The sequence below is a fragment of the Larus michahellis genome, chromosome 3 (genome assembly GCF_964199755.1).
Source record: "Larus michahellis chromosome 3, bLarMic1.1, whole genome shotgun sequence".
NCBI classification, from domain to species: domain Eukaryota; kingdom Metazoa; phylum Chordata; class Aves; order Charadriiformes; family Laridae; genus Larus; species Larus michahellis.
This window is the reverse complement of record NC_133898.1, coordinates 16,436,157-16,580,335: the sequence shown is the minus strand read 5'-3', so window position 1 is coordinate 16,580,335 and position 144,179 is coordinate 16,436,157.

The following is a 144,179-nucleotide window of genomic DNA, read 5'->3' as shown; positions in this document are numbered from 1 at the left end:
TTTAGCCTCATTTATCATAATTAGCTTAAGCAATTTCAACATTATAATAAAGGCGATGGAATCGATTTGAGTTGTTTATTTATTTTAGAGAAAATATTTTTCCATTTGTCATCATCATTTCTGCTTGGCACTTGACCTTTTAATCAAAACGTGCACAATCATTTCTTTTCATCCTATGCTTATTCACTGATTACTTTTGCTCATGGTTTATGTGTTGCCCAAGTGCTGAGTAACCAAGAGCCAGCCGGATGACTCATTAGCATGATGCACAGCTATTATGCTGTTATAGGAGATGACTGAAGAAAACTATACAGGACTGACTACCTTCTTGCACCTGCATCAGCTCCAGGTCTGTGGAGCTGCAAATCATAATCAGAGAGATAGGCCAGCAACTGTGGTTTTCTACTGCCCAAGGAACTGATGAGGGAGTGCCTAAGCCCATGTCAGAGATAATTAATATTGCAGTTGTGCTTTAAAAACTTTCTTCTTTCTGTGTTAGTTGCAGCAATTAAGCTATATGAAAACTCAGAATCTGTCCAGAAATATATAAAAAAACCCCTTCCTTAGCAGAAAAGAACAAGAACAAAAACCAAAACTCATTATCAAATACAGGGCAAGTTAGCTGTTGTGCAGCTATCAAGAAAAGGAATTAATCAAGACAAATATATTTTAAAAAAACCAACACCTATAGCACAGAATAAATCTTGCATAAGCTGTACTTCAATACAGAGTGTAAAGTCATAAAAAACGTTTTCCAATAAGCATTTTGCAAAAAGAAGTAACTAACTGCCTTGATATAACTGATCAGTGTTGACCTGCAATGCCTCTTTACTAGGTCAAACTTGAAAATCAGGCTTCTTCTCATTAAGTAAAAGATTTTTTCCAACTGAAAGAAAAAAAAAAAAAGGAAAAAAAGTATCTCTGTAAAGTTGTTTAAAAGTTTACCCAAAGGAGCCTTTCAAAGACTGGACTGGAAAGAAACATGGTCCACTCGAAGAAATAGTTGCCGAAGCTCCGTAGGCAATGCAATCTTGCCCTTACTCAATATACGTGGAGAATATTGATAGTGGAACTCAATTATGAACGACAGAGAAAAGTACTGAAAATTAATCTGAATAAAATGAAGGCCATTGATCATTGTCAACAACCCTGAAAAGCCAAAAAAACCCCACACCCAGCTCAGCATATTTGGGGAGATAATTGAAAAGTAGAACAATAAATCTGCTTTAATAGCCATTTAGCTCAACTAGAAATCAGACAATAGAAGTCAGGTAGAAAAGAACCAGTCTAACCACAAATGGATTTGCAAATATGAAAGTTAACATGAGAGTATTCTTCCCCAAGTCTTATGAATAAAGGGACCTACGGTCAGGACATCCATCAGGTAACATATGGTTCAGAAAAGGGATGCAGAATTCAAAGAAGCTACAGCTATACCATGTCATAAAACAGAGTTTGAAAATGACTAGAAACAAAGCAATTAAATTAAAAAATTTTAAATAGGGAGAACAGCACAACTTTCCTCTAGAAGGAAATACAATACCTATGGTCAGCAGCTGCTGAATAGTACAATTCAGTGGTATTGCTTGAAGCTTGTAACTGGAAAATTAATCTATCGGTCACTGACATAGATGCTGAACAGATGTGTTCTGATACAACTTGTATTGATATTGACTTGAGGCATAGAGGAGAACAGAGAATTTTACCTGCAACTCTTACTAAAGGAATTTTATCTGCGCCTCAGTTTCAGGAGAATAGGAAGGTTAATGTGTATTCTGTTTCCTCAGCCTGAGTGAAAAAAAAAAAAAAAAAAAAAAAAAAAGATCTATTATTGGGCCCAGATAAAGGAAAATCTCTCAGCTAGCCCTCATCATTATTCCTGCTGTTTTTTTATTCTTGTTTGCACAAAGCTGCTTTCATCAAACTTATTTTTATTATCCTGAATTACTTATGAATAAAAAATTCTGAATCATAAAACTGTGGTAAGAGATCTTTAAATTAATGTGAAGCAGATTCACAATATACCATCTTAAAGGTATCATTTTTTAATACCTAGCAAAGGGTACAGTTACCTCACATTTTAAAACTATTAATTTACTTGGAATAAAATGGTCAACATAGCCTTAATAGGCAAGAATGTAACTCTTAAGTTTACACATTTCTTAAAATGTTGCTGAAGATCTTTAGGCGTTATTTCACTTTCCTTCTCCACATTCTGAAAAAAAATTACAGATGCAAATTGTATTAATATTAAGAGCAAAATTAGTCTTAAATGGATTTGACTACCGTAATTGGAATTTATGCTTTAGCTTACCAGTCCTCTACAAGGCACAGGTTTGACTTTGCAAATCAAGAGATACCTTTGCTAATACAAATATTTGCTAAAATGCACCGGAGACCTGGCCTTTATTTTCACTCCTCTGCAAGACATGTTGAACAGGTCTCTTAATAATCACCTCAGGAAAACCTCAATAGCTCTCCCCACTTTTTTGTATTTATTTGGTTAGTTCCACACCTTAGCACAACTGGTCTTTTTTTTCTCCCACTATTCCTTTAGATTTCTGGAAGAAAGGATCGTCAACCTATGAGCATTTTCTGCTAAAAAAAAAAAAAAAAAAAAAAGCCAAATTCTCAACTGAACATAAAGACAAACAAAAGGAGAACTTCTTTGACATTACCTTTAATCTGTGGGAGAGGCTGTCTAAATGCAAATGAATCCACAAATCTCTTTGCAGATCCATGGAACATTTGGTAATTCCAAAACAAGGGCTAATAACCCAATCTCTGTGAAGGAAAAGCCATCCTTTGAGGACTGGTTTTAGTGTGGTCCATATCAGGGAAAGTTTGAGTTACGATAAGCCCAACAGTATTATCGAATATATTGATAGTTATAATACTGCAATATGCAAGTGATAAAACCATAAGTAGCCCTATAAAATACTCACAGAAACACCTATGAGTAAGATCTCATACCAAATTCCCAAGCACTCTGCTGTAGAACAACGTGTATTTCCTTCCCCGCTCTCCAACCTCCCTCCCACAACCGGGTATCAGACCACTGCAGCAGCTTCGCACTGCGTAGAAGAGAAAAGGAAATGAAAACGAGTTGCCAAAGAGGATTCAAAGAATCAACAGCAGGGAAAAAAGACCACGACCTAGATTTGACACATTTCAGTTCACGCTTTGACACTGCCTGCTCCCAAACTGTTACAGGAATATTCTGAAACCCTTTATTGAAACTAATATACACGTGCTTCCAGTAGCTCAAAAATGACAGGAGCCAAAGAAGAAAATTTCCTAATTTTTGTCGCTTCCAAAAATAACCTGAAACATTTTTTTTTACATAAAGAATACATAATCCCTACAGCATATGCGTCAGCTCGATGGCTAAAGGGTAGTGTGGAGTACAACCAGCTGGTCCTAGTCTACCCTTTCACCTGGCATGAAGATTGCGTATTAGCCATGAGACTTCATCAACTTCAATTTATGGATTTTCAAATGCTGGATGCTCTCCTTCATCTATTCCAGATTAAGGAGAAATATACACACTATACTTGAAAAAGGAAAACTCATCTGAACTGTTGTTTGATTCTTTGTAAAGGGCAGCTTTCAGAGGAACAGCACATTCAAAGGAGCTTTTTCCATAAATATAGCATCTCAGAGACAATGAATGGATGGAGAATTCCATTTGTCAAATTATTTTTTCATGGCTGCTCTGTGAGATTGCGGCAGGCAGATTTGATAAACAGCCAGACCACAAATCTCTGGCACTTTTATCACTCCTTCTGGGAAACTACTTGTGCCCAAAATGCAGTCGGTCCAGACAACTGTACAAATAGACTCCCCAGGTCTCCTGAAGCTGCCCCCCTGCTGAGCCACGGAAGCTACATCCTTCTTCAGAATTATCCTACTCCTTTTCTCCTCGTTGAAATAACAGGATTTGCCAAATCCACTATGACAAAGAACTCAGTCACCCTCTGTCATATTTATTCTTCTGTCGCACGCAAACCTTCTGATGGGGTTGTAGGGTAAGACTGCGGAATGAATGTGCATTTTGACATTGGAAAAGTTTTTTTGACTTTTCCATTGTCCCCTAAATCTTCTCTCCTTATTTTTCGTGCTGTTAATCGCCTTGGTTTTGCTTCATGGAACGGAAGCCCACTTACTTCTAACTCTATCACCATTGAGCAAAGTCCTGGTGTAGAAGGCTGACCTGGATTATTTGCTCATTTTGTATAAACATCAGCTGAAATGCCAGGGCTCGATTCCAGCCTCACTTCTACTTGTTTTACAGCATGACAATGAAATTGCCTTCATTATTTCTGTGCTGTGCCAATGAGATCAGAAAGGAAGTTCAGAACGCACCATCCTACGCAGGAGTCTAATTTATTCCTCTAGATTACTGGGGAACTTATTTTGTCATGAGCTCATACATATATGGATGGTGTATACGGATGTTTATTTTTCCCAGCACTGGAACCTTGCCTAGCTGTACTAGATGTCTTTCCCTCACACTTGCAGACTCAAGTCTTATCTAGTTGGAGTTTATGGCAGCTAAAATAACCCCATTTGACCAAATGTTCAGTCTCATTGTTAGTTCAGGCAGAGATTATAGTCACACTGCTCACATTGGGATGGCTAATGTCACATCAGCGCTTTCGTTATAAACCCTGTTCTAAAAATTCATTCCAAGATGAAACAAGACTGGCATATCAGTTCAATACTTGAATGTCCTTTATAAAATAGTTGAAAACAGTTTAACTATTTTTAAACTGCAAGTAGAAAAGCAAGATAAAACAAAAATTAAATTCTCATTGTTGTCTATACATAGAGCATAAAATATTTTTTTTCTTTGAAGCTGGCAATCATTTCACTTGGACTCTGTTCAATAGATTCACTCTAAGTCTTTACATGGTTGGAATAAGAGGTGTTAGGGAAAGAAAAATTGCAAATCAGGAAGACACCACAGGTATGATGGCAAAGTAAGGGGAAAGCTGAACTCGTTCTCCTCCACTATAAGAGCTTGATGTGGCGTGAGATAGAAGTGATGGACTGATATCTCAGTCTTACTTTTGAGTTTCCTAGGTGGCAAATCTCTTCCGTGACATGAATCAGGTGTTTGCATTTCAGACAACCATTCTGAGTGATACGGAATATATTAACGCCATCAGCATTTCAGGTTGAGTTGATTAGCATGCAACCCAGACAGAAGTGACCTGGTAGACTGCGACCATCACAGCAGGACTTCTGATTCCAGTATTGCCTTCAGGAGGCAGATGACTTAAAACTGTTCAGCCAGAAGTTTTGGCAGAGTCTCAGTTTCATTCAGCCAGGCTTACCGAGGAACTTTCTAGATCAATATAATCAAAGAGAACATGCACAGGAGGCTCCCTTCTAATTCCAGTCTGCAAGAAAACCACAGCGTTACTGGCATTTGCTTTCAAGCATGTTTTGAGACACATTTTTCTGTTGCTGACAAAAGATCAAACTGTCCCATTTAACGAACAGCTTAAGAAAGCAGTCTGTTTATGCTTTTGATAGTAACCTTTGCCCAAGCAGCGTGGCAGGACTATCTTTCTCTGGCAGGTGAAGCCCTATTGAGGAAACTAATTGACAGATGCTATATTCCCAGAACAAGGTAAACTCTTGACGCGCCTGGCTGGATCACATTCTTCCTTGGCACTTGCCATATACAAAATACAATAAAATAAAAAATCACTGTACTGTTTATCGCAGATGCCTGGAAAACCTTTCAAGAAAGGGGAAGGGCTTCCGGCTTCAGCAAACAGCATGTTCTCTGCAACCACGGTGCCCAAGCTGTTGATGGAGAACACTCTTCTTATAAAAAGCTTGTTAGTTTAGAGGCTGCAGATGTAATCCAGTTTCAAATGGGCACAAAATTACAAGGTTTTGAAATTCTCTGAGACAGCAGCTTTCTGTATGACAAATGGCCTATTGGTGGGTAAGAGAGACTTCACAGTCATGGACCTCACTGGGATCTCTTCTTGCATTATTCCTGCCTGGCCCTTGGAGCATCTTCTGCTACAGCAAGTGTTCTAATACCTCAAAACTCAACCTTCTTCTTCCTGCTACCAGAAATGAATCAGGATTCTTTCTTTCATTAGCTGTCGTCTGTTCTCTCTGCATTACAGCCAACAGCAGGGATGTGCAATGGCCCTAATGAATTTTGCAGGTTCAGTTGAAAAAGAGCCAACTCTTTTAGCTACTTCATCTCGATACAACTTGCATCAATTAGCTCACAGACAGGTGAACATATCACTAGAAAATCTGACCTAGCAACTCCTTGCAGGATGGATTAGCAGCGAGATAAACTGAGATAAAACCTTGCTTTGCCAGGTTTTAAAAGAAAAATAGACTATGCATAAACCTCCTTAAGCAATAGGAAAAAGAAAAACTGCCAGTGAACTGGACAAAGTCATGCTGCAAACGTGCAGTCAGACCTCCAGTGCAAGAAAGAATTGAAATTTCTCCTCAGAGCCTTAAACAGAGGGCAGGGGAGGGCCCTTGGCACTGCTCCACATGCGCACGGGAGTACTCTGCCTTCATCTCCAGAAAGCAGGCTGGTATGAATTGCAGTGTAGGAAGCAATTTTAGAAGGAAATAAAAACTTAACTTGAAGTTTATCAATACCTATGCCTCTCCCTACAGATAGGTATGGTGACAAAAGCTATTTTTCAGAGTGCATTTATAATACAAAGAGTTGAGATTTGTGACAAGATGCTATTGTTGTTCTCAAAGTTCCTGCCTGCCCTCAGCACTGCCTGATCTCTGTGGAGCGGCTCCACGTGCACAGGTTGGGAGAAGAGTTTGCAGAAGATTAGGAGGACAGTTACTTCTTTGTTGTTTCTAACTGAAAGTGGCCCTGATGAGCTCTGGAAGCAAAATTGTCTTCCCCACGTTCGTAATGCTGATTTCTCAACTAGTATAGAAGAGAACGAGTGAAAAGCTTACCACGGTCAAGTGAGAAGGCATGGGAGAAGGATGAATACGGAAAGAAGCAAAGGGAGAATAATAAACAGGGACTGGTGGAGATTGCCAGCAAGCAGGGCAGAAGGGAGCAATTGGAACGTAAACCTCCGCCAGAAGCAGGAATTGAAATGCGGTCAGGCAACAGCTTGGCAATTTAGTAGCAGAAGTACATTCCTCATCCCCCTCTAGTGCCAGATCTGCAGAGAGGATGACTTCATGCCGCAGGTTTCCCTGTTAACTTGAATGGCTTACATCTGTGCTACTGACCTGAGAGTGCTGATCATAAGGTACTGCACTAAAACGTTGAGCCCTGCAGAAATGCCTGCTCTGCTTTGCATAATCCAGTCCCAAGGGACTGCAAGATTCCCCTTGATTTCCCACTTTAATTGCCCTATGATCATAATGAGACCAACGTTTTGGTACAGGTCTATTGGAAGATGTGTTGATTGATTCTGAAATTGCCACCTGTCTGGTTTTCCTCCGGCTGAAACAGCACGCTTATGGTTGGCTGCGCTTACCTTAAACCATCCAAAAAGGTGACAGGGCAGGGTTATAGAGGAACAGGTCTCAATTCAGCTGCCTAGCTGTTACGTGTCTGACTGCCATTTGAGAGGCAGTCAGATACCCAAGCTTAGGCAAGAGAAGTAATCCCAGAGACTACTGGGGTCCAAGACTGTGTTAAAACCTCTGATAACCATTTCATAATCAGTATGCACCAAATACTCATCTATACAAGAAGAACCACTGTGACACCACCACCAACAAAACTGAAGTAATTTTGTTTACATTTTTGCTAAAATGCCGACACGTAACCAGTCTAATATTTTGAGATAGCATCCAGAGCCTTGCACTAACAACACGCATTTCACACTTAGGTTATGTATTTTGTATGTAACAGTATGTAATACACTGAAATTCTATTCTGCAGCCTTAAAGAATTTCACACACATTAACTAATTACTCCTGACAAGACTCCTCTGAGGTAGGTGTGAATGTATCATTTGCATTTTATGGGTGGGGAATCTGAGACAGAAGAAGATATTCCTATCTCACACTGCTGTAAACCCACTGAAAAATAAATCTCTATTAACTAAGGGAGTCCCAGGCTCAGATTAAATCAATGGCAAAGTTCAGAGCTGGACATTTTGTTCTTTTCTCTAATATCTGTGCTCACTCTAAAATATCACAGGAACTTCCTCTTGTTCCTATATGAAAACTTTCAGTGAGGGTTCCTTCCTTTCCTGAGCAGTTGCTTGACACCTGACACAATATAAGCCCTTGTGGTAACCAGGGCTTTGGGGTTAATATCATAAAAAGGTGTCAAATACTTTTCAACTAGGCCTGGTCAAAAGTTTTTTGATGGATGTGCCTCCTCCAGGAGAGACACTGCTAAGGGATGCGACGCTTCTACCAGAACCGTTGTCAGGGAGAAGGATGGGGGGACTTGGGAGTCCCTCTGGGGTGGCACTGAGCAGCTGAGATGCCCCAATTCCCGACCAGTAGGCAGGGTATTCCCTGGCTCTCAACCCTCTCCCCACCAGCTCCTTGCTTAGCAAGCTGCTGGGTTCCACAGGCTCCTGAAGAAGACATCTCCTTCGTCTGCTTCACTCCCCAGGCAGTCAGAGGCCTCTAGCAGCTCCAGAGGAGAGTATGCCAGGGAACACAGAGCAATTGCTTACGGAGCCGCACAAGACATTGCCCTTTGGTTCTCACATAACTCCCTTTTCACTCCAAATTTCATTACATAAGAATAATAAATAAATAAATAAATGAAAATAAATTGTTTCATCCCAATTCAGGATTGATTTTAATTTTTTTTACTCTTAGGGACAAAGGGAAATTACTGTTTCCATCAAAAATCAGTTCAGAAAAATCACATACTTTTTAATTTATAACGTCTAGAACTGCGTTTCAGACTCCTAACACTTCAAAGAAATCACTTACAAAGCTTACTACTGCGAAACTTTGGATCAGGCCAACTATTAATGCTGCAAAATTAAGGGCTTGAGAATACTTAGGGGAGTAAAAGAGAAAGAAAAAATATTGCTTATTTCATAAGGGAAAGTCTCAATTTTACTTCTAATAACTGTCAACAGGCTGTATCCAGCTATGTGGATAATTGCTCGTGCACACCTACACTAACGCAGGTGAACTTGATGAGGCTTTTCTGGGCAGAATTTTTCCTATTTGGTTTTATAACTCAAGAGATTTCTAATCTCTCCCATCTATCTATACACGAAAGCCATTGCAGTTTCTCTGCTTCAAAATCGGTATTAAAAAGAAAGAAAGAAAAAAAACCATCTAAAAATGATTCTAAAATATACTTGCCTGGAAAGCAGCAGTTAGCATGAACTTGAGGGGGAGCTGGAGGGGGGGGGGCAGGCAGGGAAGGTGGGTCATACAACTGGAATTCCTCCCACTATTCCCTATTTAACAACAATTGAAAAATAGGACTGGATTTTTAACTTAATTTATGCGCATAACAGAACATAAAATAGACCCCTTTCCTTGCAACCTGCATGTCTCTGCAAGAGGGGTTGTTCACATTCCAGGCAGGCAGCCGGGTAGCAGGAATGGCTGAATCGCCATGCTGTGGCAATATCACAGGGGCCTGTAAATAGTGTGATGGGGGCAGGGGGGGAATGTTTATCTTTTTTTTGCCTTTAGCTTTCTTGAAAGTTGGCACGTTTTAGGTAAATGAAATCTCCCTGGTAAATATTTTCTGCAAAAACGAGCTATGTGGAAAATGGTCGCTGTGTACATTCGCTTTTCTTGCTTGTATTTTGCAAAGCATGAAATGAAAAGCTTATTTACTCGTGATTCCCCCCTCCGGAGTCAAAATGCAAGTCAACTGCTGCCTGGTTTCTGTTCAGAAATGCAACGATACAACACGGTACAGAAATCTTTAAATATTAAAGGGAGTAAACCCACATGACACAGGCATGCCACATCATAGCTGATCTCAATGTGGCAATTGAATACAACGCACTGCGAAACAATACACGATACAGCATATGACATAAACATCCAATTTTAGCAGATGTTCTCTTTGCTACGTTCAAGACTTTTACTGTGCCCTGAGATATTTATGGAAGACTCACTTCCCTGTAATGCTGGGTAAGAGGTGATACATAGCACTAGGATGTGCAGCACCATAAAAACAGCTCTGCAAGCTGACTAAATTCCGTGAAAAAGACCCACTGGAATAAACATTGTACACGGGAAAAAAGGTGATAGATGTCAGCGAAAACTGCAAGAACGCTACTGTCTGCATACATCATTCCCTGTGGCTAAATCTATCACTTCCATTGGTACACAAAATGCCTATACTCTGGGGAAGAAGCAAAGCATTAGACAGCTAGATCAGAAGGATGAAACACGGCTTCAAACTTCTTGAGTAAGATGAGAGCAAAGCAAGCTTTATATGGCTGATTGAGAATGGATGGGGTAACAGATGCGTTCTGAAAGAATTCACAGCCTTTACTGAAAAGCAGTGCATTGCCCTGAGACCCTTGCATACAGCCTATAAGGCATCCAGTCCACACAACTACGTCTGCATGTCTGGTTTTGTTTGCAAAAAATAATGAGACAAATGTTTTGCGTATATCGGGGTGACAGAAGAGGTAATATAAACGCAAGCTTTGTGGCCCATGAGAAAATAAGGGTGGAGGAGTGAGGAATGATCACATGTATACTAAGTTAATAATGCAATGCTGAAATCTGGGGGAAAAATGGAAATAACTGAATTTTGAGGTTTTTTATAAATTAATAAAGAATGTCTAACAAAATTTGTAGATTCTTAGATTGATTTTTCGTAATGAAATTGTATTGGCTGTCCAGATGAGCAGGGGTCAGGGTTGTAGAAAGTCATTGAGAAGAGACCCGTATTAGAGGTTCTGTGACTTAAATTGTTATGCTACTTCAAACTCTCTTGAGATCTCTTCATTTGACCCAGTTTTAAGCTATCAAAATCCTCCAGCTTGTGACTGGAGCTGAACTTGCCAAGGGACACAAAAGATAATAATAAGGGCTTCTACAGGTATGTCAGCCAGAAAAGGAAGCTCAAAGAAAGCGCAGCCCCCACGCCCCACCCCCAGTGAACAAGACTGTTAACAACGGATGAGAAGGCTGAGGAAGTCAACAACTTTTTTGCCTCAGTTTTCACTGGCAACTTCTCTTCCCGCACCTCTTGAGTTAATGGACCACAAGGCAGGGACTGGGGGAAGAAAAGTCCCTCACACTGTGAGAGAAGATCAGGTTCGTGACCACCTGAGGAACCTGAATATTCATAAGTCTATGGGACCTGACGAGATGCACCCCAGAGTCCTGAGGGAATTGACTGATGTAGCTGCCAAGCCACTCTCCATGATATTTAAAAGTCATGGCAGTCAGGGGAAGTCCTTGGTAACTGGATAAAGGGAAATATTGCACCCATCTTTAAAAAGGGTAGAAAGAAGGACCCTGGGAACTACCGACCTGTTGGCCTCACCTCTATGCCTGGGAAGATCATGGAAAAGATCATGGAAGATCCTCCCAGAAGCTATGGTAAGGCACAGGGAGGTGATTATGACCTATGCTAAGGGAGGTGATTTGAGATAGCCAGCATGGCTTCACCAAGGGCAAGTCTGGATTGACCAAATTAGTGACATTCTATGATGGAGTGACTACATCAATGGACCAGGGAAGAGATAAGTATGTCACCTATCTGGACCTCTGTAAGGCCTTTGACACAGTCCCCCACAACATCCTTCTCTCTAAATTGGAGAGAGATGGATTTGATGGATGGACTGTTAGGTGGATGAGGAACTAGTTGGATGGTTGCATCTAGAGGGTAGTGGTCAATGGCTCAATGTCCAGATGGAGATCAGTGCCAAGTGGTGTCCCTCAGGGGTCCATATTGGGACCAGTACTGTTTAATACCTTCATTACTGACATAGACAGCGGGATCAAGTGCACCCTCAGCAAGTTTGCAGATGACACCAAGCTGAGTGGCATGGCTGACACACGCCAGAGACTGGATGCCATGCAGAGGGACCTGAAGAAGCTCAAGAAGTGGGCCCATGTGAACCTCATGAGGTTCAATAAGGCAAAGTCCAGGGTCCTGCACCTGGGTCGGGGCAACCCCCAGCATCAATACAAGCTGGGGGATGAAGGGGATGGAGAGCAGCCCTGTGGAAAAGGACTTGGAGGTATTGGTGGATAAAAAGCTGGACACGAGCTGGCAATGTGCACTTGCAGCCCAGAAAGCCAACCCTGGGCTGCATCAAAGGAAGCATGGCCAGGAAGTTGAGGGAGGTGATTCTGCCCATCTGCTCCGCTCTCGTGAGATTCCACCTGGAGTACTGCATCCAGCTCTGGAGTCCTCAGCACAGGAAAGACATGGATCTGCTGGAGTGGGTCCAGAGGAGGGCCACAAAGACAATCAGAGGGATGGAGCACCTCTCCTGTGAGGACAAGATGAGAGAGTTGGGGTTGTTCAGCCTGGAGAAGAGAAGGCTCCAGGGAGACCTTATTAAGGTCTTATTAAGACCTTTCAGGACTTAAAAGGGGGCTTATAAGAAAGATGAGGACAAACTTTTTAGCAGGGCCTGCTGTGATAGGACAAGGAGTAACGACTTTAAACTGAAAGAGGGTAGATTCAGATTAGATATAGGGAAGAATTTTTTTACACTGAGCGTGGTGAAACACTGGCACAGGTTGCCCTGAAAGGTGGTAGATGCCCCATCCCTGGAAACTTTCAAGGTCAGGCTGGACCTGAGGCTCTGAGCAACCTGATCTAGTTGAAAATGTCCCTGCTCATTGCAGGGGGGTTGGACTAGATGACTTTCAAAGGTCCCTTCCAAACCAAACTATTCTCTGATTCTATTATAGACTGAACCGAGGCTTGTGAGTGAGCCTCAAGCATGCTCCCTCTCCTCCTGTCCCTGTCTCCAGGTGAAGTGAGGCCAGGGCCCATGGGAGAACCAGGGCATGTTCTAACGGATTCTTCAGTCTCAGAGAGACTGGGGCCACAGGTCAACATTAATCTTCTGGAAAACTAAAAGGACAATATCAGCACATTTTTTAAATGGAATTAATGTCACTATTATTCGTGTTTATTATTCTGCTATTTGGAATAGGGCAGCTTATACAAAATGTCCACTGGGAAGAAACACAACAGTGTACTTGCTACATTTATACAATCAAAATGATGTTATATCCCCAAAATTAGAAGGGAAAAAGATAATAGAAAATTACTTGCACCATGAACCATTCAGGTCTGTTGGATGCCATTATAGTTATTGTATCCAAATAGATGTAGACAGCTTAATACTTTGCTCCAATGTGGTATCTTATTTCCCAAAGATACACTCAACACTAATGACTACCTGCATGACACAATGAAATTCATAATTACTTTTCATTTAACAAAAACCAGCAAATGTTAATGAGGAGTTTTGAGTATTTCCCATATCTCAATATACTGGTTTGGGACCCTTAATCAGTCTGTAAGCCTGTTTACAGCAATAAAGATAAACCCAAAGACTGGTAAGAATTAGATACTTCCAGTGACCCCTAATTGTACATCTTCAAACAAAGCAATAGGGAAATAAAAATAAAACCCAAAGAAATAAAAAGCCATGGCATGGTATACTAAATGACATTATTATAACAGAGCACACACGTGCCAAGGCTAAGGAGAACTTCTTCAAATGCTCAGAGAAAAAAGTACATCAGTGAAAAGACTTGAAATTTCATTGAGTAAATAGAGACAGAGGAGAAGAAGAAATTACCTAAGAACAGGAAAACCAAGATTAATAAAAAGAGATGAAGGAGTAAATTAATTTCATTTTAAGATAAGGAACAGTGCTATGAAGAAGACAAATGAAACGACAGCTGGGAAAGGGCATACAGGAAACTATGTGCACAAATTGCAAATTATAAGTTTTGTTAAGTTTTCCCAATTTCCTGACTTCAAAGAGGGAAGGGGGTGAGAAATGTAGGTGGGTTAGAAACTGAGAATAAAGACACAGTGATTTAGATGAGTGCAAAACCACTAAAGATTTTTGAGAAATCAGTTGGAAACGATTGGAAATTATTACCTTGTGAAATCTCTTATCTGTGGAAAATTAGTGGTGGTCGTATAGCAGCTTCTAGCAATAGACAAAACATCACCTTCATGTTGGCAAATTGATAAGAAATGGCAAAAACCAAACAGCTGTGAAACAGTCTTAACTAACTTCTTTTAAGAGGATTTGTTCTCAAGGTCAGTCAAGCAAATAATTTGTTGTGAATTACCCATCAAGCTTTGCATATTCTTTTTATCCTTTTGAAATTTGTACAAACAATTCATTTTGCAAACTGTATTTAAGAGTATTTGTTTGGAAACCCTCCTAATTCCTGAGCTACGGTGTATGGCACTGTAAGTCTTCAACATTCAAGGCTTGAAAAGTGAGCATTATTGACCAATTTTATTTGTACACTTAGGATCATTCTTGCTGAGAAGATGATAGAAGACATTTGGAAGAATTTCTGTGTTAACAAATTAAAATAGCTTTTAACAGCTTAATTCCTTAGTTTCCCATTAGCAAACCAGAAATATTTTCTTTCCAGTTTGTAAGAATACGCTTATTTATATTGCTCGGTGATACTGTGCAATATCCCACAGTTATAGTTGCCAGGTTAATTTATAGGTAAATGTATAATTTCAGTCACCAATAATGTTAGCCAAAGTATCTTTGGCTCAAGTAAAATACATAGAATTTTAAAATTAAAATAATTTATTACTAAATTCTTTGTAGAGATCATAAGGTAGAGGAAGAGAAGGAAGAAGATGGTTTGGTGGAAAAGAAAATGTGAGAAGTAAAAGACCCTAACTGTGCAGTTGTGCTGTCCTGGACCTGTTCTACAGGTGTAAAAAGAGAGTCTTAAATAAGAGATTTTCTAGACAATATAAAGCTCTAAATTCAATGTATTTAGTCTTCATAAAAACATTGAGCATAGTGTCATATGGCAAACTGTTAGGGAATAGAAAGACAAAAACTGCAAGATGGCTAAAGAACCTAAAGAAAAATCTTCAACGTTTATATTCATAGAAGCTATGGAAGATTACCAACAGAGTCCCTCGAAGAGGATCTCAAGATCAGTTTAATCTACTATTTTCATTAAAACTTTGTCACAAAACATAGGCGTGGACTCCTAAAACTTACTGAGGACATGAAGTTGGAAGGAACTATCAGTAGAGAAGAGGAATAGAGATACCATCTGAAAAAACCTAAATTACCTGAAAAGCAGCAGTACTAAAATGGGATGAAATTCACTATGAATTGTAAGGTCATACACTTAGGAACTAATACAAAATATCAGCCAGGAGTTCATGAACAGAGGAAGACAGAGATCAGCATGTAATTCTCCGCTTGGTGTCTGCAGCCACAGCAGCTGTGTCTATACTAGTTAGCCTGCGCTGGTGTGGTGTCCATGCCATCTAACCTCACACACCCGGTGGGGCTCAGGTTTGGCCTGTGGGAGCTGGCCCCATCTCTTGTAATGCCAAGGGAAATCTCTGGAGCAGTGCTGACCAGGGTCTATTCCCATAGGCAATATTGAGAAATTCATCCTGTCCTAGAGGAGAAGAGTGGACACGAGCTGTAGCCTTACACTTGTGTTGAAGGAAAGAGGTTGGGTCTGGACAATTTTATTTCTCTATAGAGACTTGGCCATTATTTCCAGTAATGACAGGGAAAGCTTGTCTCGCTGCAGAAGGCACTGATATTAACTCCTCAGCTAAAGTACACAGACTTCTGATTCCTCAGGTCTAGGAAAGACGAACACAAGCTGGGGCAGGTGCTGAGATGATTAGGAGGATGGAAAGTCCATCTCACAAAGTAAAACCAGAAGAAGCCAGCTTGTTCAGCCTACCCTCTCAAAGCCTGTGACCAGCTATAACTCTTGTCTATGAATACCTACTGGTAAATGCAAAGAATGAGGCCAGTTAACTGCAAAATGCAATGCTGGCAAAAGAATGATCTGGTATGAACTGGTTACTAAGATGTTTAGGCTGAAAAGTGGAAGGAGGTTTTAAGATGTCAGAAGAGCAAGGTTCTGTAACAGCTTTCTGAAAGGCTACCAGGGCGACAGAGGACCAGATTTCAGAGTCTGCTGGTCTTGTGGATTGCTCTTCCTTTGGATTCAGCCTTGAAGACTAGGCGTATTAAAATACCAAAGCAAAGCTGTATGCTGCTTTCAAAATTGTGGTTTACCATTGACATCTTGGTAAAACCAAGAAGGTTATGATTAATAAATCTCCAAAATGTGGACCTATAGTTCGTAACTTTGTTTCTTGGTCACAGTGCAACTGTTCACTACAAATATACTGATCATCCAAGCAAGACATGAATCTTCTCTAGGGCATCTCCAAAGCTGTGCAATGAGCTCCCACTGGAATTAAAAACCACCCCCAGCCTTAACTACGTTCTGCTTCAGTGCCCCAAATACGAAGCACATTTTTAAAGACAGAGAATAGGATGCATTCACTCTTTCAGTATTAAAAAAGTAACCCAAAATTTGCTATGTACATAAATCTTCCATGAAAGAATGAATCAAGCAAGAGACAGAAATATCATTTTATCACATTGCAGTACTGAAAGAGGCTTAGTGTAACTGTGAATAGGTGGGTAAAGAAATTGTGATAGAATAGTTGCATCTGACCTACTCTTTGTACTCCAGACAAAAATGAAAAACATGCGAGCGGAGTAGTTTTACTGGATGATCAAAAATGAGAGGTTCAGAGACAGAATCAAGTAATATATCAGTAAATCTGCATGTGAAAACTCAGGCAGTCTCTCTGTGTAATTAGTATAGTCAGTGAGGAAAAATTTCTTCTGTTTTTCCTTTGCATGGTTCCCTTAAATAAAAACAAAGAAGTAATTCAGAGATGACAATGAATACTGAGAGTTATGTTTTGTCAGATACATCCTGTTGCAGAGCATCTTTCTCAATGAATGAATAAATAAATAAATCCTTAACAAGCAGGAAAAGAATACAGACTAAATCTGGCTACTTCCTTTTAATTGAATTTACTATTATTTAGTGACTCTGTATGGAACAAGCATACAAAAACGGCATAGAAGAAAAGAAGACAGACACTTTGGGATTCTAGAGAAAAAGGGAGGAGCAAGTATGACACACTGCTTACCAGTGACAGAAGACTAAAAAAGCCCCAGTGCCACCATTATGACAAAGGCAAGGAGATTTATTCAGTGATGCAATTTACCACAATTGGATAGAAAACAACACTGTTTTGAATGTGTACACCAGTTGAGAACCCTATGATTGATAGCATACTCGTGGCTAAACACAACTGGGTTCTTTGTTTGCTTCCAGATTAGTTAGAATTAGGAAGCTCTCTCGGTAAGATATTTTTCTGGGGAAGGAGTAACTGAAATAGCAAAGGTTTCTTTCCAGATAACAATAGCATGGCTTGATATAGATTTCTTGATGAAGCTGCTCAGTACGTTTGCAAAATAAATTAAAATATAATTTCAAGGTCATAAAAACCTCATACGAAGAATGAAATTCTGATCACTCATTATTTTCTTCCTATGAGTTAACTTATTATGCTGGTAAGGAAATCAAATGAAAATCAGAATTCTGCACTTCCAGCAGCTGGAACTGTCTTAAGAGTATTATTTACTCACTTGTGTGGGCAGGAATCACTGCAAATGGTGCAGGGCTGCACTCACAAAAAATCAGGGAAAGTTCTGCTCATCTTTTAACTGAGCTTCAGCCAAATTTTCAGCAAACAGTGACTAATGGTTTTGTATGACATGTAGACTTTCTCGCAAGACTGAGATGAAACACAGTCAATAAGTAATACGCTTCACTTCATTATCTCATGGCTGGGCTTCCTCAAGCACCCTCAGAGGGTGAAAAAGCTTAATCCTTTGACTGCACTTTGACAAGTGCACACACGGTCAAACATCCATACCCACCTACACAAATACACCCCGACACTTTCAGTCCCTTACCTGGACACTGCGGAAACTGCAGCCTTAACTTTTTATCCAGGTAGACTTTTGATACAAAACCTGTGTATTTCATGACCCTTACCTGACTGTTAGTTATATTCTTCAAAAGGATGGAGCCAAATTAAAATGGTTTTTATTCTAAATAAAGTTTTAAAGGAATATATGTAAAATGTATTTTTATTGAGACCTTAAGGTTACCTGAAGAGGGGTTTAATTCACTTAAAAAAGAGATACAACCATAGAGATCTTTCTAAACCTAATAAAGCTGGAAGAGAATGGAAAAAACCTTGAGGGAAATAACCGGACTAGATTAAACCTTGAAGGAAGACAGACTCTGAATTTCACATAAACTGCAATGTACAAATATATGTACTTCGGGCTTTTCTGGTCTTGCAGTTTACTCTAGATGAGATATGCTGCAAGCTCTGACTTGTATGAACATTATATGAAATCAGAGGGTTATGATACACACTTCAAATGGTACGAGTGCCGTACCTTGCAGACACAAATGCTACCCATGCTTAATAATCAGCAGACTGTAGAGAATACTTGATTCTATAAACTTTAACAGGTATGTAATTGTATCATCTCTATTGGCATTTGAAGCCATGCTTTCATTTTAAACAATGTAAATCCCCAAAATATTATTATAACCTTATTATCTACTCTGCCTGGTTGTTTTCCATCACTTTCAGCGCTGCAAGGTTCCCATTAATTCAAACACAGAAGTGATAGCTTTTGAATGGTGATAAATACCCTTATGGTACTCTTCATGAAAATGGTATACCCAGTCGTACTTTGCCTGCACATAATCACCTATCACTAATACAGAACTCGCCACTCAAATGAAACTTTATGAATATTAAGTGAGACAAATTCCCTACCTGGAAGAGTTGACTATTTAAAATAAGAAAGACAATATCCCTTTCTTGTAACCCAAAGAAGGAAAGGAAAAGAAGAATCAGCTGAAAGAGTTGCAGTTCAACCAATTAAGAATTAGCATTCCCCAGTCATGCCGCTTCCAGTATCTGTGGTTCTGAACACCAAAAGGGAAAAGCATTCTCAAATCCTGGAGTGGTAATGCCTTATGTGAAACTTCTGATTAAGCAATAGTTAAGAATTCATAGAATTTTTATTTTGACCCTATTCCAGTATTTTTCATTGTTTACTGCAGGAATAGTCCCACTGATTTCAATGAAAATTCTCACTGGAGTAATCTCGAGCTAGTGTACCATTCACGGTAAGAATATCAGAATCTCTTTCTTAATTATTTTCAATTCAGAAGCATTTGCAAACACAACTTCCGCTGCATATAGAACGCATTTTAAGTATTCCCTTAATAGATCACAGAAATAGTTTTTCACTTGCAGGTGTCAGAACTATTTATCCTTTGGACTACTTGCTGCTCCAGATTTGTAGGTGACCAGTCAACAACACATCATCAGCATATCATATAATCACAAAAGGCAGGAGAAAAGAGAAAGCAGAGGAGGTGAGACTGATTATCTTTGTCAAAGGCAGCAGTGAAATCAAGAAGAGTAAGCTAGAGGCATGTACCTTAAATTGATCAAGGAGTAGCTCATTAGGAGCTTTGCTTCGTGCCGCTTCTGAGGTAGTGAAAGGGCAGAAGGTAGACAAGAAAGACTCGAGCAGAGAGATGCAGGGTGAGTCTGTGCAGCACAGGGGATTTGTTAGAGAAGTGGGTTTTTTTAATGTAAGACACCACAAGAGCATGCTTCTAGGCTGTGTACAGTTACAAGCTGAGAGAAAGGTAAGAGCCTCCAAAATAGGCAGGAGAGGAGGAAACTGAAGGGACAAGTGAGACCCCGCAGAGTAGGATTCAAGTGGAACATCCGATTCTTACACTGTGGTGAACAGTGGCAGATGGGAAGAGACAGGAGGGGAAAAAAAAAAAAAGAAAGGTTCAAAGATGATTCTGTGCACTTCAAAATAGAAAGAGACATCAGAAATGACCATATAAATTTCCTATAGAGACATTAGGTTTATGACCTGGCGTTGGAGGAAAGGAGAGCAATCTCTCTCTCATTATCTTTTGGGGGTTTTAATTATTTTAATGTGCAATTGTGCTGCCTTGGAAGGATGATGATAGCCTGGAAAAGGATTTGGAAAAGTTTCTCTGAATACCTTGCCTGCTTGCTGACTAGAAGCAGGGTCTTGCCGCCAACATCAGTTAGGAAATAACCAAGAAAAGCTACTCAACACATGCTAAAAGCCTTTGTGCCCTTGAGATTCTGCAATGGTGCCAACACCCAAAACCTGTAATTCCAGTGAAATGCAGAAGTGCATTAATATTAAAACCAACAAAAGAGGATAGAAACCTGGAATTTAAAACACAACTGGCTGAATATTCTGATTGTTTATAATAAAAAATTATTTCGTTGGCTCCCTTGTTTCAGGAAAGCGAGACCTATAAGCAATGGTCCCATTAGAAAAGTCCTTACTGTGACAGGGAACCTGAGGTGACTGCCTTTCATCACAAATCAGAAGAAATGGATCTGTTTTCATGTCTACAGCTACTGCAATTATATCCAAAGCAAGTAAAGATTTGGGATACGCATCTCAAAGGGCCTGGCTGTCACCAGGCACACGCTGAATATTTCCCAAAGCTCAGATCCTGTCCATGACTTCCCATGTGCAAGGTCAGAATTTACTGTTTAATTTTCTCTCTCTCAGAACAAGCTGCAAAAATATGTCTCTTGACTTTGTATTCCTCCCTATGAGGAAGAGAGAGTTTTCTCACTCATATTTAGAAATTTTGTCAAGGGTGAAAGAAATGCAGATTGAAAAAAACCAAACAGCTTCACAACTTCATAGTAATAAAACCAATCCAGAAATAGAACTTTGATCAAATAATAAAAAGAATGCCCTACAATGCACATTCAGAACTAATTCCAAGTTTGATATTAACAAGTAACTGGCTTTATTTGCAACAACAATGCAATCTCTAAAGAGATTATTGTGACAAAGACAGTCTTCATCTATAGTCTTACATTAAAAAAAAAAGAAGATTGGATTATGGTCTTTTAATCAATATCCTTATTGTTTTTAATTAAAATGGAATGAAGAGATGTGGGAACTCATTTCAATAACATCTCAATCAGGTATGAAGGATTCACATACAGTTCATATAGTGACACTTGTATTGCAGGCAAAGTTTTGCAGAAACAGTTGAAATACTGGAGTCGGAGACTTTCAAAGGTCTAAAATGGTGCTTGGACCCTTTGCTACTGAGAAAGCTTAAAAGGCAGCTTTGACTAGAAGTCACTTCATGGAAATGCAGACACTTTCACCAAAAGAGTATATGAAGGGGAGGACTCTTAACTAGTGGTAACTAGCTATGACATGACACAATACGGAAGTCACTAGAGAGCTTTCTAGAGGCCAGGCATAATTCCATCTCGTTAACAGTTTGCCTGAATTGTTTCTATTTTGTAACAGAAATGCTTGTAAAGTATTAAAAAAACCCCGTGCCTGCAAGACTGACTCAAGGCATGCATGAGTACCACCAGCCCCTGATAAGGACTGCTGTCTGCTGGCCAAAGCAAAGGCACCGTGCAGCATGGCATGGATCCCTGGACAGCATGTAGTCGCTTTTGCCAAAGGTACATCTGGCAAAGGTTCGGCAAGGTACTGCTCCAACAGGCTTCCAGGGAAAGCTCACGTTGCAGCTGGAAAGAAGGCAAAAGACTTCTGCCTATGTAAATCTGTGTACAAGGCCACCAAGGATACTACAGTCAGCAGAGTTTGTGGTCCCAGGAGCTCTGTGCAGCCTGGGGAGCCGTAGTTCCCCCTTCTGAACCTCACAGTAAATGTCTGTGTACATCCACATAATGTATTCAGAGCAACGTGCCTCCTGCTAAAGGACGTCTATCAGCACCACCGCCGCAAACTCCTCTCATCAGACAACCATCAGCACTCAAGCAACCTTTAGTGAAACAGAAAACAAATAACCTCTTAAGACAAAAATAGTTTAACACTTATTTATAGACTGTCATTACCACTTCATGCCAGATGGGAAACACAATGAGCTTGCAGGTGAGATGCTGCCACCTGTCAAAACCAGGTCAAATGAAAACCTTCATTTTATCATTGCTCCTTTGGAACCATTAACAAAGCCTGAGACACTGGACTTTCATTTCGGATTATTTTTTTTCTTTCTGTTCATTACACATCTGCAGAGGCCCGCTGAAAATGGATGATACAAAAAACTGAAATGTTTCAGGGGACAGGAAAACAATGTCCTCTACAAAACATTACCATGCGATCACCAGACACATTCAATGCATTTTGCTTGACAGAATAGAAGTGGCGACAACAGCGAAATTCAGAAGCTGAAACAACTTCCAGGAAATTTGAAAATAAAGTAGCACATATAAAATGTCATCCCACAAACGTCTAGCCTATATGGTACCACAAACTTAGTGCTTCCTTCCAGTTTAGCTGGAAGGCGACTGAATGCAAAAGATGGTAAGCAACAGTGACATGAAGGCTAACACCATGTCACAACAGAGGTACCTCAGCATAATCTGTCAAAATGAGGCATTTGTCCTTGGGAAAAGAGAGTAGTCTAATTTTATATAAATACATTTATATAATTTAAGATATCTTTGCATATATTTATACACACTGGCATGCACCCAAATTGACTTTAAATGCATGCACGCTGCTGAATAAATATACCACATCTGTGAGCACACCATATGATCTCAATCAAGAACTTCAAACAGCCCAGAGGGATGTGAACACCATTGGAAACCCAAGGAAGATGCATGCTTTTTTTCCAGAGTTCCTTAGAAAACACAGACCGTGGGCACGTTACGTAAGAAATTAAAATCCATGTGCATCTAAAAAAGCTGCGTTTGCCATCAACGTCGCGGCTTTTCAGCAGAAGTCATCAGAGAGGCCCTTGGTGGTGCATGTGGCCCCTTTTAGCGGGCTGGCGGAGGGATGGTCACCTCTCTGGGGCTCGGCCAGCCTGGGTGCTGGTGGGCTCCTCGCCTCCCGGTCACACCTACCCGCATCAGGGCTCTGTCACAGCTGGTTTTTTTCTGTGTCCCCTCCAGCTCTGAATACTCTTCTCTCTGAATTTCTGACTCTACAAGTGCCAAGATTAGATTTAAAGGGTAGTTAACAGGCTTTTTGTTAAAAGTGTTGCTATCACTTGTATTTATAGTTTAATCCATCAACAGACTCTTGTTTCTGCCTTCTCATTTTATAGCGAGCTTCTTTCTGGGGAAAAGAGATCACAGCTAGAGCAATGAGTTTTGTAAGGACACTCCAAAACAGCATTAAAGGAAAAAAGTCAAACCATCTCTGTGTTTCCTTATGCATGTTTCATTAGCGCTAGTTCACCGAGGCTCACAAAGCTTTCAGACATGAAAATAAAAGATGTTCTTACTGGAATCGTTGTCACAAGTTCTTCTTAAGGCTGGGAAATGGAGCACATCCCTGTCCTGAGGAGCTCACTAAGTATGTGCTATGGGGCTATCCTGAGTTGGGGTATTTTTCTGAGCTGCAGCCTGGAAGCCACATTTGCAAAGAATATTTAAGCTTTTAAGATGATTATAGGTGACTGCAGGTTTATGAAAGGGTCTAATGGAATTAGGTACCTTATTTCCCCTGACGTTCAGTGTTTTTTAGGCACTTCTCTCCTTATTAGATGACACAATTTAATTTATCCTTCAGTTATAATTTCTTCCGAATACCAAAGTAATATACTTTCTTCCAATAATTCTTCTAATTAAATGTTGTTGCCTCAAATATGTTGCACATATCCCTTTTTTTTTTAAAAACGTAAGAACATTAGCATTTTTCTTTGTCGCACATTTACCATTTACCTATTCATATAAGCTTTTACATCTGTCTTTGCCATTTTCAGGTCCCCCATCCTTAAGTGGAAATAAATAGAAAAGGTTTTTATATTCCTGGGGAAAAAATCCTAAGCATCTTGTTCCCCTCTAAAATGGCAACCCCTGTGAAAACTAGAAGCAACACATATGCTTGTTTATTCTTACAAAGTAATAAAAGACTCTGAGCTCTGGTCCTCGATGAACTGTCTGCTACAAACTGTCAGCTAAATATAAATCCATCATCATCTTATGCATCCACGCTATAGACCTTTCCCACAACCTTTGGGAAACATACCTTCTTCCCTAACCCCTAAACAAATAAAACAGGCAGCTGTAAAATGTTTATGCTTGGTTAAAATCTTGTCGTCCTTGAGAACACAGAAAACACAGGAATTGCCATATCTGATCAGCTCAATGATCCATCTCACCCACTATCTCGCCTCCAGCCCTTGCCAGTACCTGGAGGGAGCATAATGAAGCTGTTTTTAAAAGGGTGCTTGTTATCACTGTGCAGTGTGCGCGATACGCCATTACCAAGGAGGCAGATGGGCTCTTCATCTTATTCAAATTACAGACAGAAGATACAGCCATTATTTAGAACCTGCAGAATTTCATGAGTTAAGAAACAGGTTGGCAAAAAAAATTTGATTGACTGAAAGAGTGCAGACCCTTGGCTGTACTGAGATCAATTGAGTTACAGTGAGCTGGGGATCTGCTCCAAGCCCTCAAACTTGGAAGCTTCAGAAGCGATTCTTCTTTTTCGTAATTACCTTTTAAACATAGACAGCCATCCAATAAACTAATAATATTTTAGGGTAAATTCTTAAGTAGATTGTCAACCCTGATTTACTATTAGTCTCAGGAAGATCATGAAAATATTTTAGAAGCAGACAGGAACTCGTAGGCAGGAGTTCACATTAGGAGCTTGCAGCAATACATTAAGACCTCTTTTTTTATAGAAAAATATCCTCAAAATATTTCTATGCTTTTTACTGAACATCCATTTTGCAAAACAAGTAGGGCATTGGGTAGGGACACATTCAGATTTCATGCATGGCTTGGCTATGAAGATTAAATTGTAATTCTGTGACAATATTTTTTAAAAAACATAGCAAACCCATGTACATATTTAAAAGCTGTTTATACTCTGACATGTGGCTTGGATTTAAGCTTTCAGAATGGCAGAATTTGCCGAGAGCATGCATTTCTTGAGACATAGAAGAAAATATTAAATAATCCAAAGATTGTTTAAATAATTCCAAGAGCCCCAAAACATTGCTGGCTCTCCCTTGAGTCACCCTGGAGGCTGCAACTTACATGTGTTAAACTAGGCTAAAGCAGTGCTTGAAGTAGAAACCCTGCCCCTTCTTTTCCTCTAAGGAAATCCTAATCCCCATGAAAAGGGAAAGAAAGAGAAGATATTTGAAGAGAAGAGCTGAAGCATCCTCCTTGTTCATCTCTAGCTGTTGAATGGTCTCTAGAACCTTGACAGAAGATGAAATATGGACAGAGAACTTGAATTGCACCTCATGCCTCTCCTATCAGGATGAGAAGATGTAAATAGAGACTATCCACTTGATAGTCTTCATTAAAACTTAAATACTGAAAATCTAAACAGTAAAACTTAGTTACTTAAGCCTGTGAAAGCTGGTGAAGACATTTTCAGAAGGGACAATACAATGAATGGTGATGGTTTCCATGAGGAAGTTAACACTAGTGGCTGGGAGTCACGCGCCCACATCTCCATTAATATGATGCAACGTCAACAGCTCAGACAAGGGCCCACGATGCTTGGTCAGGGCCACCCCAACGCTGCTGCACCCCAAGTCCCTCTGGGCCCTTCAGGCAACCTGCTACAGGGAGTCTGCTGCACACTGTGTGTGTGTATACCACATAGTGAATGGGCATCCACCACTACCACAGTTAAAATCATTAGTAAAAAGGAGAATCTATGAACGCATACCAACTTACATCCCAAAGCCTTCGGCCACTAAAGCTGAATCTTGAGCTGCTGAACTATCGGAGTAAGATATTTAGGCTCTTTACTATTGTTACCTGCTGGCTCTTATAGGAGAAGAAAACCCCAGTGCTTACTGTGCTAAATCACATAACCATAAATGTTTCCACGATGAAATAAATTATGATCTCAGCAAAACTAGCATGAAACTGAGATCAGAACTGAGCCAAACAAACTTCTGTTTGTGCTGTAGGCAGAGTAAACAAATAAACCTAGTAGCAAATTTTAGGCACAAATATTTAATAAGGTCATTCCTCAGGTGCAGTAGCCTTTGGTGGCATGGTTCATTTCCAATATTAACTATTTAGTCGAGAAGTGAACTGGGTTTGCAGCTTTTCTTTTTCCCCCTGAATTAAATGATGTGCTGCCGTTCACCTATGAAGGTGCCTTGAAGCCTTGCATACATGATTTAAGGTGATTTCCTGTAAAGGCAGGAAAGCCTGTTGTGATTCCTTGGGAGTTATTTATGTCTTTGGGGAATGAACTAAGATAGTGTGTGTGTTTTTATATGTGTATGTATGCACGTATATATATACACACACATACATAGAATCATAGAATCATAGAATCATAGGGTTGGAAGGGACCTCTGGAGATCATCTAGTCCAACCCCCCTGCCAGAGCAGGGTCACCTACAGCAGGTTACACAGGAACACGTCCAGGCGGGTTTTGAATGTCTCCAGAGTTGGAGACTCCACCACCTCTCTGGGCAGCCTGTTCCAGTGCTCTGTCACCCTCAGGGTAAAGAAGTTCCTCCTCATGTTTAGGTGGAACTTCCTATGTTCAAGTTTGTGCCCATTGCCTCTTGTCCTGTCCCCGGGCACCACTGAAAAGAGCCTGGCCCCATCCTCCTGACACCCACCCTTTAAGTATTTATAAGCGTTGATAAGGTCACCCCTCAGCCGTCTTTTTTCCAGACTGAAGAGACCCAAATCCCTCAGCCTTTCTTCATAAGAGAGGTGTTCCAGTCCCCCAATCATCTTTGTAGCCCTCTGCTGCACCCTTTCCAGCAGTTCCCTGTCCCTCTTGAACCGGGGAGCCCAGAACTGGACACAGTACTCCAGGTGCGGCCTCACCAAGGCAGAGTAGAGGGGTAGGATGACCTCCCTCGACCTGCTGGCCACACTCTTCTTGATGCAGCCCAGGATGCCATTGGCCTTCTTGGCCACAAGAATATATACATATATATACATATATATACAATATATACATATATATATATATGCAAGCCCTTACTCCTGAATGGAGGAAGTGGATTCAAGAATAACCTGTCATTTTCTTCATTGTTAACTGAATGGAGTTAAAGAGAAACAGCTGCATTTCTGTGTTAGATTAAGTGGTAGAAATCTTACAAATAAATGAATAATTTCAGCCAAGATTTTTAAAATTTGTGCAACTTCAGACATCTTAAAGTGGAAGAACATTTTCTTCTCTTTGTAGATCAGATATTCTTTAAATGATTCAGAGCGAGCACCTCAAAAATAGAAGGATTTAAGACCTGTAGCTACTTTCAAGAATGGTCTAAATAAATGACATGAACATTTTATTTTGCCTGGGTACCATATCTGCTTCCAGTACTTGCAGTTTTGATGGCAGTTTATTATTTTAAGAAAGTGTTAAAGGCAACTAATCTAGCCGGTGGAAGAGATGTTGTCCACTCTGCAAATACACCTCTTGAAGACAGAAATGGATCCACAGTGAGTCAGTACTGACAACAGAGTTCAAATTTTTCTCTTGAAAAAAATTTTAATGTACATATCACCCTCTTCCACGCACTATGGACACTTGTTTTCACAGAATGGCAACCTCCATCTGGAAGAAATGGCAGTAGGAGAATCCTGTCTTTAGGAGGCTGTCTGAGGGAGCTATGTATCCCCAGACTAATACAGACCTAACAATTTAAAGATTAAAAATGCGCAGCATCTTGAACAGAAGCAAGCAGCAGATGGGAAACCATTATGAATCATAAGGGCAGCTAACCATTGCAACTGCCAGAAGGAGGTAAGCAACCATAACAACAGCCCAATTTGTTTTCCATATATCAAGCCTTAAAAGTAAGCGGAGTCAAGAAAACCAGACAAATCCAAACGAACTGAAATGTTCCAGGATTATATTTCAAAGAAAGCCTACATCTTGTAGGAAGAATCTCAAATGTTGAAGGTAGTAAGTAATTTTCTGTTCATTTCTTAGCCCGCTCTTTTCAAAAAGATTTTCAAAATCCACAGGGAATAGTAAATCAATAGCTGAAATAATATAAAACCCCAAATGATATAATAATAATAGAAGCAATAAGAATTGATAATAGAAACCCTCCAAAATCCATAGGCAAATAGGTAGTACAATTCAATCCAATAGGCAGATGACCAAAATGAACTTTTCTGGTACGGACTTAACAGTTACCCAAACAGAGAAAAAGAAACTTGTTTCTTGTGTATGGCTTAACATTGTGTAAAAAAAACAAACCACACACATAGAAAAAACCCACAAAAAAATCCCCAAAACCCAACCAAACACAAACAAACAAACAAACAAAAACCCCAGAAATCCTATGCATTTCTCATTTGGTGAATCAGTTTTAGCTGGAAGAGCTTGAAGGCTACTTCAACTAGTTTGCCTACAAAATGTTTGAAAGTGAGAAAGACTCCTGAAATTAGCACTATTTTTTTCCAGTTTATTTCATACCCTTGAAAGAGTCCAGGAAGTCCCTTCTCTACTTTAGTTACTGGATGTCTTGGCCACGACTGTGACCATGCTGTGTTCGTAGCTGTCTTCTGTTCAGATTCTTGGAAAGGGCTTGAACTATTTTCAAGACTACTCAATAATGATCATGTATTTTATTAAAACCCATTAAAAGGAATTTTGCCCTGACTTAACTTCCATTATAGACTATTGAGTCAATGGACGTGCACAGTGCCTGAATTGGGAAAGAGTCTGATACTTAGGTTTTATTACATCTATCATTCTAAATTTAGTGTAAAGGAGAAGGAATACAGTCTCACACATTCGTTCTCAGAGACAATTAAAATCTGTTGTTCACACTAGCTTCTTCCATACAGAAAGGTGGTATGGTATAAGAGACATACTTATCTTCTGAGACTTTAACCCAGCTTGCAGTCCACAGCCTGGATTATTTGTTGTGATTTAATATGATGTATTCTGTACCTAATAAACCATTTAATTCAAATAATTATTACATTATTCAACTAAAATTGAAGTGATAATAATATGTGGATTCCTCCACTGAACTCATTCCCTCTGTAACAGTTTCACAGAGCAATATCATTTGAAGTAATCACTTTTTAGTGTAATAGCTCAGTAACCATAAATTATTAAAAACTACATTTAATGAATTAAAGTGACATAAAACAATCTGCGCTGAAAGAGAAGAGTATTATTTTCAAGGAGGAAAAGGCAAGAACACTGTCTCATTCAACAAGCTAGTGGGATGGTACGTGGAGCACCCATCTTTGCAAAAACCTAAAATGCAACACAATATACCAAGAATTGTTCCAAAATTTAGGAATTTGGCTTGTCATGTATGTTGAGCAAATAAGACTAAAGAAAAATCTGAGCTAACAGATTTCCCTTCCCATATATTTATTTATAAAAAACCTAACAATAGGTGTAAAAATCAGTAGGGTGGAGATCACACAACCTAAAAGCAACTACCAAGCACAGAAAACACAAGCACGCTTTTGTTTCTTTCTCCGTGGTTTCGTCCTGAAAAGTGCTTTGTTCTCTAAAATGTTAAAAACCAGCAGCAGCATCAAGTGTTACTTCTGAAGCAATATTCAGAAAGACTGTTGTCAAGCACAGGGCTTTAACCCTGGAAATAATATATGTTGAATACTAAACTGGGTTCTACAAGAGTAGAAGGAACCTGTTTTTCTTTCCTAACGAAGTTTTCTTAAGGAACCATTGTTTACAAACTATTTTTCCCTCTATTTCAAGGTTCCCCAAGCTTCGTTAGGGCTGATGTTGCTGCCTCAGTACTCTAGTTTGATCTTCTTGGTGGCCTTGCTTTTAATTTAATTCGCTTTGGCTGCCAAATGGCCACTTGCGATACCAATGAGGAGGAAGCTGTAGCAAGGGTAAGGGTAGTGTAGAACCACAGCACTACAGCTTTGTCTTGGACATGCCCATGATAACAACAAAAGCTAAGAACACTGAGGAATCACAGGACTCCAAAACACAAATAGCACTGCAGAACTAAAGAAAGAATTCAACTGAAAATAATTGCTTTAGAATCACACATTTGCAGTGACCAAAAAATATCTCCTCATTTAAGCAGTCCGTAACAGGCGTACACGTGGAGATTTGAGCTCATGTCTACATGACAACGAGACAAGAGAACAGAAGATTTGGAAGTAGATTACCGATTGATCTTCCAGAAAATTAGTGTTTGCATGAAATATAACCAGAAGTGTGATCGACATCCAATATCTCCCCCCGCGTCCCTTGAGAAGAGAATCTACCTAGAAAAGAATGCCCCCAGGCAAACACAGTAGCTCCTGAACTAAGAGAGATCTCTCCACTCAAATCAGGCTTTCGCAATAAAAGTTGCAAGGTTGAGGCACAGGGCAAAGTCACACGTATTTAAACCAGAAGAGACTATCAGTCTGGTCTGACATTCCACAAAATTGAGGCATAGTATTTTACTGACTGCTGAAAGGTTTGCCTCTCCTTGCTATTGCAAGACAAGAAATAACCTTTCCAGCATGTCAGCGGATGTTTGGCTAGTAAAGACAAAAATTGGCTTTCCCTAGCACTTAGCAGCTACTGTCAATTTATAGCTGTTAGAGGAATAGAGATTTGTGCATTTACTTGGCACTGGTCCAAGCATGAGAAACACAGACAGCTGACTCTGAGGCCACCAAAATATCAGAAATCCTGATATTTTATATTTTAGCAGAAATGTCTCCTAGATATGCAGGCCGCAGACAGATTGCCTCCATCAGGATCCAGTGGTTCTCTGGAGACAGCCTCACTAGTCTCAAGAGTAAAGTAGAAGTACAAAAGCAAAAGATTTGTTATTTTGACAGGAGAAGAAGAAAATAAAATGTGGACTCACAGACCTCAAAAGTCTTAAATAAAAAGCTAAATCACACACACCCCCCTGCCAAGCTCCAAGAATATTGTGACTAGAGGGCTCAAATCTTTGGCCTATAGAGAGTTTGTGCTAAACCCTCTTATAAACAGCTTCGAAACTTCCACATCTCGCATATCTTGCACTGGTGCCCTGATTCATCAGTCAGAGAGGGTATTTCTCACAGGTCCTTCAGATTATATGATTTTAACTATTGCCATCTCAAGTCTTCTTTCCAATATGTCTCTCAGTTTATCAAATCGATAAATTCCAGGCAAACAGAATTTTCGCTTGTACTGCCATTTAAGTTTAACTTAAGCTATACGTGACGACTAGGAAAACAAACTCAGAGGAAACCTTTTGGGGCATCACTTCCCTGTAGTAAACAACTCTCTGCGAATCTCTGAAGTGAGATTTCTGCTTTTGCCATAACCAGGGCATTTTCTGTGCAAACTGTGCCTTTGCTTTTGAGCTTCCTAACTCGGCTTCTTCTCCTGTCGGGCTTCAGCTAGGTCCTCTCTGGGCAACTCGTGCTTGCAATCAAACGTGCTTAAGCCATACAAGAGTGGATGGTTTCTATGTTCAAGGAAGATGGGAACGATTCCATATTTCACCTGCATGAGTGCAAGTGCCAGACAGAGCGCTACCCGTCACAGCACTGGAGGAGCAGACGGCCCGCTGTGACGCCACCGAGCGGTGGATGGTGATGTCACCAGACGATGGACTGTGACCTCACGTCCCTCACTGCTTATATGCGAGCACCAGCAGAGCCTGGTCCAGCCTGGCTCGTGCCTGGACTCCTGCCAAGCGTGCCTGCAAGGTGTGGAGCGCCGAGCAAGGATTCTTCTGGTGCTGGGTGGTGCTTTGGGGGCTGCCGTCAGCAGCTCTCAGTGCCAGTCCCAGAGCCACCCCCTGTGTTTCCCCGGCCCTGCCTGGTTCAGGCAGCCGGGCACCGCGGGGCACGCTCGCAACAGCGGAGGTGAGCTGTGGGGGAAACGTGACCCTGGGGTGGCCATGGGGCACACGGTGGGGCTGGGGGAGCCGGCAGGGTGTCCTTCTCGAGGGGCTGGGCATTTCTTCCTCCCCTCCCCTATCCTCCCTGGGACAGCCAGTGACCGTGGCCTCTCTCCATTTTGCAGCACGTGACACCCTTTGTCAGCGCCGTCGCCAGTGAGGGGGAGCAGCTCCTCATCCTCAGCTCTCCCCAACCCGCTCCGGAGCACAAAATGGACACGGAGACAGAGTGGAATTGCCCTATCTGCTGTGACGTTCAGAAGGGCATCGCCGTCGTGCAGCCATGCCAACACCAATTCTGCCTGGGCTGCATCCTGCGGTGGAAAAACAGAACACCGAGTTGCCCACTCTGCAGAACCGTGATGGAGAAGATCAAGTTTTCCATACGGGGCGAATATGACTACCTAGAGTATGTCATCACTCCTTCCGAACAACCATCAGGTGCCAGCAGCGAGGAAGGCAGAGCTCCTGGTGACCTGGAAGAGGAGGCGGCTGTGGAGAGAGAGGCCATGGCTACAGTGGGTGGCCTCCTGCCTGAGGTCTGGGCAGCCCTTTTCCAGGAGCACCAGCATCTCCTCGACCCCGTGCTGCCCTGGCTGCGCCGGGTGCTGCAGCAAATATATGAGGACCGGTGGTGGCTGGCGATGGCAGCAGAGAAGATGATCCTGCAGGCCCTGTGCTTCTACGGGCTGGACAAGCACGCTGTGATGGAGCAGATGGAGCCTGGCCTTGGGCACTATACAGTCCTGCTGATCCAGGACCTCATGAATGTCATCGTGCGCCGGTGCAGGAAGGAGGCCCGGAGGCTGCTGCGCTCCCTCGCTGACGGGGAAGAGGAGGACGAAGACAACGGGGAAGAGGAGGAGGAGGCCGACGGGGAAGAGGAGGAGGAGGCCGACGGGGAAGAGGAGGAGGAGGCCAACGGCCCTGTGGGCAGCCTCAGCCCCACCGCGTCCCGCGGGGGCACTCCCGGCCCCCAGCCGGCCTCCCCCAGCAGCCCTGTGGGCTCCCAGCCCCAGGAGGAGCCGGGGGAGGCGGCGATGGCAGCTCCCTCTGCCCAGGGCGGCAGCCGCAGCCCCTCGGCTCCCAGCCGGGGCAGGCACCGCTCGCCCGGGGGGCCCTGGCGCCCCCCAAAGAGGAGGGCCCCTGGCCCCCAGGACTCTGCACAGCCCCGCAAGAGGCCGCGCCGCCGGCGGCGCTAGCAGGGCTCCTTTCCAAAAACGGAAATAAAATCCCATTTCCCCGACACAGTCTCTGGGTGCTACTTTCTGCCCCTTCTCCTGCTGCCTCTCCCTGTCCCCACCGCGGGTGGCACCAGCCTGCTGGGGGACACGGCCATGGGCCCCCGCACCTCCCAGGCCATGTTGGCAGTGCCTCCTCCCACAGCAAATCCTGCTGCAGCCCCGACAACGGAAGACGGCCTGGAAAAGCACCAGGCTGATGCTTATAGAGGAGTAATGAGTGAAAGGTTGACCAGACATTCCTCAGACAGGGAAAGGAAAACTCTGATAACGCCCAACACAATTTCTGCAGAATGCATCCGTGAAAAATGTACCGTTTGCTAATGCAGAGTCCAAGGAAACGTACAACCTGAACACCAACTAGAGTTCATTTAATCAGAGGTGGGGGGAAGGGGGGAAGAAAGATCTATGCGTTCATACAAAAATGAGTATTATAAAAGGAGGGCAGGAAGAAAGGGAAAAGTACAGCAAATTATGGATATGAAAAGGAGGGTAATACCAGAAGTGCTGTTCATATGAACACTAATAATACATAAGGATCTTGGACGTATGTATGAGAAAAAACTTCTTTACGGTGAGGGTGGCAGAGCACTGGAACAGGCTGCCCAGGGAGGTTGTGGAGTCCCCTTCTCTGGAGACTTTCAAGACCCACCTGGATGCAGCCCTGAGTAACGTGCTCTGGGCAATCCTGCTTTAGCAGGGGAGTTGGACTAGATGATCTCTAGAGGTCCCTTCCAACTCGGAAATTCCATGAATCCCTCTGTCCTATCACCAGCCCTCCTCTTCTGCTTAGCATTAGAGTTATTCATTAAATTTCAAGCTCCAAGTTAAAACGTCACACTGGAAGAGGGGGTTCATAAGTGAAAAAGCTATGACATAAAAAATTACTCTAACAAAATACAAATTTTATGTGTTAAAGGAGAAGGGAGATATGCTCATTTTGGGTGCTAACCAACAGAGGTCAATCTTATTATATTAAAGATGAATTTGGCTTATTACAGCCTTCGGAAAGCATCTTGTTACAGGTTACCGTCATAGGAAAAGAAAAGAAAGACCAGTGTGGAGGAAAAGCTTTCAGAATTTCTCCCTCTGTCAACACCCATCCACACCATCCCCAATTTGATTTTTTAAGTGCCTGCTAACAATGGCATTTTAAATGTTCAGTTTGGTTCACTAAGTGGAAGAAGAGAGTTCAGAGGTTATGGACTGTTATAACTCATCCATGTTTTATTGTGCCTGACTCTTACAGGCAGGAAAACCTCACAGCTTTTGAACGGTATGGCATGTTAATCACCTAATTTGTAGGTGAGTACTTGTAGCGTTTTTGGATCAAAGCATCTTTAAACCTCTTTAAACCAACAAAAATGGCTGGTAATTTCTTAGTTGAGTATAAAGGATGTGTTGGAATGCCAAATTAGTGCTAGAAAGCGAATGAAGGCTTGGATGAACAGTAACTGGATTGAAACTTTTCACATAAAAACTAGACTGAATGAGCTTGCAAAAAGAGGTCCTCGCCTAAGAATTTGCACAGAGAGAACAGCACATGACAACTCGGACTGCTTCAAATACCATCAAACAAAAGAAATGCCCAAGCCTAGAGGAAGCAATGTGATATAGAAGCATCAGACTTGGGCATCAGCTCTGGTTATACACCTCATTCTCATGTGGACTTGCTATCACTTTCTGTCAAACAGCTTATTACGTGTGCCCCATTTTCCTCATAAAGTGGACATAATTTTATTTGTCTTTGAAAAGTTATTTTTTAGATATCAAAACGACCTTTTAAAAGATAGGAAGGAAGCGTTGTCTGGAAAATTAGATAATCACCTTCAACTTAGACAATACAGTGCCATAGCTTTACTCCTAGTTATTTCCTAGTTCATCCTGAGAAAGTCACTCTAGTACTTTTATGTCTCATTTCCCCAGACAAAATAATAGTAGGAGTACTGCAAAAATAAATGCATCCAGCCAATATTTTCTACTCAGATCTGCATCCATTCCTGCCTGTAATCTGACAGTGTTGCAGGTGCTGTTTTCTGCTTGTGGGATGATGACTTTAGCATGATATATTGAGAAATCATGTAACTAATTAATTCAGCATCTTACTTTGATGATATGGCTTATGTTGAGGAGGGAGGAAGAGAGTCCAGCTGGATTCATTTAATTGTTTCTTTAAACACCTTAAGAGAAGTAGTGTGTGATCATCTGACTACGTGACATCAATTTCAGCATGAATACAGAAGAGGTGCAGCCATCAATGTTAAGGTGGCAATTCATGACCACTTGGGATGGGCAGGTTACCTATGTTTCTCTTCAGCGTTCCCATGAACAGTTAGCCCTGTCTGTAGTGGGTATCTTCTCAGGTAAAGATTTTCCATACACCTGTCTATGGTATTCATTTAATTTATGGAATGCTTCCTTTTACGTCCCAGTACAAATTCATACAGCATCAATGTTCATACAAATTTACAATATCAACAGCAGGTTCAAAATAACCGTACACGGAATACCTAAGTATGCCTCTTCCATCTTGCAGGCAAGAGAAATGCATTAAGATGCAGACCCAAAAGATTCAGAGAGAAGTACATTATTTTTGCCCACAAAATGCTTACTATCTTTTCCTCATAAACAGATGTAAATTTAAAATTACATTTGCTGTAATGAAAAGAAGATAAGACTGGGGCTTTGAGAACTTTTTCTCCACTATGGGAACACATTCTTACACATTAAATCTGCTGTTGACAAAGACAGAATCTGACCTAAGAACGGCTGATGCCTGTTGGGAAAACCGCATACACCCATAGATGAGACCTGTCAGCACAACTGACATTGATAAGGTCGGACAGATTTCATAGCTGGTTTTGTTGTGGGTTTTTTTAACCATCTTTGCATTTGGGAAGCTATACTCATCAGAACATGAGCAATTTTAGGAAACAATCACTTTTAAAGAAGCATTTTTTTCTCCAAGACTAATCAACTTTGCATATTTACAGTAATGTGGACAACAGTCCCTGTAGCATCTTCATAACAAATCGGCATAACTGTAAGGCATAGATTGTGAATGATACCAATCACAGGGCAGAACAAAACCAGATATTCCAAAAAGCTTCATTATCTACCCAAATCACAAATTGTTTTTTGAATTGTCCTGGAAAAACACTGCTCGAGCTCCTAGCAGTAATTCAAAATTACTACTCTTGACCCAAAAATATTTGGAAGGACCTATCCTGGTGGGCATTATGCAGGTGAAATAGGCTCTTTCTCCTCCTCTCTCTCTGTTACAAAAATTTACTATCCCCGTTGTGGCAAGAAGGGATAGGAATGCCCCCTGAAAATACTTAATGACCAGCTCCTGTTGAACAAAAATTATCCCTCGAAATGCCAGATGTTTAACTTGCGTGGTTTCCAATTGAAAACGCACTCCTAGATACTCAGAAAACATCTGGGAAGCCTGGCTGTATTAGATAGCTATCCTTGAGAAAGCAAATGAGATAAATGCAGCCTAGCACAGATCTGGTTAGGCAAGTGAGCATGACGTTGCGTCAGTAACTATCCCCTTTCTGTCATCACTTACAAGAACTATTATATTGTTATCATAGAAGTAGGTTTAGCATCCCAGTATTTTTTTTTCCTTACTTATACTGTGGAATTCAGTAAATCCAAGCGCCCTTTCACATAAAAATGCACAAAACTCCCTCTAGATAAAGTGCTAGCCCTATTGGTAAAATGCAAACAGCTCTGAAAACATCCCCAAGTACTACAAAAGACAGCCCCGGCATCACTAACTAACGTCCAGGAAGAGTGAGCTAGCAAATCTGTTAAAAATTAAAAGTATATGCTCTGGAAAGCATTTGAAAGGAAGAAGCGTAGTCACCAGCAGAGAGCCAAAAATGCTTTAATTTGCATGCTGCAGGACTCTCTGATCTGTAAATAAGAGCAATTACATCAGAATACTGTTACTGGCTGAATATTGTTTTCCAGACAAAGGCACGTGGTTCCACTGGGCACACAGAGAGCATGGAAATCAGACTGCACTCCGTTTTGCTAGCACGATTGCTGAGGTCTCTGCTTACCCTGCAGAATACAGGGTTTATCCAGGGGGTTTCTGCTCAAGCATGAGAAAACACAGACAGCTGACTCTGAGGCCACCAAAATATCAGAAATCCTGATATTTTATATTTTAGCAGAAATGTCTCCTAGATATGCAGGCCGCAGACAGATTGCCTCCATCAGGATCCAGTGGTTCTCTGGAGACAGCCTCACTAGTCTCAAGAGTAAAGTAGAAGTACAAAAGCAAAAGATTTGTTATTTTGACAGGAGAAGAAGAATATAAAATGTGGACCCACAGACCTCAAAAGTCTTAAATAAAAAGCTAAATCACACACACCCCCCTGCCAAGCTCCAAGAATATTGTGACTAGAGGGCTCAAATCTTTGGCCTATAGAGAGTTTGTGCTAAACCCTCTTATAAACAGCTTCGAAACTTCCACATCTCGCATATCTTGCACTGGTGCCCTGATTCATCAGTCAGAGAGGGTATTTCTCACAGGTCCTTCAGATTATATGATTTTAACTATTGCCATCTCAAGTCTTCTTTCCAATATGTCTCTCAGTTTATCAAATCGATAAATTCCAGGCAAACAGAATTTTCGCTTGTACCGCCGTTTAAGTTTAACTTAAGCTATACGTGACGACTAGGAAAACAAACTCAGAGGAAACCTTTTGGGGCATCACTTCCCTGTAGTAAACAACTCTCTGCGAATCTCTGAAGTGAGATTTCTGCTTTTGCCATAACCAGGGCATTTTCTGTGCAAACTGTGCCTTTGCTTTTGAGCTTCCTAACTCGGCTTCTTCTCCTGTCAGGCTTCAGCTAGGTCCTCTCTGGGCAACTCGTGCTTGCAATCAAACGTGCTTAAGCCATACAAGAGTGGATGGTTTCTATGTTCAAGGAAGATGGGAACGATTCCATATTTCACCTGCATGAGTGCAAGTGCCAGACACAGCGCTACCCGTCACAGCACTGGAGGAGCAGACGGCCCGCTGTGACGCCGCCGAGCGGTGGATGGTGATGTCACCAGATGATGGACTGTGACCTCACGTCCCTCACTGCTTATATGCGAGCACCAGCAGAGCCTGGTCCAGCCTGGCTCGTGCCTGGACTCCTGCCAAGCGTGCCTGCAAGGTGTGGAGCGCCGAGCAAGGATTCTTCTGGTGCTGGGTGGTGCTTTGGGGGCTGCCGTCAGCAGCTCTCAGTGCCAGTCCCAGAGCCACCCCCTGTGTTTCCCCGGCCCTGCCTGGTTCAGGCAGCCGGGCACCGCGGGGCACGCTCGCAACAGCGGAGGTGAGCTGTGGGGGAAACGTGACCCTGGGGTGGCCATGGGGCACACAGTGGGGCTGGGGGAGCCGGCAGGGTGTCCTTCTCGAGGGGCTGGGCATTTCTTCCTCCCCTCCCCTATCCTCCCTGGGACAGCCAGTGACCGTGGCCTCTCTCCATTTTGCAGCACGTGACACCCTTTGTCAGCGCCGTCGCCAGTGAGGGGGAGCAGCTCCTCATCCTCAGCTCTCCCCAACCCGCTCCGGAGCACAAAATGGACACGGAGACAGAGTGGAATTGCCCTATCTGCTGTGACGTTCAGAAGGGCATCGCCGTCGTGCAGCCATGCCAACACCAATTCTGCCTGGGCTGCATCCTGCGGTGGAAAAACAGAACACCGAGTTGCCCACTCTGCAGAACCGTGATGGAGAAGATCAAGTTTTCCATACGGGGCGAATATGACTACCTAGAGTATGTCATCACTCCTTCCGAACAACCATCAGGTGCCAGCAGCGAGGAAGGCAGAGCTCCTGGTGACCTGGAAGAGGAGGAGGCTGTGGAGAGAGAGGCCACAGCTACCGTGGGTGGCCTCCTGCCTGAGGTCTGGGCAGCCCTTTTCCAGGAGCACCAGCATCTCCTCGACCCCGTGCTGCCCTGGCTGCGCCGGGTGCTGCAGCAAATATATGAGGACCGGTGGTGGCTGGCGATGGCAGCAGAGAAGATGATCCTGCAGGCCCTGTGCTTCTACGGGCTGGACGAGCACGCTGTGATGGAGCAGATGGAGCCTGGCCTTGGGCACTATACAGTCCTGCTGATCCAGGACCTCATGAATGTCATCGTGCGCCGGTGCAGGAAGGAGGCCCGGAGGCTGCTGCGCTCCCTCGCTGACGGGGAAGAGGAGGACGAAGACAACGGGGAAGAGGAGGAGGAGGCCGACGGGGAAGAGGAGGAGGAGGCCGACGGGGAAGAGGAGGAGGAGGCCAACGGCCCTGTGGGCAGCCTCAGCCCCACCGCGTCCCGCGGGGGCACTCCCGGCCCCCAGCCGGCCTCCCCCAGCAGCCCTGTGGGCTCCCAGCCCCAGGAGGAGCCGGGGGAGGCGGCGATGGCAGCTCCCTCTGCCCAGGGCGGCAGCCGCAGCCCCTCGGCTCCCAGCCGGGGCAGGCACCGCTCGCCCAGGGGGCCCTGGCGCCCCCCAAAGAGGAGGGCCCCTGGCCCCCAGGACTCTGCACAGCCCCGCAAGAGGCCGCGCCACCGGCAGCGCTAGCAGGGCTCCTTTCCAAAAACGGAAATAAAATCCCATTTCCCCGACACAGTCTCTGGGTGCTACTTTCTGCCCCTTCTCCTGCTGCCTCTCCCTGTCCCCACCGCGGGTGGCACCAGCCTGCTGGGGGACACGGCCATGGGCCCCCGCACCTCCCAGGCCATGTTGGCAGTGCCTCCTCCCACAGCAAATCCTGCTGCAGCCCCGACAACGGAAGACGGCCTGGAAAAGCACCAGGCTGATGCTTATAGAGGAGTAATGAGTGAAAGGTTGACCAGACATTCCTCAGACAGGGAAAGGAAAACTCTGATAACGCCCAACACAATTTCTGCAGAATGCATCCGTGAAAAATGTACCGTTTGCTAATGCAGAGTCCAAGGAAACGTACAACCTGAACACCAACTAGAGTTCATTTAATCAGAGGTGGGGGGAAGGGGGGAAGAAAGATCTATGCGTTCATACAAAAATGAGTATTATAAAAGGAGGGCAGGAAGAAAGGGAAAAGTACAGCAAATTATGGATATGAAAAGGAGGGTAATACCAGAAGTGCTGTTCATATGAACACTAATAATACATAAGGATCTTGGACGTATGTATGAGAAAAAACTTCTTTACGGTGAGGGTGGCAGAGCACTGGAACAGGCTGCCCAGGGAGGTTGTGGAGTGCCCTTCTCTGGAGACTTTCAAGACCCACCTGGATGCAGCCCTGAGTAACGTGCTCTAGGCAATCCTGCTTTAGCAGGGGAGTTGGACTAGATGATCTCTAGAGGTCCCTTCCAACTCGGAAATTCCATGAATCCCTCTGTCCTATCACCAGCCCTCCTCTTCTGCTTAGCATTAGAGTTATTCATTAAATTTCAAGCTCCAAGTTAAAACGTCACACTGGAAGAGGGGGTTCATAAGTGAAAAAGCTATGACATAAAAAATTACTCTAACAAAATACAAATTTTATGTGTTAAAGGAGAAGGGAGATATGCTCATTTTGGGTGCTAACCAACAGAGGTCAATCTTATTATATTAAAGATGAATTTGGCTTATTACAGCCTTCGGAAAGCATCTTGTTACAGGTTACCGTCATAGGAAGAGAAAAGAAAGACCAGTGTGGAGGAAAAGCTTTCAGAATTTCTCCCTCTGTCAACACCCATCCACACCATCCCCAATTTGATTTTTTAAGTGCCTGCTAACAATGGCATTTTAAATGTTCAGTTTGGTTCACTAAGTGGAAGAAGAGAGTTCAGAGGTTATGGACTGTTATAACTCATCCATGTTTTATTGTGCCTGACTCTTACAGGCAGGAAAATCTCACAGCTTTTGAACGGTATGGCATGTTAATCACCTAATTTGTAGGTGAGTACTTGTAGCGTTTTTGGATCAAAGCATCTTTAAACCTCTTTAAACCAACAAAAATGGCTGGTAATTTCTTAGTTGAGTATAAAGGATGTGTTGGAATGCCAAATTAGTGCTAGAAAGCGAATGAAGGCTTGGATGAACAGTAACTGGATTGAAACTTTTCACATAAAAACTAGACTGAATGAGCTTGCAAAAAGAGGTCCTCGCCTAAGAATTTGCACAGAGAGAACAGCACATGACAACTCGGACTGCTTCAAATACCATCAAACAAAAGAAATGCCCAAGCCTAGAGGAAGCAATGTGATATAGAAGCATCAGACTTGGGCATCAGCTCTGGTTATACACCTCATTCTCATGTGGACTTGCTATCACTTTCTGTCAAACAGCTTATTACGTGTGCCCCATTTTCCTCATAAAGTGGACATAATTTTATTTGTCTTTGAAAAGTTATTTTTTAGATATCAAAACGACCTTTTAAAAGATAGGAAGGAAGCGTTGTCTGGAAAATTAGATAATCACCTTCAACTTAGACAATACAGTGCCATAGCTTTACTCCTAGTTATTTCCTAGTTCATCCTGAGAAAGTCACTCTAGTACTTTTATGTCTCATTTCCCCAGACAAAATAATAGTAGGAGTACTGCAAAAATAAATGCATCCAGCCAATATTTTCTACTCAGATCTGCATCCATTCCTGCCTGTAATCTGACAGTGTTGCAGGTGCTGTTTTCTGCTTGTGGGATGATGACTTTAGCATGATATATTGAGAAATCATGTAACTAATTAATTCAGCATCTTACTTTGATGATATGGCTTATGTTGAGGAGGGAGGAAGAGAGTCCACCTGGATTCATTTAATTGTTTCTTTAAACACCTTAAGAGAAGTAGTGTGTGATCATCTGACTACGTGACATCAATTTCAGCATGAATACAGAAGAGGTGCAGCCATCAATGTTAAGGTGGCAATTCATGACCACTCGGGATGGGCAGGTTACCTATGTTTCTCTTCAGCGTTCCCATGAACAGTTAGCCCTGTCTGTAGTGGGTATCTTCTCAGGTAAAGATTTTCCATACACCTGTCTATGGTATTCATTTAATTTATGGAATGCTTCCTTTTACGTCCCAGTACAAATTCATACAGCATCAATGTTCATACAAATTTACAATATCAACAGCAGGTTCAAAATAACCGTACACGGAATACCTAAGTATGCCTCTTCCATCTTGCAGGCAAGAGAAATGCATTAAGATGCAGACCCAAAAGATTCAGAGAGAAGTACATTATTTTTGCCCACAAAATGCTTACTATCTTTTCCTCATAAACAGATGTAAATTTAAAATTACATTTGCTGTAATGAAAAGAAGATAAGACTGGGGCTTTGAGAACTTTTTCTCCACTATGGGAACACATTCTTACACATTAAATCTGCTGTTGACAAAGACAGAATCTGACCTAAGAACGGCTGATGCCTGTTGGGAAAACCGCATACACCCATAGATGAGACCTGTCAGCACAACTGACATTGATAAGGTCGGACAGATTTCATAGCTGGTTTTGTTGTGGGTTTTTTTAACCATCTTTGCATTTGGGAAGCTATACTCATCAGAACATGAGCAATTTTAGGAAACAATCACTTTTAAAGAAGCATTTTTTTCTCCAAGACTAATCAACTTTGCATATTTACAGTAATGTGGACAACAGTCCCTGTAGCATCTTCATAACAAATCGGCATAACTGTAAGGCATAGATTGTGAATGATACCAATCACAGGGCAGAACAAAACCAGATATTCCAAAAAGCTTCATTATCTACCCAAATCACAAATTGTTTTTTGAATTGTCCTGGAAAAACACTGCTCGAGCTCCTAGCAGTAATTCAAAATTACTACTCTTGACCCAAAAATATTTGGAAGGACCTATCCTGGTGGGCATTATGCAGGTGAAATAGGCTCTTTCTCCTCCTCTCGCTCTTTTACAAAAATTTACTATCCCCGTTGTGGCAAGAAGGGATAGGAATGCCCCCTGAAAATACTTAATGACCAGCTCCTGTTGAACAAAAATTATCCCTCGAAATGCCAGATGTTTAACTTGCGTGGTTTCCAATTGAAAACGCACTCCTAGATACTCAGAAAACATCTGGGAAGCCTGGCTGTATTAGATAGCTATCCTTGAGAAAGCAAATGAGATAAATGCAGCCTAGCACAGATCTGGTTAGGCAAGTGAGCATGACGTTGCGTCAGTAACTATCCCCTTTCTGTCATCACTTACAAGAACTATTATATTGTTATCATAGAAGTAGGTTTAGCATCCCAGTATTTTTTTTTCCTTACTTATACTGTGGAATTCAGTAAATCCAAGCGCCCTTTCACATAAAAATGCACAAAACTCCCTCTAGATAAAGTGCTAGCCCTATTGGTAAAATGCAAACAGCTCTGAAAACATCCCCAAGTACTACAAAAGACAGCCCCGGCATCACTAACTAACGTCCAGGAAGAGTGAGCTAGCAAATCTGTTAAAAATTAAAAGTATATGCTCTGGAAAGCATTTGAAAGGAAGAAGCGTAGTCACCAGCAGAGAGCCAAAAATGCTTTAATTTGCATGCTGCAGGACTCTCTGATCTGTAAATAAGAGCAATTACATCAGAATACTGTTACTGGCTGAATATTGTTTTCCAGACAAAGGCACGTGGTTCCACTGGGCACACAGAGAGCATGGAAATCAGACTGCACTCCGTTTTGCTAGCACGATTGCTGAGGTCTCTGCTTACCCTGCAGAATACAGGGTTTATCCAGGGGGTTTCTGCTCAAGCATGAGAAAACACAGACAGCTGACTCTGAGGCCACCAAAATATCAGAAATCCTGATATTTTATATTTTAGCAGAAATGTCTCCTAGATATGCAGGCCGCAGACAGATTGCCTCCATCAGGATCCAGTGGTTCTCTGGAGACAGCCTCACTAGTCTCAAGAGTAAAGTAGAAGTACAAAAGCAAAAGATTTGTTATTTTGACAGGAGAAGAAGAAAATAAAATGTGGATTCACAGACCTCAAAAGTCTTAAATAAAAAGCTAAATCACACACACACCCCCTGCCAAGCTCCAAGAATATTGTGACTAGAGGGCTCAAATCTTTGGCCTATAGAGAGTTTGTGCTAAACCCTCTTATAAACAGCTTCGAAACTTCCACATCTCGCATATCTTGCACTGGTGCCCTGATTCATCAGTCAGAGAGGGTATTTCTCACAGGTCCTTCAGATTATATGATTTTAACTATTGCCATCTCAAGTCTTCTTTCCAATATGTCTCTCAGTTTATCAAATCGATAAATTCCAGGCAAACAGAATTTTCGCTTGTACTGCCATTTAAGTTTAACTTAAGCTATACGTGACGACTAGGAAAACAAACTCAGAGGAAACCTTTTGGGGCATCACTTCCCTGTAGTAAACAACTCTCTGCGAATCTCTGAAGTGAGATTTCTGCTTTTGCCATAACCAGGGCATTTTCTGTGCAAACCGTGCCTTTGCTTTTGAGCTTCCTAACTCGGCTTCTTCTCCTGTCGGGCTTCAGCTAGGTCCTCTCTGGGCAACTCGTGCTTGCAATCAAACGTGCTTAAGCCATACAAGAGTGGATGGTTTCTATGTTCAAGGAAGATGGGAACGATTCCATATTTCACCTGCATGAGTGCAAGTGCCAGACACAGCGCTACCCGTCACAGCACTGGAGGAGCAGACGGCCCGCTGTGACGCCACCGAGCGGTGGATGGTGATGTCACCAGACGATGGACTGTGACCTCACGTCCCTCACTGCTTATATGCGAGCACCAGCAGAGCCTGGTCCAGCCTGGCTCGTGCCTGGACTCCTGCCAAGCGTGCCTGCAAGGTGTGGAGCGCCGAGCAAGGATTCTTCTGGTGCTGGGTGGTGCTTTGGGGGCTGCCGTCAGCAGCTCTCAGTGCCAGTCCCAGAGCCACCCCCTGTGTTTCCCCGGCCCTGCCTGGTTCAGGCAGCCGGGCACCGCGGGGCACGCTCGCAACAGCGGAGGTGAGCTGTGGGGGAAACGTGACCCTGGGGTGGCCATGGGGCACACGGTGGGGCTGGGGGAGCCGGCAGGGTGTCCTTCTCGAGGGGCTGGGCATTTCTTCCTCCCCTCCCCTATCCTCCCTGGGACAGCCAGTGACCGTGGCCTCTCTCCATTTTGCAGCACGTGACACCCTTTGTCAGCGCCGTCGCCAGTGAGGGGGAGCAGCTCCTCATCCTCAGCTCTCCCCAACCCGCTCCGGAGCACAAAATGGACACGGAGACAGAGTGGAATTGCCCTATCTGCTGTGACGTTCAGAAGGGCATCGCCGTCGTGCAGCCATGCCAACACCAATTCTGCCTGGGCTGCATCCTGCGGTGGAAAAACAGAACACCGAGTTGCCCACTCTGCAGAACCGTGATGGAGAAGATCAAGTTTTCCATACGGGGCGAATATGACTACCTAGAGTATGTCATCACTCCTTCCGAACAACCATCAGGTGCCAGCAGCGAGGAAGGCAGAGCTCCTGGTGACCTGGAAGAGGAGGAGGCTGTGGAGAGAGAGGCCACGGCTACCGTGGGTGGCCTCCTGCCTGAGGTCTGGGCAGCCCTTTTCCAGGAGCACCAGCATCTCCTCGACCCTGTGCTGCCCTGGCTGCGCCGGGTGCTGCAGCAAATATATGAGGACCGGTGGTGGCTGGCGATGGCAGCAGAGAAGATGATCCTGCAGGCCCTGTGCCTCTACGGGCTGGACGAGCACGCTGTGATGGAGCAGATGGAGCCTGGCCTTGGGCACTATACAGTCCTGCTGATCCAGGACCTCATGAATGTCATCGTGCGCCGGTGCAGGAAGGAGGCCCGGAGGCTGCTGCGCTCCCTCGCTGACGGGGAAGAGGAGGACGAAGACAACGGGGAAGAGGAGGAGGAGGCCGACGGGGAAGAGGAGGAGGAGGCCGATGGGGAAGAGGAGGAGGAGGCCGACAGGGAAGAGGAGGAGGAGGCCGACAGGGAAGAGGAGGAGGAGGCCGACGGGGAAGAGGAGGAGGAGGCCAACGGCCCTGTGGGCAGCCTCAGCCCCACCGCGTCCCGCGGGGGCACTCCCGGCCCCCAGCCGGCCTCCCCCAGCAGCCCTGTGGGCTCCCAGCCCCAGGAGGAGCCGGGGGAGGCGGCGATGGCAGCTCCCTCTGCCCAGGGCGGCAGCCGCAGCCCCTCGGCTCCCAGCCGGGGCAGGCACCGCTCGCCCAGGGGGCCCTGGCGCCCCCCAAAGAGGAGGGCCCCTGGCCCCCAGGACTCTGCACAGCCCCGCAAGAGGCCGCGCCGCCGGCGGCGCTAGCAGGGCTCCTTTCCAAAAACGGAAATAAAATCCCATTTCCCCGACACAGTCTCTGGGTGCTACTTTCTGCCCCTTCTCCTGCTGCCTCTCCCTGTCCCCACCGCGGGTGGCACCAGCCTGCTGGGGGACACGGCCATGGGCCCCCGCACCTCCCAGGCCATGTTGGCAGTGCCTCCTCCCACAGCAAATCCTGCTGCAGCCCCGACAACGGAAGACGGCCTGGAAAAGCACCAGGCTGATGCTTATAGAGGAGTAATGAGTGAAAGGTTGACCAGACATTCCTCAGACAGGGAAAGGAAAACTCTGATAACGCCCAACACAATTTCTGCAGAATGCATCCGTGAAAAATGTACCGTTTGCTAATGCAGAGTCCAAGGAAACGTACAACCTGAACACCAACTAGAGTTCATTTAATCAGAGGTGGGGGGAAGGGGGGAAGAAAGATCTATGCGTTCATACAAAAATGAGTATTATAAAAGGAGGGCAGGAAGAAAGGGAAAAGTACAGCAAATTATGGATATGAAAAGGAGGGTAATACCAGAAGTGCTGTTCATATGAACACTAATAATACATAAGGATCTTGGACGTATGTATGAGAAAAAACTTCTTTACGGTGAGGGTGGCAGAGCACTGGAACAGGCTGCCCAGGGAGGTTGTGGAGTGCCCTTCTCTGGAGACTTTCAAGACCCACCTGGATGCAGCCCTGAGTAACGTGCTCTGGGCAATCCTGCTTTAGCAGGGGAGTTGGACTAGATGATCTCTAGAGGTCCCTTCCAACTCGGAAATTCCATGAATCCCTCTGTCCTATCACCAGCCCTCCTCTTCTGCTTGGCATTAGAGTTATTCATTAAATTTCAAGCTCCAAGTTAAAACGTCACACTGGAAGAGGGGGTTCATAAGTGAAAAAGCTATGACATAAAAAATTACTCTAACAAAATACAAATTTTATGTGTTAAAGGAGAAGGGAGATATGCTCATTTTGGGTGCTAACCAACAGAGGTCAATCTTATTATATTAAAGATGAATTTAGCTTATTACAGCCTTCGGAAAGCATCTTGTTACAGGTTACCGTCATAGGAAGAGAAAAGAAAAACCAGTGTGGAGGAAAAGCTTTCAGAATTTCTCCCTCTGTCAACACCCATCCACACCATCCCCAATTTGATTTTTTAAGTGCCTGCTAACAATGGCATTTTAAATGTTCAGTTTGGTTCACTAAGTGGAAGAAGAGAGTTCAGAGGTTATGGACTGTTATAACTCATCCATGTTTTATTGTGCCTGACTCTTACAGGCAGGAAAATCTCACAGCTTTTGAACGGTATGGCATGTTAATCACCTAATTTGTAGGTGAGTACTTGTAGCGTTTTTGGATCAAAGCATCTTTAAACCTCTTTAAACCAACAAAAATGGCTGGTAATTTCTTAGTTGAGTATAAAGGATGTGTTGGAATGCCAAATTAGTGCTAGAAAGCGAATGAAGGCTTGGATGAACAGTAACTGGATTGAAACTTTTCACATAAAAACTAGACTGAATGAGCTTGCAAAAAGAGGTCCTCGCCTAAGAATTTGCACAGAGAGAACAGCACATGACAACTCGGACTGCTTCAAATACCATCAAACAAAAGAAATGCCCAAGCCTAGAGGAAGCAATGTGATATAGAAGCATCAGACTTGGGCATCAGCTCTGGTTATACACCTCATTCTCATGTGGACTTGCTATCACTTTCTGTCAAACAGCTTATTACGTGTGCCCCATTTTCCTCATAAAGTGGACATAATTTTATTTGTCTTTGAAAAGTTATTTTTTAGATATCAAAACGACCTTTTAAAAGATAGGAAGGAAGCGTTGTCTGGAAAATTAGATAATCACCTTCAACTTAGACAATACAGTGCCATAGCTTTACTCCTAGTTATTTCCTAGTTCATCCTGAGAAAGTCACTCTAGTACTTTTATGTCTCATTTCCCCAGACAAAATAATAGTAGGAGTACTGCAAAAATAAATGCATCCAGCCAATATTTTCTACTCAGATCTGCATCCATTCCTGCCTGTAATCTGACAGTGTTGCAGGTGCTGTTTTCTGCTTGTGGGATGATGACTTTAGCATGATATATTGAGAAATCATGTAACTAATTAATTCAGCATCTTACTTTGATGATATGGCTTATGTTGAGGAGGGAGGAAGAGAGTCCACCTGGATTCATTTAATTGTTTCTTTAAACACCTTAAGAGAAGTAGTGTGTGATCATCTGACTACGTGACATCAATTTCAGCATGAATACAGAAGAGGTGCAGCCATCAATGTTAAGGTGGCAATTCATGACCACTCGGGATGGGCAGGTTACCTATGTTTCTCTTCAGCGTTCCCATGAACAGTTAGCCCTGTCTGTAGTGGGTATCTTCTCAGGTAAAGATTTTCCATACACCTGTCTATGGTATTCATTTAATTTATGGAATGCTTCCTTTTACGTCCCAGTACAAATTCATACAGCATCAATGTTCATACAAATTTACAATATCAACAGCAGGTTCAAAATAACCGTACACGGAATACCTAAGTATGCCTCTTCCATCTTGCAGGCAAGAGAAATGCATTAAGATGCAGACCCAAAAGATTCAGAGAGAAGTACATTATTTTTGCCCACAAAATGCTTACTATCTTTTCCTCATAAACAGATGTAAATTTAAAATTACATTTGCTGTAATGAAAAGAAGATAAGACTGGGGCTTTGAGAACTTTTTCTCCACTATGGGAACACATTCTTACACATTAAATCTGCTGTTGACAAAGACAGAATCTGACCTAAGAACGGCTGATGCCTGTTGGGAAAACCGCATACACCCATAGATGAGACCTGTCAGCACAACTGACATTGATAAGGTCGGACAGATTTCATAGCTGGTTTTGTTGTGGGTTTTTTTAACCATCTTTGCATTTGGGAAGCTATACTCATCAGAACATGAGCAATTTTAGGAAACAATCACTTTTAAAGAAGCATTTTTTTCTCCAAGACTAATCAACTTTGCATATTTACAGTAATGTGGACAACAGTCCCTGTAGCATCTTCATAACAAATCGGCATAACTGTAAGGCATAGATTGTGAATGATACCAATCACAGGGCAGAACAAAACCAGATATTCCAAAAAGCTTCATTATCTACCCAAATCACAAATTGTTTTTTGAATTGTCCTGGAAAAACACTGCTCGAGCTCCTAGCAGTAATTCAAAATTACTACTCTTGACCCAAAAATATTTGGAAGGACCTATCCTGGTGGGCATTATGCAGGTGAAATAGGCTCTTTCTCCTCCTCTCGCTCTTTTACAAAAATTTACTATCCCCGTTGTGGCAAGAAGGGATAGGAATGCCCCCTGAAAATACTTAATGACCAGCTCCTGTTGAACAAAAATTATCCCTCGAAATGCCAGATGTTTAACTTGCGTGGTTTCCAATTGAAAACGCACTCCTAGATACTCAGAAAACATCTGGGAAGCCTGGCTGTATTAGATAGCTATCCTTGAGAAAGCAAATGAGATAAATGCAGCCTAGCACAGATCTGGTTAGGCAAGTGAGCATGACGTTGCGTCAGTAACTATCCCCTTTCTGTCATCACTTACAAGAACTATTATATTGTTATCATAGAAGTAGGTTTAGCATCCCAGTATTTTTTTTTCCTTACTTATACTGTGGAATTCAGTAAATCCAAGCGCCCTTTCACATAAAAATGCACAAAACTCCCTCTAGATAAAGTGCTAGCCCTATTGGTAAAATGCAAACAGCTCTGAAAACATCCCCAAGTACTACAAAAGACAGCCCCGGCATCACTAACTAACGTCCAGGAAGAGTGAGCTAGCAAATCTGTTAAAAATTAAAAGTATATGCTCTGGAAAGCATTTGAAAGGAAGAAGCGTAGTCACCAGCAGAGAGCCAAAAATGCTTTAATTTGCATGCTGCAGGACTCTCTGATCTGTAAATAAGAGCAATTACATCAGAATACTGTTACTGGCTGAATATTGTTTTCCAGACAAAGGCACGTGGTTCCACTGGGCACACAGAGAGCATGGAAATCAGACTGCACTCCGTTTTGCTAGCACGATTGCTGAGGTCTCTGCTTACCCTGCAGAATACAGGGTTTATCCAGGGGGTTTCTGCTCAAGCATGAGAAAACACAGACAGCTGACTCTGAGGCCACCAAAATATCAGAAATCCTGATATTTTATATTTTAGCAGAAATGTCTCCTAGATATGCAGGCCGCAGACAGATTGCCTCCATCAGGATCCAGTGGTTCTCTGGAGACAGCCTCACTAGTCTCAAGAGTAAAGTAGAAGTACAAAAGCAAAAGATTTGTTATTTTGACAGGAGAAGAAGAAAATAAAATGTGGATTCACAGACCTCAAAAGTCTTAAATAAAAAGCTAAATCACACACACACCCCCTGCCAAGCTCCAAGAATATTGTGACTAGAGGGCTCAAATCTTTGGCCTATAGAGAGTTTGTGCTAAACCCTCTTATAAACAGCTTCGAAACTTCCACATCTCGCATATCTTGCACTGGTGCCCTGATTCATCAGTCAGAGAGGGTATTTCTCACAGGTCCTTCAGATTATATGATTTTAACTATTGCCATCTCAAGTCTTCTTTCCAATATGTCTCTCAGTTTATCAAATCGATAAATTCCAGGCAAACAGAATTTTCGCTTGTACTGCCATTTAAGTTTAACTTAAGCTATACGTGACGACTAGGAAAACAAACTCAGAGGAAACCTTTTGGGGCATCACTTCCCTGTAGTAAACAACTCTCTGCGAATCTCTGAAGTGAGATTTCTGCTTTTGCCATAACCAGGGCATTTTCTGTGCAAACTGTGCCTTTGCTTTTGAGCTTCCTAACTCGGCTTCTTCTCCTGTCAGGCTTCAGCTAGGTCCTCTCTGGGCAACTCGTGCTTGCAATCAAACGTGCTTAAGCCATACAAGAGTGGATGGTTTCTATGTTCAAGGAAGATGGGAACGATTCCATATTTCACCTGCATGAGTGCAAGTGCCAGACACAGCGCTACCCGTCACAGCACTGGAGGAGCAGACGGCCCGCTGTGACGCCACCGAGCGGTGGATGGTGATGTCACCAGACGATGGACTGTGACCTCACGTCCCTCACTGCTTATATGCGAGCACCAGCAGAGCCTGGTCCAGCCTGGCTCGTGCCTGGACTCCTGCCAAGCGTGCCTGCAAGGTGTGGAGCGCCGAGCAAGGATTCTTCTGGTGCTGGGTGGTGCTTTGGGGGCTGCCGTCAGCAGCTCTCAGTGCCAGTCCCAGAGCCACCCCCTGTGTTTCCCCGGCCCTGCCTGGTTCAGGCAGCCGGGCACCGCGGGGCACGCTCGCAACAGCGGAGGTGAGCTGTGGGGGAAACATGACCCTGGGGTGGCCATGGGGCACACGGTGGGGCTGAGGGAGCCGGCAGGGTGTCCTTCTCGAGGGGCTGGGCATTTCTTCCTCCCCTCCCCTATCCTCCCTGGGACAGCCAGTGACCGTGGCCTCTCTCCATTTTGCAGCACGTGACACCCTTTGTCAGCGCCGTCGCCAGTGAGGGGGAGCAGCTCCTCATCCTCAGCTCTCCCCAACCCGCTCCGGAGCACAAAATGGACACGGAGACAGAGTGGAATTGCCCTATCTGCTGTGACGTTCAGAAGGGCATCGCCGTCGTGCAGCCATGCCAACACCAATTCTGCCTGGGCTGCATCCTGCGGTGGAAAAACAGAACACCGAGTTGCCCACTCTGCAGAACCGTGATGGAGAAGATCAAGTTTTCCATACGGGGCGAATATGACTACCTAGAGTATGTCATCACTCCTTCCGAACAACCATCAGGTGCCAGCAGCGAGGAAGGCAGAGCTCCTGGTGACCTGGAAGAGGAGGAGGCTGTGGAGAGAGAGGCCACGGCTACCGTGGGTGGCCTCCTGCCTGAGGTCTGGGCAGCCCTTTTCCAGGAGCACCAGCATCTCCTCGACCCCGTGCTGCCCTGGCTGCGCCGGGTGCTGCAGCAAATATATGAGGACCGGTGGTGGCTGGCGATGGCAGCAGAGAAGATGATCCTGCAGGCCCTGTGCTTCTACGGGCTGGACGAGCACGCTGTGATGGAGCAGATGGAGCCTGGCCTTGGGCACTATACAGTCCTGCTGATCCAGGACCTCATGAATGTCATCGTGCGCCGGTGCAGGAAGGAGGCCCGGAGGCTGCTGCGCTCCCTCGCTGACGGGGAAGAGGAGGACGAAGACAACGGGGAAGAGGAGGAGGAGGCCGACAGGGAAGAGGAGGAGGAGGCCGACGGGGAAGAGGAGGAGGAGGCCAACGGCCCTGTGGGCAGCCTCAGCCCCACCGCGTCCCGCGGGGGCACTCCCGGCCCCCAGCCGGCCTCCCCCAGCAGCCCTGTGGGCTCCCAGCCCCAGGAGGAGCCGGGGGAGGCGGCGATGGCAGCTCCCTCTGCCCAGGGCGGCAGCCGCAGCCCCTCGGCTCCCAGCCGGGGCAGGCACCGCTCGCCCAGGGGGCCCTGGCGCCCCCCAAAGAGGAGGGCCCCTGGCCCCCAGGACTCTGCACAGCCCCGCAAGAGGCCGCGCCGCCGGCGGCGCTAGCAGGGCTCCTTTCCAAAAACGGAAATAAAATCCCATTTCCCCGACACAGTCTCTGGGTGCTACTTTCTGCCCCTTCTCCTGCTGCCTCTCCCTGTCCCCACCGCGGGTGGCACCAGCCTGCTGGGGGACACGGCCATGGGCCCCCGCACCTCCCAGGCCATGTTGGCAGTGCCTCCTCCCACAGCAAATCCTGCTGCAGCCCCGACAACGGAAGACGGCCTGGAAAAGCACCAGGCTGATGCTTATAGAGGAGTAATGAGTGAAAGGTTGACCAGACATTCCTCAGACAGGGAAAGGAAAACTCTGATAACGCCCAACACAATTTCTGCAGAATGCATCCGTGAAAAATGTACCGTTTGCTAATGCAGAGTCCAAGGAAACGTACAACCTGAACACCAACTAGAGTTCATTTAATCAGAGGTGGGGGGAAGGGGGGAAGAAAGATCTATGCGTTCATACAAAAATGAGTATTATAAAAGGAGGGCAGGAAGAAAGGGAAAAGTACAGCAAATTATGGATATGAAAAGGAGGGTAATACCAGAAGTGCTGTTCATATGAACACTAATAATACATAAGGATCTTGGACGTATGTATGAGAAAAAACTTCTTTACGGTGAGGGTGGCAGAGCACTGGAACAGGCTGCCCAGGGAGGTTGTGGAGTCCCCTTCTCTGGAGACTTTCAAGACCCACCTGGATGCAGCCCTGAGTAACGTGCTCTAGGCAATCCTGCTTTAGCAGGGGAGTTGGACTAGATGATCTCTAGAGGTCCCTTCCAACTCTGAAATTCCGTGATTCCGAGTACACAAAACCAGTGGCTATTTGTGATGCTTACAAAAATTACAGTTTTTAGAAGTGTTGCTCAGCATGACCAACAACTTTTCTCTTGAAGCCAAGTCCAAAATTGCTTCTAACCCTTCCTTAAAGTTTGTTAGGAAATGAGCCCATTCTTTTTTCATGTGTACGTGGTTCCCCAGTCATTTCTCAACTCTCATGCCTCTCAGGTCAAGAGAACTGCCACAAGACCTATTTTATAGTCTTTCTTAAGGGCTGGTCGTACTTAAAGTAAACATTTCTTTACAGGTCTTCCCATTTTATCCTAGAGGGACAGGATTTCTTTGACTGTTTTTATTTAGCCATTTGTACCAGCCAGGCCATTCTGAACAGATTCAGATGCTGCTTTTTTGTTACCCTTCTGGTTCTTGTAGTATCTGCTCCCTTATCCATGTTTCTTACTTTTCTTAGAACTCTATATTCCAATTATATTTCAGTCAAATACAAAGACAGCAGAAATACATCCATTTCTCCAGAAATGTTTCTATGCACTCTCAAAATGTAGATTACCATAGATCTTAGAAAGCCTGTATTTGCTGTAAGCTTCATCTGGAATAATCACACATTCCATCTTTGCATTACAATTTCATGCATATATATGAATGAAATAAATATGGCTAGATAGACACGGAATAGCAAACTCCTTCTGTTTCATTTTCTCCACTTTTCCTTTAATGAGGGAAATGCTTTTCCACATCAGCATTAGTAGAAGCTGTCTTCTGGGTGTAAACTCTACTATTGTGCCAAAGTTTGTATCATACCCTCCTGCCTGAAGACCGAGATTCACCAAAAACCACCCTGTAAAAGCAACGTCGCTTTTCCTTAGTAGATTTCTGCTTCTCCCTTTCATTAATCGTAAATGATCTTTCCATATATGCCGCCTCAGTTTCTTCTCCAAAGGCCTCACGTTGTTCTAACAGACCTCCTTTCATGTACCATGCCACAGTTAGGACTCTAATGCTTAATGACTCTCGCTTTTTTTTTCTGGCTTTTTTTCAGATCACTCAACTTCAGTGGAAGGCAGACAGGGAAACTTTTATTTTACTGTTGGCCATCATATCATTATCAACAACACTCTCCTCCCTTTCCCTCAATCTCCAGCACACATCATTTGATGAGCTCTGTCACTGAATCACCAGAAAATAAATTTCCATATTCCATTATAATTTGCAAGGAAAGATGGCTTACATAGAAAATAACTGCTTTCAAAAATCATAATTCAGTTTACATAGTAGTTATCAACATCAGATTTCTTTTCGCCCTTCCTTTTATTTTAAGGTTGTCACTTTTCTACCACATATGGTTAAACCTGTACTGAAAATGTTTAAAATGCAACTCTATAAACACCCACAGTCAACAACAATAAAGACTTGTTTTCAAAGTCTCTAGGCAGTTGAGGACTACTGATAGCGGTATTGGTTTGCTAGAGCCCATTATTAACATCAGGAAATATTCTCTGGAACAATGAACCTTTAAAAATCAAGAACAAATTTATCACAATGTGGTGTTTTCAAAGGTATTAATGGGAGTAGTATTTGTCTCTCCCTTGCCTCTCTCATGCATAAGTAACAACCTCTCATTGAAGAGTTAAATTCTGAGTGCTTTAATAGCAAAAGTACACCTGTCTGAGGTATCTGGCCCCTGAGAAGTAACCCAGTATTATACTGGAGTACACTAATTTGTGTATATTGCTATAAACATCAGGAATGCTCTGGTTTCTGCAAGCAAGGCACAGTCATCAAATCTAAAAAGCTGCAGAACCATTTTATTTCTTAGTTTCCTTCCATCATCTCCACTCCACAATGCCCTGTTTACCAAAACCATGAAACTGCAATGAGATCATTCATTCACACCTGCACAGAGTAGGGCAGGATATATTTCTATAAACAGACAATCCAGACCTTTTATTTTTCTTTTTTTTTTTTTAAATTAAAGAGTAAAATAACTTGATAGAGTTGCTCAGCAAGTCCTGAAAATGACATAATTTTATATCCAAGACATTTCACGCTTGGATATGTATTTTGAAGCAGATGGTAAGTTTTGGAAGAAGATGAAGAATTGGGATTCAGCTACAGCTAAATGTTCTGGAAAATGAATGTAGATTATAATCCAAAAAAGTACAAAAGATGGGGGAGATTGATGTATCAATCCTATCTATTTTAAAGTGAACTCAAGTGAGAGCTACACAAACATAAGGCTACAACTTCATGGTCACAAAGAAAGTGTCATTTCAAAGAGCTGTAGGGGCTCTTCTCATTCTTCAATGAATGGGAATCAACCCCTGCTTAGACAATATGGTACTGCTAATGTTTACCAAGCACAATAACTACTGGAGTGCAAGTTCCAAATCAGTCTCTTTGAGTCTAAAATCTACTGAAAATTGAATTCCTAGAAGCTTGCTTAGGTGTCATCACCAAGAAGATAAGCCTGATGCTACCCTGAAACTGTTAAGGAAAGCTCAGATTTCCTTTCCAGCCAAAGCAGTCTCAAATACCTTATTCAACATTTCCCCTAATGACCTATAGAAAAGCTTGAGAATTCTAATTAAATCACTGATGATCCATAATTGAAAAGCACCATCAATACAGAGACTCTGAGTACCTTAAAGAAAGAAGTTACGAGCTTGAACCTGCAGTCCCAGAAAAGGAATTAAATTCAATTAGAAAAATGCAAATTTCCACATAAGAATCACGTAATCACGGAATCTTCAGAGTTGGAAGGGACCTCTAGAGATCATCTAGTCCAACTCCCCTGCTAGAGCAGGATTGCCTAAAGCACATCCCTCAGGGCTGCATCCAGGCGGGTCTTGAAAATCTCCAGAGAAGGGGACTCCACAACCTCCCTGGGCAGCCTGTTCCAGTGCTCTGTCACCCTCACTGTAAAGAAGTTTTTCCGTGTATTTGAACGGAACTTCCTACGTTCTAGCTTGTGCCCATTGCCCCTTGTCCTGTCACTGGGAACCATTGAAAAGAGCCTGGCTCCGTCCTCCTTAAACCCACCCTTTAGATACTTGTAAACATTAATCAGGTCCCCCCTCAACCTTCTCTTCTCCAGGCTAAAGAGTCCCAGCTCTTTCAGCCTTTCCTTATAAGGGAGGTGCTCCAGTCCCATAATCATCTTGGTTGCCCTACGCTGGACTCGCTCCAGTAGTTCCCTGTCCCTCTTGAACTGGGGAGCCCAAAACTGGACACAGTGCTCCAGTTGTGGCCTCACCAGTGCAGAGTAGAGGGGGAGAATGACCTCCCTCGACCTACTGGCCCCAGTCTTCCCTATGCAGCCCAGGATGCCATTGGCCTTCTTGGCGACAAGGGCACACTGCTGGCTCATGGATAATTTGCTGTCTACCAGGACCCCCAGGTCCTTCTCCTCGGAGCTGCTTCCCAGCATGTCCGCCCCTAACCTATACTGGTGTTTGGCATTCTTCCTTCCCAGGTGCAGGACCCTACACTTGCTTTTGTTGAACCTCATTAGGTTCTTCTCTGCCCAGCTCTCCAGCCTGTCCAGGTCACGCTGGATGGCAGCACGGCCCTCTGGAGTGTCGGCCACCCCTCCCAGCTTGGTATCATCAGCAAACTTGCTGAGGATACACTCTGTCCCCTCATCTAGGTCATTAATGAATATATTGAACAAAATTGGACCAAGTATTGACCCCTGAGGGACACCACTCGTTACAGGCCTCCAACTGGACTCTGTGCCACTGATCACAACCCTCTGAGTTCTGTCGCTCAGCCAGCTCTCGATCCACCTCACTGTCACCTCGTCTAGCCCATACTTCCTCAGCTTCCTAATGAGGATGTTATGGGAGACAGTGTCAAAAGCCTTGCTAAGGTCAAGGTAGATGACATCTACGGCTCTCCCCTCATCCAGCCAACCCGTTATAACATCATAGAAAGCTATCAGATTGGTCAGGCATGATTTGCCCTTGGTAAATCCATGCTGACCACTTCCAATAACTTCCTGTTCCTCTATGTGTTTGGAGACGACATCCAGAATGAGTCGCTCCATTACCTTCCCAGGGACAGAGGTGAGACTAACCGGCCTGTAGTTCCCTGGGTCCTCCTTCTTGCCTTTTTTGAAGATTGGAGTGGTGTCAGCCTTCCTCCAGTCCTCAAGCACCTCTCCTGTTCCCCATGACCTTGCAAAGACAATGGAGAGTGGTCTAGCGATAACATCTGCCAGCTCTCTCAGCATTTGCGGGTGCATCCCGTCAGGGCCCATGGATTTATGAATGTCCAGCTTGGCCAAGTGGTCTCTGACCCGATCCTCCTCAACTAAGGGAAAATCTTCCTCTCTCCAGACCTTCCCCCTTGCCTCCAGGGTATGGGATGTGTGAGGGATGGCTTTATCAGTGAAGACCGAAGAAAAGAAGGCATTCAGTAACTCTGCCTTCTCTGTGTCTTCCACCACTAGGGCACCCGTCTCATTCATCAGTGGACCTATATTTTCCCTAGTTTTCCTTTTTCTGTTGATATACTGGAAAAATCTCTTCTTGTTGTCTTTAACTGCAGCGGCCAAGCTGAGTTCTGATTGAGCTTTGGCCCTTCTAATCTTCCCCCTGCATAGCTTTGTTATATCTTGATAATCCTCATAAGTTGCTAAGCCCCTTTTCCAGAGAATGTAAGCCTTCCTTTTTTTCCTGAGGTCCAGACAAAGCTCTCTATTTAGCCAGGCTGGCCTTCTTCCCCGTCGGCTCGTCTTTCGGGACATGGGGATGGCCTTCTCCTGTGCTTCTAAGAGCACCTGCTTGAAGTATGACCAGCTTTCCTGGGCACCTTTGCTCTTCAAAACTGCCTCCCAAGGGACACTCTCAACCATGCTCCTAAACAGGCTAAAGTCTGCCCTTCGTAAATCCAAGGTGGCAGTTTTGCTGGCTCCCCGCCTCCCTTCACCAAGAATTGAAAACTCTATCATTTCATGGTCACTCTGCCCAAGACGACCTCCAACCTTTACATCCCCCACAAGACCTTCTCTGTTAACAAACAGTAGGTCCAGTAGGGCACTTCCCCTAGTAGGTTCCTTCACCAGCTGTGTTAGGAAGTTGTCTTCCACACACTCCAGGAACCTCCGGGACTGTTCCCTCTCTGCTGTGTAGTATTCCCAGTGGACATCTGGGAAGTTGAAATCCCCCACAAGAACAAGGGCAGATGATCGCGAGACCTCTTCCAGCCGCTTATAGAATACTTCATCGGTTTCTACATCCTGATTAGGGGGTCTATAACAAACTCCCATCACGATGTCTGCCTTGTTGGCCTTCCCCTTGATTTTTATCCATACACACTCAACACTGTCATTCACACTGTTGAGTTCTAGACATTCGAAACCGCCCCTAACATAGAGGGCCACCCCACCACCTCTCTTCCCTTGCCTATCTCTTCTGAAAAGCTGGTAGCCATCAATTACAGCACTCCACTTGTGTGTGTCTTCCCACCACGTTTCCGTGATGGCAACCACATCATAGTTTCCCTGCTGCACGATGGCCTCCAGCTCGTCCTGCTTATTCCCCATGCTGTGTGCATTAGTGTAGATGCACTTCAGTTGGGTTAATTGTCCTGCCACTTTCTTGGGGGGACAGGCCCTGATTTGCGCCTGATCATTCTGGGACACTACCGTAGTTACCAAATTATCACTACTCCTTGTGTCTATGCTGCCACACAATTCACTATCCCCCACCATCGCTGAGACAGGCTGCAAGACCTTGCTATCACTTTTACCCATGAGCACTGCTATGTTGCTCCCAGGCACCACTTTTGTGATCCTGGTTTCGCCACCATCCCCCATCAAACCTAGTTTAAAGCCTTATGGATAAGCCCTGCTAATTCTTGTCCCAGTCTCTTTCTTCCCCTTCGGGTTAGGCTTCCCCCGCCTGATGCCAGCATGCCTGGTCTCCTGTAGATCAGCCCATGTTCAAAAAAGCCAAAGTCCTGCCGGACGCACCAGTCCGGAGTTAATTTGCTGGCTCCTCCTATTTATCCCCTCGTCTACCCCTGCAAATGGTGGGATAGAGGAGAACACTATTTGTGCTCCCGATCCCTTAACCAGCCGTCCCAGGGCCCTAAAGTCATTCTTCATTGCCCTCAGACTTCTGGTACCTACTTCGTCACTGCCTACCTGAAATATCAGTAGCGGATAGTAATCTGATGACTGGACCAGGGAAGGGAGTTTCCTCCGTATGTCCTTAATTCTGGCCCCAGGGAGGCAGCTGACTTCCCTGTGGGATGGGTCCAGTCTACAGATAGGACCCTCTGTTCCTCTCAGAAGGGAGTCACCTACTACAATAACCCTTCTTTCTTTCTTTGTTGAGGACATCCTGAGGCGTGGGGGTGAGTGATGAGCACTGGGCATTTCACTGGATGGATCAGCTTCTCCATCCTCAATCGCCTGGTCCTCAATTTCCAGAGTCTCATACCTATATAAGAAGTAATAAATAGAATTACTGTTACATGTTGGAAGCTTATTAGGTGGCAACTACAGAGAGGAAAATGTGGTGATGCTACTATCTGACTACAGTGAGGGTGTATTGTGTACCTTGCCGGTCTGAAGCCCTGGTATTCTAATAATAATAAATTCTTAAGTCCTTGTACAGGATCTGCAACAGTTCTCTGCTGATGAGAAAACAATACTCCAAGTTCCATAAAATAATAACTTCCTTGTGAAGTATATCATTATAAGGAGGTAGTCACTATCTCCTAAAGCATGATTTTTATACTGCCACTGGCAATTAATGCACTGTCCTAAAACATCTTATTTCATAGGAGGTACACAGAAGGTCATTTGGCTTTGCTCATTGTTTCATGAGAATAATATCTGCAATACAAGTACCTGCACAAGCTTCAAGGTAAAGATGACAAACTTAATAAACAAAAAGGCACAATTTTGCCTGATTTCACAAATCTTCAAGACATTTTAACCTGTTTTTCTACAAAGCACATAAAATGATTCCTGTTTTATGATCATAGACTCCTCAATAAATATCATTATTTTGTTACCCATTTTAGATTATCCCAAAACAATAATATACCATTAACATCCAGGATTTACAGTGTAACTAACTCTCAGAACTTTATTCTAGCCATTGTGTTTTTAAAACCGAGGTACAGATGTGTGACAAGGCTGAAGTTGGAAAAGCCAACTGCTTTTAAGTCAAAACTGATAAAGAAATAAAGTGGAAGCATGTTTCATAAAACAGTATCTTGATTAGGGTTTAACAGCCTGTCATAACCCCAAAAAACATTGATAGATTGCTTTAAAACATTAGGAAGATCATTTTGAGTAGCAATAATGGGTGCTGAGTTTCCTCAGTCCAACAAGAAGGAGGCGTAAGGCTAGATTTTAGGTGGAAAGCAAGAATTCTGGTTTTTCCTAGGTGAGCACCTTCGAAAGGAGGACACGTGTAAATTCTCACTTGGAAAGGGATGGGCTGTGGGAAGGATGAGGGAACGGTCAGTAAAGTCCAGATGATTAAACCTGTGCTGTGAATGTGACCACATAACTTGGGCACAGAATTGGTCTTTTCTTTTTTTTTTTCTTTTTTTTTTTTTTTTTATCTCCAGGAACACTAACAGGACTTCGTAATATTTACATGCTTGAACAATTATCTTGAACAATTTCCTAATGGCACCATCAAGCAAGAAGAAAAGGGCTTTTGTTCACAGACACTGTTAAACAAGGTACATTTTTTTCTTCCTCACAAGGGAAGAGGATGTGTACTGAATCACACTAACACATCCTGGGCCCAACATGAAACCGATGTGATACTAAACTAGCCTCAAAAAGTAATTTGATATGATTCCATTTCATATAAGAAGTTGATTTAGTTTTTAAGGCTTTGCTTGGTAGGTAAACGTATAAGATTTTATTAAGACAAAAGGTATAAGAGGTATCAGTAGCAGAGCAGGGAAGTAAGTGCTCTTATTGGACTTGAACATACATAATTTAAGTTAACACCAGATCATTTATGTCAAAGAGAAAATTTAACTAGTGATTTTCTGTTTCTTACCACACCAGTTACCCACCAAGAAGGATTTATATACTATTTTCAAGAGACGAGCATTCAGTCTTTCACTATTTCTACTGTAACATTTTAATGACTCAAGCTAGACCTCAGAAAACCCTGCTTGAACCTGCTGAAACTGCTTGCCATTTTCCATCAGATTTCTTTCAAGCAAACGTTCATTCAGAATGAAATTAATTTTTTCACTTCTTCCATGAAGATATTTCCCAGTCTTCTGCTTCTGTGTTCATCTTTCTTGAACTCAGTGCTGGCTTTCAACACTGTTGGTTGCTCTCTCCTCAAAGATGCACCCTTCAAAGCTTTTTCAGTCCTCATCTTCTGATTCCTCTCCCGATTGTTTCTCTGCTCCCTTTCTTGGTCTCTCCTTTGATGGATCAGTTTTCTGTTTCCAATCAGATTATTTCTGCAGTGCAGCACAGACATTGCCAATCTTGCTTTGAACAAGCTAACTCCCATAACTTGGTCTTGCGATAGCAGCATAGAGCTCTGCTCAGGCTGTTTTCTTCCTCTTCTCCCCACTTCATGTTTTCATATTTGCCTTACATTGGGATTTTGATTCTTAAAAATTTTTTTGTTCAAGCATCATCCTTTGCTTTGGCAATACTAGCCTACACCTCCAATCCTCTTATTTAGTTTTTTAAAACCCTCAAGGCTCCCTTCTACAAGCTCTCCACAAACCAGGTGGTTAAGAGGAGAACCAAATGAGAATAAACAATATAAAAATCATAAACAGTGCTGCTGTATTTTTTTCTTTTTCTCTCAACTTAGTTTTCTATCAATTATAATTACTACCCGTGTGAAATGGTGGGGACGTACAAGGGACTGTTTGAGTTACAAGTGGAAAGCATTTAGTTCGTGGTAGTGTAGTGTAGACGCCAAAACAAAATTCCTGCTACGTTTTATACATAGTCTCTTTCTGCAACACGACTGCTTCCTCCCTCGTTGCCAAAGAAGGTTAGGCACATTTTTTACTGTCAGCTTAAACCCACATTTAAGGTTATTTGAAATAAAGCCTCAGGCTTCAGTCTTGCAGCTTGAGACCAATTCTATCTGTATTAATGAGCTCTATAATTGTCTTGTATAACAAAGCTTTCAAACCTGTAAACCTTTTAAAATTATTTAAATCTCATTTTAAACTTACAGAAATACTTCACGGATTCTGTTTGCACTTGCCAGAGACGACTTCTTGCTAAAAGTGCTTAAACCCTATATCTTACTTAACAAAACAGTTTTAAAAATCAAATATTTGCATCCAAGAAGTAACTTTTGTTTATTATGCAATTTTAGTCCTCAACAAAATAACCTCAGATGTAAACAGGACACATTTTTATCCATCGCTTTCTCACTCTCACAAGCAGGTTCTGAGTCTTGCCTCTGTTATTTCTGTCATTAGCTTTTCGTTTGAGCACATGCAAAAGTACACAAAGATATAAGAACGAGTGAGGTACAAGACTCTGCATGACAGTCAGAGCTCAGGCCGCTTCACGACAGGTCACTTCAGCTCAGACACTACCTATGTGTTAATGAGAATGCCACATGTAAAGTAGCGCAATTACACACAATGATCACTTTAGCTGGCCCAAAAATCAGAACTCTTTCTAGCTTATCTTACCTTTAAAATACAGAAGCTAAATGGTTAATCAAGATGATTATGTAGTATGTTTGAGAGATCTTTTTTTTCACAAAAAAAATCCTTGAACCACTGAGCAATCAAAGCATTTTCCCCAAATTTACTACACTCATTATCTTAAACTAAGTGTTTGATCTCAACTCACAAATTAGAGTGACTTTAAAGAAGCTTGATCCCATAATTAAGAGGCCAGCAGCTCAGATCCATATTCCCTTCTCTCTTTCTGTAGTGTCCTTCAACAGCTGTGGCTAAAATCCAACAAAAATTCACTGAAAACAAAAAAGTTGTCTGCAGAAAACCAAAGTTGCTACAGACTTAGACATTTATAGAATTGCTACATGACATTTTGTATTTCCTAGCAAAACCAGGAAAGTGCCAAGATCTGTTCCTAGCTATACTGGTGAAAACTGGGAGAAATTCAACTGATTTCAGAAGAATATCCATGGAATTACATTGGCTAGGAAGCCCTTCCTTTGAAATTTTGCTACAACATTTATTGTCAGTGAATTCCAGTCATCCGCATGACATCAGATGGTGAGAAAACCTTGTAAATTGGTACAGGACCATCTGAGATGTCAGCTCCTATTTCTGAAATTACTCTCACACATATGCAAACGTGGCAGTATCCATCAGGCTTTCCACTTTGAGAAGTTACAGAGGATCTCAACTTGTTCTGTTGTGGTGGATTCTAACACAGAGGTCATGGCTGCATGTTTTATCTATGCCTGCTTATTCCTTTGGTTTTGTCTGTTCATGTGCGTACCAGACAGGTACAGGCTGTACACGATATTAAAATAATATGTGTCTTGACTTTTCTATTAATCAAGAGATATTGAAGTGGTTAATCTATAAAAGTCAGTAGCATGAAAAATAACAAAACAACACCGGCACAAGTGCACTTTAGAATTATCACCAAGTATGAAGTATCCTCCTCAAATCCTTCAAAGTCATATTCAACTCTGCTTGCTGTGTACAACTGAAGCTGTCTGGCAATGATCAAAAAAAAAAAAGGATTATTGTAAGAGGTTATGAACCTTTACACCTAAATGAGTTAATATCCTTCAAACTCCCTCCTCACAACTACTTCATAAAACTCAGAGAGTTCAAGAACACTGAACTGAAAGTTAGTCCTGAAAGTTGAGAAACACACGGTTAAGTTTTAATTAAATCAACAGATCTAATGATACCTACCCCAAGGTCAAAATCTGGCTCGGAGGGAAGCCAGGTTTCCTTTCATTTCTGTATGCTGGAGGCCTTAATTCTCCGTCTTCTTGCACCTTGCATTTTTCTCTGCTTAAAGTGAGAAAATGTTAGCGGTCTGTTTTGCAGGCGCAAAGGGCTTTGAGAAATGCCCAGCAACGAGGGATCACCTTGAGAGCAGGGATCTCAAGGGAATATTTTTGGTAGACTATACTGAAAGACCATCGTTTCTTTGACATTGCAAAGCATTCCAAAGAAATTCAAGTTGTACATTATCACTTACAGTCCACCTGCGTGCTACAATGCTGTCTGAAGCTGATGGTAGACCCATGGGATTAAAATGCAAGTTTCATTTTTTTCTGTTCAAAACTTCTTAAAATCTTTGATGGAAGATACTGCATCTAAGAAGGAAAGTAAAACAAAAGCACAATTAAAAGACTGTATTTTAAGATTCATATCTTTACAGTGGGCAAAGGATTTTTCATACCACCCATTTTACCTCTAATCTTTTTTTCCAGGAAAACATCAGATAGTGAGTCACAGCTCCCAGGCTTATGCATGTGCTTAATATTGAGGGAATACTTAAGAAGTGCTCTGCTGTGCTGCCATCACAGTTCAGTCCTGTTTTCTTCCCCAAGAACAGCAGCCCTGCCCCCCCGAGGGGAGGGTGTGAAGACACCGTGCCATCTGCCCGGTGTACACTCTTATTGCTCTGCCAAATCAAATGCAATTCATCCTTCATCCACTAAGAGATAAGCAATGTTTCATGATTTTTCCTTTAGCAGTGTCCTCCAAGTAAGAAGTCTGAGATTTTAGCACACATTTTTTTGGTTTCTTTTCCCAGCCTTGAGAGGTTGGCTTTTTCTCTTGACATGCAAGATTTCCAAATAACACAAAACATCAAAATCCTTTTCCTGGAGCAAAGACAGCATGTTCAACTCCCCCCTGCCTCCAACCTTCCCTGAGACACGGTCTCACCAAACAGCTGATATAATCTCAATCATTTGCTGGCATCCATGGGTGTATTAAGACACTGTTTCACGTATCCATTGATTCTAACAACGCTTTTGATTACCTCCACGTACAAGGCACCTGTGCTGGGAGCGACTACTCTTGTTCAGCATCAAAACCCCCACCTCTGCCTGGGACTCATTGGCCACGGCTATAGGCTCAGGTCATGGCAGGGCTGACCTGTGTGGGCTGGGGAGAAATGTTTTCCTGCTTGTAGAAGCACGGGCTAAGAAACGAGTCTAAATATATAATGGAAGTAGGAGGCAGAAGTGAGTGAGAGAGAGAGAGAAAGGCTTCTTGAGGACAGATCTTACTGGCGTAGCAAGCCTGGTATTTCAGAATAGGAAAAACGTCTGATGGCTCTTTCTCTTGTATTCTGAAAAACAGGGCTTATTTACAAAACAAACACACTGAGATTGTACCAAAAATATTGTGTGCTCATGTTACCAATCCCTCCACCTACACAAAGTGTTCTTGCACGGTCTTTAATTTTGACTAGCTGCTCAGGTTAGTGGAGCGGTGGTAATAAATTCAGCTCCTGTTGGTATTTACTGACTGCCTTCAACTTTATGAGATAGCAATATTGGTATCAGTTAATCGACGTTTTCCTCAATACTACAAAAGAGATTTCCTGAGCTTACAAAAACAAGGCTACCCATATATTAGCACTATTTTCTAAAGTTTTTGTCAAGCCTGTATCATTGCATTTGCAAATCAGCCCAAGTCTGCATGGATACTTCAGTACTTTCCTGTGTAGAAAGATCAGCATCTTGGCAGATCGCAGACACAGACTAAATATCATGGGAATAAAATCTGCTATTCTTCAAAGTAAAAATGATATTTTAAAGGTAAGTAAATCAGATATGACCTGCAGAGGGTGCCATGGCAAGCTGTGTATGAAAAGAGAAAATAACGATCAGGTGAGTTCTTTAACACTGAGTGAAAAGATACACTCCACCTGAAAGGTATGATTAAATTCATAGAGGGTTGTGGGTTTTTTTCTTTCACTGCTTTGGTCTCTTTCTTTACTAAATCTGGATATACAGGATGGAAAGAAAAAAAAAAAGTCAGAGCACGTTATAAATAAAGAACTGAAGTTAGGAGAGCTGATAAAATATGAATACCATTCCAAGGAGCTTAATGTGTCATAGCTGCATAATAGAAAAGGGAGTGAAGTGCGTATGTGCCCCTGCTGCTTAACAGTAGGTTTGAAAGAGGCTGCAAAGGCAGCACAAGTGGAAAATTCCCTTGTTGGCTGCTTTCCAAGGCATCTATTCAGCTTATGAAAAATATGATGTTTTATTTGATATCGAGGGTATGGACTGGGCTTTTTGTGGTTTTTCTACAGAGAAACAATGGGAGAATGGAGTGGGACACTGGAACCCAGTACCTCTGCCCCCTTCCATCCAGTTCTTTATTATTTTTAAACCTCTCATCAAATCTGTAAAATGTCTTCTTCATAAAACACAGCCAGTCCTACACGTGACAGATAACATGAAAGTGCATTTCTGTGATCATCTTTTCTGGTCTCAGAGGTGAACAGTAGCCTAGTAACCAGGGGCTGCTAAATACTGATACCTTGATTCAGTGCAGCTCTGGTAAGCCTGCCATCTTCCATCTCCAGGGGAATCACTGTATTAAATTTACATTAAAGACGGCTGCATGGCTGACCCAAGGGTCATATTAGCATTTTTACTCCGGTAAGTTGGTCAGCGGAACATTTCTGTACCATGAAAATTATTCTGGTACTCTATTGTTAGGAATTAAACATTTATGAGAAATTTTGTAAGAGCATATTAGCAAGAATGAGCTGGTAAGCTGTACAATAAGGGCAGAGCAGTATCAATATGTAGATCTGAGAAAGAAAATCAAATCGGATTCTTTTCATCTCAAAATGAAAGCGGACACCGGGAAACTGGCAGGAATGTGAGTGAGCGGAATGTTCTATTTACTGCAAGAGACACAACAAAGGTAATGGTGAAAAATGTGCTTGATCCCCCCTGCTCTTCGGCACTCACTGGGCTCTATTCTCATGCAACCCTTTCATCAGATTCAAAGTTTGCTAGTGTATAGCAGGTAAATATTACAGGCCAGAATCTCCATTTTTAGATAAGCACATCATGCAGAGCTACTTGGATTTTACACCCTTGAGATTCAAGGATCAGTCACAAAGCAGACGAGGGACTAATTGACATTTATTCTGTACTTGAAAGGAAACCAACAACCGTATGTTAAAAAGGATCAGCTGGGAAAAGATAGTAGAAAATGGAAATATAGAAAACGCTACCTCGCAGCTGTACAAGTGCAGGAGGATTGAAAAGGAACCAGCACGACTTGGCATTCAGAATGGAGTAACAACAGCTCTCACAGCCCATTAATATCTATTTGTCTGTACCCTAGATAATTCCATACGGGCGAGAATGACCAAAGAAAAACACTTAACAATCTAATAAGCACTAATAAGCACATTTCTTTGCACTGAACAATGAACTTAAGACCAGGCCAGCAATTAATTCTATTATATTTAAAAAAGATTTGGCTACGCTATGCCTTCCCCCCCCCCCCCTTCTTTTTCCCCCGTAAGACTGCCTTCTAGGAAAGAAGCTTTTATTGGCAAGGTGACATCAACAGGCTAAGGTAATTTCAAGCACCTCTCCTCCATTTCTAGAAAAAAGGAGTGACTGGGTGGTTTCCAGCCTGGGAATCTGGCTCTGTAGACACTACCTCCTGGCTTGTACTTCTGCCTCCATTGCCCATATGTAAAATAAGAAAGGAATAGCTCTTTGATACTTCAGAGTTTTAAGAAAATACCTCATACAAAGAATGTAAGATGATAAAATGTTTGGAAAGGGGATCTTCAGACTTTTGTCAGACAGTTCCCGGCTAGACGTGGAAGGAAAAGGATGACTTCTGACAACAGGAGAGGCAGAAGAAAGTAAATGGTCTCAGACGCAAAGCAAGGGAATTGAAATGCAGCTATTCCCATCGGATATACAGTGCCAGTTCCTGGAATATCTCCTGCATTATATAATCACTCAGCCAAGAATCTATTGGTTAAATAATGGGCTAAAACATGAATGTAGAAGCATCATATGTGTCTATTAAAAAAAAAAAGTTTAGAAAGAACTTTCTAATCTCTATTCAAGCCAAAAATCTCTTTAAAACATATTCACTGATTTTAGCTCTTATGTGCCAATTTCCAAACTAAAGTGATATATTTGAAATGAGCGACTGTCTTGAACTAAAGCCCTGTGTTCCTGGAGGAGAACAAAGACTGTACAATGAGCCTGTACCTCTTCAGTGAGCTAGGAAAAAGCACACTTTATATATTAAAAAAAACCCCACCCTTTCTTTAGCTTACCACGTATTCTCTTTCTCTTAGACTTTGGGCTTTTGGGGTTTGATTTTGGTGGCAGGGGAAGTGCATGTGTCTTATTCTTTGCTGTTTTCTCTTGAAGGCTTGTCTCATGATATTCATGCCTTTTTTCTCTAGGGGTCGTCATTTTATTCTCGTTTTCTCTGCTTGGCATCTTCAAATCATCACTCCTATCAACGTATGTTTGTATCCATTCAGACCCCCGACAGCCTAAAATCTGATTCAGACTGGAATATACAAAGACCCAAAGCCTTTCAAAAGTGTTTGATACGAACAGCTGTTACAAATGCATACGCAGTCTCTTCCTGAAATTACAGAACATTTCAGTTGGAGCTGGGACAATGGCTTGCCGATGGAAGAATTTGCAAGGTAAGACAGTGTCATGTTCACAGCGCTGGAAAATTGCTATTGAGCAGCAGAAGTGCTCTCAAACCCAGCAGTCATGACACCATGCCAGACTCAGGGGAATTAAGCCACCTCTACACCGTCTGCCTTCTGGGGGCGGCTGGGAACTCTCCCAAGCCCTGGCACAAAGCAGAAGGCACAGAAAAGCTGCCCTATCTCATACCTGAGTGCCCACCGCTCCAACAGCCTGTTACAGCAGCAGGGACTGGCAGGGCTCGGAGGTGCTTCGGCTGCAGCCCTTTTCTTCTCCGAACACCCCCCACAGCAAGAATAGACAGTAGAATAAAAGCCTTGATTCTCTGCCACCAGGAAATCCCTTTCCACTGAAGAACCCTCCTGGGGCCGCATCCATGGCTGCTGTGATTGCTTTTGGCAACTGCAGGAGATGGAGGGACATGGCCAAAACATGCCAACAGTAACCATATTCACAGCCTTCTAGTCGGGGCAGCTGTTTTGCAGAAAAGTAAGACTTAAAGCAACACTTCTACAGCAGGCAAGAAAATATTTTAAAATACTTAAGTACTACTTCAGGTCGGGCATAATGATTGAAAAGTTTTATAACTTTACCGAACAAAAGGTTTAAAGTTCTTTCGAGAGAGTCAGATTTGAAAACAGGGAGGAATTCATTTTTATATCTTATTTACATGATGATTCCACAGGCATCATAAACACCCTCTATTTGGTTTTGGCTATTCATAAAGTGGTTAATTTAGCAATAATCTTAGAAAGACCAATTACCACTTCAGAAATTAAGGCTAGACTTTCAGCCGGGCTGCTTCCAAATGAACCACTATGACTAATTTTTGCAGCTTTCCTATTTTTCCATGAGAATGCAGTTTTTCACAGAGCACAGCTATACAGTCAGGTTGCAAATAAAAATGTAAGCGGAGAACATGTGCCTTCCCCTTTTGGTCACATGCACACAGGCTACAAGCAGCAAACCTTCGACTCCATCCTCTGCTCAAAGCGGTTTGAACCTGCACCTCCTACTGCAAAATAAAGACTCAGACTACCAAACTACATAATATTTCAAGAGTGGCACTTTAAACAATCTTTGTACTGTAAACTATTCCACTTTCCATGAGGAGCGGAGCATGGATAGAAAGAGTAGACAAACATGAGCAGGAATGACTGCATCCTGGTGATCTAAGTAGGCACCTAGGGAGGAGCTGCCCCAGCAAGAGCGTTTCAGTGAATGCGTAATGTTAGGTACGTGCTGGAGCGGGGACATGAACCCACTTCGTACTTCTCCCAGAGAGACACCCCTAGTCATTAGGCTCCGGTTGTATTTTTTCCACTCCAGCCCAATAAATTATTAATTACTTAAAGTAAAGCGAAAGCAGAGTGAAAACCTTCAAGGATGTGTCACTCAGGCACCAGCCACTGCAGAGCAGCAGGCACTTACAAAGGTCAGCTGCAAAACAGCAGCAGATGCTCTAACTTTAGGGAAAATGAAGAAGGGGTTTCATCATGACTTGTTACATTAGTGTTTCATTAGGCCCTTTCCTCTACTCTTTCTCATTCCAAAAGGAAATGAGACTGGAGACGGATGCTCTCCTGCAGCACATGGTTTGTTGACTTTGCTCCTGAGAGGATCGGGGTTTCAGCCATATTCCCCCCTCCAGCACCTTCTCCTGGTTAGCATGAGCTTTGAAAGCACTGGCTTTTTATGCGCCTGGGTCCCCTCCTGCATTACGCAGAGGACCCTGTCAGTCAGGTCAGCACTGGTGAGTACATCGGGCAATGAAGCACTTCAAAGGCAAAGCCGCAGCATCGGTTGAGCTCTGCCACCCCACATGCACACCAAGATTAACAATGTGGATTTAAAGCAATAAAGGATGTGACCACTCCATGGCTCTCTATGAAACAACATCAGTAATGATTCCCCCCGCTCCTTATCATCAGATGTTCCAAGGATCACATCGAGCAATCGGAAAGGCTTGCAACAAGCCATGGAAAATCACGCTGCCTTCCTGCCTTTGCTAGTCAAGCCATAAAAGCTCTCAGAAAAATAAATCGTTTTTATTTTTGTGCAGGGTACAGGCTACAAATCTGCCTTTAATATCACTCTCCAGGGTTTCAAGTAAGATCTTTTGATCTTTCAGCAGGTGCCTTGTATAATCTCATATTGCTAATGGTTTTAGGTAGCAACAAACAGCAAACTGTGCCTGACTCAGCAGTCCCTCACTTTCTATATGGTATCACCCCCGTGAAAAATGCAGCATTTCCCTGCTAGCTGTTCCTTTAAAACTTCAAATAAAGTTCAAATAAATAGGGAGAGGAAGGCAGTTATAAGGGGGGTGGGGAGGGGGTAGGGTGGGGAACAACAACCCAGATTTTTGACTTGGAAGCTGTCACATTGACGATTGTCAAACATCCGCCTGCAAACAAAAAAATTAAAACCTAACTCAAAGAAAACAGATATTTTTCACTCACAGAAACGTAGCTCACGGTTCTGCAAGCAGGTAGCTTATGTGAACAGGAAGGCTGCTAGTAGAAGGTTTCAGTAGGACTACTCATCTACTTGGAGAGGCCGTGTGCCTAATCACAACTGAATCACAACTTAACCGATCGGGGCAAAACATACTCGAAGAGCACTAACATACCATCTAAAATTCATATGACACTGGCCTACACAAAGTACGTGTTTGATGAATTGAGGCATTGAGGTTTCACTAAGAAAAACCGAATCTTTACCTCACACCTAAATCTCTACTTCACATCTGAATCTTCTGAGGCACTTAAAACAGATCACAATACAATATACTATGGGAGTGCTCTGAGTGCTCTTCTTAACCTCTCCAAAGCAACAGAGAAGTAAGCAGCTCCAAAGACTGGTAACGCCATAAGAAACTCAGAAAGGCTGTAGATGAGTTTTTCTGGGTTTGTGTTTTTCTATTTCCCTGTAGAAGCAGATTTTAAGAATTGAATGCAAAGTCTGTGTTAGAGGAATTCTAGTAAGTATGAGAGCGCAATCCAAAAGCTAAACCCAAGATAAATCTTTTTTTTTTTAACCGCAGGCAGTAGAGTGGCAATTAGCTTTAGCACAATTTCACAGAAAAGTGAGAAGAAAAAGAAAAAAAAAAAAAACAGAAAAAAAATTCATCAGTCTGGAACTTAAAGTTAACCTTCCCCCCAGCCTTTAAAACAAAAGAGATGGTGAGGAACAGACCCACTCTTGCTTTCTCTTGGAGCAACTACTTACCCTTCAGAAGGTTTAGAATGCTTTTTGATTCCCTATTTTAAACAAGATCCTCTGCTTTGCTGCTTTATTGATGTCTCCCCTAAATCCTTCTTTTTTTTGCTGTTCTGATTTTGAAAGCATGGCGCACAGTCTCTGCATCTCACAGACCAGCTACACCAGGAGATTCTACAGCTCAGTGGCGACTCCAGTCATTCGTCTCATGGCTCTGGTTTTCCTCTCACATACATCACTTTTACAGTGCCATAATCCCACTGACTTCAGTGGAGGAGCTCCTGATTTACACTTACATTGCAGAGTCAGGTCATGTCGTTTCTACATAGCTCGTTAGGCTGAGGACAGGCCAGAGCCTGCTGGACCACGGTGGAGTAGATGCCTTTCCCCTGACAAAGTCTTCAGAGAACTGCCAGTCGTAGCGAGGGATGCGCTGCAGGGGGTTCAGCATCCAACTGAGGATAAATGTCCACAGTCAGTGTGGAAGCTTCACCCGTGCAAACATCTGATTTATGAAAATACATGCAGCCCCATTTCTCCCTCTTGCGAATCACACATCTCCTATGCTAGATGTTACTTCTGTGTCTGCCCGGCAGTGAACACATCTGCTTCTGCAGGGAATCCCACCCATGCCACAAATGTTTCTTAACATCAGTCATTTTGTCATAGCGGGATCCCCAAAACTGGCAACTCCGTCAAAAAGATTTTAAACAACTGTCTAAACACTACAGCTGCTGCGTATGATCTCAATGAAAACCTCAACTGTTAGGATTCTAATAGGATTTATTCGCAGCAAAATGACTACTTCTTATGATATATACGGGATCCTGTCAGCCCAGAAAATTAGAAACCTGTTAAAAATTTAAAAAAAAAAAGTCTTTCAACCAGCAAAAATGTGCTAAGCAAGGACTAAAAAGCCTTTCAGCTGGAAGAAGTGTGCTAAGTGAGGACTAAAATAGCAATGCACATCCAGAGAAAGCTCCCCAAGATGGGGGAAATGAACAGGCCAGGAAATTAGTGAAGAGAAACTGAGCAAATATTAGTAGAAACGTGTATTATCAAAACGATCTTCTTCTTGGATAAAATAGACAGGAAGAGCATGCTAGTAAGCCCAAGAGACCCATTTGAGACCAAAGAAAAAGAGGAAATGTCAAGTCAAAGGGTGCCCAGGGCGAGCAGGACTAAGCTGCTCCCTTCCCAAAGTCATTTCATACGTCTGCTCTCAAAGGCAGCCCTCTAACCGGGGCTTTGTGGCACCAGCCCTCAGCTACAGCATCTAAGACCAGTCACAGTCTTAAATGGCAATTTGAAGAAAAGATTGCTTTCAGGTGCATCGTAACATTTTACATTTTCCTACTTTATGCCTCCCTTTTGAAACGGCCTTTTCAGCTTTGTAGTCAGGAGCTTATCTCTCATTTTAGTCTTATCTACTGTTTCAAGTAAACTCAAGTGAATCTGACAGTCTCAAGACATGTGGCTTTTATGGAAATGACAAAATCCAAATAAATTGATGGTGCTGACAAACTCTTTGGGCGATCTGCAGTGAAAGCTACATTTGGCAACCCCAGAGGCTAGGTTAGGCATTCCGCTCGCTTGCAGAAGTCAGTTTGAGAGTAATACTGCAAGTTACCATATAAAACAGATGATGTTTCCTGTAACGGATTTTATTCAATACCCTTTGGCAAAGCTCAGACAGCAGGGAAAAAAAACAACATTGCCCTTCCAGCATTTATTTATCTCAGAAACTTCTGACTCCTGCACCCTCCATCCCATTTTCCCCACTGGTCCTAAAAGGAAGTTGGTTTCCTCTCTTCAGTACTACGTTTTCCTAAATTGCATCTGAACGTGATGCATAAAATAGACCTTACAAGATGTTACATACATTGGATTTATGGCGTAAGGGTATTACTATACTTACAGAGTTGCAGGTCTTTTTTCTGAATGCTCATGGATATTTTTGATGTCTTGAGGCTTTCAGTCCTTCAGAGCTTCAGTGGAAGAGAAGGTGCTGCAGCACTGGCGTGCCGAGGGGCATTTGGAATAGAAGAGCTGCAGGCCTCAAGAACAGCAGTAACAATGGCATCATAGGTGGGATTCGGGAGCTTGAATTAGCAGTTGGACAACAGCAGATTAAAATAAGATTTATAATTTGCAGTAACAAGTCTTATATCAAACTTCAAACTTATACAGGCAAAACTTCAGCCTTACAATGTATCAGTTCCTCTTCAACTACTTGCAACTCTACGATAGTATTACACCTTAACCTTGAGACACATTGAATCCTAATATTCAGAACCTGTATCTAAGAAAAGAGTACATCCTGCATTCTTAAGTACAGTTAAAAAACAGCGTGTTCCACATTCTTCCATTTCCCAGTTTGAGCTGTCTTCAGTGTTGTTATTTTTTAAGCAGCTATCAGCTTCAGCCTGTTTACATCTGCCAGCCCATGATCCTCCAGCTCTCTCTCAGCCATAAACCACAGATGCTTCACACCCTCTGAATGCAAATGACTCATTTTCTAGTGGTTCTGATAGATATTAAAACATCCCCTTGATGTCTTGTCCCTTCCTTTATGCTGAGATTTTACGCTTTTTAAAAAAAAAATAAAAACAAACACGCAACCTTCAAGCTCCTAAGAAGAGACTCTTGTTTAAACCTGTCATGGAAACTATAAACAGATAGATCAGAATTTTCCTTCTAGTTTAATTATCTTTGTGAACAGAAATTTTAATTATTTCTGTTTATCAGATTTTACCTATTTTTCTATTTATGAACATGCACAGTTCCTCCACTTCATTACTTGCAGGACTCTTGAGAATGTTTCTTACATAAGTAGGTCATCTATTCGCTATGAACCGTAAACTGAGAGTATGTAATCACTAAGTACTCCGTGAAGCTGACTGGTGTTATTTCTTTCCTGAATGAGCCACTCAGAAACAGAGGTATTTAAATTAGTAATTTAAAAAATATGACTGTTTTAAACAATAATAAAAAACCCAAAATAAATAAAAAACCCCAAAAATACTATTTTGGTGAAAACCTTCAGAACCCACCAATTTGTCACACGTATGCGTGACAACTGTGTGGCAAAAGGTAACCATTAAAAGGTCAAAAATGCTATGTAGCTGAATTTTAATTTCCAGCTTAGAATGAACGTTATCATCATACTCTTCCTACTACTGCTGCAAAGTAATGTAACTGCCTAAAGCCCCATTCATGGTTTGCTGACGCTACTTCTTAGGGAAAGCTTCCATTGAAAATGTCAACAAAAATTACTTTAAGAGAAAGGGCTATAAAACCCAAGATTAAAGTGAGTCATCCCACAAATATCTCAAGTACAAGCAGTCTGTACAAAGCACTTGAATAAATCTTTTTGAGACTTATTTTCACTGCTAATTAATGTAATCTGACAAAATTAGAGGCGCAGACTCTTCTTAAGAAGTTCTTACAAAGGAGTATCAAGAAAGTGCTGTGCCCCTTCCTCTCTTACATACAACGCAGCAGCAAGACGCCTGAGTCGCTTAGAAAACTAGCCATATTTTTGTTCAGAGAGTTCATGTTATGTGGTGACTTCAATGACATACTGCTTATTGAGAAAGCTGTTACATTTCTAAAGCCTTGTGGCTCGGCTAATTGTGTAGATTCAAATTTTTTGGGAGATTAGCGATACAGCAGCTCCTTGTTTGTGTCAGTTGCAATGTTTTACATCTGATGATTAGTTTTGATGAAGTGAATGGAACAATCAGCATGTGTCATTACAAGGCTTGAAAAACACAGGCTCTGGAAGGATTAAGATTCCTTTTAAATGTGAGGGGAGCTCAACCGCTTTTGGCACCGACTAAAGTCCTGACTGCTTAACGGGAGCAGATCCTCATCTGGTGTGGATCATCACAGGACCACTGAAGAGACTTTACACCAGCCAAGCATCTGCTGCCAGCAGTTTTCTAAAACTGCCCGCACTTCTGCATGCCTCATTGGGTTGGCTGTCGAGCAGGAGTGGATGTCCTCCTTATGTTCCCGCTCCCACTTGGTGCAGGCACGATGTGAGACTGGCTAGCTTCAGCATATGGAGGTGCAGTCGCTCCTGCTCTCGGTACGAGGTGAGAAGCACTGCAGCGCTCATGGGTGGGAGAGGACTCTCTGGGCTGAGGACTTCCACCACGCTCTGCTTAGCAGAGCACGCTGCGCCCCTCCTGTCACTCATGGCAGGAAGGTGCCAGGATCTGCTCACCAGAGCCCAGAGCCTGAATTCCATGGGGTCCCTCCCATCCCCTGCTCAAAGTACTCCCACAAAATGTAAAAAGGAGACATGCTAATTCTTTGGTTGCTGGTGCCAAGAGGAACGGAATGCAGCAAATCCAGCATCAAATGCCGCAGCTTTTCTCTGACACCTCATCTGCCATCACTGCAAGCAGGAATAAAATGACCAGCAGTCTCCAGAAAAAAATAATACACTCTCAATTAGTGCTTATGTTCAAACTAAAGAGCACCTCCTGAAATGCTCTCTATAGATTTCTGCATTCCAGAGTAAACATAGTAAGCCTACTTCAGCCAAATCTGTCTTTGATAAGAGAAGAAAGGCTACATTATTAATATTTGAAGTCAAGGAAGGATAAACAAGGATGTTGGAGAAATTAGACATCAATTATACTTGCTCTACCTTGGAGTAAGCGTACCCATTTCTTTCACTTCTACTGAAAGGCAATCAATAAAGCAAACAGTATAGATTACTAGAAAAAGAATACAGAGACAAAAAGAGAACATCATTATGTGCCCGTATATACCCATAGAATGCCAGTATTTGGAATAATGCAGGCAGCCCTGGTGCCTCCTTTCCAAAAGGCTCCAGTAGAACTGGAAAATTTTCAGAAAAGAGTGAGAAGAATGGTGTAGGCAGAGGACAACTTCCACACAGGGACGAATAAATGGGCTACAACCTGAACCAGAGATGCCTAAAGGGAATTATGATGGGGGATCTATAACATCAATTGTGGCGCACAAAAACAAACAGGAGCCAGCAGTTCACCATTCCTCCCACCACAGGGCATCAGCAAAGCTCCCGGGTAGCAGGAGGTGATCCAAACAAACAGGAGGAGGTGACTGATCACACAACAGGTACATAGGCTGCGGGGAGTCCTTACCCCACAGTGTTGTGGAAACTGCGGTCTTACACACGATTCCAGTGTAAAATCTACACAGGGCTATTAACACAGAGACACTGGAGACGAGGAGAATATTCTGGGGAAGTGCCACGATATGCTTGCTCAATTTTTTGTATTCTTCACTAGATAACTGCTAGTAGCTTCTGGTTTAGATAGGACAGCGGGCTACACGGACTTCTGCTTTGACCCATATCTGCAATTCCTTTATTATGTGCTTTGACTGAGGATCACTCCCAAACATCCCAGGTCCAGGAAAGTAATTGCAAAGGTTATGCTCTTCTTATGATGGACTGTTTTGGTTTAACTGGATTTGCATGGTGGTGTTCGTCTTTTGGGAGGAGAAAAAAAAACCCACCCCAAACCAACTACATCTTTGTTCAGCAGTTGAAATCATGCTAAATTATTTTGTAGGATGGAATAGCAATTTTGGAGGTTTAACCTCTTCATTGAACAATATCTATTAGAATATTACCTCCTTTCAGTGCCCTTCTAAAACGTTTGGAGGTAACTCCCTTGAATATCTGCTGTCAGCATAAGAGAATGTAAATGTAAATGTATGCCAATATATTTCAAGTCATTTCTACATACAAGTTTTATGTCATTCTGTTATCCCCTGTGGGGTCACCATGAAGCATCCTGAGCAGGTAAATCAGTGAGGTCTTTCAAATGTCAAGAATGCCACAATACCTTTTCAAATGGAGCAGTCCTCTTTCCACCGAGGGAATGAGGAGTATCATGGCACAGCTGGATTTATTCTGGCACAAGGTGTGTCTGTGAATGGCACTGACTCCTTTCTTTGAGTTGCAGTCACTGATGCTAGTCAGCCAGCGGCACCACCATAAACATTCATCCTACAAAACAGCAGCAGATAATCAAAACGTCTGTACCCTAGTGAAAACCGCTAGAGCAGCTGAGGACTCTGCTTCTGTGATTTGCAGTAGTTTGATTTACTCACTGAAGCGCCTCTGATTCACACCAACTGAGAAGATGACCCTTGCTTAAGTTTCCCACTGCAGCTTATTCAAGCAATGATTAAAGGGCAAAAATATGCAGGTGCTTTGGAAAAAAAAAATAGTATAAATGCTACATTTTGATACCAGTTTGCTATTATTTTTTTTTAATTTTCCAGCTGAAATTCCCATAATTAAAATTCCCACTACTGTAATTTGCTGTCACAGGAAAATAACATTATTTTGTATATGCAATTAGTACTGTATGAGCTGGAAATCTGGACAACTTTATGCTGAAAATATTTTCTCCCAGATGTGTCAAATTTACTATGAGTTTTAATTCCAAAGTAGAAATTTTAGTTCATTAAAAAATTACTTGCAGAAACTATATCAAAAGGTTGGAAAATGGTTGAGCAATCAAATTGTCTCAAGAAGAGAAAAATATCTTTGAAGAAAATGTATCTACCTACCAATTAAAAAAAACAAAAACAAAACCACAACCCCCCTAAAATTTAAAAAGCAGCAGCAAGAAGGAAAGTTAAAATAGCATGATATGCATTAAGCAGTCTAGAAAGTCTTCCTGGTACTCTACGAAATGCAAAGGGAATTTTGCTTTATCAGTAAGTGACAGTACTTACTTTTACCTTTTCTGTCAAAATTATCACCTCTGAACTTAGATGGCTCCACAGCATCCAGTATCAACACATTGTTCTCTTTGCCAGAAACAATTCAGAGAACTGCTTTTCCACTAGAACTGCACCTTCCCTCGAGCTAACATCAGTCCTTCGTAAACTGAAACCTCCTGTGTGAACCGAAAGTTCAGTACCACTTTTTGGGTACCATTTTCACCTATTTTGAAAAGACAGCAAGGCCATCCTCTGGACTCTACCATGACAAGTTTGGTGCAGAAGCAAAGGGAACTTCATACCGACTTTGTGGCTGGGATCTAACCAGGGACTAGTCAACCTATGGCAAGGCAGGAGCATTCCCAAGCCTGTCTCAGATTAAACCATCACAGCCTGAAACCGGGAAACAAGAAGAGAAACCAGCTATGACATGCAGCAACTCCTTACTACAGAACCACACTGAGGCCTGGGATGGCCTCAAACATTTACAGCAAGTAATCTTCTTATATGTAGGTGCGCTTTAATAAATAGCTAGCTCCTGAGAAGGTTGTTCATACTTGCATCTGGGCAGGAACATTTGCTGAGTAAGGGCTACTCAGAATGAGCAGGGTTTTTACAATCTCGCTTTTAAACTCAAAACATGACAATGATAGAGACTGATTTCTGCTCCAGAGAACTTACATTGTACATACGTGCTGGGCAAAGGCAATTTTTATTTGAACATAAAAGGAACAGTGCTATATCAGTAGAAAAATAACAGATATTATGTACTTCTATGCCAAAATCCTTGCAGCGGAGAATTGGCTCGTCAAGAAACCAGTTATTTTAGCAAAGCTGCTTTTGATCTGTTCTCATGTGTTTTAAGAGAAATCTGAAGAATTCTTCTAGCTTGTGTCAATTACTGGAAATACCACATTGGACCAGCCACTTCTCTTCTGCCTACGCTTCAAAAACCTTGGTGATGTGTGGAGAGGGAGCGAGGGATGGTGGAGCTGGTCCGTCTCTTTGATGCCAGCTAGACATCTGCAGCTCTGTTCTTCTGACTGCTTTCCACAGCCTGAGCAGGACGGAGTGCCCAGGACAGAGGAAAAAAAGCTATCCCAATATGTGAAAACTTATTCTAAGTGTTATTAACACTTCTGCAGTTACTCATGTTCATTTTCTCCTTGTTTAAAAACCACAGAATGAAAATCTACCATTCCTGCAGATGGTGGAAATACACAGAAAACAAAAAGGAAAGGCTCATATATTGATAACACTCTTCCCCTTGGTATTGAATAAAGAACATAAAGATGCTTTGCACTTTGTGGCTCCAGAGCCAGTAATAAGAGCGCTGGGTCCCTGGAAAGGCTTTAATCTGAAGGCACGGTTGCATTAGCTTGCAACAACAAAGATTGCTATCACTGCTTACAAAGCAATACATACAATCTCTGTCTTTAAAACTCAATATTTAATGAGAAAACGACTTTCTTCGGATTTACAATAAAGCAAAATGATATAAGGAAGACAGCAGAAAAGAGGTGTGGAAAAAAAATCACTCATCCCTGTTCAAAGAAACCATATGTTCACCAGAATGGAAGACTGTGCATCTTGCACTGTAATCATAAGGGAGGGAAGATCCTTGAGAAAGAAAGGAACTTAATCTTCATTTAAAAACAAAACCCATTTTAAATACCTTTGTGTATTGATAACAAATTTTTCAAGGCTGAACCAAAGCACACAAAGAGAGTTCCACTGGAACAGCTTACTTGGCATGATTTAACTCTCTTATGTTCTGGTCTACCAACAGACAAAACTCTGTATAGCTCCCAGTTGAGCCAACGGGGTTTAGCCACAAAGTTGATCATATTCTCCCAGTAATAATACCTTACCAAGGCTGCAAGTCCAGCCTCTTTCATTGTTGCTGTTCTCTCTGATTTAAAATTAAGTCTCAAATGTTGACAAGGGTTTCCTATTAAGCATAGTGAAATTTCAGTTTACATTTTTCTCCAACCAAAATAAATGGAGGCTGACTGTACAATATAAATATGAGTTTAAAAAGAATCAATTTTAAAAGTTGCTAAAAATCATTGAAGCGTTCCAAATGCTTGAGCAAAATATTTTCACACACACATGAATGGCTGGAGATTAAATGAACTCTACCAGCCAAAGGGAAAATCAAAGGACAAAAAATAGAAAAATTCAGTTTTTCAATAGAAATCAAAATGAAACACCTGAATTTTCTGTCTTAAAGCATTTAAAAAATCAAAGACATCCTATTAAAAAAAAAATTGTTCTTTACTAAGGGAAAACAAACATATTCCACTTTGAAGCCAAATTAAACTTGATCAAAAGTGAGAGCTTTTTTTGATTATTTTTTTCAGAGCTGGAAAGCTACATCAATTTTTTTCCTAAGCAATATTACCTATCAGATCCTCCCTTCACCTTCTTTTCCAGTTCAGCTAGTAAAGGAAAATATCAAGTATTTTTCTAGGGCTTCTTACATCATAGACATTTAAATCAGTTTTAAAAACTCTCTATTTTTCAGCCTATTATAATTTGTATTTGCATGATTTTTAACGTTTGAAAAATCAGCATCTCATGAAGTGTTCTGTACGTATTGTATTTTCAGCACAGTTCCAAGTTTGCCGTCTAATATTTTGGCACAGCTAATCTTGATGAAGTAATTAAATTAATTAGCTGATGAATCAACTGGACCTACAATTTCTATCTGTAATCAGCCAGTTAACCTGTGAGACAGACAAAATAATTTGAGAGTTCTTAAGTCTGAACTGATGTCACGTCTCTAACGGCAACTAAACAAGACTGTATTAAGTAGAGGTGTTAAACTCATTAAAAACAAAACATCCTAGAGGAAGTGAGCCTGCATAATCCTCTTTTAGTTTTCAGCACCTTGCAATGCTAACTATGAGATATATTGCAGTGCAGTTTAAAATGTCCAGGCTCACAGTCAGCAGTAATTCAAAGCAGCAGAGTGCTGATCAGAACCTGACTGCCTGGGAAGAGGCTGCTCAGGGTCTTCCAGGGACGGAGTCGATAGCAGTGATGTTACCTGCACTCACCCTTTCTTATATGATATATGTGAAGGCGAAGGTAGATATGAGAAGGACTGGTTATGCCATATTCCCCAAAGATGACATTTCGTTTTCTTCCTGAATTGGAAAGGAAGGAATTGTGATACCAACCAACTGCAAAACAGAGGAGTGACTCGAACAAAGCAAAATTAACTGGAAAAGTTAAAAAATAAGCCCTTAGCAAGCAACACATTTTATTAACTAGACATCTTTCCTAGACTTGCTCAGTGCTTCATGTGAACATTTGCCTATCCCAGGCTAATGCCCTCCCAACACTGGATCAGGTGAGACCACATGGGTGGGACTGGGGAAGAACTGGGTTCCCTACCAATCTCTGAGCCTCTCCTCTAGGATCTCTTCTGAGGGTCTCATTTTTGTTGAGGTTCAAGTTACTCCGCATATAGGGATACATATATAATTATATCTTCTGCTGATACTAGTGAAAGCAGTCACAGTGACGGTCAAATGAGGGTAATACTATGACTCTTGTAATGAGAACTAATAAGCTATTAGAGCAACTAATTTGTTCTAAGAAGAAGAACTTAGAACAAAGAAAGATGGGATCCCCAACGGATATGCCCACATCAGCATTTTATTTCACAACAGGAGTCCACTTTTGAAGTGAATGTCCCAATTGTCTGCACGTAGCATCTTCGTGTTTTACATCATGGAGCAATCTTGATGCACGCAAGCTGGGTTTCTTGCAAATGAAACCAAACCATAGAGTTTGCACAAGGACCACACCTAATAAGCTCCCATCGTGAAAAGGGAAGCAAAGCTTCAAACCAAAAAGCAGGTTGCACCTTCATCACATCCTCCAGCACGGAACAACTGCACCTGAACCAGCAGAAGGTTCTCCAAACACTGAACAGTGAAGTGACCATGAAGTTCCTCTTCTGCTCTACCAAGTTATAACGCTATGCAATGTCCCAGGCATACAGTTCTGCTCACCTGAGAGGGATGAAGGCTTTTCTGATGGGAGAATAACCAAGTTGCAGTGGCAAGACCACTGTAACCTGATAACAGCTGCCACATGCAAAGGGTGGCGTTCAGTTTTCAATGAAATTTTAGACAATCAGGAAGAACCACCAGATCTCAAGTGTGGCATAGCAGACGCATCCTCACCTCATGAGTTCAGGTGGGAACACATTTCTGAGACTGCATCTGACTCAGTATCTACAATGCTGGCCTAGGGACTGTCACACACAAATACCTGCAGGAGAGCCTGGAGGCTGAGCTGCAGAAGTCTTCTGCATTGCAGCTGGCAGCAGTCTCAGAAACTACCTGGCCATTCACAACCCTACACAAGTTCCTAGCTCCATCCTGGAGGCTGAGCAAGCTGTGCCTGCAGCCCACCATGCTAAGTGCAACTCTCACAGCCCATCATCTCCCTCCTGCACCTGGCAAAGTGGAAAGCAAACAAGCCCCTTGACCAAAGCTAGACCTTGAACAGCTTTCCTGTGGTTCCTTTTTTTCTTCTTTGACTTTTTATCACCCATAAAAAGAAGCACTAAGGGGATAATACTAAGTAAAAATCGTCTCCCTTTCACTGTCTGTAAAAAAGAAATGAAACAATTTCTGAAGAGTTCTAGAAAAATCAAAGCCTAACATCTGAGGTACCTGGACACCATAATGATAAGTATCAAGAACCGCCCACAAACATACCTAGCCTAGAGAAAGTATTCGCTAAAAGTTTTTTCTCCTTTTCAGCCATCACATAACAATAATAATTGTGGAGGTACAAAAATAAACTTGAGACATTTTTCATCTGTCAGGAGATCATAATTCACAGACTTTGGGTACACAACTTAATAAACAAATGGTGGCAGGACAAAAACTGTCATTTCTGTTGCTTCTTCTAGGGAGTGGCGAATCATCCAGTGTGGGGGAAAAAAAATAAAGCTGTCAGAGATTGGTCTGTGCAGCAGGAAAATCTCCTGCACAGGGTTGTTAACAGCCCTTATAGTCCTATTCCCTAGACAAATCACAGAGCAATATTAACAGCAACTCAAGAGGTAGCACTCATCACTGTCATTCACCCAGATGCAAGATCCTCTGCCAAGATAAGGTTGAGGAGAACTGATATAACCAAAATAAAGGGTGATAATGACAATATCCACAATGCATAAATAAAGGGACTTCTCTCCCCTTTCTTTCTTGAGATGAAGGGGGCAAGTCTTCATCTCATATAAACTGACATGGTTCCACTCCATGGTTCCAGAGCCACACTGATTTACCATCAGCAGAGCAGCAAGTTACATAAACCATTTTCCAAATGAAATACTTAACCAGCAAAGAGGCCTGTGAGGCTCAACTTTTCATTCTGGCCCTAGCAATATCTTTTGCACACAACTAAGTGGTACTTGAACAGAAAACCAGCTTATTCTGTCCCCCTCATTTGAAAACATGTCCTGTCTTAGCCCAGGTGAAGAGATTTCTGTATATGGAAGACCTGATCGTAAGCCTGGAAATTGTTCTTTATAAGCATTTTTCTCCCCCAAAAGAGAAGAAAAGAGATCACCACCCCTCTCTGGGTTCGAAATGCCAGAATGGTTTGATTGGCTTAGTTTCTATTTCCTGACTGGACAGGCAACATGCAATAATAAGCTTTTAAGTTACAAATACCTCTAGGAAGCATTTAAAGCATAATAACTCATACATTTATCCAAAGAACAGAAAGGCTGACAAACAGGCTTTCAGCTTCATGGCTGTAACACTATTAACAAACCACAGGGAAAAATGATTGCCCTCATTGTGAGGACAGCCCACAGAAGATCTGCCAGATGAGGACAGCCCACAGAAGATCTGCCAGATGAGGTTCTGCCTTGGTCTTTGGAAACAGTAGGGGATTCAGCTCGCCAGTACCACGTACAAACCCAACTATGTCAACTGTTGAATGGCGGGGTCCACTGCTACAGAGCGCAAGTAAATGAACAAACCCCTCTTTCAGAAGACCTAAAAAAATCTTACAGCTTAGCCGTAGAGATAAACAATTTTGCAAATACTATCTTGTGAACACTTAATGTGCTGAACTGAAAAACAACATGTAATTAATGACTTGCTTTGCAACACTATTGCCACACTGATAACAGAGATTAAAAAAACACAGCATGCTTAAAAATAGGAATGCAAATACACAAAATTGACTGAAACCACCACTGTAAGAACACAGTCGGTGCAGGAACAAAAATCCGTAAGAGGTCAGCTCATATCTGCCATGTTGTTCAGATCTGTTGGCCAGATGTGGGCTTCCTTGCACAGCCAGACACAAACTCACAGAAGTTAGCTAGAATGACAGAAGCCTGTGGAGCTGCCCCGCTAGTACTCAGCAGACCTGGATTTGCGGCTTTACAGAGCTATCAGCTGGAACTGGCTGTGACTGTCCTACTACTTCCAGTTTCTGTAGAAAGCAAGCCCTAGAGAGACTGGAAGGGAAGGTCACTCATACATTCTCAGCTATTAGAGCTGCATTAGCACTGAAAATAAGATTGTCTACCCTCTAATGTTGCTTCCTTGGTTGTGAAGACCCTATGTTCATACCAATCCTAGACTTCATTTTTTTTGGTTCATCCACCTCTCCCAGCTAACATAAACACCGACAGGTAAACTACTTGAAAGCAACTATACTATTTAGGAGCCTAAACCCATTGACTTTGCTGTGTGCCAAATACACTGTGTGTTGTGAATATGACAGCTAATCTCTCAAAACATAAGTTCCTTTGACATTTCCAATCATATCTAATGTACAATAATATTTCAGTAAACCTCAAATGATTTTTTTAAATGTGAAATTTCTTAGATGTCAATGAAGTTTCAAAAAGATGAATTCTAGCTGCTATACAGAGCAGAAAAAAAGAGTCATAATAGAAAGGCCAGCAAAGTCTGAAGGTTTCCTGCCAATGAACTAGCTGGATAAGAGCGAAAAAAACTTTACCAGAAACCTTAGGCTAGCCTCATTATTAGGCAGCTTCATTTTGTTCTGCAGAACAAAACACTATTCCAGTGCATAGAAAAAAATGATGTAGTGCTTTTCTGCAATTTACCAGTTTATAAAAGAGCTACATCCTGGGATTTGGATGACTGCAAGGGCACAGCATTGATTTGCTCGTCGTACGAGGAGAGTATGCCTCGGGTAAACCTTTCTTGTCTATCATACAAAGGCTTGCATATAGATCTTTTGCAGACTCATTCTTAATAGATAAGAACACACAAATACTTTTGGAACTGGAGGTGAGTCAAAAGAAATTTCATTCCCACAGCAATCCACACAAGTTGTTAGAAAAGACAGATGCTACTTCAAAAATTTTATTCTACAGAGTTTGGCAGACATGAGCTTGAACTAATAACCAGTTAGCACCAGAGGAAAAGAACACCAAAAAAAAAAAAAAGATGATGTTTCTTGACTGTAATTTTGTTGCCTTCTCAAAACGTGAGAAAAAGCTTGTTGAGATACTATTTATTATTTCACAGTACCAACAGCATGCACTGAAACATCACAAGATGAAAAAAGAACCAACTTCCATTTATCTTAATAGCAAAGATTTTTATTATAACAAAATGAAGGAACCTGCATTCAGTGTAATCAATTTTGTAATTGGAAGCTAAAGGGAAGCCTCACAGAGGAAAGAAGGTGCTTGAGGATAAGGCATTAAGGACCTGACACCTCAGTTAATTAAAACCTTGCCTGAGTAACGAGTGCAGTATCAAGACCTCATTAGTCCTAGTTTCATTCAGGTAGGCAATCACCATGACAGGGCCATCAGAATCGCTTTCCTTTTTGGCACTTTAAAGCTTTAGGCCAGGGATATAAGAGGCCAAGGAAAGCTTTGTGTTTCACTGGCTCGTGTCTCTGCGGGAGGATGCGGGCAGCGGAGCTGTCTGGAAGTGCCCGCTGCTACCACCTCCTGCTGCCCGTAAGGACGTGCATTTCCAGCCACGCGGCTCGCTGCCCTGACACTCCGCAACTCAGGTCAGAGACTAAGATGATACAAAGGATGAACACAGGGCCAGAGGCACTTTAATCGAATAGCCTGTTCTGCCTTTTTTATTTTTTTTCCAGACAGTTTAAGAACTGAAGAACAAACATTTTCACAAAAGCATACATTGCCACTTGCCAAAGAGTTTAATTTCAACCTCTTTGTACACCTTAAGCCTAACACCGCATGTTGTCAGTTAAATTCAATCTACTTCAAGATTTAAACCTATTCTTCAGGATTAGAGCCTTTTTTTTTTTTTTTTTCCCCTGCTTGAACAGGAAACTTCCGTCCCTGTACCATCAGATCAGCCTCTACCACACAAGCATCCTAAGGAAACTGGTTAATGTGGGAGCAGATGGACCCTTCCATTTTAGACACGTGCATGCGGTGTCTTCAACGGTACTAGCACGGGAAGTCCTGTTCGCATGTCATCTTCTGCTCCTTTCTTCAAGATCCCTTGAAGCAGCAGGTAGCTGTCAGTAATAACTGATGTTGTTACACTAATTGCAAGGCATACAGATTAAATTAAAATGAAGGTTTACCAGGAGTGCACACACACAAAAGATAGAGAGAGAGAACTTATGCCAATTTCTGCATCCGAGGGACTGGTGTGGTTTTGCAAACAAATCTGCCTCTGGATGAACTTGTCGTCCAAGACTGCAGTCCGGACTATTCCCTCTTTTTCTTCATACGCTGTCAGATGGTTAAGGTGGGAAATAGACTTTTTTCTAAAGCATTAATATTTTGACAGTATAAGGCATTTGGGGGGCTTAGGGCTGTTTCAATTCCATTTTTCTGGTGATATTTGAAGTGATAATTGATAAAATCTCACTTCTTTTTACAGGTGTCAAGGAGGTGGAGAGTCGGGGAGTGGCAAGAACACTGTGTGGAAAAAAAGCTACACAGAAAACCCACAGAACAGCAGCAGTCCAAGGTGCTTTATACTACAGAATAACAGAATGTGCAACTGTACCAACGAGAGTGTAATTCAACATTTTTCTGTTGATTCAGTAGCGTATATGCTATTTATGAATAACTTTCATAATTACATGCCTTGGCATACCTATCAGAGGTCATACAATAACTAAAAGAATGCTAAGTTCACTGCCCCTTTAATATATTTAACTTTCCTACATTAGCCGTTCTATGGCCTACAATATACAAGAAGAGACAGAAAGAATACACCAAAAAAAATAATAAAAGGAACATAAAAACCAGGAAACAGTGATGAGTGACACTGCTAACATGTAGCTCAATTTCCATCCACAAACCTGTCTAAGATGTTGAACTGAAGGGCACCCGGATTTAAAAGTCTGAGTGGCAGGTTGATAGCACATAGTGGTATTAGAAAGAAAAATGGTGGATCATTTCATTCATAGAATCATAGAATCTTCATGGTTGGAAGGGACCTTTGACATCATCGAGTCCAACCAAACAACCTACAATCTCTGCCACTAGAGCATGCCCTGAAGTGCCACATCTAGACGTTTCTTAAACACCTCTAGGGACGGTGACTCAACCACCTCCCTGGGCAGGCTGTTCCAGTGCCTGACCACTCTTTCAGTAAAGTAATTCTTCCTGATATCTAATCTAAACCTCCCCTGCCGCAGCTTCAGACCATTTCCTCTGGTCCTGTCATTATTCACCTGGGAGAAGAGGCCAACACCCACCTCTCTACAAGCACCTTTCAGGGAGTTGTAGAGGGCAATGAGGTCTCCCTCCCCTCAGCCTCCTCTTCTCCAAACTAAACATGTCCAGTTCCCTCAGCCTCTCCTCATATGACTTGGTCTCCAGACCCCACACTTCATTGCACCAAACATCAAACTAACTAAAACAAAAAGTCTTGTGATTTCATTGAATGGTACTAAAATATTGCAAATTAATGTCATCAGTGCTTTTTTGAACCAAAATACCATCCAGTAATTTTTTCTTTCCCAAATTGTAAAAACAGAAAGACCAGTACCCAAGAAGCGTATTTGACTACTTAGAATCACAAACAAGAAAGAAAATGTCATCCACACTGGATCTGACCTGGAATCAGCTTGTGCTGTACTGGGAGTCCTCAAACCCACCATATGAAAATCCTTGCTTTCAAAGGAACAACATGCCAAAATTGGAACAAAGAAAGTCCATTTTGCACTAATCAAGACTATGCCTTTTGTAAGGCAGTCATGAGATAACAAGAAACTATGGGAAGTGAGCCCAGTGGCACTGAATTTGGCAGAAGTTAAACCAACGACACAACCCTTTGTTATATTGCATTTACTCACATTAATGTTCCTCAGACTGGAAAATGCGTGTGGATCTTGTGGAGGATTTGCAGCTGCAGCAACACCAAGGATTCTTTTATAATTCATTGATGTTCATTGTAATTCAACTCCAATATCCCCGTATTTTGCCACTAATTGTAGAGAAGACTACACAGGCTTTTTTTTTTTTCAGTTAATACTTCTAAAAGTCAACAGTTTAAAAACTTGTTTTCCATAGTTTTTCAACTGCACAGAATAATGACACATCAAAAGACAACTTTGGGCATGAAATTTCAAGCCTAGCTTTTTCAGAGTAGACGATTTCAATTTTTTTGGCTACTATATTTCAATATAGGGCAATACATGAGAGGCATAATGTTAATTGGCATCCGTGTTTTAGAATGGTCAGTTAATCAGGTAACTACTGTTGAAAATTTCCTAGTCTATTAATGTACTTACATCATAACATTTTGATGTGAAACTATTTCTGCTCAAATGAAACAATAGCTCTTATTTATATCTACACCTACGGATACAGATATACAAACACATAAATAAAAAAATAACTAAAGGAATAATTAAACTTCACTGATAATTAAATAAACACTAATTTCTTTCCATTGATTTGGTTCTTTCAGGAGTTTGAGTTTCAGTTTGAGTGTTACACAAAATTTATTGATCATAGCCAAATGCTTAACCAGCATTTAAATCTGTCACTGTACTTGCTCCACAGGCAGGCCAGAGTGAGACCGGACACACTTAACGCAGTTTCTGTATATCAGTGAATCACAAAGATTACTTAATAAAGAGTTCTCCACAGTAATACAGGGAGCCAATGACCCTTAAAAGAAATATTCTCTATAATGATTGAGAATTGGCTGAAAAATAGCTTCCATATAAACTTTCTCTGTCAAACATGACTCACTGAACAATCATGAAAAAAATTCTCTTTAAAACTACAAAGAAAACCATATAAATGGCAGAACAATCCTTTCTCACCATTTCAGAATGGAAAGTTTAATTGCCTGTTTCAGAATTGCTTTGTTTAAAAGTCTGGTCTTTTAAATAGTTATAATAAAAACTGCAATATTTCAACCAACTGAAAATTGTAAAAGCTATTATATGTTGGCTTTTTTAATCAAGGTTAAGGTTAAAAATGTGAAATATCGAATTTCCAAACAGTGGAAAATCCACTGCTAAGTGGGTCTACGTGGAGTTGCATCTTTAGCTCCAGGGCTACCTTGAAGCCAGCATTCCCTGTTCCACAATGTTCACAAATGGCAAAATCTGGTCTGGTTCCTTGCTAAGGGAGGTATTAGTGAGGAGAGAAAACTGAAGAACTGCGCAGGGCGCATCTGTGGCTGTTGTTGAAACAGTGCTTAGGACGGAAAAATGGACTTGGATTAGGTTTCAAAACCCACAACTCTTCCCAGAATGTGTTTAGGTCTATGTTTCATACCTGATGGGAAAGGTAAAGCTCCCGGCATCCTCCTAACATAGCTCATGTACAGAAGCTTCATAAGATGTGCAGATTCGCCCCTTCCTGACATCGCAGAAGATGCTACAAAGACACCTTAAACACTTCTTTCTCATAAGTAGTCACCGCCATCTATTTAGGTAGTAAATACCAAACATGGAAAGACAGGAATAACACCTGCAGGTCAGTCCATCCAACAAAGAGGTTAGGTACTTTGGTCAAAATGTGCAATTACTACAGGAGGAACTACTGATCTGAGAGACGAAAGAGACACTTCTGGTAAAATGCTTTTCCTTTTGCTTCTTCTCAAGAGCAGATATGAAGTGTCAACTAGTAGACTGATGTGGAAAAATACATGTCTCGATAGAAACAGCCTAAGGAGTCTGTACGAATCACATGCTGCCCGTTGCTTTTGCGACATCTAACTGGACACCATGGAGGAAAGCAGTACAGCCTTATAAAATTGAGTCACCTGCAGTGAAACTCTGATGGAAAATTAACACCTGCAGGTGACTCAGCCATGGAGGGAGGAGGAAGGAGTCAGAGACCAGCTCCACAACCTGCTCTGCCAGCACAGAGTGCCCCAGGGTGGCCATCACCACCAGGGACCAGCTGCGGGTCCGGTGCAAGCGGCACACATTTTTGAAAAAAACAAACAAACAAACAAAACCAAAGAAAAAATAAAAGTGATTCTGATCTCGCGTAATATTAGCAGTCACTTTGAGGCAGTAGAAGTGCCTGTGCAGGGAAAAGAAAAAGATGCAGGGTAAATCAGACTGCAAATTTTCTGTGGCTAACAATATAGGGAAAGAGGGAAAGAATGCAAATATGAGAAGGTACTTTAGTATTTTGAATATCACCACAAGACTGGCAAGCGCTGCATTGTGCTTCACTTTAAAGTAGAAAACACTGCATTTAATTAGAATAAGTAGGTAATATTAATTGCCATCGCCAAAGCAGATGCTACGGACAGAATACCACATAAACACGTGGGGAACAACTGAGTGATACAAGAGCCCAAGCACTCCAAAATGAAGGAAGCCCAATTAAGCTGTTTCTTGAGGTTTTCTGGCTTAGATGCCTCAGATGATCTGACTGAAGCTCTTCTCAAATTTTGATCCCTCCAGCTGCCTCCCATTTGGACCTCAATAGCTCAGGTCCCTTATCATCAGTAAAACTCAGCTTCTAAATTTACTCAAGTTTAGATCCATCCAAGTATAAAATATGAGGGTATTATAATACAATATTCCTTCTTAAGATTACTGAATGAAACAAGAAGGTGTGGTTTTGGTTTGTTGGGGGAAAAGAACACAAAGTAAATTCCATTTAAAACTCAACAACAAGGGAGGAATAGGTAAGCATAAAAAACCAGAGCGATTCATATTTATAAAAGCCCGAATGTAATGAAGAAGCATTAATAAGCCTTTCTGCTTCCTTTAGCACCCACAGCATGACACTGTTCTTTAAATGAGGAGCTCACTGCAAGGGGCAAATCTCAACTGTAACTAAATCCAAGCAGGAGGTCAGCTACCAGGAGACTATGGCATACATTTGCAGTGTTTTTAAAAAAAAGATTACCGGAAGCGGTTTTGGTGTTATCTAATTGTCAGAGAGTTATTCTAAATTCAAAACATGCAAACTCATACAAGAAAGGGCTTTACTCAGGAACCCAGTGTGAATAAACCATCTAAAAAATAAAATGTTTTTGTTCTTTTCCTTAGCTGCTCAGTAAACATCGCCTGACATTGTTTATCTTCATTTGCTTCTTGCCTACTCAACATTCATCATCTCTCATCATTCATCTCGATTTGTTCATGTCCACTAAACAATCGTTATCCAACGTTGTTCAGCTTCGTTTGCATCTCATCCGCTTGACAGTCATTATCTGACATTACTCATCTTCATTTGCCTGGCAATATTTCACTGATATTCTTGTTCAAGGATTCATCGGTGCTTTGAATTTCCCATTTTTTCAATATGCCAATATCCTTATCTCTAAGCGTCAAAAGTGACCACTTTTATTGTTCTGACACAGTTTGAAAACTGTTTCTCAGTTCCAGTAAATCTCATGGAAAGCACTGCCCTTTCCTGCTTCTTCACCATGATGAATATGCAGTATTTCCCATTTTTACTTCACGAGGAAAAACATAATATTCCTATATTATTTTATTTATATATATAACTATGTGTATATATATGCAGACAAATATATAAATATATAACACCATAATTTCCAGGATAAACAACAAATATCACTCAGATAAATAATGCATTCTCTTGACCTTCAGCCCTCAGAGTAGAGACGCTCTCAACCAGCAGTATTGTACTTAGAAGTACAACACATTTAGGCGTTTCTTAAGCTGAAGAGGAATATATTTCATAATTCATTATGCCCTCCTGCATTAGTATTTTGTGGAAAAAAAAAGACTAAATAAACAGTTTGTAATAAATACAGCGGCAAATATGGCATCTCCCCTACTCTTGAATTTTCTTCAACTACCTCATACTTTTTTACATTAACTACTTAAAAAATATAATTTTTTTTGATCTGAATATAACACCAAAATTCTTTCAAATTTATAATTCTTCAGTCAAGGTAACCAGAACAAATTCAGTGAACAAAATAACCTGTTTATACCACGTAGAGTATAACTCCTAGGATCTGATGGAGATCCAAACATAGATGGAAGAGTTTTCAATATTCTCTTAAATATATTTCTATGAATAGCCTGCAAATTAATTTGTTTGCTAATACACCGCAGAAAGTGACCACAGAAGACAAATAAATAATTTACACAATGTGAAGAAAGTTATTATAACTGTTTCATGAACTGCTCCAAACAGCACAAATCTGTCTTGCCCCAAGGCATCTATTACAGTTGGCGTCATTTATTCTGGCCAAAGACCTGGTCAAAGGCTCTAGAAGTTGTATCTCAAGGTTTCTTGTGATTAGAGGTCACTTAGCATACTTAAATGAAGGAAAACTGCAGAACAGAATGCCATTAGGGCCTCCTCAAGTATGACTGCTGCTGCTTAGGAATTTAACTTCATCTCACATACACAAGGTTGCAATCATAAGGATGAGATTAGCTGCAAAATCACTCCTTTTTCAGCCAAGTGACATCAACCTTCAAGCAAAGACAAAGACGGGCTAAATACAGGCCTCCCCCCTTGCATTACATCTTTCGCTCCCTCCTCCACGCACACAGATTTCTTGCTTGCCTTTTGCTAAGCTGCAGCCTGCGCTGTGCCACGCAGGGAATTCATGCATCCCCCCCTTGCTCTCCCGTTTCCCCCTGCACACACAGGTTTCAAATCCCCACATTCCCCTTTCCACATCCTGTTGCCACATGGGCCGTGGCAAAACTCTTCCTTCACTGACTTCTTTTGCAGCTCTGCCTATATAGCCCCCCACCCCCCCACGGTATTGGCACTTCAAGTCTAATGTACAGTAAGTGTGTCGTAAAGCAAACAAATTTTTTTCTTCCACTTCTGGCAGGAAAACCAAGATGAAACATCACTCCAAGCCCGGTTTGTTTAGTGTTCATTTCCCCAGTTCTTGTTCCTAATCCTTTAAAGATGATGGGTCTGTGGCCAATACGGACCAGCATAGACCTACAGAAGGTAAATGAGATACAGTTTGGGTAATTGTAGCCTAAACTATATCATGTTTTCAAATTTCTCGTTTGAATTCAGCTCAGTTTTGTTCAATTATGCCAACAACACATAGAAGCTGGCTCCATAATATCTATTAATTCATCACAGAATTAGTGTAAAAACTATATTTTATATAAAAGCTTTAAGAAAAACATATCACTAGGATATAATTTTGTGACCCTCTCATGCCCCCAGCTGTCACAGTCCAACATTCCCAACATTATCAAAATCAGCTGCTGAATGCGCATTTATAATTCTCTAGGGAAGACTGGTTTTAAGTAAGAGTAGTCCTCTACCTCCTACAAAATCAAGGTTTTTAAACTAACTGAAGCTGGCCTATAAGAAAGGAAACACAAGAGACTTCTGGAATAGTCTCAAATAACTATATTTCTATTAGCATGTATGATGTTATTAAATTTAAAGGATTTCATAAAGATTCATTGATTTCAAGAACTTGAAAGGAAGGTGTGGGTTTTTTTAAAATTGGGTGAATGTCATGGCGAGTTCCGAGCAGATTAACCGTCCACTTCCTTTAGTTCTGATCAGAAATAAGGGGAAGGAGGGAGAGTATTTTTATACCAGAAGTAGAAGTAAATTGTTCTGTCCTTTTCTTTTTCTTTAACTGAATACATGGATAGAAAATATGCATTGTGACATTGTTCAGCCTTATCCTTCCATCTTCATTCAATTTTCTATCATTAGCTACCCTCTTCTTACTGAAATTCATGCATTTCTTCTAGATGGGGATTCATTATAGATGTTTCAAGACAGTTATCAAAGAGCATATGACTCACTACGGTATTTGAAAGGTGATAAAGAGCTTTAGGAAACAAATAACAAAAACTTCCTACTGGCAAGGACTGTTACCATGTGAAATAATCTTCCATGATAGGCAGTAGAAACCTCATTATTTGAGATGCTCAGAAAAAGGCTAGCACAAGCACTGGAAAATACAGTATATTAGATAATCACAGAATCATAGAATCGTCTAGGTTGGAAGGGACCTTTAAGATAATCGACTCCAACCATTAACCTAACACTGCCAAACCCACCACTAACCATGTGCCCAAGCACCACATCTACCCATCTTTTAAATACCTCCAGGGAAGACGATTCTACCACTTCCCTGGGCAGCCTGTTCCAATGTTTGATAATCCTTCACTATTAAGAGGGGGTTTGACCAGACGACCTTGGGGGAACCTCCCCTTACCTGGTTAGTAATATGTAACAGTTTAGGAGACACATATGCAATTAAAACAGGCTGATGTAATTTGTGAAGCACTCAGACTCCGTGTGAGGTTGTAGTGTCTATATATATACACACATATATATGTACAAGAGATTAGTCACAAAGCTCCCTGTGGAGCTTAGGTAAGTCCTATGGCTAGGTCAGTAGACATGCTCTAGAAATGCAACATCAACAACTACTGTATGTTTAAAAAGGGTTCCCAAATACTTAACTTCCTCTACACCCACCTGCCCAAATGTGGGCAGCTGCTATATTTTCTTTTCTGGGTTTTTAAAATGTGTTAGAAACGTGTACAAAATGGATAATTTCATGTGTATCTGTAAATTATCCTACGGGGACCCATAGGCAGCACACACAGTTTGCTAATTTGTGCGGGACAGGATGGGTGTTTAGTGTGTGCAAAAAGGGTATGTGTTTTGGTTTTCAAATTAATTTCTCAGTAATTAGAAAGCATCTCTGCCTCATGTGAATTGAATCAAAGAGTTCATGGATCACAAGTGTCTCAGTGGATGAGGACAACTCTGTCTAAGAGGGATTTCTCTTTCTTTTTTCTTTTTCTTTTTTGGAAAATCAGTCTTATTTCAAAGCCAATGAACTTTGCATTTAAATTCAAATGCTTCTGTTGGCCATTTTTTAAGATGTTTAGATTAGATTTCGTATATTTACAAATAATTTCTAGAAGAGCAATAAAAAATCCCAGCCATATCACAGAATCACAGAATGGTTTGGGTTAGAAGGGACCTTAAAGATCATCTAGTTCCAACCCCCTGCCATGGGCAGGGACACCTCCCACTAGACCAGGCTGGTCTTGAACACTTCCAGGGATGGGGCATCCACAACTTCTCTGGACAACCTGTTCCAGTGCCTCACTACCCTCACAGTGAAGAATTTTTTCCTGATATCCAATCTAAATCTCCCCTCTCTCAACTTGAGGCTGTTACCCCATGTCCTATCATAACACCCCCTGATAAAGAGTCCCTCCCCATCCTTCCTGTAGGCCCCCTTTAGGTACTGGAAGGCCGCTGTAAGGTCTCCTCGGAGCCTTCTCTTCTCCAGGCTGAAAACCCCAACTCTCTCAGCCTGTCCTCATAGCAGAGGTGCTCCAGCCCTCTGACAATCTTCATATCCAGCTGCATAGGAAATGTCTTCCTCAAATCCAGCACAAAACCCCCATCCTAGATGGTTTCCATTTCTTCTGATGCTTGAGCACTTATTTTTCAAGACACTGTCTCCAAGGAAGTGACATAGCATAGAGAGCTTCCCAAAAAGCTGAGCTTCAAATGGAAGCTAACGGAGCTGCAGGTGCTGTGCACCTCCACCCACTGGGAACTTGTTAATCCAAGCTCAACTCCTTTCTAGCTCAACACCACCCACCAGGAGATGCAAGATTTCTCCCTCCCCTCGAGCTTGCCTGCATATAAATCTACAGCAAGGGCAGTCTGCGTGAATTCCCAAGTGCCAGCACCGCTTCTCAGCAACTAATGCTCTGGTGAATGCTCCCGACCTGGCAAGCTGGGTCTGACACGAGCGACGCCAATCCCCTCTTTCAGACCTGGGTTTGGGCTGGTATACTTCAGCTCTCCATCGCTGTTTCAAAGCAGGACTTCTGCTGATAGCTGCACCGTAACGTTCATAATGTACAATTGCGCTTAGGCAAATTGCATCTCATTACACATCATTCCTACACTTGGCTAGAGAGCAATGCTTTCATCTCTTGGCTGCTGTCTCGACACAGACTTCAAGCAGTTTAAGCAAGAGTCTAGTGCCCAGAGGGTTCCCAAAATCTGAGGGACTGTTTAACTTGCATTGCAGGATAAGTGCCCACGTAATGAACAGCTATCCTGTAAAATGCAGTTCTGTAGCACAAAAAAGCTTATAAGGAAAGAAGAGACAACTGGATACTTCTCACAGATAGATGGTGTTTCATTCAACCCTTGGAAAGACAAATAAGTGTTATCAAGCTTTTGTATATCTCTGTACTGGATGCAGGATAAAAATTTGATATCTACTGTGGCAACAATAGCTTGCTGACTTAGTTCTGCTTTAAATAATTATCTTTGAAGAGGGGTTTGGTGAACAGGTCCAACATTTCAACTGAATCCTTAATTTTTTTGTTGCAATTCTATTTATTTCAACTCCAACACAAGGGTGGGGTTGAGGGGGCGTCCTTCTGCTGCGCATTTGCTTACAAACTGTGTTTTAATGTCCTCATCCAGCATTGTCATGATTGGTGAAAATGCAGGGCAGATTTGTAGATCAGATTCAGCTTCATGGGGCCTCAAGCAGCGTGTAGTTCAACCGGTGTTCCTCATCTGGCCTCAACCAGCGTTCCTCATTGGCAGGGTATGATGAAGCCAATAATCAGAGCTAACGGCGAGACCGCAGCTCCTCCAGTCCTGAAACACACTTTCTCCCTGAACTACCCAGCCCTGTTCCACAAACTATGCTTAAGATTTTTGAGGTACTGAGTACAACCATTTGCAAGGAAGAAGAAGAAAGATGTGATTCATGCCTTATCAGGCTAGCCGTTCCTGCAAATAACAAATAGAGCGAGAAACAGGTTTCCACTGTCACCGAAACCCCACTAAACACGTGATGTGCGACTCCATTATCTTCACCTCTTTCAGCATCACAATGGCCATGCTGCGTTCAGACATTCACCTTGATCACTGCCTAGCGGATTACACCCCCGAAATAATAAGAAAAAACAAACTGATCTACATTGCATTTCTAAAGTAGAAGCAGAGCATAGTGTTTGGAAGCCTTTCAAGTAACACATTTTGTTTGCATTTTTATGAAGGGTTTTTTTCATCACATTTAATTTGGCAGCACGGTTTACGAGTCAGGCATAACAGTGCTGGAGAGGAAACCAAATACATTTGTAATTTTCATTTTGGGAAACTCTAGGAAGAGATTAAGAAAAAAACAAACATCAGACTTGTCTCCGCCTCTGTAGAGATGCTACTGGAAGTATAAGAAATAACAATATTTGGGCTTGACAGGGAAGAATGTGTTATTCCATCACCCAGGAAAGTACCTGTTAAAATGCTGTAGTTTAAAACCAAAAAAAAGCAAAGCAACAGCAGACTACTGAAAAGACTCTGTACTTCCCTGAAAAAAACCCACGGCCATGAGAATAAAAGGTTAATGTTTATTTTTAACATGTTGCTGCTAGGACTTGGGCCACCAGCTTCTTTTGATTTCTTTTCTCCCCCCTTCAAACCCTGCTTTTGTTTTTACAGACTACTTGAACTGCTGTAGTGAATCGCAACCATAAACTATCGGCATGGCATCCTCTCTCTGACCCCCCATCAACAGACAACCTCTAACTGAATACAGCTAATTGGTATTTATTCTTTGCTGCAAAGCCATGGCCAACCAAAAGCGTAAGTTTGAAAAATGCCTGCTCATGAAATGTCACTGCAGCAAAATTACACGTTGGGCAGGAGGACGGATGTTACCTTTTTTGAAGGAGATCGGTGTCTACAGGCTTTAAGAGCTTTAGTTTCACATGAATTGAGCCTGATGTTGCATAAAAATTTGTCATGTTGCAATCCAAAATGAAGCAGCCTTTCATATACACCTATTTTGCAGCCTTAGCTCTTCATAGGAGAAAAAAAAATATTAAATGCCACAGCCCAGGTTTTATCCGTCTCCAAAGACCAGACTGGTGGTCTGTGCAAGCCACTCAGTACCTGCAAGAGCAGTAGCTATTGAGACATTAAAATGTTGTATTTTTGTTGCCTACAATAACATGATAGCCGCTCTAAAGATTTATAGCTAGTAATCACAATAATGCTTGAAAGCATGGGGCTTTTGAAAAAAGTTGTTTTATAAAAATGACAGCTTTATGGTGCTGGTTCATAGCTATGACTGACTTGGTTGGTTTGTTCAGTTTATTAATGGAGAGTTTCCTTGGAGGGTTAACATTTAGGTTTTAGAAAGCTGTGCATATTCCCTGTGTTTCATGCTACCTGGTCAGTCAGCAGTATCTTAAAATCTGCACAGAATTTGAGGCTACCACAGGAATCTGCAAGAAATTCAGCCTGAGGTTTAGAAGCACATTGATCTCTCAGGCACTCAAACCAGACATACTGGATTTGGGCGATTGGACTAGGCTGCTCTCACAAAGACCTTTTTCGCACCAGTCCCTGAGATACTGTAACTCACTGCACCACTTCTAAAACCACACCAAGCTGCATCACTGAGGCCCCAATCACTGTGTATTTGCTACCTCATGGCAACGTTAAATTCAGTCATACTTTGGCAATTAGAATTTTCAGACTCCTACCAGTTACCCGTGTAACTCCCAATGAAATCCCACACACCTAAACTCCCAGCACTCCTTTCAGTTTGGGCTCATCCTTGGCTGGCATAAGTAGAGTTTCACAGAACCTGTATAAGAGGAAAGAGTACATTTCCTCTGAAGCATTACTCAAAGTAACAACCATTTCTGCTTTAGAAAGATGAGGTTATTACAGAATGCAAGAAGCATGTACACCCCGTTAGATGCACAGAGAGGCAGTAGGACCTTCATGCTCATGGAAGAGCAGCTATTCGGGGAGTGGTCACAGGGAGTCCTCAAAGCCTCACAGAACTTTTGTGGTGATCCCGTTTGGGGGGGGGGATAAAATAATAATTGCTCTTATTTTACAAATGAATTAAATTACTGAAATATTTTGTAAAAGCATAAAATAAGACTTCTGTCTTATTAACCAATTCTTGAGTTCCCTGCTTGGGTGTCACATTTCTGTATTTATTAACCCTAATATTAGAAAACAAGAAAAGGAGTTTTTCTTAGACCAAGCAGAATAGATCCAGAGAGTCCCTTCCCTGTTGTTAAGAAGTTCTGGACTCTCTTTACTACTGCCTTATAGATCATGCAGTCATTTTCATAAATGACTACAAGGGAAAAACATTTGCAAAATGTCAGAGAACTGGCGGCACCCTGGGTGAAAGTTTACGTGAGGCGTAGTGGACCCAAACTTGCAGGTCTTATTTGCATGAAAGGTATGAAAACACCAGCATGCCTTTGCTGCCAGTTCCCTATGCCAACTCAACTGTCATCTCCTTCTCTTGTCTCTCAGCTTCTCTTTTTCCTAAGGAGATCCAAAATATCAGGAGCATTAATAAAATAAAAACATGTTTCACGATGTACACCAGCTCCACAGCCCTAATTGAGCCGCAAAACTGCCCTTTAAACTGCATTCTTCTGCACACAAATGCATGAGGCAAAGCCAGTGCAGCAACTTTTACTCTTTTCCTTTGCTTCTTTGTTTTGACACAGTACCATGAATAATTCCCAAAGAGGGGGGAAAAAAAATAATCCTAGTTTGTTAATACTTTTCAGTACAAAATTAATGTTGATAGCAGCAGGCTCCAGAAACTCACAACCTTGAAAACTGCGGTGACATTTACACTGTTCCACTCAGCTTTAGTTTGGATTGATAGGAGCTATATGATTCTTCCTCAGAAGCTAATGAGTGCCTGTAACACCAAGTGAAAAAGAGACATGAACTGGAAAAGAGCCCTTCTCTGGTTTCTCATCATTTCCGTTGCCAGGGAAACAGCTTCCCCATCAATGGATGGCATGGGGTCGGACCAGCTGCTTCCTCCCAAGGCTAGCTCCCCGAAATCACAAGGCTGCGCTGAACAGATTAGGAATAAAACAGAATAAATCCATGTTTCTCTAAAAAAGACCAGTTGAAACAAAACTCAGCAGAATTATGGATTTTCTAATTATGTCTTTTGAGCATGGCACCACAAGAACTGTCTCTTAGAGATGTCATAAATCCAAGATCCCGACAAAACATGGTCATTAAAGATCCCACGCCATCTTTTCGTAAGATTAAACACATCATTAGTCTCGCTGCCTTGGCTGTGCTCCAAGTTGAACAATTGCACTCTAGATAACATACCTAAATTCCCCTGCCACTTAAACATGAAAACGACGAAAAGTTTTCATCGCTTCCTTTTGTAAAGCACAGAGGTCATTGCTGGTACCATTATAATGGCTTTATGCCACCAAAATTCCCAGGAGAACCGACACACTCATTCCCGAGATGACACAAACAAACAAACCTATCGTTCCATTCATAGCAATAATTAAATATTCTGCTACGCAAAAGTCTATTACATATGTTCTGTTTAAACACCTCACAGTTTGCAAAAAGATGATAAAGCTTGACATGAATAATGAAAGATTAAAAAATGATGGGGAAGCTGTAGGGAACATGTGCTTGCGACAATTTTTGATACACCCCAAGGATTCAGTTAGATTTAGGTTCTGACATTTCTTCGGCTTTCTACATCACTGATTATTACTTGCAATGTAAGTTCAATTTCTACTTCACAACAATGTTCTGGGAACATACATTAAAAGTTTATATTAAAAGGCAATGAATACGTTATATTTTGCCTTGGTTAGCAAGCCTGGCCAGTGATACAAGATAAGAGTAAATTCCTTTCCTGACCCCACACTTTTAGATGCGTTTTAGATACACAACGGCATTGGCAGAATCCAGCCAGGCTCTTACTCCCCCGCTTAATTTCCTGGTATTTGTCTGATGGTGCCAAGCCATCGTGAAACCTTACAACTCAGAAAGAAAGCGATGTGCAACCAGCAGCAGAAGGAACAGACTGACAAGAAACCATCACAAAACAAAAAATGAAAATATAGGAGATAACCAGTCCTGCTACATGTTGTGATGTTTTTCCAACATTATTTATGTTTACATATTATGCTTTGCTCCTAGTGTTTAAATCACTTGAAATATAAGAACTGGTATCATAAATCGTCCAATATGTGTTTGGGATGTTAGCTTCTTTGTTAGCCTTTTTTCCCCGAAGACCCCCTACCCTCCTCTCCTTCATCCTGGGATAAGAAATGACAGTGAAGTGGTCTAGACTTCCATAAACGCCAACAGGATCACAATCTGTCCCTGGTTTTCTCTTTCTCTATTGTGACATATTCCGTTATTTAACTAGGCACATGATGAGATGTAATTTGAATTTACAGCATGGAAAAGAGTCCCCGAGCACATTACAAACTCATCTGCCAACTGCACACAGCGATTGTTCCTCTCATTTCTGAAACGCAACCACTTCTGCTGGGAAGCACACTGACTTTTAATGGCATCACAACTGTTTAAGATGGAGAAGAAGACAGACACCATAACCAGTGAAAATATCCGAGAGATTTTCAAGCTGATCCACGTTCCTTCAAAGCCTCTCAGAGCACTTCCCAACGGCCTGTGGAAAACTGCCTGAGTGTATTTTACAGAATTCTTCTGCAGTTGTGTTAACCAGTCTCCCAGCTCATCTTTGGAAAGAAGAGGCTGCAAGTTTTATATTTGACCCCTGTATGGAAAAGCCACATCCAGCCAGAGGGAAAAAAAAATCGAATTTTTTACTAGATGTGAAAGTACAATAGGAAACAGGCAAATATAATGTGTGAAAAATTATTAGAGAATGGCACAAACTGTGGGATTATTCACGTCTGCAGACTTTCTAGAATACGTCTATTAAGTGTCCACAAAATCCTATAGCATTTGTCCCCACTTCAACAATTAACTGCAGGAAATATTTTTGAAGTCCCAGAGAAACCAATTAAAAGGTGTTCCTGAACCAAGGCTCGAGTCACAATTAAGTTTCATAAGACTTTCTCATACACTCGACTGAGTTATTTAAAAAAATGAGTCACCAGAAATGACATTTTATTCCCATTTTGGCAGCTGTGAATCACTCTGGCATATGAATGGACCCTGTGATCAGTGACCACAGCAGACTGAAGAACCTGATGGTAGGATTTGCAGGAATTTTCTATCGCCAGAAGAGGCCTTTTGCATACGCCTCACAGCTCTTCCCTTGCTTTTGGTGGCATGCCGGGAAAACACGGCTGCATGGCAGATAGGGTTTTGCAAGCAGACTTGCTGGGTCTGCGTAACAGAGACGCAAGATATATAATATAATTGCACAGTATCTGATTTGTCCAGGGTACAGCAAGTTGCAGAAGCCATGCAAAAAAAAAAAAAAGAAAAAAGAAAAAAAAAAGAACAAAAGAAAAAAAAGACCTACATGCTACATGTCATCATTCTCCAAGGAAGCAAAGATTTGAATACGTGAGGATTAGCAATAAGCTGAGGAAGAAGCAATGCGAAGAAGCTACACACTGAAGAAAGAATCAGTCAAAAGAACAAATCCTCCTTTCGAAAACACAAAACCTACCACACTTGGCAGGAAAGAGACTATCAAGGGCTACGCAGAAGGCAATCTCTTACTGCCGGTACAGAGCAGCAAAAAGACGCTGTTTCCCCGTCCGCGAGGACCTTCGTGCCACAGAGGGAACACCACTGAGGAAAGCAGAGCCAACGACTTTCCATTACACTGAGTTATGGCATCGTAGGGAAGCACTGAATCAAATCTAATCCCAGCTACTCGTAGGCCTGTGACTTAGCAATTGATGATTTTTGTGGCATGCCACTCTTCACTAAGCAGAAACAAAGTCCCTTTAAGCCTGTGGAAAACCAGATCAGCTTACGGTCCCTGACAGCTCCTGCAGTCACGCCTCCGTCTGTATTCATGCAAGAAAACATACAAAAGGGCAAACATAAACTTATCCTCATAGGTGAAACCCTTCCCCAATTGCAGCCCCTGCTGCTGCTCTCAGACCTGGTTTTATCACTGCACCAGAAGTGTGACAATAGTGGCAGAGGGGTGACCGAGGTTGCAGCGTTCAGTCCTTTGGTGCTGCTGCCTCTGCCCTTGTTGTTTAGGGGACTCGGCGGCAGGCCTGGGTCTCAACCCACCAGTTTATATTTCACAATCTCTTTGTAACAACAGGAGACGGACAAAAAACAGATTTTAAGTTGTCCACAGAGTTAGAAGAAAAGGCGATATTAAGAAACCCAGCTCTCTGCTCATTTCTGAATCCTTTCCCTAGGTTGGCTATTGTATAAAATAATAGTAGAAAAGGGTTATTTGGTATTTTTAAACTGAATTTGTAACAAGAGTCGAGATAGTCGACATGCTTGCTAAAAATACTGTATCATCCACTTTAAAAGGAATGAAGTGTGCAATGGTAATTTTTGTCAAGCTTTCACTAATCCTTAAAGAACATTTTAAGAGTTTCAAAAATACAGCCAGTTCCCTTCTGCTAGGCAATTTGTGCAATTTGCAAAATTCTCATTCTTCCAGTCTTGAGGTGCAGTGTGCTACTCATTCCCTACCTCCTAGGTTGGGAAAGCAAATGGCGAACAAAAAAGCAATGGCAATTTGCCACTTACAAAAAAAAATAAATATCTGCTTTTGATTTGAATGACTAGTTATTTTACCATTCACTTCACTACAACTAAGCAGTCTGCACCATATATTAGCATATTTTCACTCATGCTGTAAATGTATTTACTAGCTAAAAATCCTGTTGCTATTACAGTTAAAACTTGCACCACATATGTGGCCATGAAAGTAACACCACTAAATAAATAATATAGATCTAATGTCACTGAAAAGCAACCTTTGGGAAAGACTACTGATAGGAAATACCTTCATCCATACTTTTATTTTTATTACAAAAGTCAGATAATCAATATACATATATTCATTTCTGTTCAAAGCCTAAAGTGTCGAGAAAAATAGTCAGGACTCTTATTCTGACTTATAGATGAATTCCCATTGTATGAAGCTGCTTGAGCACAATCCAGCCTTCCAACCTTCACCCTCTTAACTCCACTTTTCTACTAGACACACATGAATCGGCTCTGAGTTAATAGGAATGGATCAAATATACCAAATTACCTTGAGATCAAATTCATACTGGATATCTTCTGAGATTCAAAATATTTTATTTTCACTTTATTTTCATTTTTCTCATAGTTCTTCTTATTTTAGATTTGCCCCCAAAGGAATACATTGCCATAAATTACCTATTCTCAGAGTATCTTCTACACTAGAGAAAATTAAGAAGTCCCAGGAGAAGTTCTGCTGTGAGATTTCCACATGAATTTTCTCTAGCCTGGAGGTTTGATTAAGAGCTAAAACCAACCGGTGTTAAATGGACGGAGTTTCCAACTCCACATTGAAGAACTGAAAGAAAGGACACCAGCCACTGTCACCCAGGTGCTGTTCAGCAGTCTTCTTTGGATCAGGTTTGGCAATTCCTCAGCACCAGGCAGCTGACCACAGAGTCCGCTGGCCAATTTTCAACAGCTATAAACCCCAAGTGAAGCTTATGACTCAAATAACTGCGGCTGGATATTAACGTCAGTTGGATGTTATTCACCAACAGTCAGATTACCAGAAGAAGGAAGAGACATTAGCCCTCACACGAGCACAAGCCACCAAAGCACATGGTCCTTATCATGGGATAACACTGCGTCCTTATCTCATCAGATTTGCCCCTTAGTACAATCCTCACCTGTGCACCGTGGCTAACTCTAGCCTATTTCTAGAACTACAGAGAACGATAAACCTTTCCCGGCAAGCCTAGTGAGACCCTAAAATGAAGCCTTGATCCAATGGTCTCTAAGGTCAGTGAATTTTAGATGGGGTTGCATCACAGCCTGATGTTCAGCTTGACTGCACCAACGGCCCAGATACAGCTTTATTTCATCTGCTGGATCTTTCTCTGTATTTCCTTCGCAATCTATTTGAGGTCTAAAGTTATCCTGGCAGGTTTTAATCATCAAGGAGCAGTTTAAGCAAATTGTCTTTTCCCCATATCTAAATAGCATGTTTTATTTCCCCTTTACTGTTCCCAAGCCTCATTGTACCTCAGCGCTGATACATAGCACAGCAGTTACACCCTAGGGAGTCTGCCTCCATCTGCGTTCCTGCACCCCCACCACATCCTTGTGCAGATTGGTACCATGGGGCTTGTCCTTCAATTCTGCAAGTTTTATCAGTATTTTCCATGGATGGATAATTTTATTTTTAAAGTCATGTTATTTTTCCCCATTTCTACATTTTTAGCACTGAAGTAGCACTTCTCATTCGCACATCTCGGAGGGCAAGAACCGTATTAACCTCCTAAGTCAAAATTTTTCCTAATTGTCAAGAACTCTGCTTATGTTCACTCACTTTGAAAATCTGGCTCAACTGTCCAAAATCACACATTAGAGAGTTACTGTTAAGAATGAGGGCAATTCTGATCTCTCTCTCTCTCCCAGCCCCTCTTTCTGTCACCCACCTTGTCCCGTCCCCCCCGCCCCGAACAATCCATAAGATAGAAATACCAACCACAGTCACAGGACAATGAAACAAAGCATGATTTACAGAAGCACCACCCAAGGAGAAAGACTTTTCTTAGGGAAATTGACCAATCCCATAATCAAAACAGGAAGGAGAGAAGAGAGATGAATAAGAAAAAAGAAATAATAACTAAAGACAAGGTAGAATGCGCCTCTGCTACAAATAAAAATTTCCTCGCAAACTTTAGCAGGGCTAAGCAGAATCACCACAACTAAGGATCTAGCGCATGGATGACATAAGGAAGAAGACACCCCCTGCTAGTTAAGATGCAATTTGAGCTGTTTCAGAGAGTTTTCATGCACCTGAAAAGGACAGACACCCACCTCCCATGCAGATAAATATCCTGTGAATTACAGATTACAATTATTAAAATCATGCGAATTACGAACAATCTGCATATACCGCATCTCTAAGCATAAATTTGCTTGGTGTGGCTAAGCCACCTTTTGGGAGTGGAGGGGAAGAAATACTACCGCAGCTAATGCAACCTGCAAAAGGCAGAGCACCATTTTCTTTTTCCCATTTGCTGTGGTAGAATCAAAAACATTAATAACGAAAAGAAATATCACACTCCTGCAAGGCACCGAACGGCGTGGAGCGAGACAGATGTGCTGAGCATCGTTACTCAGCAAAACGAACACAATATGTACAGCCAACTGCTTTTCTTTTTTTTTTAAAAAGAGCATTGCGCTCGTTCACTTTCCATTGCAGATGGAGTTATACTCATTTGCTTTCTCTTGCTTCACTCAAAAATCAGTTGAATGGAGAGTGACTTAAACTAGACAGTCGAGCAAGAGGAGCTGAAATAAGAGGAGAGTTCTGGTAGTTCAGTGTACGGCAATTCCTAACTCCAGTTGTGAGAAGCATCTCACAGAGCAAGCACAACACAATGTTAACTTGTCTACATAGCTGACTGCAATACGTTGTCAGACCAGGGTTAGCTTTAAACTTGCTTTCTGGGTGCTGGAAACAATGCTGTCACGATGTTAGAGAGCTCTGGAAGAGTTATTTTACCATAACTCCCTAGACAGAACCCAAGACTTGCAGTGGAAGATCAAGAGGCTGCAAGTCTGTTCAAATGCCAACCGAGCAGGTCCTTTTTATAAACAGGGAATTTATTAACATGCTTAAAACACGCAGCTGATGAATATATTATTATTTCCTTTACAGCAGCATCTAGAGAGGCCTTCAGCTGAGATAAGGACTCCCAGCTGTGCTAAACACTATGCAGGCATAGAGGAAAAGACAGGCTCCATTCAGAAGAGCTTACAATGTACAATGTACTGTGCAACTGTTCACCCAGTTCTGCTTGTCAGCAACACTGCGCTCTAAACCCTGTATTTTGCATCTGTGTCTTTGGGCAATGACTTCAGGATTTCATGTAAAAGCACTGGCTTGCCATTGTGATGGTCTATTATACCCGTCAGACCCCCAATAATAGTACGTTAGTTAAACACAAGGAAAGTCTAAAATCTTTCTATTTCTTTAACGCAGTATTAAATACTGTAACACTAACTCAAGTGCTAGTTAGCCCATTCTGCTTTACACAGTCGTATGTCAGTCTTCTATAATAAACCATGTGATGACTCATAAACATCTAAAACATTTCTCTTGGTGTTCAGTATTTTATAACATAGATGCCAATTATGTTCACGCAGCAGACTGCACAAGCCCGAACAGTCATCTATTATATGAATGGTTCCATTGATTCCTATACTACAGAGGGTTATGCTTTCATATATCATACTGAATAGGATTTGTTTCCACAGACACTGGGGGTAAACTATTCGTGAAAGTGCTTTCGCAGGTTATAGGCACCACCACTGTGCTCGACCTTACTCAAAGATTTCCCAGGCTTCAAATAATAGACCTTCCCCTCACCCCAACCCTCATCGCATTTTTCTTTTAAAGCAAAGTTTGCCATGAGAAAAAAGCAACTCATTTTACAGATATACAGTAATAGCCATTGTGCTCAACACAATTTAATGGGACTGAGTTAAAGAAAGGAGCTTGAAAATAACCTATGATGAACAGCAGGTTGTCCTCTAAAAATACCTAGTCATGGAGCACTCCGTAAAGAAAAGCATCCAGCTCATGCAGATGTATACAATACGGGACCTTGAGATACACAACACACTGAAATTAGAGTAATGGTCTACAGATTACAGCGCTCTGCCTTTAAAACGAAATATTCAGAACCGTGTTTTTATTAAGAGGAGCCATGACATTTCTAAGTCACAGGCAACTGTAACACGGTCAAGGTAACACTCCGAAACCATGAAAATATTTAATTGTATACAAGACATCTGTTCTTGCAACACCAACATTTACCCCTCACAGCCACATGGCTGCTTTTTACAACCAAGCTGCTGTTGACTGCTTCCTTGGAAGAAGTATGGATCCCTGGCTGGAGCCTTAAGCCACAGGCAGGAAAGATGCCCCACGAGGCAGGAGCGCTGGGGACAGAGCACACACTATCACACACAGAACTATTAGTTCTCAGCATTAAAACCATTGAAACAGCCTTCGAGAGAAGGCAAGAGTATAGTCAGAAGCCCAGCATTTCTCCTGGACTGCCTATGCCATTCAAAGTGAGAGGCTTCTCTTCCTGATCTCGCTCCAGAGAAGGTGGTCAAAGTATTCCCTCTCCCTCCTTTGAGCTGAGGCGCCATCTGTTGCTGTCACCTCGTCGTCTTTCTCCCCTATTATATCAGCAATGCTAAAATGGGTCCATGGGCCACTCTCGTGCATCTTCAGCTTAGTACCTAGCGCAATCAATTCCTGCCTGAAATGTGAAGCAATTTTGGCTCCACCTTCAGTAAACTAAATATTTCCTGTCAAAAGGTAGTCCCTTGGGTTAGAACAACTGCAAACCCCTACTGTCCCCCCAAAGTCTACTACTAAATACCAAATATTATTAAGTCTTCTCCAGTGTCTCCTGCACATCTATGCAGACTCTCTTATTGCTTACACAACACTATGAAGCTCTCAGAACTATCAGTCATCTATATGTTATAGCCACCTACCTGCTGCTTTTTTTGTTGCCTTAGTCTTCCTCCTCAAAAAACTAACCTCATGTCCATCCAGCTTTTTTTTCTTTTTCCCAAACTATACTTTTAACCTGGTCTCGCCAACATCAGTATCTACTTAGCTTTCCCTCACAGAAGCAATCTCAAGCACTAACAGGGGCTTCCCTGCTGTTTCTTCGCATTTTATCACTTGATCTCCTGTGGCTATCCTGCCACAAATTATTTTCTGCCTGCCTTTTCCATCATTGCTTTATTCTGTATCAGTCCATTGTACCATTAACTCTGTTGGTAGCTTTTCTGCTTCTAGAAGTACCTTTGAGCTTGGCTGGTGTCTGCAAGTGCAGCATTCACAGCAGGGCAATTTTTTTCCCACTAGAAAGAGGCCACTGTTGCTCAGCGCTGCCTTTTTAACAGCTTATCTAGTCCATGCAAAAGATGTAAGCAACGTATGGCTACTCTGACATTTTAGCTTTTTGGAAGAAATACGTGGAAGGCAAAAGCTCATGAGACTGTTTCACGAGAAATCATGAAAGCCCTAGATGATACCTCAGATATACTGGTCACAACTGTACCAGGAGCATTCATAAAGGCACCTTTAGAGGCTCCACTGGGCTTCGACACCATCATGGTCTCCTCTGCTTCAAGTTACGTGGCAATTATTCTTGGTTTTACTGAGAGTCCCTGTAAAGTATAATAAGCAGTCTGCAAATACTTAGATAAAACCATAAAAGCCCAGGTTGTGAAATGCCAGATACATTTTATTTAGATTATTTCTTACATCTGGTCAGGCCCAGGCTCGGTTCTGCATCCTCCAGAAGCACAGAGATAGTTCTTGCTGGAAGACCTACAACGGGCAGCCCACAGAAGCCAGCAGTCCCACAGCATGCCAATAGCCAATAAAGCATAGCTGCAGAAGGGACTGGAGACAATGAGCACTGCCCAAAGCATGGGTCAAAAAAAAAAGCGGCTGAAGATGCATCTTCTCATCACATCTCCACCACATAGGGATGAATAAAGCATAAGATTGCAAGAGTTAAAAGAGGACTAATCATTTGTATGACAGATAAACACTTCCTTAAGGAATCAGATTCCATATGTGATTCTGCCGTAGCATTTCTACTGAGATGAAGCAAATAACTTAAAATTGATCTTTTGCGAGAAGTCACTGAGATCTACAAAGTACCTGTGGTGGTACTTTGCCTGCAGTAGAGATTAGGTATGTAAAGAGTTTGAGGAAACTGTACTTAACTGTGTGTGCCCATTTTCTAAGTAGTCACCTGAAAATCATTTGATCTAATTGGCAGAAATTCTGAACACTCACAGACCTAACAGAAGACAACAAAAGTATTATTTCACTTTTATAAATAGATGATGTTGCATACTGGTCAGACAAGCTGACACAACCAGTGGGCACTTCTGGCCTTAACCTCTCCATCTGAATTCCCAATCTGTAAAACAGGAACTCTGCCACGACTTTACCCTCCAGGCTAATTTGAAGATAAAATCAGCATCTATAAGGCATTCAGACACTGCACTGAGGAGCATCATAGAGAAACCCATGGGATTATTAATAGTTTTTCCATCGTAGTACACGTGCTCATTAATAAATAATCAAGCAGCGTTCACCTTTTCTACCAGAACAGAAAGAGGTCCTATGGGAGATGTGATTAAAGGTTGAATCATAACGCATATGCACAAGACGGCCGCATTACAGTAGCCAGGGCAGTTTCTCCCCACAGAAAGTTGGGATAAAATTGTATGGAAACGAAATTCACTTCTGGGAAAAACAAATCTTCTAAACTGCAGCTCTTGACTTGCTGTAATTTGGGCCTCCTTGTTTCAACTTTGTATATCTAGATGCCCTCAGGGAAGCTGCTGATGGCTTAGATTGTTCTGAAGTTATAATGAAACATGTAGAAAGAAAGCAACATTACTTTCTTGCCCTGTAATTAAAAGGTTGTGCTAACTATTCCCTTTGGGTCAGGAATTCTTTAAAAGGTAGCATATAGTGCTGCTGTAAGATATAAAAGAGACTTTCTATAAATTACCATGTCTGTAAAAATCTGCAAAAGTGTTTATTCTGCATGTGGGGGGAGACAGGGGGGAGAAAAAAGCTATCATGTAGCCAAATATTGTAACTAACATGATTCACTGATTATTAAAAACTAAGGAAATTTCTTTCAAGCTTCTGTAATTGCACCAGATTTTGACAGTGTGAAAATACTAATTTGTGTTTTACAAATCCAATAATATAGCAAATGGAAAGAAAAAATAAAAAACACACGAGCCATTCATCATGTCATACAATACAGTCTTACGGTGGGTGACCTGGTCGTGCAACTAAGTATATAATTTATAGGAGCTACTGGGCTAGATTTTCTGAAATACTCATCTACAAAACATACCTAGAATAAATCCAGGTGCTTGCTGTAGCCTAAACTGTAGATGAATGTTTGATATAGAGAACTGAGGTTCTTGGGTTTGTTTCCAAATACGGCTTACCAACCAGCACAAGTCAACAAGTACAAAGTCACCAACTCAACTCTTCCATGACCAAAAGTGCATCAGCAGTGTAAATCAGACCTTAAAAGCCCATGAACTCTCTCCCACTGTCTGCGAGTCAAATACGCATGCAAAAAAAAGTGAGAGATGAACATCTGTAATCAGGAAGTGCCTTTGAATAAAAGGAATCCAAGGTGCATGGAAATAGCACTGTGTGAACCAGCCACGTTCAGAAATGCAGATGCCCGGGCCCAGCCACCATCAGCACGTTGGCTTACACCATGTACCTGGGTATGGTGTGTCACGGCAATTAGGCGGCAATCCCACACACACCCTGCAGAGCATATTCACTTTGCTGACAATAGTAATAAAGTAATTGTTCGTTAACACAAAGAGATATCTTCCTTAGTGATGATCTTAATTACTTGAGAGGAAGAATACAAAAAGGCAGGCCTCCTCAACCACTTCTATCAGGAAGGACTGCGCTGGACGTGGGTGAGGAGGAGGGCTTCGAGTTGGTGGGACAGACATATTTTACTCGCTGTAAGGGGATTGCACCCAAATAAAAATGAAGGTTTTTCTTAACTAGCTTACTGAATCAACACTTGCCTCTCTCCATTTATCAGTACCCCACCTGTAAAATAATATTTCTTTAGCTCACAGATATGTAATACTTTGAGAACAATTTTTGTAACGTGTGAGATCCTTGCCTAAAAGGCACTTAGAGAAGTATCAAGTATTAGAAGATGCATTCACTGACACAAAGATAGCTTGACCCTTTTAATGTTTGGCATCATCACGGGAATAGGCAAATGCATTTACAAGGCATGCATGCCCTCAAACATGAAAAGAAGCTGGCCAAGAATAAATAAACTTAGCTGAACTGCATATGCTCATAAAGCCAAGCAAATATAATTCAATACAAATAGGAATTTTACTTGCATCTTTCTGGGTTTTGCCTAACAGGAACACTTGGCAATAGTTCTGTTTACTCCTTCCAGATATTCTGCTGGCTGGATAGAGACCATACGGTTTTAAATACATTTCCAAGCACTCAACAGGAGTTAGCATTTGTCTTTAAGAGCCAAGCACCCAAACCTGGATGGTACATAAATACAGTTCTCAAGACTGAGGTCTTCAGAAAAGAAAAGATCAATTGGGACCTGCTCACATTTCAGGCTTTTAAGGAATAATTTCCACCTATGCCTCCCAATCTATAACTTTTACCAAATTCCACACTGAATCCCCAAGTGAGGGATATACAAAGAGCAGACACGAAGTAGATGCCAACTTAACATGAAAGCACCACATGCATCCGAGGAAGGATGCCTGTATAGAATATATGTAAAGAAGAATTATATAACACGTCTGAATTACAGAAAGGACTAATATCTGCCTCTGAAGGCTAATAAACACTGATGATCTGTGAACGGCCTCTACTCTCTCATTGCTAATTACTCAATGCTCTTGCCTCTCACCTGACATGCTCCTTTTGGATTGCCAACTTTCCCATACATGCTAATTTTCTATCCTGCTCCTTAGTTTTCATGGCTTGCCCCTCCTGCTGCAGCTAACAGTTTGTTATTTGAAGACGACAATGGCTATGATGACATTTTGCTCTCCAGGAAACTGTGCTTCAGTATCCTCACCTATAAAACAGAGACGGAGTTCAACTCAGAGTGCTCTGTGGTTCTGTTTGTTGGCATTAATAAGGCACTTAAAGCATCTATGAGAGTATACAGGTGCTATACATTAATATTTTTAGGATTGCATACTTTGGTCTCACATTTATATATATCTACATAAATTACCTTTGTCATAATTTTATTTGAAGAGCAACTGTTTCCACAAGATCATTTGCACGGGAAGAACAGGCATTATTCAACAACTATTTTCTTCCTACTGAAAAGCTGGGGAAGCTAGTGAAAGCAGAAACAATCACATGCATCTTCCCAGTAAAACATGAAGAGTAAGGAGTCAAGAACAGTTCACAGGAACCCACAGTTCAAAATTTATGTGTATAAAATGTTCTTAACAGTAAAAAGCACTTCTTTTTTTAAACAGAAGAGAAAGTTCTCTTCTTTGGAGAAGAGCTTCACAGTGTATAATTCAACTTCTGTTCCAAAAATGAAAAGCAAAACAAACAAAATTCTTCACCGTTCACACTACAGTCATAGACCCCACAGAAAACAAGTCTTCACAGTACCCCAGAACCAAACCTGGGCAAAGCCTTCCGCTCTCTATTAGCCCGAGACTGAACGTGGCACTTTGTGCTCCACCTTTCAAACTTAGCTTCTTATTTGTGCTGGCAAAAATTAAAAAGCTTGAAAGCTGTCTCCTACATCTCATAGCTCTCTACACCTAACTGCATTACCATGACAAAAAGAGTCCTTATGATTCCTCCTACACAGGAGTACAGGAAGAAAAACTTGTAAATTGGCAGTGACATCATCTGCTAGAAAGTGATTCACACTTCATGAAACAGCAGGGAAAATTAAATTTACTCCCAACCACCCCAAAGCTCTTTCACTGAATCAGTGTGTGGCAGAAATGATAGTAGGAGACGTAAATCCTTTCTCTATTTTAGAAAGACAAGGATTGTGTAATGAGCTAGAGTGCACAGAGCAAAATTACCATATACTGTCACTGAAATATATTTCCCCTGTGGTTTTGCCAAAAAAGGTATGAAACTGGGACAGAAAATAAAACAGGTGATGCTAGAGGCAGAAAGCGGATTAATACGCATCACCAGCGATATGTGACCGGCTTACAAAACGATGGGTTGCATGACTGACAGTACCAGAAGACGAGCTGTTCAGCATTTTCTCTGAAGCTGCCCTATCCTCGGAAAAATAGCCACACCTGAATACATTGCTACTTTCACATCCCCTGCTTTGCTGACAATGGAAGAAACAGAGAAAACTTTAACACGTGAAGGATAAATGTTCCCCACATATCTTTGAACCCTGCTGGACCTTTGACAAAACGAGAAATGAAAACATTGTCTAGCTTTTCTACAGAATTCCTCAGATGTAACTGCTACGGCCATTAATATTATGGTGGTGCCCACGATGAGCAGGCATTTGCAGACAAATGTGAAGGATCTTGCCTTGCCACAGACTATAGCTGATTGAATTACATGACTTTCAGGCTGGTATAATTTTCTGTCCATGGGTAAAAGCACTGCAATTGCCAAATAAATTAGGCATGAGCACCACACAACAGGAGAGAACTTCTCTAAAAAGTCATCATTTATGAAGGTAAATCAAGTTGCCTCCACTCATGTAAATCTACCTTCAGCTAGTGCTACCACATGCTGAAAGGAGTGATGTTTATCTAGCTCTGCAGAGAGGACAAGCCTGAAGTGCCATTTCTGTGTTGAAAAGGAGGAGAAAAAAAGGCTTAAATAGCTGTAAATGAAGTGGCCTACAGCCTTCTTTTTAGCTCCCAATGGTATGGTCCAATCTGACATAAGAACCCCATACACAAGAGAGCCTGCAATAATAGTTTGGATAAAACCTCCGTAATCCATATCTGAACCATACAAAGACAACCAGGCTCCATGATTCCAGCAAACTATTAAAACCTGGGCATTAGTCAAAAAGTTTCCACAACTTTGCGAACAAACCTGGGCATCAATTCAAGCAAGCAAGACCTTGAATACAGTTTTGCCTCAAAACCACATGAAGCTTATTGTTTCATGCAATTTTGATGAAAAAACACAGCTGTACTGACAGCTCCTGTCACGATTCAATGTCCTTTTTGGAGCACCTCATTGACAAGCTGGCAACTCTCCACAAGTACGGCGAGAAAATAAATGAAATGTACCTTCCTGTTTCCATCCAGTTCTGAAAAAGGCACTTGTACTGCAGCAAGTGATAAGTCAACCCATGCCTGCTATGATTTTCTTTCTTACCCTTTTTTTTAATCAACTACCAATTTTAATAATGTATGGTTTATATAAATGTTACAGTATAACCTTGTACAAAATTTAAGCTCCAACAGAAAAATGAAAATAAAGCACTATTTAAAATACACATTTATGTAAAAGATGCCTAAGAAACATAGAAATTAATCTGAGGTTCACACGGATTTAAGCCAAGCTCTGCCTCTCCTCATGCTGGAAGTGGAAGAAGAGTCACGCGAGCCTGGCCCTTCGCCTGGGCTGGTCAGCCTTCGCAAAAAGGGCTCTCCATACAGCACTTTCCTGGGATATACGCTTCCATCTGTACAACCTGCTACACTGCGTCATGCACTGCCCAGCACCTGATAGCTGCACTGTACTTCTTGCAGGCCTTACTACATTTATACTCAAGCAAGAATCTCTTTATTTCAATAATAGTTTTGTTATGAGTGAAAGCTTATGTTGGTTTACACAGTTTGAGAAGTTATAGTAATGGATATTCTCTGCCATTTCATAACATTTTTTCAATAGTAGTAAAAAGTCAACACAATAAATAATTATGAAACATTCCCATAATACTCATTTTACTATTATAAAACTGTAGAAGCAGAGCCTCCCTGATCAATAATGGATAAAAGGAGAGGCAAACCAATTACTGGCTCTTCTAAAAAATAACTTCCCCCTCCATATACCTCTCCCTCCGCTCTGAGAGTAAAACAGAAATATTAGCTCTGTATCACACTGCTACTGTCTTTGGTGGTCCAGCAGAGGAGGAACCACGAGTGGACTTTTTGGTCTTCACTGGCATGATCAGGGTGCAGTAATCCACTAAATCTGAGATTAGTGGCAGTAGGGCTTTCTTTTTCTTTATACCTCTTGCACCTCAACATCAAAACCAACAGAAAACAAAACCTGTCCTAGAGGAGGCAGCACTGCTTAAGTGCTCAGCAAGACAGTTCAAATGAAGGAACAGTTTCCCACAGCCTGGAAAACACAGGGATGGCGTCCTTTGATTCGCTAACTTCTATGCTAATATCCATAGTTTGCAACTGGGCTCCTGGGGCAGCGCAGTAGAACTACTTAAGCACAACAGTTAAACAAAACAAAAAGGAAGAAAACAGGAGCACACATTGACAAACACCCTGCCCTATCTTACATTAAGCAGAAGATAAAACCCATAATACTGTTTCTTCACATGAAAATAATTCCTGTTTTTCACAGTGCTGCTTGAATGACTCCATGAGTCTCTTGCCATTCCCCCGCTTTGCGTGCAATTCTTCTTATGATCCCTCTGCAGAGCACTCAAACACAGCAGCCGTGGGCTCGCAATTCCCCTTCTCAAATCCCCCGCTCCCGGCCAGCCGGGTTCTCCGCTCAGCTCTGCTTCTCAAACAACTCTTTGCCCCAAATCTCAGTGCAGCTCCTTCAAACTGCTCCTGCTGCGCCCTGCCCCAGCCCAGGGACCACAGAGGGTTCTGGTCCCACCAGCGGTGGAGGAGGAATAAAGCGTCAGCCCACTCGCACACAGCGGTCAGAGACAACTGAAGAATTAACTGAAATAACTGAAGTTTTCACCTTGCTTCATGATTATGTACAATTTAACATTTTGCATTCTTCAGCTGCAGAAAAATAACAGCTTCACCACCACTATGCTCATTACATCAATCCCTCATTATTCTTATTTTTCCGCAATATACCTATCACTCCAATATTTACCACTGATGAGTCACTGTAAATCTTAACTGTAACTTCAAGGTTACCTTTATTGGAAATGTCAGGCCCTACAAGGAAATAACAGAGCCGGCGGCAGAACAACCAAAGGGAAAGTTTATCTGGAAATTCAAGAGGATGGCAAGTCACCTTTTCAGCAAGGGGTTTATTTCAGGATTCTGGCTCAGCTCTGATTGTCACCAACATAGATTTTATATTTAAAAAAAAAAAAAAAAAAAAAAAAAAGGCAGGCTGATCCTTCCAAAGGTAGTTTAATAAACAAGATACTCGACAACCACCACATTGCAAACTAAACAAGGCAGCAACTATGGTATTCCCATGTCCTGTAAGTCCTACTTCTTGCCAATTAACACTGCCTTGCCTTGGTGCTCCTAGGCGTTAGATACTCCCTTTTGAAATGATGGTCAGAAATCAGGTCCTAGCTGGCAGTGATTCCCTGAGTTAAGCCTTGCAACTCAGACAGTGGTTATCTTTTTTAAGGATACCTCTGGACAACATGAAATCAAGGTCTGGAAACTCCACTTGGGAAGTGCTAAAGCAGCACAGATTCACATGTAATATAATTTCAGGTCTGGCTTAACAAATGTGTTTTAAAAATGCATAATGAAAATAGGCTCAGAATCTACTTCCAACATCACAAAAATGTTTTTAAATTTTAATAGGTATGTCCTTTTTCTATTAGCCTACCATCCTGGTGATCCCCAGACTATCGGGATCAATATATCATCTACTGCATCCCCTTCCCTGTAAAATTAACCTATTTCTCACTGAACCCCAGTAGACTATTAGACAGAGTCATTTGAACAGCTTTCTCCTTTGCTGGTTGACCATAGCGCTTTTACACCTATTCCTGACACTTCAGAGCAGCAGTCCTTGGGGATGGGGAGGACACCCAGAGGACAGGACCACCAAAGGTCCAAGGAAAGGACAATTTGCGCAGTTCTAACATTTCTATTATCCACTTGGCACACAGTTGTAGCTCGACTTAACACACAGGCAAAGCTGTTGCAGGTGTACAGAATATGTACACTGTCTCCTAAACAAGTTTGAGAACAGCTGCCTTATCCCAATGTGGCTATCTTAATTTTTAACTAAAGGGTGGCTTTGAAACCCATCATAAGCGGGCTGTTTTATGAGAAAAGGAGATACCAGACCAGGCACATTTTTTCTCTAAGAGGCAGTGTGCAGTATTTCACTGAGTTCACTCCAAAACTTAAGAAACTACAGCCAATTTGAGCGCACATAGTTTTAACCATTGCTGCCCTTACGCTGGAGTAGGAGTGCCTCATTAGGAAGCTAATGGCTGCAGCCACTGGGAATCAAAAAAAACCCCTGTTTTGGGGAAACTCTTCTTTAAAAGCAGCCACACCAATCAGCCTGGAAACACTAGGCTGACACCTACAAGCAGTCTGATCAAAAGAAAAAGGTACAGAACTCAGGACAACAGATATCAAAACAAAAAAGGAGGAGGAATATACATGGCTTCCCAGCACGCTCCCTGGCAACAGACACCTGGAGCTCCCATCAATAACAACATGTCCTAAAGAAGGGGGAAACATCTCGGCCAATATAACATTTTCCTTTGACAGTGGTAATACATCATTTTATTTGTTACGGTGACTGTTTCTGCAGCACCTACGTTGCAGGGAGCAGAAGGAAGACAATTCCCCTCTTTCAAAAATTGCCCCAGTTTTCAAGTGAGCACAAGAGTCTGTTGTGAGAGTCTGTTCCAAGGCAGACTAATTTAGAGAAGTTGGAAAAGCCCAACACGCAGTTTTGCCAAAAAACCCAAAAAGAGTATTTTGTCAAATTTTTTGAAAGATGAAAAATGTTTCAGTGTTCCAATCTTTCCTATTCAGCTTCTTATTGGTGTAAAAAATGAGTGGGCAGATTCATTATGTTTTTTGCCAGTCTATTCTGTTCCCCATCTGTACACAGTTCCTGTCCATCTTGAAGAAAGATGGATCAGACTGGAAAAGCAAAAACAAAGCAAAAAATACTCCGGATTTGTAAACGTCTCCTTCCAATTTCAGTACGCCTTAAGACCTATTAACCAATTCCCTTTACTAAAAAAACCCTCTTATCTGCTAAAGATGCACTTCCACTACTAGTGTGTCATCCTTCTTTTCTCAGGGCAGAACCTTCCCTGGACCAGTGCTGGCAAGCATCGTGCCTCTGGAAAGGGTCACGTAACTCAGCAATAAAACTGCTGGCTTTTATCTCTGGGGCTCCAACCTCTGCCGCTTGAAGCCTCCGCACAGTTATGATCTCCTTTCAACATGATTACCTTGATAAGCTACATATTCGTCTTTGGGAGCGTCATCGGTAATGATCTCTTGCTCAATCCTTCTATTTCTCATTTCAAAGCAAGAGTTGCCATTCAGCTAATTTTCTGTTATTTCAAAAGCTTCTCCAAAGTCACGGCATGGTAGAATGTCTAACAGGATTGCTTCACAAGAGAGATGCTTTTATATGCACAAATGGCTAGTTAATATAAAAACATACATCAATAAATAATGTTTAAAAACATAAGGAAGGCTTACATGTTTTATAGGAATTAGTAAACATGGCAACACAATGCTAGTGGCTTCCTTTATGTAGCTTTTTATGGACACCCAAAAAACCCCACCCCAAAAACTCAAACCAAAATAACTCCCTCCCACACATAAACATATATTTTTTTGTTGTTGTTCTTTGCCCTGGAAAAGGTTTTTCCCTGTCCTCTCTCTCCCTGCTCCTAAAGAGTAGCCAGTAAAATATATTTTCTTCACTGATTTGCAAAAGCTATTTTTCCCAACTGGGTTCTTAAGCTGCACATAGCACCCTGTAAAAAATATTTAGCCTGATTTACAAAATCTATTTCTCTCCTTGGGCCTTTAAGCTGCTGTTGCAGAAGTGATAAAGGTGTTCTCATTCAGACTTTTATTGTTTCTGGGCCCCTCGCCACCTGTTTTTATGTTCCCCCTCTTCCACTTTCTTCCCATCTCTTTTGCACAGGCGCCACACTTGTCTGTCAGAGCTGATTCTGCCAGACATGTTTTCACATGATATCTAGCCCATAACCAAGGGGTAAGAGGTAGCAATCCAATTGATATGCCTTGTCCAGGAAGTAAACTTCACAAAAATTAACAGTTTATCATTTTTATTATACACAGCAGAATTTGGTTTGCTTACCTTTACTTCTGTGTCTTAATATTCACTGTCAAAACACTTCCCCCCTGTCATCAATCCCTACCTCAAGTGAGGACCTCTGTGAAAACCCAAATGTGCTTGAGTTCACTTTGGGCCTTGCATGGCTTTTGCTTTTTTCTGAAGTCTTCTCCTGTTTCATTACATGAGCTCATTTCATAAGCAAATATCATACAGATTCAAATGGCTCCCCCTGTTATGAGCAACAATTACAAAGTTTCCAATAATTTTGTAAACTGCAGCTAAGGTCTCTGTTTAGATGCCAGCTCACAGTGCTAAAGAAACCATGAAACGGCCCAGTCTACAGCAAACTACAATTTCAACGACTACCTAAAGCCTGGAAAAAAAGCAATGACCTGAAATCCTCAAATAAGCTCATTTCCGCTCAAAAGCATAAATTGTTGCAAAGGTGAATCAAAGCGTTGTCCTAGAGATTAAATTTCAAGTTCAATCAAATTTACATATATTTAAATATAATTCAATTTAGCTTTATGTACTTGCAATTATTTTCTCCTCTCAAGCCATAATTGCTCTTTGATGGTCTGCTTTTCAAATCATCCCATTTGTCGCTTGTCCCGTTGCACCTCCTCTGCTCTGGCCTGGTCAGCTGCTACCTTACGACAGACAGGATTCTAGATATTGTGCTTTGAAGCGAACGTCAAAACCATTAAAATATAACAAAGCTGTTTTAAGATATATTTATTTTTGGGGGGTTTGTGTACATCATCATGTTAATTATGCACATGGTTTTGTCCATAAAATTCATGTGTATCAGTAAGTATGCAGCACAGAAGCAGAAATGGAGATAAAAATGACAAAAAATCAAAAAGCTAATGGAAAACAATTAGTCGCTTGACAGTGGGTTTCAACTAAAAGTTTACTCAAAGCACACTCGTTTTTTTATCTAATAGATCTACCTCCACTGTAACCTCAGATGAGATAATAAATGTGACTTAGTATAGTATCTTTTTTTCTTAATATCTGTCCTCATTAATATATTCTACTTCAAAGGAATGGAGTAGTTCATACAGAGTTCAAATGAATATGGTTTGATTTTGCAAAAAGTGTCTTTTCTTTGAGTGTTGCCACTTACTGCATCACTTCAACATGAATTAAACATGAATTCATGATAAAATCATCAAAATGCAAAAACAAAGAGATGGTAGAGGGATCAAAGGCACCTTCTAGTTGCTAGAGAAACCAAAACAGCAAATGAATTTGAAGTACACAGTACTCGCACAATCTCCTAGGACAAGTGCACATGAAGCATATGAAGAAACTCTTCATCTACGTGTTTCAGCAGCAGAACTGAAATGAACAGAGAATAAATTCATTAATATTATGCTCAGATGGGTTAACAGTTGCCAGATTAGTGGGAGGCACTTCTGAAAGGCGCTGCGGCAGGTCACTAAGAAGAAGTTCACTCTGTCACTGTGCAAGTCAAGTGGGTACAAGAAATTCAGATCCAAGTTTTTCAGAGTGCTATTAATCAGGAACGCATCAATTGCGTCAGCTCTGAGAGCCCAGAAGAAACTATATTATAGAGTTCAGATTCACAGACTGTGGAATATGAAGTGCAGCTTTCTAGGCTGGGCATTCAAAAACATCACCACACAAAAAAAACCACGTAGCGTAGGATTGAATTTTTCTCAGGAGTTCTCACTTCCCCCATACTCCTCTCTGCTGTCTTCAGAGGCTCCAAAGATGCCGCTTGTAATATTATTTTATGTAATATGGAACCTGTCCAGTCTACTTACTCATTTCACAAAGACGACAGACAAAATAGCATATGGTAATGATTTTCAGTCACAGCTGCCCTCGTTGGAATTTGAAAGGGGAAAGGCTCCATATCCATTACTGGCTCCCTGAAAATCACATCCTCCGGGGAATAAGAATTGTCTCTTTTGTTAGCTATTCTAATTCTCTGATTAATAATGATAGTTTTGATTTAAATATGGGCAAGAGAAGCAGCAAAGTGTTATCAGTGCAGCGGAACTGATTACAAGGCAACTGGCAGGGCAATGCTGCTGTGGGGGGACCCAAAACCCTCCTGGTGACCCACAGATCCCTCCACAGGAGCCACTTTGCAGAATCTATTAGGCTGGTTGCTGCTGTACATGAATCTACAAGAGAGGTCTCCAGATGGGGCAGAAAGAGGGGCATGTCCCTCTCCTCCATCCCTGTGAGCAGCCCTGGCTGTCGGGGGGGGGGGGCTGGTTTCCCACCCAGGTGCAGCTCCCATGTCCCCGGAAAGCCCCTTCCCCAGCACTATGCCCTTGGGCTGCTGCACCTCCCAGGGGTGCCCCATGTCTGGGACCTGCCTGCCCCTGCAGCGCCCCACCTGCACCCATCAGGGCTCCTGAAAGGAGCAAAACCTGGAGAAGTGGAAACCAGACACGAGGAAGGAGGTCTTCTCCTAGAACAAGGGCAAACTCCTTTGAGTATGCCAGGCAATGAGGTGGCACATAGCAAAGGCTTCGCATGCCCTGTTTGCCCCTAATTATCTGCTGTGGGTCCAAACATGGTGCTGTAAATGGATGAATCATGAATGTTTTTATTTTAAATCGTAAAGGAAGGATAACGCCCTAATGCTCTTTAGATGATGTTTCAGGGAAGAGAAGAACCTAAGGCAAGCATTTCTAAAGTTCACCTTAATGTAGCCTGTGCAGTACCCTTGAAGGACTAAGCACCGCTGGCCCCGGCATATTCATCATTCTGCTCTTGTCACAGCATTTGATTGAATGTTTTTTCAAGAGGTAGAGATTAAAATGAACCAGAACTAATTGAAGGTATATTTAATAAAAGCGCCATCATTGTAATGAGTATACAACTGCTACATTAATGCTGAATAATGTTTAAGCTACTGAACAAGTCCATATTGTTTCACCTAATGGGATTCACCGATTACCAAATAATTAATTCTACTCTAATTTTGCAACACCATGTGGAAATGTGAAACCCACTCATAAATTAATTAATGCTCAAGTCAATAACAGAGACAAGTGTCTGGGACTTACTACTGCTTCTCCTGAAATCAATCAAGGTATTATCACTTACGTAGAGCCATACAGGATTGGCTATGGTTCTTCAAGCATTCAGTCTAGTTACCACATTGTAATTATGTGTAATACAAGTCTGGCAGAAATGGGCAAACACTGAGTAACCAAAACTTCTCCAAACCTTTTACTCGCCTTCAATTACGCTGATGTCCCTTTTCACAGCTTCAAAACTCTCTTACTTGATTCTCACTATGTTTGCCAATCTGTCACATACCCTTCGTGTAGATGCCCTGCACTTCTGGCCAGAACGTTGCATCTGAAGATATGTTACGGCTCCTTACTTCCCATTTTCCAGTTCAGTTGCACAGGCTATTGGCACATTTGTTGTGGACACTGTTTACGGATCCAGGAAAGCAAACAGCCTAACAGATTAATTCTTAAAATGCGACTATTCTTGAAAATAAAATACAATAACAACAACAACAAAAAGGAAATAAATCAGCTACAGCCACAAGTCACAGTATATATCCTTATTCCTGGAAATACCTTTGCAAGCAGCCTCCAGCCTGGGGCCATTCTGAGTTTAATAGAGATTGGTGTAAATTCAGCAGGTTTTCTCTAGGTTCATTTGTGTAGCCAGGGCCCTAGTTACTATAAGTTAGGACCAGTGTGTTTCAGATTTCCTCCATCCTTTTTACCCTACATACTTCACAACTGCTGGAATAGGCAGCACTTCATCTAATGAATAACAACTGACCCTATGTACGATCATGCAGATCTGGCAACCACAGAGATTTCTGTAGTCCTTCCAAAACCAACCAAATTAAATGGATAGGAAATAAAGGGCAACAACATTAGCCTTTAAATAGGATGGGGTAAAACCTCTCCCATTTAGGCAAAGAAATGCTCTGATTAGACCTTTAAATATTCTGAAGCATATGGAAAGAAACTACCACCAGTCTTACATTCAGCATTTATGGTCTTCTTTCACATATGGCCTCCAGCTCATATCCAGACCTCAAAACATAGCCTTGCCACTACCACCAGAAGGGTCTTCCTTTGCCCCCTTACATACAAAAGCTGTGCTCCACAGAGATCAGGGCTCAGCTCTTGGTGGTGCTGCCCTTGCTGGTCTGTGTCAGAGGAAAGGGCACCCACAGCCTCATGGTTTTTCAAAGCAGAAGGCTTGTCAAGGGTGGTGAACAGAGGACAGGAGAACAGAAGGTTGCTGAGATGCAACAGCTGCCCCTGTGGGACGGTGCAGTATTTGGTTCATTGCAAGGCCTGGGGTCCCCTCGGAAAAGGTCCCCTTCCACGGCTTATTCCTCTCCACCACTCCATAATCCTGCAATATCTGCATTTAAGCTCTGGCTCTATTTATCGTTCCCTGTTTACAGATGTTAAACCATTTAGACAAATATGCCTGCGAGATATTTGCCAGATTTTGAGCTATAGGAACCATGAACTCAGCAGGTCTTAAAAAGTGATCCAAAATACCGTATATGGTCCCCACCACGAAGCTCATTAAGCACAAAGCCATGGCACACATTTGAAAGGCCTGAAGAAAACTGGAGGAAGCAGTACCTGGCCCTGCTTTGGTGGTGAAGCTGCTAGCACGGCACAGCAGACACTGAAGCACAGGGCAAACCATGAGTGATTCCTTACCCAGCTGCCCTGCAGCGCTGGCAGAGAGTGCCAAAAGGGATTTTAACATGGCAAAGGGGTTTGCCAAATGCTGCTACTTTCATTTAATCTCTTTAACCATATAAACCAAAAAAGCTTTCAATCAAGCATTTGAACAAGCACTTGAGTTCCTCATTCTGCCTCACAACTCCTGTAAAAACATCTTTTTAGGGTCTCCAGAGTTTAAAAAAAAAAAAAAAAAGGCAACAAAACATAGGAAAACATTTGCTGGTGCTCTTTATTTCTCCCTCCACAGCTTTTAAAGTAAATTCCAGAAAACTTTCAAGTCATCTTGTAAGCCTTACTGGTAACAGAGAAATATCAGAATCCTGCAAATTTCCCTCCTTATGCCCTTCAATGCCGGCAAAAAGCCATTCAGCTCCCTTCTACATAGCTGATGCCTTAATTAAGGTATGGGCCTCATGGAAAGGAAAGCTGAAAAGTTAAAGCTTGTTAAAAATGCCAGAGCCAAGATATTGCAGCAATCAGTGCTACACAATGACTTAGACAACAGTTCCAACATCATGTATGAAAACTGTGAAAATGACACGATTATTTGCAAACTGTTTTTTTAAAAAAAAAGAAACCAAAACTCCCAAGCTCCAAAAAACTCTGATGTGAATCAGCTAAGTTTTATTCATGGGCATCTTAAAAGGGAAGTAAGAGAAGAGATATTTCCCATGAGATGTAGAAAAACTACTAAGGTCTCCAGGTGTCTATCTCCTTCTGGTAGCTCAATGCTTCTTTTTCATTTCTAACATCATGTCAGTCCTAAATCAAAAACAGAGAAGCAGCATAAGAGGTGGCAAAAAACATCTAGGAGGTGAGATAACTCCAAAGGAGTGGAGTTGGCTATGGAAAATAGCCGTTAAATTGGCAAAAGGAAGTGAAAATGGAAATAATCACCTCCAACCTGGCCTAGAGAGCAGACAGAAAGCCAGGGCATGTCCAGCCTCTCTGACTGCCCTGGTCAGTACTGACACCACATCAAAGGAGGAGTAAAAGGCAACAGATGAATAGTTTTCCTTTTCTCTTTTAAACAAGAGACTGTATAAATCTTCCTGATTCCCGTCTCTTATTCCTGGCCACAGAAATTTTGAAACAATGGCTCTGCAAGATCCCCTAAATACGGAAGCGGGAAATGAAAAGACTGTCCCTGGTTGCTCTATAGAGTGCCAAGAGAGCCTGCAACTGTCTTGGGTTTTACATGCATTCATCCAGCGCCAAATGCGCCCTAGAACATTTACAATCCAAACAGGCAATACGTGAAAAGCAAAGATTACTACGCCTATCTTAAAGCAGGGAGACTGGGGTACTCACTAGTTTATCTGGAGTATCTGTAGCAGAGCAATAATGGAACTGAGATTCCGTCTCCATTAATCACAAAACCATCCTTTCTCATAAAATTGTTCTTAATTACATTATTTCTCTTTTTTTTTCAGTGCTGTCCCCTCCATAATATTAATTGTACTAATAAAAAGTAGAAGATAAGTGTATTAATTTACAGTTTAATTAATTAACTGTTTAAATGAATCTGTAAAGAAATCGTTCTACAAGACAAATAATCATAAATGTCCTACAAAAGTGAGTGGATTCACACTATCTAACAGAACTTTTCTGGTCTGGCCCCACATATTTCCTAAACTGATGTTTTATTTCTTCTCAGTCCGTGAGATTTACAGCGGGGATTTAGCATGGCTAATGAACATAACATATGGAGCCAGATTCTGTTCTGAGGGAGAGAGGTGAAACATCCCACAGGTCAGGGACATGTGAAAGGGATTCAGGACTCCTCATCATCGTATCTGTAATTCAGTCCAGTCCCTACAGAGCCCCATTCAAAGCCTGGGGAAATCAGTGGACGTCTTTCAACTGACCTCAATTTTTATATCAGGCCAAGGTCCAAGGGAATAAAAAATGGCAGACTAATTCACAACTAAAATCTGCTCTCAGAGTCCCTGATTGCTTAAGGAAAGTAAATAGCCAGTGCTTGATTAATGCCATTATTCATCACGTACAGGGCATTAAAATCCAGCATTGCTAACATCTTGGCATAGTTCGGAATTAGCCCAGACTCTCCAATGAGATGCCCATCTTCTTCAAACGCAGGGAGGTTATGAACAGCCCTTCCTCCAGTTTGAGAGCTGCCTAGCACACACCGATAAACACACCGGCTGCTATCAGCTCGGCAACTTCCTCCATGGGAATATTGCCTCTGGTGCCCGGTATGCTCTAGTGCTCATCCCCTCTGGGGGTGGGGGGGGGGTGGGGGTGTCTGTGTCTGATGTCTGTGTGTGTGGTTTACCTCTTATTAATGCTATTCACAGCCATAAAATATTTATGGCAGAGGCTTGCATTCGGTTTAGCAGACTTGATAATTACTAATCTATTTTTTTTTTCCCATAACAGCTGTGTTCAAATTAATTGCAATCCTCTCTCTTTCGCCCCTGCTCACCTGCACACAGGTGTGCACACGTGCGCACACACACGCTCGCCCTCTCTCAAGCTGGCCGTGTGTTTTGCGCAGGGGCTCTCCTGGGCACACCGGAAGCATAAGGTTGGAATTATTTTGGGCAGAGAACAAGTTCCTTTTCTGAGGCAAATCACGCATGTGGGGCTTCCTGTTAATGATGCTATATAAGATCCTATATAATATCAGGAGCCATGCCATGTATTTTAACGCATTGCACAGGAAGAAGTCTACCTTTGTTTAAAGGGAGTGACACTCCATACCAATTAAGTTACATATATTGGGCAGTATATCATACCTTTGCTAGTACAAATTAGAAAAGCATCATTAATTTCACAATATTCATAGCTATAAGAGATAATATAGTATAAATAATTGAGGTAGGGAACTAGCCTTCCTTTGTTTTAATTATTGAAATCACTGGAATCATGATGATTTACATGAGGTAGCTCTCGACTTACTCTTTCCATAAAAAGAGATGATTTCTCATGACAAAATCTAGATATTAAGAAGACACAAAAGTAAGGACTGTGTCTTTAGTGTGATGAAGTGAAGGCATAAACACACGCATTTGATGGCATGCTTTTGACCTATTAGCAACTGATGTCGGGAACAGCCTTCATGAGACCTCAGGCACAGAAAATTTCACCTCCATGACTCTGAAGTTTGGCAAACCCAAAATGAGAAACAGATTTATGATTTCTACCACGCAATATTAACAATAGAGGCATCTCTCACTCCACTAAGGAAGAAAATCTCTAGATCATTTATACTGAATAGGTGAAAAAAAATAAGGCAACCTTCCACATGCAATTTGCCAGTTTTAAAGGATAAAATTTCATTTCTTTGTTCTGTCTTATATGAGCCCTGCTGAATGATCCTTCAGAAATTCCATCTCACCAAATATTCCTTCCAATAACATACTGTAAATTAAAATCACATGAAGGATGGCAGAACAAATTATTTTTCTTTGTTAGTTTATCCATCTTACTAGCTCTATTTTGAAAGCTAATTACTAGAGCGAATTATTATTCAATACATAGATGTTCAATTTGAACAGCAAATTATTTTTCCTCTTCCACTAAAATCTTTTTCTATAATATAATGTTTGCACTGGCTTGTGACCATTTTAAATAATCAAGGTAAAAATACCTTACTAGCTGAAGCAACCTAGAAAACACGATTTAGAAAATTAACGCTTGTGATAAAGTAGCAGAGTCAGGCAATGTCCTACAAGATGAGCCAATCTTAATTCTTTAGAGAGGAAAATAATAAGTGAGCGTGTTTAGCGCTGTTTTTTATGACCATTCATTACTCCCTGCACAAACTCACTTCCAAACAGTACCAAGGTGTTACTCTGGAAGTAAAACGATAACTTCTTTGCGATTACTCAGTGATTTGATGATTAAACCTTGTAACGTCTTTCCAGATGACAACTGGAAAAGCCCAGTACATTCACTGCTTTCATCTATCCGTACAGATACCTAAGGTGTGTACGTGGCATCACCCACCCAGTCTGTGAAACCATCCAGAGTTCTGAGAATATCGCATTTTCTCAGACTCCTTGGATTGCTAGAATTCTTGGATTATTTCTGTAGAGAAATACGATTATTTTTAAAAAAATCTAATTAAATAAGATTATTTCTTATTTCTAAGTGTTCTCAATATGCTAAAAGAGAACAGAAAGCAGCATCTAGGAGAGTACCATAAGACGAAAAGTAAAAAAAGCACATTATATATAAACAAGATAATGCAAATGCCTTTGTGCAAATTCTGTCATGCAAAATACTTCAAAATCCTATAGGAAAAAGTATTTCATTACTTAAATTTATCAAAAGAAGGATTAAGATTATGGAGGACAACTTCGTGAAGTTTAGTGAGCTTTTTACATTTTTAGTAAAATCTTTTACCGTTCACTTTATCAGAAATCAGCAGGGATACAAATACACAGAATCGTATATAATAAAGCTGCAGCACTGATTGCATTAATAACTGCAGACCTCTAAAGTCTTCTGTATGAAGCTGTGTATATATTGCATTGATTTGTGCCATACACCTTGATCACAAGGAAAATGAAAACTTTCTGCTCAAAAATAAAATTTAACATTTTTGCAAACATTTGTTTGGTGAAAATACTCCAGCTATAAGTTCTGCCATTATAAAATGAAGAGTGAAAATGTATTTATCACCTAGAACACAAAGCTTTATTAATTTTATTTTTCTTTTGAACTTTTATGCCTTTCTACACACTATGCTAAATTACATTTGTAATTAAGGATCTGATTATTCGTTAGATACAATAAGGATTTTGGATACAGTATATAATTACCTTATTTATATATATGCAGAAATGAAGATACAGATCTGCACATATTCTTATTTATCTATAATTTTATGTGAGTTCCAAAACAACCAGCGGGACCTCTTATATGTATCAGTCCAAACCTAGAGATTAGGCTGTTTTGTGCTATTTCTCCAGTGTATCCAGGATGAAGTTGAGGACTTCACCACTAGCCTAAAGCCTCTGTTTCCCCATAGCATTTCCTCCCTTTTAGCTTCTATCTCACCCAGTTAAATACTGTCGATAAGCTATTTACATATTTACACAGAATGATGTATGACTGAACGTAAACTTTAAAAGGTTTTATGGCTATTTATTTTTTTTCTTTTAAAGAAGATTTGATCATTTAAACTGAAAACAGCCGTGCTCTTTTCTGGGTCATCTTCAAGCTGCCCTGTATTTGATTTATTTTTCTTTGAGGTCTGACTTCTAGTCTCATTTTTCCCTATATTTTCAAAGTTCATGCTGTGTGACTCCAATTTAAATCAATATCTAAACCCTATGGAATTAAGTGCTTTTGCAAATATAACCTTTTGTGACAGAATATCTGTCTGCACTCTGAAGTGGATTCACTGAAAATAAAAGAAACTTTGCAAAATTTGCAGCCAGATCCTCCTCCCTTCCCTTTAGTCACTAAGTCCTTAACTGGCATCACGGGTTTCCATGCACACTCCAGCTCATCTTGAGTCAGAGACGTTATAGATGGCAAGCCAATAATCGAGGCACCGTGGTTCCAGCGAGTAGGGAACAACCATGCTGTTTTGCAAGGGCTCATGGGATCCTCATTGCGTGAGTGCAGGAGGCATCCCACAAGATGAAAGACTTTCACACAGTGCGGAGGCTTCTTTCAGCTAATGCACACATCCCAGACGTGCTCTTTCCGGCTGCTTTTAGAAATACATACCCTGCTATTCCAACTGTGTTGGCTTTCCTTTTGACTGATCGATGTCTGTCACCCCATACTTCCAAAGATAACAAGCAGTGGAAGCCACTTAGCCCAGAGCGTTTCAATTTCTGAGTTGCCCTTTTTTGGGTGGAAACAGGCACAATCAGCTCTTTAGTTGAAAGACGTATACTAAACACCTTACTCCCTGTGAGTCTCCACCCTACCCATAGCAATCCTTACTCAAATGCTGCTACACTAGAGGTATAGGAAGGAGCTAATACCAAGTATTAGCAAATTCTTTCCTTAGAGAATCACTTGTTACTTTCATTTATGAAAACAAACAAAAAAAAACTGTCCAAAAGAAGCAGCATGTGAAAGTGAGGTCATCACTCCTTCTGATCAACCTGCTGGAGAGAGACATTTCAGAGTGGCCAGTGTTTCGTTTTAGCATGCTGAGCGTCCAACACTACAGCAGTGATCCCAGAAGGACAAGGCACTTTCATCCCAAAAGCGCAAGAGACAGTCGTGTTCTGCCCACACAAGTGCCTGTGGCCGGCACCTTGGCAGGTCCCCGAGCTGCCTCCGAAACACTGTGCTTTCTCCTGCCGGTGACCTCATCCCTGAAAGCACAAGTGCAAGACAAAGAAGAACACACACCTGGTGTTCAAGCCTCGAAGTTTGGCTCACCTTCAGATAAGTGGTGCTCCTCCTTTCCTAGCCTGAAAGATGAGCAAAACATTTGTAAAGCCTGCTTGTGACTTTAGGGAGACCTCTTGGCAAAAGGCAGCAACCATGGCCCGGGCATGGTCCCCTCCAAAGGAGCGTACCTGAGACACAGCCCTACTGGGGTAAAAGCGGAAACCTGAGTCGTTGCTGCCTAAAGAGAGCGAACTTTTTCTCCTGACAGCCTTGCAGCCAGCCAGCTCCCCTCTTCAGCAGGAGAAAAGGCAAGGAACACTCTCTCGTTATCACTTCCTCCAGCAAAGTAACTAGAAGGAGCAAGCTATTTCCTTCACCCAGGGGGTCTGTTGCCGTCACTCAACAGGGAGCAACAGAAGAGGAGAAGAGGACAGGTAAACATCTGATTTTCCTTCCTCCCTCATGTAAGAGATGTGCTCAGTTCAGACCATCACTGACAAATAAACAGTTATGGGGAAGGGAACAAAATCAAACAAAACGTTGGCTTTTTAGTTAATTACATTTTAGATTTCACTGCTGCTAGCTCTTCCAAAAGAGCATCAGGCTGGTGTCGAGCAGCTGTGTTCCTCTGGGGCACTGATAGGATTCAAGCCTTCTTCAAGACCAATACTTGCAGCTACCTTTAACCCAATGAGGCATCAGTTGTTTTCCGATGTACAAATGAGTTTAATAAGGGTCCCAGCAAGACTCTGAAATCATGCTTGACTTGTCACACCTCCAGCCCCCCAGGCTACATTTTGTTATTGATCTGTTTATTGCTTCCGCTGAGCGAACACTGTCAATCCACCTATGTCAGAATCCAGCCTGCAGCGGACACTGTTATTACTATTTAAGTGATAAATGAGACATGCATTTCATTCAGCATGTTTGTGAAGCAAAAAAAATTCATTTTTTTTAAAGCACTGATACGTAGGAAAGTCAGCAAGGCCCTTCCTTTTCATTTCTTGCTGCAAGTAGTAATCAGTTTTACTGAGCTCCAGGTAGAAATGCCCATATGAAACAAAATGTCGCTATTAAACTTTGCTGTTTTGCTTGAACTCTTTGGAATAAATATTACAGGATTAAAAAAAAGAAAAGAAAGAAGGAAAGTAAGCGCCCAATCCAAGACATGTTGAAGTCCACGAGAGTCTTACCGTGCACTTTAATGAGTGCTTTTTTAAAAAAGTTTGGAAAAATAGAAAGATACAGCCCACGCTTGGAGTTCATGTGCTGCTCACCGGCAGTTCCTTCCACCACAGGTGGGAGCACTACAGTTTATACCTCCTCCCCTAAACATGGAGAGGGGGAGGCTTGCCCCTGCCTGGGGACGCCTGCTGATTCTGCCCTTGCTGGAGGCTGCTGGGGAAAGAGACATTTTGGGCCTTGAAAGAGCTGGCACGCCGCCTGCATGGCTTGTCCTGTGATTTTTCTCACAAGCCTCTATGGTGAACACCTCAGCCACCCAAGGCCCTCAACCGGCGAGCCACTGACTGGCACGCACAGGCACACAAGGGGCTTACACCTCAGTGAAACTGTTTACATGCCCAAAGCTGAACGCACAGAGAAGGATTATGAGCCTTGCTGAAGCCACCTCATTAGGAAGGGAGATGGAAGGTTTTTTATTTTATAATTATTGTTTCTCCAGTGGCCCAGGAGATCCTGTACTTTCAGTGCAGGTTTGTGATCTTACGAAAAGCTTTACAAGGCATTTGTTTGTTTCCTTTCTTGAAGCAGATGATGGCTGAGACGTAAGAAGAGACAAAGTCTGTGAACATCTGAGGAAGGTTCTGTCTCATGATTACAGTCAGAGCGTATTTACATTCAACCCATACTCTGCTGCTTTAAATCATTCTGAGAAACATGGAGCTGATCCAGAGCAACAAATCACCTCAGTAGCTTTTGCACTTTCCAAAGGGGATAAGATGAAAGAAAAGATTGTGTTCTTCCTGCTCACCACATTTTTTCTTATTCACTAAACACTAGTTGCCCACTGGAAAAGGAGTCATTTCCCAAGTTAATAACGGAAAGAGCCTCTTTTCATTTGCATCAACTGCAACTTTTCAGCTTAACTCTGTATCAGCCATATAAACCAAGGTTGATTTCAGTGCTATAGTGCACCTAAGCAGCCAAGGGTTTCACTGAGAAAAGGACTATTAAACCCTCTTGAGACTATGGAGCAGGTGAAACTCTCAGCTTCTCTGAGTGCTGTTGGCCTATCTCAAGGTATCTTCCGGACATTAATATTTTAAGGAAATAACGCATGACAGGTGTTGAGAAGTTTCCAAGCACTTACTGAATTCATTATGGGAGACAATCCATCGGTCTCCTAAAGACCAAAACTCACAGGATACCTTTTTTTTAACTTCCCAAACATCATGTCCTATGCTTAATGGAATAATAAAAGAAAAAGGAAAACAAAACCAAAACATTCACCCTTGGTGAGAGAAATGCCTACCCTGGTATATTGGAACTGATGAACTGATGAGAACCCTTGACATCAGTAAGTGGTGAATCAGACTTCAATTTCATAGGCATTAACAAATTACCACTACAAAGTCTCTGTTTGGTTTGCTGTGATCCTTAACAATACAGGGGCTGTTAGAGTCAAATCTCAGGGGCTGAGATTTCAAAAACCACACCTTCTCCTTATAAAAAGATCCATCCAGAAACTGTGAGAGGTGACCCCATATTCTTACCCAAATGGCTAAGAGTGCATTATCATAAAATTAAAATCTAGAGGACAGAAGAATTTATTAAATAAGAATGTATTTATTTACCGCAATGCTCTGAGTTATGATTCACATAAAGAGTATTTCCACGTGCTAATGAGCAGGTACTTACAGGTTTTCAATATGGCAATACCAAAGCATTGCTGATGGATATACTTAATGAAAAGATAAGAAAAAAATTTCAGAGGCCAAGGGGAGAAAGGTTTGAATAATTCTTTTTTTCCCCTTTTTTGGTTTGCTTCCATTGCTTAATGACAAAAATCTAAATATCAACCTAAAAGACTTTAAACTTTCCGGTTTATTTTTCGCTGAGATAGTAACTTCTCTTTAACATGCCTTCCAGTGTCGTATTCAGACTGACAAAAACTATTAATTTTTCCCTCATTGAGGATACATTCAAGCAAGATGACATTAAAGCCTTTGTGTCAACCAGGGCTGCCTCCTGCAGCAAGACAAGAGCCCGTGTTTCTGCCCAGCACCAGGCCCACCTTGATAGTGGGAAGGGGCTCAGAGTTGGGCCATGGAGCAGGAGGATTTCTCAGTCATATGAGGAGAAGCTGAGGGATCTGGACATGTTTAGTTTAGGGAAAAGAAGGCTGAGGGGAGACCTCATTGCCCTCTACAACTCCCTGAAAGGTGCTTGTAGAGAGGTGGGTGTTGGCCTCTTCTCCCAGGTGAATAATGACAGGACCAGAGGAAATGGTCTGAAGTTGCGGCAGGGGAGGTTTAGATTAGATATCAGGAAGAATTATTTTACTGAAAGAGTGGTCAGGCACTGGAACAGCCTGCCCAGGGAGGTGGTTGAGTCACCGTCCCTAGAGGTATTTAAGAAACGTGTAGATTTGGCACTTCAGGGCATGCTCTAGTGGCAGAGATTGTAGGTTGTTTGGTTGGACTTGATGATGTCAAAGGTCCCTTCCAACCACGAAGATTCTGAAAGGAAGTTGTGACCTGACCTTTTTACCATGGTGCTCTCAAAAGCCCCCTTCACATGTTAGGAACAGGTAATCTATTCCCGGCTATCAGCCAGGATCATTAGGGTTAAATATGTTTAATCCCAGGATTTAGAAGCTATGCTAGTTGCAACATCTGGAAAATTTTTTCCATACCAGTTCATTCACTGCTAAATCATGACAGACTAGTGTTTCCCTCACCTTTTATGGTGAAACCACATAACATGCTTAGTTTCCCCATCCCCTGGGTACTCTTTCTGTTCCTGATAAAACATGATAAACAGTCTTTTGCCTAACCTTGAGTTGACAAGTCCTTAAAGCTTACAATATATAATTCTTCCTGGGACTGAAAATGTGGAGAGTACTCACCGCTTAGACAAAAAATCTAAAACCAAACTAAATCTGCAAGTGCTTCTTCCACTACTTAAACTTGATTTACTTCAATTATGGACAAGGCTGTTACACGATACAAACTATCTTAGTAGATTAAACCCATAACCAACGAACAAATGATGTCAAATGTTGTTAACATTCAATATGCCCTGTATATATCTTATTCAATAGAAAATGAGATTTAACATGGCACTCTTAAAAATTTTTCCCCCCCTCAAGCAGTCCTAGCCTAGTTTTCAAAATGTAAGATGAAAATGTTTTCTGTTTCAAATTGTAAGAGAATAGAGGAGGAGGGCTACACTGAGACAATCCCAAAAGCTTGTTTATAGGAAAATGAAAACATGAAAAAAATACAAACAGCATCTGTGTGTCCTTAGAGCCCTAAAAGCTGCCACTACATCTACTGGTTCCAGATCTGGAACAGGATCTGTGACTAAACTGATTGTTTTCAGGTCAAATCAAAGCACACTAAAAACTGCATGCATTGTTTCACAAACCCAAAATGGAAAAAGTGAATTGTAGGGTCAAAAAAGCTCTACCCATGGCCTTCTCCTTCCAAACATTTCTGTCTTCATAACTTGGTTGGTTTGGGGTAAGGAAGAACAGCAATTCTACATATATTCTAACTAGACCTCATGCTGAAAAGAAAGCAGAACCTCCAATTTACACATAGCAAGAGGAAGATGTAATTTACCTAAGGTCTGCAGCAGACATGAGCATCACCTCCTCTGCTGCAAGTCCTTAAGTGCAACTGTCCCTACGCACCTCGTTCAGATACAGGAAAGCAAGCAAGAGGAAGACAGCAAGCGACACTGCCCTCTCCACTAGCACCGGGGGACATAACCGGATCCCTCACAGGGACAGGGCAGCCATGGGATTTCTTGCAATACCCAAAAAGTTTTGCCCCTTCATGTTTCCCTGCTGCGGTGCATTTCTGCCCTGGTTATAACAGGAGCCGTCACTTCGCATCTCTCATTAAATAGCTGTTTTGCCAGTAGTTAACAAGCACCCTGGGTCAAGATACAAACTAAAATGACGGTTTATGCTGCCGGACAGTGTGCATCCTGCATTAAAGACAAACACCCCTCTTCAAATTGTATCTCTCCATACTTTCAAAATTTCATGAAACGCATCTCCATCTGTTTCCTCTGGGTTTATTGCCAGTTGGTTGGTGATAAGCAGATCTGTGCATGACTTCTTATTGCCAATACAATGGGTGGATAGTTAGTCTCAGTAATCATCATATTACAGTGTAACCGAGCTGTAAAAACCTGTATTTCTCTTGTGAGATGGAACTGAATAATGCCCAGTTACGGTCAGTGTGCCCTCACTGGGAAACGCTGCGTATAGCTCTGCTGTCCAGCCTGGGCTTGAAACTGCTCTCCAGCACCTCGATAACCTCCAGCAACCCTTTATGGGGAGGAACAGACGGGGAAACTGCCTGGAGACATTTCTAGGAGCTTCTCGGAGGGAGATGGAACGAAGCGTCTCTCTGTTGGGAGAAACTGTCTTGAGAAAAACAATTATAGGAGTGGGAAAGTCTGTTAGATCTGAGAAATAAAATTAACACATCAGTTTGGGAACGATTACCTTTAGGGAAGGACGGGAGCAAGTTAGAGTAAAGGGGGAGGGAGGCATGGATCCAGACTTCGCGTTTTCAAGGTTTGTTTCTCATATGCTGCGTGAATAGTTTGGTCCGCAAAACAGCTAAAAGGTGTTTCTGTCTTAAAATGTCCCAGAAACACTAAAGAAAGCAGCATTATGTGCTGCAGTAACTAGTATATCTCTTTCTCTCGCACACAACTCACAGTTAGGGATTTCACACAGCATATTTTAAAAATATATTTGTCATCTGTGATCTATTAAGCCCTCTATCTGCAGCAAGCTAATGAGAATTTTTGAAAATTATGCCAGTTACCACCTACACGCAGAACTATAGACAGAAAGGATTATACCCTAAGGTGCATTCACATATATAGCACATGCTGTTTGGATTAGACAGCACAACAGGAAGAATTTACTGAGACATCATGGTACCATGCACAGATTATATCATTTTATAAGAAATAATCAGTGAGGGGGTTAGCCTTTTCCCACAGATGTAAAAGGAAAGTCTTTCACTTGATTTTTTTTTTCCAAAAAAGTAGGATTGGGCCCTGAAAGATTACAATACGCAGGACAAGAAAATCACCTTGTTTACAAAATGAAATTATATCGGCATCCTTGGCCATAAAAGATGCAAAATAGACCTAAAGATTAGGGAATTTGCACAAGGAAAAGTAAAGAAGGGGGGAAACAGAGCAGGGAAGCCACAGATACCCTACCACGCAGCTAATGAGGTTGTGGAAAAAGGCATTTTGTCTGCCAAGTGCATGGATACAGCAGGAAGAAAACCTCTGAAGCAAACTCCTTTTAATTCTCCTGTGCTCTAAGGAGCGCTGGCTGCTCCACGGCTGTGTGTTGTACAGCTACAACACAGTAAGTCCACACAAAAATGTCAGCAAAAGCCAGGGCCTGGTGGGCGAGAGGCCAAAAATGCTGCGGGGGGAAGGCGTGCACTGTGAGCAGGCATGGAGCTCTGCGGGAAGCAGCGCTGCTCCAAGACCTGCCCTGGGGATGCCAACAGAGACCATGCTCTTGTGAGACCACACATCCTCCTCCACATGCTGCCGCCGCCAGGGAGAGGGACAGCAACAGCCTCTTCTCAGAGACCCACCAAGCCCAGATACTAAGCAATGTTTAATCCTGGTCTTATTCTTAAACGGATGTTGCCTTGCTTACAGAACTGCCTTGTGGCTAGGTTGAGAGAGCAGGAAAACAAGCAGAACAACTGTTTAATTTTATTACTCTATTATGAACGATACTATCTTTTAATTATGCATCCAACCAGTCCCCAGGTCTGCCACCCTTTCAGTTCCATAAGCAAAAAATGATACAAAAATAAAGATGTCATCCTCTGGGCACGGAGTCCCTTCACTGGTCTTCAACTGCGAGGCTTCATCTGGTACCTTCCAAACCTGTGCTCAAACATAACATTTCCACTTGAGTTGTTCTTCTTGATTTAGACTAACAGAAGTGCTTTTAATCTCTCTGTGGGGTATGATTCTGTGAAATGTTTTATGACCACATAAGGATGAAAGAGAAGTTTGTCTTGTCTGGTTTACAGCTGGGGGAAGGGCAGCAAGAAATCTTTACCTCTCCAGCGCACAGTATATAAAAAGCATGGGAAGATTTGCAGCCTGCTCCGTGCCGCTTGGTGTTTTCTGTCTCTGCACTGCTTTGGAAGGATGGATAGGTATGCAGCGAGCTCTGAAATAGCAGACGGGCTCTGGAACAGACTGAGACTTCTCTTGTCTGCTTGGTCTATTGCCTCTGGAGGAACTAGAGGATCGCAGACCAGCCTGGCGTCTGCTGATGTCTCCCAAGAGATGAATATTGTTGAGGAACTAGCACAGATCTTCAACAAATTTATTACTCAGTTCATCGGCTTCTACTATTCATCTGGATATTGTAATAAAATTACTTATGTGTTACCTTATTCCTAGAGATAGTACTTCCTTTCTGCACCCTAGCTGCAATGCTATTTCCATAGCAGTATTCTTACGATTTAGGCAATCTCAGCAAACACAGTTATACCCTTTTGCTGTTAAAAATGCCATCAAACCATGCAGGCATTTATATAACAACAGGATATGCAGAACTTCCAGTCTCACAGAGTCACGGTACAGTCTCACAATGCAGCTTCACCATCTAAGTCACAAATACAGCCTCTAACACCCAGGGATCACAGGGATCTTAGTGCAGCCCAGGTTATTTTGCTATGATAACGGTGGGGACAAAAAGCCTACACAGAGAGGACATATTTACTACAAACATTGAAGTTACACAGAAAAGTTCCATGGATTTCAGTAGATATTTTCATATTTCTAACACTGGTTTTTTGGCCAGTTTCAATGAGTCTAGAAAACAGTAAGTAAGTAAATTATGAAGTGGCACGCTTTTGCCACATCTCACTCCCGAGGCACGACCTCATTACTCGGAGAAAGCCTTAGTGCCTTCCGTCCAGATGGTGTTTGCTGGTCTGACACGGGGGCGGACACGTTTCACACAGATGTCCAGAGCTTTTTAAGACAGAGTGGGTGGAAGAGTCAGACCAAGCACTTGCTGCTTCGGGCAGGAAGGCGCAGTTGAAATGAATGCTCCACATCCGAGTTCCCTCACCTTTATAAAAATACTCTATTAGAAATCTAGCGGTTTCAAAAGGAATAGAAAAAGGACATCACAATGAAGAATTTGTAAGAAATACAGAAAATACTGGTGGATCCTCACTAAAAGTCAAACAGGCCACTTTATTGCCATAATTCGGGTCCCTGTGTTCTTCTGGTATGAAAGATGGAAGCTTTCCACTTTTAGGATATTATTATTAATATTTACATGGAAATTACTGGAAGAACACACACAGAGACAAGAATCCTAACTTTTAAATAAATTTACATCCAAGATTTTTGTCATGGCGTCAGTAGAATAACTTGCCACCTGCAACACAGTTTGATCCTACCCCATTTCAAGAACTCATTTCTGATCAGGATTTGAGTGCAGTCCGAGCTCTCAACTTAACACATTGCAAAAGAACAATTCGGCTAATTTGACCATAAACATATACCAGTTGAAATCAGTCTATATTAAATTATGTAGTACTCTTCATGCACAACATCAGCTTTCTTTTAACCTCTGTCCCCAGTGGGTGTAGTGTCTCATAATGTTTAAAAAAAAAAGCTTTTAAGAAACATCAGTACTCAGAAATGTACAAATGTCTTTACTATTTGAATTATTTGAGCTTTTATGTATTATTCCTATTCCCTGAAAGAAGCAGAAAGTGTAAAAGACAGTTAAAAGTTAATAAAATTATAAAATAATAATAAAAATGTTAGTTTTATAAAAGGGATAAACTTACAGGAGTGTAAAATCAGGCCCAGTGTATAAACTTATATTAACAGCAGATTACATTTATTATCCAATGATGATCATCAAACCCAGGAGAAGAAACTGCCCATGTGAAGGCAGTGTTGTGTTGAACAGTCAACATGGTACAGCCTACAAATGCATTTTTTTAAGACCACTGAAAAGAATATCGGTAGATTGCATCTTGTTTTTAACTTGCACTAAAATTCGGTTGAGAAGCCATTATAGCCATAAGGGGTAGCAGAACAGTGTAATGCTACTAATCAAAACAAAAACTAAACCAATTTTATTAGCCGAGCTCTAGTTTGACATTCAAATACATTGGTATGATGTACCAACAAAAAGCCTAACACTGCAGAAAACACATAGATTAATGTGTATTATTCTCTTCCCTGACTTTTTCTAAACTGGTTACCTAAATTATAGCAAAATTCACTGAATGCCTAAGTAGTTCTGACTTGGTGTTTGAAATATCCCTTATTTCTCTTAGCCTGTACATCTAAAATAACTTAGTTTGGAGGGAAACAAACTGGCTATACACTTTAGAAAACTTATGCAACAGTTACAGTGCTGGAACCTGAGTCAAGTCTCATTTTGATCCATGATAAAATTGCCACCATCTTCACTAGGAAGTAGAGGTGAGCAAAACCCTTTCACGGACAAAAAGTTCACCAAAACTCACAGGTGTGGAGAAAAAGAAAGTATGACTTGGGAGAAATTAAATTGATCATGTATTTGCTTGCAAGTCATGAAGTAGTTTGAGAAAAGGGAAGGGGGTTTTAGAAGTTTCATGATTTTCATCTTTAAGAAGTCACAATGTTTTATAGTTCTATTTGAAAGGTAAATTTCAACCTACTATTCCAAAACAGTCTCAGTTTGAAATCTATCTACAGTTTTAAAAGACATAAAAACGGACTTAAATAAAAAGGAAGAAAAAGATTCACTTTGAGTTTATGTAAATATCACTCCACAACAAAAATATTATTTTCTAATCCGCCCAGAATTTGAAATTGTTTTGGTTTACAGCTGAGCTATAATGTCCCCATTCTTAGGGCTTTCGGATATTTTTGGGTGATATTTTTAAGAATACTATTTTTTGCCTTCTGGATTTATTCCTTTCCTTAAAAAGAATATTCCTAAGTGATGGAACAACTTTCTTTCCTGTTAAATAATACATTACGTAAACACAAAAGTACGGACAAAAGGAATATTGAAAATAGGTATCACTGACTACTAGTACCTGAACATTAAAAAAAGAAGTTTTTTTATGATAAATTCTAATTTTAAATTATTTCTTTCAAGGCTTATTGCTTTTGTTTTTTATCTTGATCCATTAATAGCATAGCATAGCCTGGCATATCAACCCACAAAACCTTCTGCAGTGGGAAACCTTTCATTGTTTCTCTTATCCTTTTTCCTCCTACAAACAGAGTTCACATTGTGCAAAAACTGATTGAGGCAACTCTAAGTTTGCTGGGAATACCAAAAAGTTTCTGTTTTGTTAAGTAAAAGGTTTTAAAAAAAGGGGTTTAAATGTTCAGCTGAAGAACAATATATTTGTGCGCACGTAAAAGTTATCTTTGAATCTATCATCTATTTTTCTGTTTTTAAAACATGGATAAGGTTACTGACCGTTCACATAAAAAGAAATTTCAGTAGGTAGTAGCTTTGGAGCATCAACACCGGGTCCTTCCCCTCAAGCCCTTCTCGTTTTTTAAACCTCAGGTTGACTGACTGTCAGCTAGCTCAGGCACACATTTATATATAGGCTATGACAGACATCTTCCAAATATTTGTTCCAAGCTACAGAAAAAGAACTGTTCATTTTATCAGAAGAGAGAGAGATATATGATTCTGTAGCTGCTAAGCTTTTGTTCCCTAACAGGTCAAAACACAAAGCATGACACCCCCCACCCTTGCCCAAATGCAAATAATTAAACAAGAACGTACGTTCCTTTGTTCTAAATTTTCTGCAAACTGATATGCAGAATTATATGCTCTTTGTTTGTAAACATGTCCCTTTCCTTCATTATATTTTCCTTTTTTTTTTTTATTTATTTAGAATCTGCTTAAAAAATACCTGTTTCACCCAAGGCTTTAGAGCTTTTACACACAAAGCATCTAAGCCAATGCATCTTTGTCAACACACAAAAATTCCCCAGGGTACATGAGCTAATGACTCAGACCGCTACGTTTCCTCAACAAATATCAATTCCTGTAGTGCCTTTCCCTATTCTGTAGCTCACAAAAGGAGCTGGGTCTTGCATCGTCCTCTGCTCTGAAAGCTAAAAATTA